The sequence below is a fragment of the Micromys minutus genome (assembly GCF_963924665.1).
Source record: "Micromys minutus genome assembly, chromosome: 4".
NCBI classification, from domain to species: Eukaryota; Metazoa; Chordata; class Mammalia; order Rodentia; family Muridae; genus Micromys; species Micromys minutus.
The window spans coordinates 5853740-5997918 of NC_137973.1; the positions used below are offsets into that span (position 1 = coordinate 5853740).

At 41.8% G+C, this 144179-nt stretch overlaps 1 pseudogene across 1 annotated transcript; it reads left to right on the forward strand.

Moving 5' to 3' along the window:
• Window positions 1-2385: 2385 nt before the first annotated feature.
• Window positions 2386-3192, forward strand: LOC308419596 (elongation factor 1-delta-like; annotated as a pseudogene). The gene has a single exon. The product of its transcript is annotated as an elongation factor 1-delta-like (transcript).
• The last annotated feature ends 140987 nt before the right edge of the window (window positions 3193-144179 follow it).

Genomic DNA, 144179 nt, shown 5'->3' on the forward strand with positions numbered 1-144179 from the left:
TTTATGCATTTTGACTACCAGCAAGTCACTGTGAATTCATTTGGCCATGATTAGAAGTGCCAACTATCATTAAGAGGCTGTCCACTTTATAGAGAACTTACTGGAGGAAGGTGACTTGTTCTGCTGGGGACTGTCTGTGTAGTTGCCAAATTCTTTCTCCATCTTCCAAGTAAACTTCATTCCCCCAGTCTTCGGTACATGGTGGCCAAAGTACTGTGCCAAGAAATGTAAGCAGAAGTGATGTGCCTTTCCTTACCAGATACAGAAGGTTGGCTCCCAGGTGACCCTGGAAGGCGCATGTTGAAGATGACAGGACACTATGAAGGGTGGAGAGTCCGCACCGCTCAGGCTGAGTGGTGCTGTGCCTTATGTAGGAAGGGCATGCATTTGCTGTGAATTGGAGACAGTGTTGCTGCAGTCCGGGATTTTCTTTAGGACTCCGTATCCCTGTTTGCAAGATGGAGGAGTTTGTCACATTGGCTTCCTTGCGTTTACACAGACACACAAACTTGTGGAACTTCTCCTCCCTTGTTTCTTCCCCTCCCCCCAAACCTCCTCCTTCATGCTTAGCTTCATTCCTCAGGCCTTCACCTAAGAGTGATCTGATCATTGAGACCTGTGGCCAACAACTACCCTAAGCATGAAAAGTTTCCTTTTACCACCCACATCTCCTCTTACCGTGCTTTAACCATTTGGGTTATAGTTTTTACATTATTGATGCTTCTTTGTCTTGTCAAAGAACATAATCACCAGGGGCGTTGAGCAGATGGCTCAGTTGGCAAAGCACTTGCTTTACAAGCATGAGGTCCAGAGTTCAAGTCCTCAGCACCTATATAAAAAAACTGTGCAGCAAAAGAAGCCTAGGGTATAAGTGCTGGGAGATGGTGACAGGAGGGTCCTGGGGGCTCACTGCTCAGTACTGCAGGACCAATGGAGAACTCTAAAGAAATAAGGTGGAGAGCAAAATAGGAATGTTTTTGACATCAACCTCTGGGCTCTATATGCACATATGTATGTATATATGCACATTAAATATGAACACATGCAAACACACGGCAATATAACCACTAAGTAATGGATATACTTACTTATTTGGCATCCAGTAAAATACATTCTGATACTGTGTGAATAAAGATACCAAACAGCTGGAAAGATTATGTTTCCTAAATTCAAAGGTTGCAAATAAAGAGGAGGAAGAAGAAGAAGAAGAGAAGGAGGAAGAGGAGGAGGAGGAGGAGGAGGAGGAGGAGGAGGAGGAAGAAGAAGAAGAGGAGGAGGAGGAGGAGGAGGAGGAGGAAAAAGAAGAAGAAAAAGAACAACCGATTTAAAAAATTAAACTGAAATTCACAAAGGAAAATGAATTTAAAATAATTATATGGCCAAATATGGAAGAATGACAGCAGTTTTAATAATCATTGGGTAGTTATTAGTATTATACAGTAAAAAATTTAATTTTTCTACCTGATGATTGCATAAATCAGTCTTATTTTAATCATGAATATGTTCACAGGTTGAGTATTGTTATGCTCAATAAAAAATGGTAAATAAATCAATAAAGCAATGAATCACTGAACAGCACAGCCAGCACCAACATTCTGCGTTTCTTTGCTCAGGACAGATATCATTAACAACTCATGTCATCCTTACCCTTTAAATCCAAACTCAGAAAAATTACTATAGAACCCCCTTATACTCAAAAGTATAACCTACTGATCGAGAACATCAGGATCACCTAGGAGTTTATTAGAAACATAAATTGTCTGAGCAACCTAGATCTACTCTAGCAGAATATGCATTTTAACAGAGTGTTGGCAATTATACAGTTTTACAGAATGTTGCCGGTTACAGAACAGGAGAAGCATCACATTAGAAAATGCCAATAGGCAGTTAGACTTGGTAAACTAAGAGGTGCTCTCTCAACCATCTTTTGTTCTCCATTTCACTTGAGCCCAAGGCCCGGCCTTGGGGCCACAATATGAAAAGTGGGGTTTGCTTTTAGTGGAGTCGACCCAGAACTGCACCATCAAGAGACGAGCTCTCTGCGACTCAAAATAACAAAGAAATTCAGTTTGCCTTAAAAGTGCAGACAAAAAACCCGAGTTAGAGATACTTGAGCAAGTGTGTCTAAGATCATGTAAGTATGGAAGCAGGTCGCCGTCTGAGGACAGGTTGGGGATGGTCTCTGGTTGGGAACAGAGCTTATGTCCCAAGAGTGGATGGAAGAAAAGGGACACGAATGCAGTGTTGGTGCAGACGGAAGTAGGAGTCAATGCGTTTGCCAGCAGAACAAGGCTAATAGAGTCTAGGTGAAGAATGATGTCAGCGTTAAAGTGGAGGGAGTGGTCCCTGGTTTTGGTTGCTGCGTCCTTGGCTGGCGTCAGGAAAATGGCTACACACTTTCTAGTGCACGAGAAGCTCTGGTTTGACAAGTTTAAATATGACGATGCAGAAAGGAGGTTCGACGAGCAGATGAACGGGTCTGTGACCTCTGGCTCCCGGCAGGAGAATGGTGCCTGCGTGATCCTCCGAGACACTGCAAGAGCCAGAGGGAACATCCAGGAGTCCTTGGCTGGACGTTCAGGCCCTGGAGCCTCCAGTGAGCTCATCGTGCGGATCGCCGGTCTGGACGTGGAGAACCGGAACCTTCGAGGCGTGGTGCAAGATTTGCAGCAGGACATTTCCAAGTTGGAGGCTCGGCTGAGCACTCTGCAGAAGAGTTCACCGACTCACAGAGCCACAGCCCCACAAACCCAACATGTCTCTCCTATGCGTCAAGTGGAGCCCCTGACCAAGAAAGGAGCCACACCAGCAGAGGACCATGAGGACAATGACATCGACCTGTTCGGCAGTGACGAGGAAGAGGAAGAAAAGGAGTCCGCCCGACGACGGGAAGAGAGGCTGCGCCAAGAAGCCCACACTGCTGGCCAAATCCTCCATCCTCTTGGATGTTAAACCTTGGGGAGATGAGACGGACATGGCCCAGCTAGACAGACTTGTGTGCGTTCCATCCAGTTGGACGGGCTGGTTTGAGGGGCCTCCAAGCTCGTGCCTGTTGGCTATGGTATCCGGCAGCTGCAGATCCAGTGTGTGGTGGAGGATGACAAAGTGGGCACCGACTTGCTGGAAGAGGAGATCACCAAGTTTGAGGGGCACGTACCGCCTGTTGACATCGCAGCTTTCAACAAGAGCTGAAAGTCCGAGAGTGTGTGGTTTCATGTGTGAGGACCTGCTGAGGTTAAAGACTGAGACTCTGCAAGAATAAATAAACAAACAAACAAACAAATAAAGTGGAGAGAGAGAATAATAAATCCCCAAATAAAACACAACTCGTGTGTTCAAAATGAATGTGTGCACGCATGTACAGATGTGTGTGTGTGTGTGAGTGTGCATGCATATGAGTGCCTTCAGAAGCCAAAGGACGATACTGACTGTATTGGTCCGTTACTCTCTACTTTGAGTCCTTCACTGAACCCCCAAAATGACTGTTTGTCTGCTACCATGCCCAAGAAGTCCCAGTAATCCTGCTCTCTCTGCCCCCTTCCAGTGCTGGGGTAACAGGCACCAGTGGCCATTTTTGGCTTTTTGCAAGGGTGATAGGGAACCCAACTCATGTCTTTGCGTTTGTCCGTGCTTCTTACCCGGAGAAGCATCCCCTTGACCCTTATTTATTTATTTTTACTTAAGTATTTTAAAGCCTTTATTATTTTGTTTTATGTGCATGTGTGTGTTCCCGTGTGTATATATGTACAACACATGCAGACAGGAACCTGTGGAGGTCAGGAGGGGAATTAACCTTCTTTGAACTGGAGTTACAGGCAGTCATGAGGCACCATGTGGCTGCTAGGAACCATACCTGCTCCTTTATAAGAGCAGCACGTGCCCTAACCACTTAGCCATCCTTTCAGCTTCTCTTTAGTTTTCAACACAGGGAACATATCGCATACATCAATCTAAACTGAAATTCATAGACTTTATCTGATCCAGATGCTGAGATTAAAGGCACAGTGCTCACTTCTAAAGAATGGCTTCATATCCCACTCCGCAAGTCCCTTTACAGTGACCTCAAAAGGGGCTTCTGAAGTCTGGGGAGACTTTTTCTCTTGGTCCACAACCTTTAGGGTATAATTGGTGTGAGTATATACTGCCCCAGGCCATGGGCAATAGGCATCTGGTGGTCAGGACAGAGAAAGAATGATCTGCGGAGCACTCCTGGCTGAGAGGCCTCAGACCTCTCTGAATAGAGGCAGTGATATGAAGAGCTGAGCTAATGGATGAGAGTCCAACCACTCAGGGCTAATTCTGCCTTTAGTGAGATGGCTGCCAGTCAGGCCTATGCTCCACAGAGCTCGTCTCCTAAGGGGAGTGATTCCACATAATTTTAATTAATCTTGCTGAAACTTTCAATTGTGGAAGGTGAATGATACACAGCTGAATACAGTGTACTTACTGACAATGCACACACACACACACACACACACACACACACACACACAGCACCAATATGACACCTTCAGTAAATATTTATATTTCCACCACAGATGTGGGATCAATCAGAGTGCTGTATGAAGAAAAGGAAATTTGACTCAGTCTCTGTTTGTAATGCGCTTTCGTTTTGAGGAAAGATTATTTATCATGAGAGCCATTCCTCGTATCCTAACTTGATCCACCGTGAGATTAAAGCATTTACTGAAACACCACACTGCATCTCACATCTGTGTTTGTCTCTTTGCTAATCCCTCAGCCTTTTCATTTAATTTTCACATTCTCAAAGGCTAGTGGACACTGACTAATGTTTAGGTGAGGAATTCCTCAGTGGGCCTTAGTGGTGGACACTCTGTAAGGCTTCAGTTCAGTTGAGCAAGAACTTTGACAGTCAGTCAACAAGGCTGCCTGGAAGCACTGTCCCTGCCTGGGATATTGTCAGGCATGGGGTAAATTCGATTTCTTTCCTCTCCCTGTCATATCGCTTAACGCTCCACATGGATTCTTTGGATTCTAAGAAGCAGCTTTTCCCTTTTGTTAACATTATGCTGATAAGCAGTAGTGATTTTTTAACGATGCCCTGGGACCTTTGCTTGCTCTTGGGCAGCGTGCCTACTGCCTATTTGTAAATGGTTTTTCTTTGGTGTTCAAATCTGGTGTGCACAGTGTGGTTTTCCCACACAGCATCCCTGTGAAATGGGCAGGATGCTTCTCCTCCCCACACTGGTCCCTTCATGCAGACAAGGTGATTTGAGGCTAAACTGCGTGGTTAGATGGTGAAGAAGAACAGGACCCTCTCTCCCTGAGCCGCCACTCCACACCAGACGGCACATAGGCTGACGGCACATGGGGTGACTGCAGAAATCCCCCTGCCCTTCATGGTCTGTACCATCTGAGGACCAGTGACTCTCACAGACCAAACCGTTTTATTCCAAGGTTGTAGTTGGCTGGCTATTGATCCTTCAGTCTTATATGTCTTGGAGTCCCGAGTGTGGTAGATGTACCAGGTTTACATACTCATCGATTAATTTTTGTGGTCTTGGAAATATTTTACCTCTACGATTGTCATTTAAAAATATACATATATGTAATATGGGAGCGTGTGAATCCAGGCCTGTGCATACTATGTAAGCACGGTAACACTGATCTGTATCCCAGATCTAACCCATATCTGTTCATAGCAAGACATACAGCAATAAACATAGAATGGCATAGATAAGAGCTTGTTACACTATCTGGGATTTTGTGTCTCCTGACACCAGCTAGCACTGGTAGGCTTTGCTGAGCTGTGGGTGATTGCCAGTGTGTACGTGAGGACATACACAATTTTCTCCCTAAGTAATAAGGGCTTAGAGTGAGCGAACTGCCCATCACTTTCATAAGTTTAACTCCTGATCCTTTGTCTCTAGAACTTAAGCCATGACCTCCACAGTCTCAGGGGCACGGAACATAAAATAGCACCGGCCCAGCCTCCAGACTACAGATTTAGTTGTGGAACGCAGCCAGCACCTCGGCTGGGGTTTTGTGGCAGACCCATAGCAGAGTCGGCCACCCCTCGGCAAGGATGCATCTGTGACTGCTCCAGTGCCATGGTCTCTGGATATGGGCTGGGAGCAGAAGCTGCCCATCTTCCATCCCTTCTGGCTGAGATGGATGGCTCCCAACAGATCTTTCACAAACAGGGAATCACAGGCCTCCCAGACCACAGGGATGAGTATGAATGTGCATTGTTCACAGGGGCACAGGGACACACTTTTCAGGCTTCGGGGGAGGAGGGGAGGGACATAGGCAACTCTGAAGCTCACTTTCTGTAGCTGGCTTGGTGAGTGGGGACTGTCTTAAATTTGCCAAGCGGCCAGAATGAGTTAACAGAACCACAGTCATAGATGTAATAATCTTGCTAAAACACTAGCTATAATGTCAGGGTTTTATGTGATTTTTTAATCCATTTACGACTGAGGATGTGGGGCATTGGACTGAAGTATCCCAGGTGCTCACTCTGGATTTAAGTGTGTGGTCAGCATCTGCTCACCAGTACTTGCAGGCGTTCTTACCCACTGCTGTCTTCTGCAAGTCCGTCTGGTAACCAAACCTTTCAAATCAGAGAGAATCACCTGGGAGAACAAAAATCAATCTCCTGGGCTTGAGAGACGGCCCCTTATGTTGTTCCATTAACTGAGTGCCTTAAACATCCAACTGGGTTAAGTAAGTGGAGTGCATTTACTTACTCCTGTCTCTGCTCTCATTAGGCAGGATGAGAACCAAACATATACAAGGTATACAAGGGTATGTGTGAGTACACATGTGAATGGTCTCTCTCTCTCCCTCTCCCTTTCCTCCCCCTTCTCTCTTTCTTCCCCTCCCTTTCCCCCTCCCATCTCCCTCCCTGTCTCTGTCCCTCCCTCCCTCCCTGTCTGTCTGTCTGTCTGTCTCAATCTGAAGGACACAGCTCATGTCACTGTTTTCCATTCATCACGAAGTATGAGATTCTTGTTTTAAAATTTTCTATATCACCAAAACCAGATATTGCTTCTCTTAGAAGAAATATCCTTAGCTCTGGGTCCCTATAACTTTAATTAAAAAAAATCTCAGTTGCTTAAAAACAAAACAAAACAAAACAAAAAGCCTACATCACTGTTATTGCATTTTTAGAATTCGAAACGATGAGGTCAGGAACCAGAACCATTTTGTCTCTGGGGATGGAAGGGACAGTGCAGAGATCAAAGGGTTTCCTGGGTTTCGTGATGGGTCTCAGGGGACTGTTCTTAGGAGAGCCCTCCCATTTAATGAGGGCCAGCCCATCAGCCTGAATCCCCAGGTTTGAAGATAATTAACCAAAGCACTCACAGATTTTTCTTCCATTTGTGTCCTTGGCATTGTCTGGGTCATTATGAACAGAAACCTAAGAAGATTCTCATGAACTAATTAGCAACTTCGATTGCCTTTTTCAGTTCTTCACAGCACTGTTTCATCTCCTCACTAGACTGAGAATCACAGGAGTGCATGGGTCACCTCTGCTTCCTTTGCTCTGTGTTCTTGGTAGCCTATCTCAGAACATGTAGTACGTAGGTGCTCAAAATCGTGTACCAAGTTTGTAGAGGGCTGTGTTACTCTGGATATGAAAAACATGAAAGACCTTTGTTCCTACCTTCAAGGATCCCATAGGCTATCGGAGATAAGGACAAGTTTTGTTTTGAGTTTCTGTAACTTGAAGTACTTGTAATGTGTTGGGTACTTTTTTTTTTTTTTTCTTTCAAGACACCCAACAATTCAATAAGGTGGCTTTTGGTTTCTTTTACAAATGGAGAAAAATACGAGGGACTTAGGGACTTTATGTATTTAGTTTTGAGACAGGGTCTCCTGGATCTTGTCTGGTTGGCCTCAAACTTGATAAGGTAGTGGAAGGAGGATCTGAACTTGAATTCCCTTCCTGAGTGCTGGGACTATAAGCCTGTATCACCGCTCATGGTTATATAGTGCTGGGATCAAATCAGTTCATGCCAGGCAAGAGTGCCATCAGATGAGTTTCACCCTTAGCCTGAAGCCAAAGGCACAAGACACAGAGAATTTTTTTTGTTGTTGTTGCCACAGGCCTCTCTGTCTCTAATATCTTTGTATTGGACATTTCTGATTTTTTCTGTATCTTTTTGCTTTGATACTTTCCAATATCCTTGAAAGAAAGGAATGGGAGCCAGAAATGTGTTATTATTTTTAATGTGTTATTACATGAGGTGGCTTATGTCTCTTTGATCACATGGCCTTTGTCATCAAGACACCCGTCAAGGTTGGATTCTTCCTGAGTGAATGAAGTACTGTTCATTGCAGAAAATGAAGGTGCCCTCTGCTTCAAACTATTTTTATTCTTACTGTGGTGGTGGTGGTGGTGTGTGTGCATGGGTTGGGGGGCTGACTTAAGGGGATGGGGCAGACAATCTAGCTATGTGAGATGGGGGCCTTTGTAGAAATGCACAGAACGTCACTCTTATGAGTGTTGGGAACCTCACTTCTCAGAATGAAGGTTTTCCCTAACCAGATTTAACTTGCTGCAACCTAAGTACTACTAAGTTACAAGTCCCATGTTCCAACCTAAGGTGTGCCCTTTTTGGGCACAAATATATTGGCTCTTTTGGAGGAGGTCTCTTATGAGGCTCAGTAGAATAATTATAGACTCAAAGCCTGTCCTCTTGTTCTACAGAAGAAGGGGAGAGCCAAAAGGTTGTGTAAATGAACCACAAGATTTACACTTTATTTTGCCTTCACCTTTGGCTTCCAAGTCTACTCAGAACTTTGCAGATTTGGGCTTTAGGTCAGACTGATTAAGTATGGGACTTCCCAATGGTGGGCTAGCCCACAATGACCCATAAAAGTGGTCAGCTCAAGTAACTTTGTTTCTTGAGTCTTACAGCTATGGGCTTTGCTCCTTTATCTATGGCTGTCAGACTTTGTCACCATAACCTTGAATTGTAGTTACATCTATGGGAGGTAGGGGAGGCTCTATCAGAAAAATTTAGAGAGATTTTCAAAGCATACATATTGCTTTCATACCATGACCAAGAGTGACTCCAAGATGGAAGAAGGATGGCTTTGAGTACCAATATTCACAATTCTGATGTCCCCTGCAGAGTCTGCTCTGAAAGCGACAGCAGCAAACTTGGAGGGGAGGTCTACTGTGTCACTGTGTTCTGCACAGCACCAGGCATCTAAATCACTCAATAGTTTCTGAATGAAGAGTTAAAGCAAATGGTTAGGAGAGAGTAAAACTGCTGTGAGGAGCGCTAGGCTGTGAGAAGAGATGGAGGCACCCTGGGCAATAGATGCTTATCAAACATGCTTAAAGGCGAATCTAGCTCTCTTTAGATTCTATGCATGGACTCCTTATCAATAAACATAACCACTGGACTGCCCTTGACCCCAGGAGTTAAAGTAACAAATAGTTTAATTGGTTATTATTAATTCCACTGTAGATTTATTACTGGAAAACGTGGCCTTGGGAAGAATTACACCTACATTCAGTCTGGTCATTTTATCCCTGAGCCTCTCAGAGATGCTCCTGTAGTCAAACAAGTAAGGACAGTGTCCTACCTCCTCCTTCCTCTCTCCCATCAATAGCATATTCACTATTGGATCTAGCCAAGTGGCCATTTGCAAGGTTAGATGGGTAGTTCCGCACGGTGTAATGTGACAGCATTCCTCATAGTAATGTCCTCCTCCGCTCATTACATTTGAATATAGATTGCCAGCACTCAGTGCCCGCCGACCCTGCTCTCTGTCTGAGGCTGAGTTCTTCAGACAAGGTGAAGCCCATGTGTGCGCCTCAGAAATGATTAGCCTCTTTGGTCGCCTAACAAAACCGTGGTTTATTGTCCTTCAGAACCTAATTTGCTCAAGCTCTTTTCTTCCCATCCCTAATTATGGATATATTTACAGGTGTAAGCCACCTGCGTGCTCAGGTGTGCCTGCCATTCACGCCATTCACTGGGTCAGGGCCCCTCCATACTCTGTGCTTCAGACCCCTGTCCAGGTGTCAGTTCCCAGCTCGGCTTCTGAGTATTAGGAGGTTTTCCTCTACTTTGTGAAAAGCTGTATATAAGCCTTTTAGCATTTTATCTGAACTAAATGCCAGTGGCTTTCTAGGAGAAACGGGAGCTCTGTAAGTGAACCCATGTATTTATATGTGTAAAGTGGATTATAAAAAGAAGCAGTAAATCCGGGTTTCTGCATAAAGGGAATTAGAATTTTCCACTTTACCTCTGCACTGGGATTAATAAAACATGCAACAAATAGGCAAGGATGAGATTCATGTGAAGTTTGTAAAGGTATCTGGGGACGCTGGCTGCAATAGCCTTTTAATATTTTTTTCAGCAAGAATTTCCGCTATTTTTTTTTTTTTTTTATTCGCTCCTGATTCCTGAATGGCTGTTTTCCAATGAACTCGGCTATTACCTGCCCATTTCTGCGTGGCTGAGCGAATTCGCTGGGAAATCCAAGTTTCTCCTCATTTCCATCAGCCATCCATCTTCAAATTACAGAGAATTCACTCCTGAGTTGGAGAGGTGCCAGAAGTTTCTCGTCTCCCGGTCTGTGGGCTGCCTTTTTCTTTCTCCTCTTTGAGGCTCTCTGATGCTTAGAGCGAGCTCAACTCAAAGGTTTCCAGCCTCACACGCGCCTCGCATTTCCCCACAGTCACATCGGGCTCTGTGTTTCCCAAGAACACTGTGCGCCAGCCTCTCAGTCGGTCTCCGCTTACCTGCAGGAAACTTCAAAATGCGACTGGTAACGTATTTGCTTCTCTAACACGCCGCTTCTGTGTGCAATAGATGTGGCTGCTTACCTCTTTTTTTCTTTAAAGATTTCTTTCTCTTGAATAACATGCATGCAAAAGCCCGTGAAAGGGGGCTTATAGACCCGGGGATTAATTGCAGCTCTTGGTGTGCGTGTGCATGCATGCTTGTTAATATAGGCATGTGTCTAGAAATATGGGTAATTTATGTGCACATATGTCTGTTCAGGCAGATTCCGCTAAAAGACTCTTGTTGAAAGCAGTACTTTTTATGCGTAGCCAGGTTTTCTGATCAGATCTGAAAACATCTTACACATCGGCAGCAACGTGTAAGAAAAATACATTCTTAAACCATGCAGATGGCATGTTATAGATCGCTGCTCAAAAGCTTTTTATTCCCTTAAAACAAATGAAGTGTGTGTGTGTGTGTGGGGGGGGGGTAGATGGGGCTTGGCGGGGTTGAAGATTTGCAGAGAAGAGTTACCTAGTTGCTGCAGAGCATTTGCACACCACGTCACCTGCCTTCTTAAAAGTCAGCAGTCGCTGAGAGAAGAGATGACGCTGTGCTCCGGAGTGAGCCCGGGGGATGTGGTGCTGCCGTGTTCAGCAGGCAGTTTAGCTACTCTAAATATTAGTGCTGGGCGATAAGGAGACGGAGTGAGTTGCCGTAGCTGAATCCAGTAATGTGCTTTGGCTTGTAGGGATCACGTTGATGCTGTGCACAGGATGTGCCTGTGGTTTCTGAACTCCCAGAAAGCGGCCTGAGTGTGTGGGCTCCATAAATCACTGTACTTATTTTCTGGTGTTGAGAGTTAGATTCTAAAATTAAGAAATTACGCAGCAATTAATAATGCATTCGGCAGCGCTAGTCTCGTTGGGTGAGATTTACATCCTCGGGACTTGCTCCTGTAGTTATGAAGACAAATGATTTAAAGTGCAGGCTTAATTGCTGTTTCAAATCCTTAAGCTGGGGGAAATGCTTGCACTACTTTATTTGAAAAGGCTTGTTTTGAAGAACAAGGATGTGAGTATGTTATTGTAGTGGTGAGCTAATTATGAATGTAATGTGTTGCATGCCCAAGACAAACAACTCGAGCATTGCTCCCCGAGGTGACAACAGCTTCCTTCCTGCTCTTTGTCATTTTGCATGGTCTTCTTGCTCTTGGAGACCAGAATTGACTAACTATAAATGAGTAGATAAGAACCCAGGAAGAAAAGCAATTTTCTAAGGAATTAAACAATATTCATGCTTACCAGTGAATGTTCAGTGTAGAGTTAGCATAGGTATTTGAAAGTGGAGACTTCTTAAATAATACCCAGGAAGCTGGAAAAGTCTAGCTTTGGGCTTACACTATCTAGTAGTTCCTTGTACTTTAAGCATGGTGGTAAATACTGCCATTGTTTTATATTGACTAATCCCCATTTTTTTATATCATATTGACTATCAAATAAAAAGGTATTTATTTTATTCGAATTGAAGATGGTTGAAAACCTCAGTAACACAGTTTATTTAGTTGTACCAATAAAAAGAAATATTCCTGAAGTAGGTGTGAATGTTACTTTTCCTTCATATATTTCATAATTTAGTATTTATAAGTTAATATAGAGGACAACATGTAATTTTTAATTACATGAATCTTAATAGTGATTTTTACCAACCATGTCCACTTAATGATTTTGAAAAACACTATAGGGAATTTCAATATGGTGGATTGGTTTCTTGAAACAGCACAGAATATTAGGAGTCTTTAAAAAACAGTGTGAGACCCTTGATGTCATGTTCATACACATTGCTCTGTATGTAACTAGTTTTTATTAGGGTCTATTTATTCTAGTTCTATAAATACATCTAAGACTGTGTTCTACACCATGTAAGAGTATTTCCTTGGAATATACATATCTTTGGAGATGGTTTCAGTTACATACCCAGGACAGCTGAAGCCTTACCAGCAGTATATTGCATGGAGTATAATATACTAATGTATATGTTATTAAGAACTGTAAAAACAATTTTGGCACTCAGTCACATTGCAAAACACTTTTACCCCACTTCTGAAGCTGGCAGTCTTGTGTGACGTCAGTTTTATTGGAATAAAAGAGGTTTCATTTTTCTGAGCTCTTATGGCGTTATGTGGTAACATGCTAGCATTCTGTGCTATTACGTAGGAAATATTCTATGTACTCATTAGTGGAAAATAAAGGATGCCACATTCGCCATCTGTCCCTGATGATGACTTCTCACCTGGTTTTAAAGGCTTGGTAGACCAGGTCTTTATGTTATAACCCTATTTATGTGACCCCCACACTTAAGTGATTAAAAAATGCTTTCTCCCATGCCACATGTTCTCACGTGAAGACTGAGAGTGCTTTACCAAATATCTCAATTTTAAAACTCATGTATGTCAAAAACATGGCTTGTCAGCTGACCACACATTTTCAACTGAAATCACTCACTCTTTGAAAACTTACTAAGCACTACACTGGCACACTTTCTCCTGGGCTAGGACAAAAGGTAGGAAGAAGATGATTTGCTTCTATGGAAACGAGAATTTTTTTTCTTCAGAACAGCCATGTGTGGTGGCATAAACCCCTTAGCTCACTTTGAGACTTATGTTATTTCTCATTTGTTCTACTTGGCTTCAAAATGGAATGGTCAGTAGGTTTGCCAGTAGGGGATGCTTAGAGAAGGGATGGGGGGGACTCCTTACTGGATTATAAAGGAGAAAAATGGCCACTGGGGTACATGAGAAAGGAAGATGGAAAGAAAGAAATGACAGGGGTGGACAAGAAGGGGGGATTCTATGGAGAAGGGCCACACTGCAGGGAATAGGAAAGGGAACTGAGAAGCCAATTGGAAGGATGATTTTAAAATGTTTTTAATTATCTTCATTTGCCTTAATAGGAGGAACAGATTTCTGAAAAAGGATCGTGTGTGTGTGTGTGTGTGTGTGTGTGTGTGTGTGTGTACATACCATACATCTGTGAGAAGGTGGGCCAAGATCTTTTATTTCTATTTATTGAACATGTTCTTCTGTCTGGCAGATGTGGGGCAGGCACCATGCTAAGGATTGTATATGTGCGTATTTCCTTTATGTGTATGTGTGTGTACCTGAGTGGATGCATGTGCACTGTATCTGTGCAGTGTAATCAGAGGCCAGGAGAGGCCATCAGATCCTCTGCATCTGCAGTGACAGGCTTTTGTGAGCCACTATGAAGGTGCTGGGAACTGAACCTGGATCTTCTGCAAAAGCAACGTATGCTCTTAACTGTTGAGCCCTCTCTTCCGGCCCTGTGTTAAGTTCTTTAAACAAATTGTCTTGCACAGCCTTTGACTACTGTTACTATTCCCGTTCTGCAGATGAGACACGGAGAAAGAACAGATCTCACGTAGTTGTATAATGGGTAAGTGGAGGAGCTCGGATTTGAACCTGACTCCGGAGTCGAGTCTTCTGACCACTGCTTAGCATAATCATTGGCTTCTAGCTCCACTTACCACCTGGCAGGTCTAGTTCTTTACTGGATGTGTCGTTTTGGTCCTCTGGGAAGAAATGATAAGAGTCTTAGTACATTAAGTGCTTCATAGGACAATAAAGATAAAAGACAAGAAAAAATTGGGCAGAGAATGAATGGATTTCCACTGTAAAAAAACAGGCTTTGTTTAATAATTGATGCATATCAGAATATTTTATAGCCAGAGACTCAGTTAATGGCATTTTTCTTTATAAACTGAATTTTATTTAATTATTGGGGCATGTTAATTGAGCATACTAATGGGTTTCAAAGTGACAGTTCTGTACATACAAATTACATGCTTCCATTGTAGTCCCCTCCCACAGGTCCTCTCTCATCATTCTTTCCCTCCCTGCTTTTCTCCTCTGTTCCCTGTCTCTAGAACTCCCTCTAGCACATTCAAGTTGGCTTTCTAAATTCTGATTATCTCATCTGTGAGCACATAAGCCATACTTGCCTTTCTTATCTGACTTGTTTTATTTACCATAGTGACCATTGGTTACATCCATCTTCCTGCAAATGATGTAGTTTTATTATTTGCTATGTGTGAACAATGTTCCTTTGTGTATGGAGTACCTTTGGCCTTCCATTTTCCTAGCCATCTAGTGACGTGTGTTAGACTGACTCCATAACTTGGTTACTGTGAATTAGTGTCACAAAAAGCTTTTCCAGGATTCAGGTCTTTCTTATGCGAGCATAACTTTATTTCTCCTAGTTATATGCCCAGAAGTGGTACAGTTGGATCAGAAGGCACTTTAGATTTTTGTTTTGTGAGAATTTTCATAATGTTTTCTATGGTGACTATTGTAACTGTTTTCTATGGTAACTATGGTAACTCATATTCCCACCAACAATGTATGAACGTTTTATTTTCCCTCCATCTCTATCAGCATTTATTGTTTTAAATGAAATATTCATTCTTGTCTATTTATTGATTATTTATACTGTTGTTAAGACTTTTAGCATTTTTTTTAATGTTATGGACTTGAGTCTCTGGCAAAGATCTCCCATTCTGTAGACTGTCTCTTCTCTTGATGTGATCAAAACAGTTTGTGTGGATGTGGCCATAGTACAGAGGCTGCGGTGACAGAGACACCTGTTAGGGGCATTTTAATTATCAGGTAGAAGAGATGTGATCTTGAACTAGGTATGGAAAGAGTGGGAAAGATGAAGAAACACAAAGTGTGACTTTATGAGAGTGGGCTTGTGTTTGTAGGCATCTGAGATTATAAGATTACTTGAAGTAAGGGATAAGAAGAAAACAATACTCAAAAGGATATAATAGTTTGCTGCTTGCTTGCCTGCTTCCTTCCTTCCTTCCTTTTCTTTATTTTATTTTTACACTCAAGATTTTATTCCCCTCCCAGTCCACCCTCCTACCGTTCCACATCCCATACCTCCTCCCTGCCCCCACCCCCTTGTCTCCATGAGGATGTACCTACCCCATCTACCCCACCAGACCTCTAAACTCCCTGAGGGCTCCAGTTTCTTGAGGGCTGAGTTCATCTTCTCGGACTGAACCCAGACCCTGCAGTCCTCTTCTGTATGTGGGTTGGGGTACTCATATCAGCTGGTGTATGCTGCCTGGTTGATGATCCAGTGTCTGAGAGATCTCAGGGGTCCAGGTTAATTGAGACGGCTGGTCCACCTACAGGATCACCCTCAGATTCCTTCCACTTTTTCCTAATTCAACCACAGGGGTCAGCAGCTTCTGTTGGTTGGTTGGGTGCAAATATCTGTAGCTTACTCAGCTGCTTGTTGCAGTCATGACAGGTCTCTTCTGGTGATCGCTCCATAGCCTCAGTCATGGTGTCAGGCCTTGGGGTTTCTCCTTGAGCTGGGTCCCCTTTGGGGCCTTTACTTCAACTTTCTTTTCCTCAGGTTCTCCTCCATTTCTATCCCTGCAGGTTTTTAAGGAACAATTATGGGTCAGAGTTTTGACTGTGGGATAGCAACCCCATCCTTCACTTGACACCCTATCTTTCTGCTGGAGGTGGGCTTTCCAAGTTCCCTCTCCCCACTGTAGGGCATTTCATCCAGGGTCCACTCCTGTGAATCCCAAGGGTCTCTTACAGCCCTGGTCTCTGGTATATTCTGGAGGGTCTTCCCAACAACCTGTCTTCCGAGGTTGCCTGTTTCCATTCTTTCTGCTGAAACTCAGGGCTTCAGTCCTTTTACCACACCCAATACCAGATCATGTTCCTTTCCCCATCTCCTTTTCCTCCTAAGTGCCCCCCTTTATGGCTGATTTCTTCTATATCCCAAGTGGGACTAAGGTATCCTCACTTGGGCCCATCAGCTTGATGAACTTTTTGAGTTCTGTGGACTGTATCCTAGGTTTTCTGTACTTTTTAAAAAACTAATATCCACATATTAGTGAGTATATATCATGCATGTCCTTTTTTAAAAAAATTGTTGTGGTTCTGTATTCCAGTTCTTGATTCTACTAAGTGATCCCTGCCTGCAGCTGATATGATTCTGTACCCCTCAAAAATTTCAGCAAAAGACTCTTAGAACAGAAAAAAATTAATAGTTGTTCAAAGTGGCAGGTTATTAAACCAATATACAGGATTAGAGATTTGTTAATAATCAAATAATAAACTCGCTAGGAAAGAAATCAGCACAGCAATTCAATGTATAATGGCCTAAAAATGTGCTAAGATGCAACCCAGCGAAGCAGGGGACAGACTGTGCAGATAAATCTCTAGGACACCAAGGAAAGAGACTGAAAAAGATGTTGGAAAATAGGAAGCACCCCCACCATGTTCATAGACAGGAGAGTTAATCACCAACTATACATGTGTTGCAAGCCACACTGTAATACTGATGACATTTTCACAGTTCCAGAAAAAGTCCCAAGTTCATATTGATGTGTAAGAGACCCAAAGAGCTTAAGCTACCCAGAGCTAAACAAGGAATACCATAGGAATACTAGTGTCCGATTTTATGACATGCTATAATATTGCAATCAAAATACACATAGATTGATGGAGTAGTACAGAGAACATACATGTATGTATGTACAGCCAGCTGAGTTTTGATAAAGGAGACCAACACATCAAAGAAAAGGCATCCTCTGTAACATATAATCCTGAGGAAATATAATATACATTAGGAGGAAACCAAAAACAGATCCCTATCTCTTAACTTTGTATAAAAATAAACTCAAAATGGGTCAAAGACCACAAGGTAAGAGCCAAATATTTGAACTGTTCTGAGATCCTGGCTTGGTTTGTTGAGGTCTTTATCAGTTGCAGTTTTTACAGCATGAGGCCAGGGATTGGAGGGGGTGAGTGTGTAGCCTTCTTCCAGACACGGCGGTCTCTCTAGAGTCCGCCAGATGAACTTAGGGTGAAGTGAGAGAGACCTCTCCATGACAACGCCGTGCTTTCTTAGAGCTCATGTCTACCGAAGCGTGGCATTCTAGTGCCTTGCCTGTCTTACCCTAGCTGCTGGGTTCTCCATTTTAGTACCGTCCTAACCTTCTCAAGTGTCCTAATGCTGTGACTCTTTAGTACCCTTGTATGTTGGTGACCCAAACATACAATTATTTTTGCTGCTATTTTATAGCTGTAATTTTGCTATTGTTATGAATCTTAACGTAAATATCTGATGGGAAGGATATCTGATACGTGACTGCCAAAGGGGTGTGACCCACAGGTTGAGAACCACTGCTCCAACAAAACACGTGCCAGGCACCATTATTTCGCCTCCTCAAACTTTGGTTGGTTTTTAAGTTCACTGCTACTTAGAGACTTAAGAAAATACTCTGTTAATAAAAGATTAAGGCATGGAATAAGAATTTATGGTTTTAGAGGCCAAACTTTCTGACAAAATACACCTTTCTCTTTTTAAATTCAATTATAAAATTATTTTCTTTGACCCCATACAATTTTTAACAGGCAGTGTGAGTAAATCATTGTCATTATAATCTATTTTTCACAAAGTTGTCCTTGCATCACATAGACCTGATCCCAACTAGCGAGGCCGGTAAAGGCTGGTCCATCTAAATGAAGGTCCCCATTCACTCAGTGGGGAGATGCAAGGGTCAGTGCCATTGACATGAGATGCTGGCACCTTCTCATAGAGGAATCTAAACGACTCCATCAGGCTAACTAACAAAGGACAAGGGTAACTCATCCAACATAAACAAGGAAGAAAACAATGAAAACTCAAGAGAAGAGAAAAACCGCGTATCCTGGATGCTCAATAAACTTTACAGAAACGGAGAGTACGCGTTTCATGAAGATCTGCACCGTAAGTCGAGGTGCTCAGAGCAAATATTTAATGGAATGGCGTGACAGTCAAAGCTGCATGTTTGCGCAGGCAGCCATGGTTCATTGTACAAAGCAAAAGAGCCTGTTGTCAGCCTCCCATTACCATCTTAGTGTCCGAAAGGAAAACTTTCATGGCTGAGGATGGGTCCTCAGTGCTACAGCTCTTGCTACCATACCTGAGGCCCCGGGTTCTACCCACAGTAGCAGACGATAACCAGAATAAAGAAAACGTTAAAGAGATAAGACAAACTGTCAAAGCTTACTAAGTAATCATGTGCACTGACGTGTGCCTAATAAGCTATGACAATAAGGTGTGTTGTTTGCTGGCTAGGGGTCTTTGTGAAGTTGATATCTTATGGCCTTTCATAACTACAGCTGCCCAGAGAAGACTATACTGCCAGCCACTCTGACCCCAGAGAGTGGAGTTTTGCAAGCGGGGGGGGGGGGGCTCCTTTTGGCTCTTCATCTGGTCCTAAGACATCACCTTTTGTTATTTTTTTGTTTGTTTGTTTCATCCCCCCCCCCCAGCAAAACAAAAAAGAATAAAACGTGAGAGAAGACGTAACGATGGTTGGGTTGAAGGTGCCTTTTGATCAGAAGTGTAGTTAGTCTATGCTTTATCTAGCATTTTTTGGGTAGAGATCTTCACTGGACTTTATAAGTCTTAGTGGGACTCCACTGATGCAGGCCCCCTGGATTATTTCTCATCTTCTAGATGAGGCTGGAGTCAGGATGCGCACACAGTGGGGGAGTGGCAGAACCTAAGCCTGGCTCAGAGAGAGGCCAGCCCTCCTCGGAGACCCTTCCTCCTGCAGCTCTCACGAGGTTTTGGGAGCCACATGGTTGGAGATACTAGGATTGTGGCTGGGTGACGCTGCTCTTGCTGAGGTTGCTATTGTACTCTCAAGGCGTGTTTCTGGAATGGATCGATTTCCCCTTCTCACTGAGCTAGACCCTTCTTTTCAGGGTAGAATTTTTAATATTTAGACTGTGAAGATGTTAAATCTGTCAAGGTCTTTAGATGTTAAGTCTTAGTCAACAGCTGACAATTAGGGATGACGTTTTTCTTTTTTCCACAGAGTCCAATTAGGACTGCTAATGTATGCATGGGTATGGAGCCATCCGCTTGTGCATGGGCACCCAACCCCCCACTGGTACATGGGGCTATTCCCCAAAAGGAAAGTTACTTCTTCCCCCCAGCAGCCAGAAGCTATTAATATTCCTTCAGCAAGGACAGGATCTCATAACCCTTTCTCTACTCATGCTTAACTTTTTAATTGGCTTATCTTCTATAGGCCTTGTAAAAGTAACTGCACTTGCTATAAGTTCCTGGGTACAGCAGCCATGTCATGTCCACAAGACAGAGATTCTTAGCATCCCTACCCAAGGCTAAAGGAACACAATGACCTTTTACTCTATGGGAATCAAGCGAATTTCCACTATATGTTACATGTGCTAATGCACATGTGACGAAGTGAAAGTAAGCATATTGTATTAGTGTAGTTCTAATGGGGAACACATGTGATGAAGTGAATGTAAGCATGTTGCATTAGTGTTGTTCTAATGGGGAACACATGTGATGAAGTGAACGTAAGCATGTTGCATTAGTGTTGTTCTAATGGGGAACACATGTGATGAAGTGAACGTAAGCATGTTGCATTAGTGTAGTTCTAATGGGGAACACATGTGATGAAGTGAACGTAAGCATGTTGCATTAGTGTAGTTCTAATGGGGAACGCACTGTCAGAAAGCCACTCGAAATGACTGGGGTGGGGATAATATTATCTTCCTTGTATTTCTGCTGCTCTTGGCAAGGCTGTTTTTTTCTTCCACAAATGTGACTAGCATATCATTAAAAGCACAGAGGTATAATGTACAATTGTTTAAAGTGTCTGACTCTGGGCTCAAGCTTTTTAGGTTCAAGTTGAGCTCTACCATTTATCAGCTGGGTGGCCCTGGGAGATTTACATAAGTCTTATCTGCCTTGCTTTTCTCATCCGTAACTATAACAGCACCATCTCTGTAGCAATGTTGAAAGAAAGGCTGGCTTAATGTGGGCAGCGCACTTAGACTGGTACCAGCACCACGACTGTTAATACCTTTATGAAACTCAGTTCTTTCCAACACTGTTCCTAAGCTGGAAGGCCTGGTAATCTCCAGTTCACCAGAGGCCAAACATTTATCACTTCTCATGTTTAATCCAGGACCCGCTGATATCATCATATGCCTCAGTTTAATAGTCCAATTCCTATATAAATTCTATCTGCATATAGGGTTCTCATTCCAGTGTTCGGGGGTGGGGGGAAGCAAATAATGCCATTGCCAAGAGAAGGTCCTTTGTTGTATCTGTCAATATTAAATGCACAGTACTTGGTGCTTTGAGATCAGATCTTACTTTACAGGGAAGACTGGCCTGGACCTCATTGTAGAGCTCACAGGTTACCCTCAGACTATGAGCAACTGGAACTCACTGTATAGCACAGGCTACCCTCAGACTATGAGCAATCTCCCTGCTTTACTCTCTCTTTTGGAATTGCAGTCATGAGCCACCATACCGGGCTTTGTGACTTTCGTCCTACTGATTTTACTTCTGAGACATTCCTTGAAGGGGGTTGTAAAGATGGCTCAGTGGTCAAGAACATTTACTCTGCAAATATGAGGACCTGAAGATATGCTTTGGACCCTCAGAAGCCACCTAAAAGAGCCAGGCATGGTTGAATGTGTCTATAACCCCAGCATTGGAGAGAGGATACAAGCACTTCTCAAGAGCTGGTTGGCCAGACCGACCTCTCACTGAATAATTAGGCAGTGCTGAAAAATAATAGAGGAATACATCTATGTCTTGCCTTACTCCAGAGTGCACACACAAGGACACATGCACTCACACACTTGTGTACATGCAGCAAACATGAGTATGCATGCACACATACATGACCTTTCTTTCATATACTCATAACTAAAGAAAGAAGTATTAAAATTGCCCACGATGCTAAAAATCTATAAATAAAATTCCAGTCCAGAGAAAAACACTTAAATAATGTATGATGTAGCCATGTAATAAGATATTGTGGAGGCAAGTTTGGAATGGGTACAGACATACATATGATGAATGTGAAAACTAAAATCAAAATTTCAGAAGAAATCACTTTCAAGGGAAGTCTACAAGAGTGGTATTGTATTAAAACAAATATTTATAGTCATTTGCCTGTATAATCATAGAAGAAGTTCAAAGTCCGTATAAGAAATTGTCAACAAGATGAAGAAACTCTGTAGTGAGGTCTCTGCCTTTCACCTAATGTGGACCACTTACACTTTAAAACATGACCACTTTTATAACTTAAGCTAATCTTAAAAATCTAGTAAAGAAATTCTTGCTTCTCCCAACCCTCAGATATTAGGGTTTTGCTTTGTTTAAGATCAACTCTCATACAACTATAATCCTAAACCTTGTTATAGTATTTTTGAATAATTGTCCCAGCTCTCACATGTAGTTAAAAAAAAGTATATATAAACTCCCTCAGAGCTCTAATTTGCTCCTGGGGAGTTGAAACCAAAATGAGCTACTAGATTTTCTAACATTTAACAAGTCTCGTGGTAAAGACTTTCTGCACCTAGTACTGAACCATTAAATCAAAGGCATTCGACAGGATATGGGGACAGTGAGCCAGCAGCTTTCCTCAGGACTTACTAATGGTAAACCTGGAGAAACACTACCCATGGGATGTCTTCACATTAAGGTCTCTCCTTATCCCTAAAATCCCTCATTCAGTCTTTTGTAAAATGCTGTATAAAAGTTACATTGCCTGGGGTTTGAGGCAGAAGCAGCTGGCATTCAGACATAATCAAGATTTCTTGACCTTCGTGTGCTCACCTGTATGCCAGGCCATTTGATATCCACAGATGAGATATTTAGGACTTATAAAGTTCATTTTCTATGTTGAGCTCTGAGGCTTGCAGAAATTTGGAGATAGCCAGCCAGCAGAGAGCTAAACACATGGAGTCTTACGTTATGTCTTGGGCATCCTTGCTACCAGCGTCTAAGAGCTTTGTCTTATAGCAAATCACTCCTGTGACTGGGTAGTAGTTTGGTATTATCTTCCCAGAATCTTGGTTTCAGGTCTGAGAACACCTGCCAGTGTGCACCTGAACTCTTTCCCCCAAAACAATGACTAAAATTATTTAAACGTAATTATTTAAACAATTACATTTAGCAGTGGTTCCTAAAGCTATGACACGTTACAGTTCCCTGTGTTGTGCTGATCCCAACCATAAAATTATTTATTGCTATTCCACAACTGTTATTTCACTACTCTTATGAATCATAATGTGATTATCTCATATGCAGGCTATCTGATATGCGACCCCTACTGTGGTTACGACCCACAGGCTGAGAGTCACAGACGTGTACTGTCTCTAAAAAGATTCGAGAAGAACTGGCTTCTCATTTTGATGCAATATCTACATCTTGTCTACCTATCTCTGTCTCTCTCTCTCTCTCTCTCTCTCTCTCTCTCTCTCTCTCTCTCTCTTTATATATATATATATATATATATATATATATATATATATATATATATTTATTTATTTATTTATTTATTTATCTTACCACCTACATAATACTGGACAACCTTTTCCTTCATCTATAAAATGAATAACTATAGCTTTAATCTTCCACCATTGTTGTCAAGTGTTTCAGTGAAATATGTTTGGAAGTACTTGACAGAGTAAATAGCAGAGTATGGGTAAAAATCATTGACAATAGCAATCACTAATAGTATAAATCAACCGGAATCTAGGTCAGTAGGCCGGCTCTGCTAGAGCCTACTTAGTGATGGCAAGCAGGAGCTACTTCCCAGAGTGGATACAAATCAGGTTGAATCTTAGTGAAGGAAATCATGAGGAAAACACAAAGCACAAAGCATAGGAATAAAAATTACCTTATTCTCCCCATCATCAGTACAGGACCTGGAGTGTTGCTGATGACTAGATGTCTTACTTGACATACTCATCCACATCTGTTAATTTCAGAGTACTTACGTCTCCCAAGAAAACAGCACTAAGATCTTCTTATCCTAGGTTTGTCTTGAGTCTCCTGAGTCAGCACATGGGGAACATCAGAGAAGGAAGAATTGAGAATCAGAGTCCAGGTCACGTTTTGTGAACGTATGCAATCTTGGGTTATCTAGGAAGACAGAACTTCCATTGAGAAGATGTCTCCATTAGACTGGCCCATGGGCAAGTCTGTGGAGTATTTTCTCCTTGATTTGGGATGGTCCAGCCCATTGGGATGGTCCAGCCCATTGGGGTGGTCCTGGGTTGCATAAAAAGGAGCAAAACAAGCCAGGCATGTCCTGCATTCCTCCCCAGTGAGGTGCATTCCCCCACCACAGCTGCATCAGCTCCTGCCTTCAGCCCCCTAAGTGATGAACTGTGAAATGATGGTGTAAAACAGCTAAACACATTGCTCCCCAACTTGGTTTTGGTCCTAACGTTTTATCACAGAATCAGAAAGCAAACGAAGACTACATAATGAATAACAACAAACTGTTGCCACTGTTTAAACTAACAGCACTTTTTTTTTTTTTTGGTTTGAGTTTTTGAAAATTAAATTTTTATAAAATTGCTTCTTGCTTGGTACAAAAACAATAAACAAGATGTAAAACATAGGACCACTGTTCATTCGTATTTATCTTGTTTACAATATTGAAAGTTTTATGTATAAATATATTAAATTTAATTAAAGGATAATACACTACACATAGAGTATAACCTCCCAACATCCAACAATATATCATATGAACATGCCAATAAACACCTTTATATAATTTTACTTCCAGCAGTTATATTTTCTTTCACTTTGTAGACATCTGAAACTCTCTTGAATCTCTTCTAAGGTTGAATTACTAGACCAATGTCTTCTTGTAATAATATTTTTAAAAAATCACCGTCTGAAGAGATGATGGCTCGGTGGTTAAGAGCACTTGCTGACCTTGTGAAGGACCCAGGATTAGTTCCCAGCATCTGCACTGTGTCTCAAAGCTGTTTTAACTCCAGTGCCAGGTGTCCAACACCCTCACATGGCCTCTACAGCCTCTAGACACATGGTGTACACGTGCCCATTCATACATCAAGGCAAAGTGTCCATCCACATAAAACAACTAATTATTACATAAATACTCAGTTCTTTCTTGATGCCAGGTCAAAGTGTAAATGCATCTCTAAGATTCTTCATTGCATTTTAACCAATATTAATCTTATTATTATGTGGCATGCAAAAAGATTAGTGCCTAAGTAAATAAGACCTTTATTTATCATAAATGCTGAGTACCTTCACAATAGCCTGGATTTTTTTCCTATGTTACAGACACAATATATACATAGTGTGTTAATTAATTGTATTCAGGAGGTTGGTGATAATTATCAGGATATGATTAGCTTTTGGTGCAATGCCCCCAGAGAATGTGGAAATAACTTAAAAGGAGAGTTCTTACAATCACGCTTCCCTGACACCCATTTCTTCCACCCACATACTCTTTTCAAGGTGTGAGAATAAAACAGCCAAGGGTGTAGAAATCCTCAGATTGTGGATCCTCACATCAATTTTCTCCAGGGCTGGAAGTAACCCAGCCTGCGCCCTCTGTAACACATTAGGCTTCCTGGGGAAAGTCTTAAGATCAGAAGATTTTCAGCAAAAATTATTCTTGGTTACACGAGCCCAACTGTCAGAGTAATTTCTGCTGGAAAGAATTAATAGTCTAATGAACTGTGTTAGCGTCTCATCTTAGCAAAGGATTCATTAGGGGAGAAGAAACTAACATTTATTCTGTTTCCTATTTGACAGGCCTTTTATTATTATTATTGCATGATTGCATTTAATCCTCTGCATCAGCCACAGGGTGGGTATTACGTGGGCATTTTATAAGACAGGATCTGAGGGCCCTTCATGTAAAGAATCTTGCCCAGGGTTAGCTAGTTGGTGAGGTACCAAGGTGGGTTTTGAACCTAGACCTCCTGTATCTTGTGTTCCCGTTTTTTCTCCTTCTTCTTCACTTTGTGCACAGCAAGCCTGGGTTTTGTCTAGAATACTAATTAAACACGCTTTTAGCCAACTAAACTGCAGGTTTCCTGTTCACATTTTTTCTGTCAGGAAGACTCGGTGTGCTAGACTTTAAGTCACTGTGCTTGTAGGAGTCTTTTATGGATGTATGGTGACCTCAAGAGTTCAGAGTACAGCATCCTAATGAAATTGAACAAGTTAGGGCTGAGCATGGCTCCTTTCTCACAACTTTTAATTTTAAGAATAGGACCAGGACTCAATGGGGGTGACCTTAGCTGAAATGCTCAACAATGGAGAGAGAGACCTGAAGTGATCTCCTCTGGTAGATAGACAGGAACCCTGGTGGAGAGATGGTTCCACACATCCATGTTCAAAATTTTTGACTCAGAATTGTTCCTGTCTAAAGGAATTGCAGGGACAAAAATGGATCAGAGACTAAAGGAAAGGCCATCCAGTGACTGGCCCAACTTGGGATTCATTCCATGGGCAGGCACCAAACCCTGACACTATTGCTGATGCCATGCTGAGCTTGAAGACAGGAGCCTGCCATGGCTGTCCCCTGAGAGGCTTCACAAGCAGTTGACTGAGACAGATACCAATACTCACAGCCAACTATTAGACTGAGGTTGGGGAGGAGTTAGGAGAAAGATTGAAGGATCGGAAGGAGATGGCAATGTCATAGAAGGAATAACATTATTAACCAACCCAGACCCCTCAGAGGTCCCAGAGACTAAACAATGAACCACATATGGGCTTGTCCATTGGCCTTGGCATGTATGTAGCAGAGAACTACCTTATCTGGTCTCAATGGGAAAGGATGCACCTAATTCTGTAGAGACTTTCTGGCCAATATAAGGGGAGAGGATGTGAGATGGGGGTAGGAGGGTGGATGCGTAAGCACCCTCTCAGAGGCAAAGGGAAGGGGAGATGGGGTAAGGAACTTTGGTAGGGGGACCAGGAAGGGGGGGGTCAACGTTTGGAATGTAAATAAATACAATAATTTTATCATCATCATTATCATCATCATCATCATCATTATCATCATCATCATAATGATAGTATAGGACAAAGGCCTCAGTGGACCCTCCTTTATATCTCATGGCCCAGAATGTGTCAAGTGCCTCTATCGAAATCAAATATTGGCCCTGGCAATAGCTTAGCTAAGATTTCCTCCCTTGAGCTGGTAATAGTACATCTTGAAACTAAAGCCAGCTTTGTGGCATCAAGTGGCATCCTGAATTCTCACACACAGCTTTTGAGAGATTTTGAGGATGATTTTAGGTTTTGTTTTTCTTCCTGTGGATATATAGGTGTAAAACCAAGCAGCATGGTGTGGTGTTTTGATACCGATGTGATTTGTATGATAATCAAATCAGACAATTTGAACGCCCACCTCCATAAACAGTTATCATTTTTCTGTGGCGAAGCCCTGAGAATTCTCTCTTCTAGCGGTGTTGAAGCACGTGTTCCCCATGGTAATTATAGACATCCCGCTGCCTCAGAACTCCAGAACTTACTCTTCCCACTCAGCTTTAACTTTGTACCCAAACATTCTGAGCTCTCCTTTTTGTAGTTAATTACATCTATATTCTGGGCTGCTCGGGAGCATAAAAGATTCTACTTCTTTTCTAGAAAGATTTATTTTTATGTTAACACTTTCTACAAATGAATTTGTCATTTTATTCAGTGTGGTTTGTCAAAGCCTTCCCAATTCCATTAGCTTTAGCTTTTAGAACCCCAAATTCTCATTCTTTGCCACAATGTTTAACTAATTTTTCTTCACTAGCCCTTCTTGATGCATTGTCTTCCAAAATGGCATCTGTCAAATAAAGTTTGCACATTGGTTTTGCTCTTAGAAAGTAAACTTTTTGTACTGGCTGGTTTTCTGTGTCAACCTGACAAAAGCTGCGGTTAATCACAAAGAAAGGAGTCTCAGTTGAGGAAATGCCTCCATGAGATCCAGCTGTAAGGCATTTTCTCAACTAGTGATCAAGTGGGGGAGGGCCCAGCCCATTGTGGGTGGTGCCATCCCTGGCCCCGCCCATTGTGGGTGGTGCCATCCCTGGGCTGGTAGACCTGGGTTCTATAAGAAAGCAGGCTGAGCAAGCCAGGGGAAGCAAGCCAGTAAGTGACATCCCTCCATGGCCTCTGCATCAGCTCCTGCTTCCTGACCTGCTTGGGCACCAGTCCTGACTGCCTTTGGTGATGAACAGCAATATGGAAGTGTAAGCTGAATAAACCCTTTCCTCCACAACTGGCTTCTTGGTCATGATGTTTTGTGCAGAAATAGAAACCCTGACTAAGACACTGTTCTATTGGGAATTATGAATAAGCCAAGAAAGGAGGAGGAGGAGGAAGAGGAAAAGCAACAGCAGCCACCACTTTTAAGCCTACTTTTCTATCTCTGTTAAGTAACCTAATTATCCCTTCTTTCCATATGTCATTAAACTTTCAAAGTTGCAATAAAACACAAAGCAATTGAAGAAAAGGGCTATTTTCCAATTGTCAATTAAACAATATGTTGATTGGAAGTAAAAATTAGTTGCTCTTTTATTTTATTTTATTCTTTGAGCTGGCGTATGAAATAAAATATACGATTCAATTCAACAACTGTTTGTCTGAGCCTATGGTGCCACAGTGTAATGGACGGGCAAGAGGCACTGTAGAAAATGTTACAGGATTGGTGGAGAAAAGGAGTAAAGAATAAATACATTATACACATCTATAATAAACTATCTCATGAGACTATGCCAAGGACATTATTACAATTGTTATAATTGTTAAAATTTCAATGATTAACACATTGAGAACTGATTGTGGTCTAGATTAGCTTTTATTGAGCTTTACATGTAATTTAATTTAATTTTCAAAAAAAGCCTCCACAAAATAAATAGTTTTCCTGTGTGCCCCAGATGGTGAAGGGAAAGCTGGATGGAATAGAGAGGATTAAGTTAATCAGGGACATGAAGATCTGGAGGTGTAGACAGTTTTGCCCGAGGGAGACGTACAACATCTTGGGGAATACAGAAAAGGTGACCCTCTAATTGCAGTTGAGGGGAAAGCTAAGAAAAACCAGTTCCATGGTGGGAACAATGACCCCTAAAAAACTTTAGGTTGTTTTGTGCAGATTAGGCACCATGGGCATCTGCAGGAAGTGTTGCTTAGCAACCCTGCCAGGTGTCTGGACTGGGTGTGATGAGCTAGGGACCCCTGGCCTTCCACAGAAAGCAAACTCCCCACTTGCCCACAGGTCTTATTTTAAAACTCTCATAAGGAATTGCAAATCCACATGGAAAATACACCATGAAGAATGATTTAGGAAAATGGGGGGAAAGAGAGATAAGGCTAAAAAGGTGAGGAGTCAGCGCTGAGAAAGCACAGTCCACAAAAGGACAAAATTAGCAAGTAGGGTTCTTCAACACTATCCTGTGAGAGGCTCTGGCTGGGGTTCAGTGTGCATCATATATCTAGCAAAGAATGTGTAGCTAGAATATATTTCAAATCTTAGAACCTTAAAAGTAAAGAATGTATGACTCAAATAATCCAACTGGAATATGGAACAAATACAGAAACAAGGCTTTCACTGGAGAGGTTATAGATATTGTACACAAGTGTGAGAAAATCTGGCACACCCATGAGCTACTGCTGCAAATGGAAATGAAAAGGAAAGAGAGATGTTACGATACACCGAACAAAACTTTTTGTAAGAAGTAATGATAAGAGCAGGTAGTGAATAGACACTGAACCTCTCACGTGTTTCTGCTGGAGGTGCCATATGGAACAGCCAATTAGGTCAGTTTAACCAAATGTATGCTCAACATTACACATACCATCAGCTCTGTTACATATTTATTCCACAGAAACAAAGGAGCTTTTTTTATAAGTTGAAAGCTACTTGTATAACTTAAAAAAAGATCAGGAGTCACTCATGCAAGCAAGCATCTCCAACAGACTACAAGAGATGGAAGAGAGAATCTCAGGGGCCGAAGACAACATGGAAAATACAGACAAAACAGTCAGAGAAGATGCAAAAACCAAAAAGTTCCTAACCCAAAATGTCCAGGAGATCCAGGACACAATGAGAAGACCAAACCTAAGGATAATAGGAATAGAACCGGGCAAAGTATTAAGAGGCACAGTAAACATCTTCAACAAAATTGTAGAAGAAAACTTCCCTACTCTTAAGAATGAGATGATCATGAGCATAAAAGAAGCCTTCAGAACTCCAAATAGATTGGACCAGAGAAGAAATTCTTCCCGATGCATAATAGTCAAAATGCCAAGTGTTCAAAGCAAAGAAAGAATACTGAAAGCACTAAGGAAAAAAGGTCAATATATAAAGGCAGACCAATCAGAATTACACCCGACTTCTCAACAGAGACTATGAAAGCTAGAAGATCCTGGACAGGGGAAAATTTCCTGAACAGAATACCAATGGGTTGTGCTCAAAGTCCAAGGAGAGAGAAATGGGACTTAATGAGATTGCAAAGTTTCTGTAAGGCTAAGGACACCGTCAAGAAAACAAAATGGCAGCAAACAGAATGGGAAAAGATCTTTACCAACTCCACATTAGATAGAGGCCTAATATCCAAGGTATACAAAGAACTCAAAAAGCTAGACACCAGAGAATCAAACAATCTTTTTAAAAAACTGGAGTACAGAGCTAAACAAAAAATTCTCAATTGAGGAATATCGAATGGCTGAGAAGCATCTAAGGAAGTGCTCAACATCCCTAGTCATCAAGGAAATGCAAATCAAAACAACCCTGAGATTCCACCTCACATCAACCAGAATGACTAAGATCAAAAATTCAGATGACAGCAGATGCTGGCGAGGATGCGGAGAAAGAGGAACACTTCACTGTTGGTGGGGTTGTAAGCTGGTACAACCGTCTGGAAATCAATCTGGCAGTTCCTCAGAAAATCGGACATAGTCCTGCCTGAAGACCCAGTTATTCCACTTCTGGGCATATACCCCAGAGATGCTCCAACATACAATAAGGACACATGCACCACAATGTTCATAGCAGCTCTATTTATAATAGCCAAAAGCTGGAAAGAACCAAGGTGTCTTCAGTAGATGAATGGATACAAAAATTGTGGTACATTTACACAATGGAGTACTACTCAGCTATCAGAAACAATAACTTTATGAAATTCCTAGGAAAATGGATACATCTAGAGAATATCATCCTGAGTGACGTAACCCAGTCACAAAAGAACAGACATAATATGCAGTCACTGATAATTGGATACTAACCCCAGAAAGTTCTGAACACCCAAGAAACAACTCACAGGCCATATGAAGCTCAAGAAAGACAAAGGCCAAAAAGTGAAAGCCTTAGTCCTTCTGAGGAAAAAAATAAGTGTATAGCACCCTCTTAGAGTGTGGTACTCCTGGACCTTAAATCGTTAATAATCCAAGAGCAAAGAATATAGCCCTGTGGAAACTTTTGGTATTCAAAAATCATTATGTTTAATCTATACACACCAAGAAAACTGTGACTGTTTCTATGTTACATTCTGTTCTTCACGTACTTTATGCTTATGGTAACTAGTAAGATTTCAATGCATACTATCAAACTTCTAAAAGAATCAAGTACTGACAAAAATGTATTCATATAGTGCTATGCCAGAATGCCTTTAAAAATCTGGACATGTATCTCTCTTTTTAAAATATAAAGTTGAAAGAGAGGGGGAAAAAAAGGTGAGGCTGCCTAACTTGTTTGTACTCGATCAAATCACAGTGCTCCCAGTAGTGAGAAGCAAAGACCCATTGCTAAGCATGATTTTGACTGTCTCTAGCAAACCACTGTGAGTTGTGACAAAATTAGAGTCATAATGGATGAATGAATAAGTAACTGACAAGAATTAGGGATGTTCAGGGGAGGGTGCTAGGAAGTGGTAGTAGGGGGGTTCCTGTAATGAAAACTTTCTGCATCTTGACTGTGACAGTAGCTATGTGAACTATACACGTGGTCAAATTCTAAAGAACTCAATAACACAGTGCCTGTAGAAATATGACCAAGGTAGGAGAGGTGTACCAATGTTAGTTTCCTGCTTATGATCTTATACATTTGTTATGCAAAACAACTCAGTGGACAGTGTTTATATCTTCTGTTACTTTTTTTTTTGGTCATTGTCTATGAATCTTCAGTTATCCAGAAATTTTAAAAAGTTAAAAAATGCAAGAGAATATAGATGGAGATCCTAGAGAGAGAGAGAGAGAGAGAGAGAGAGAGAGAGAGAGAGAGAGAGAAAGAGAGAGAGAGAGAGAGAGAGAGAGAGAGGTGCAGTTTGAATATGTTTGATTCTGAAAAACTAGGATAGTTTGGTAGAGTGCATGTAGGATGTAAGAGTAGATGCCGAGATGAGGAATACTGAAGAATCAGAAAGTTATTCCCATAAAAATGGTTAGGTAAATCTTTTGTGAGCTTGCCCAGGGAGGGTAAAGTCATTCCATTAATAACAATATGGATGCATCATATCATTGACTGATAGGTGACAGCAGATGTTAGATCTTTTTAGCCTGGTTTGCATTCAATCTTCATAACAACTCCATGATGTCATTGTTATTTCTGAATATGTTTTATGGCCGAGGGAAAAAGTACCAGAAATGTTAAATAAATTGGCCACACAGCTGGCACTCAGAGGAGCTGGCCTAGAGTCTCCAGATGTTCCCTTCGCTCAAGCACTAGAGAAGCCAGGCTAAGAGCATGAGGTATGTCCTTCATTTCAATCATCTAAAGTTTTGCAGGTAAAGAGAAATTTATGAACTTACTCCCAAAGCAGGCCCAGCTTTAATAATGTGAGATTTAATCATGTTTAATTCTTGTCTGTCTGTTAACCCAAGATTTTCAATGCCTACTAGTAACTTGTTTTCCATGCTCAAAGTGCTGCAGGAGGGAGGGAGTTGCTTGTCATAAGCACTCGGCTCAGATAATTGATGGTTACGGCTGGTGTATAATCCATCATCGACAGAATCAATAGCAAAGGAGGGTGGTTAGACTTGCTTGGGCTTGGAAACCGTGAGGCATGTTACAAGTGTTTCATACTGAGGATCTAGGAACAGAGGAATGGCTGGAGCAAATGGAAGTCAGCTATGAGTAAATGACCTGAGATGGCGCTGCAGCTAAGCTTTCAGTGACCTCCCTTCCTGTGAGGCCTAAGGCTGCCCATCATTTATAATTTATCAATTCATCAGTGATTTCTATAACATTGATTAGATGTAATACTCCTGGAAGACATCTCTGATTATAGGTGTGTACAGGAAAATGCTGGAAAGACTCTGTTTAGGCTACAAGATGGCTAGTTTTAGCTGTCAACTTGACACAATCTAGAATCACTGGAGAAGAGTCAGTGAGGGATTGTCTGGGTCCAGGTGGCTTGTGGGTCCATTTGACTGACATCATCTCTATTCCCTCACTGAGAATACAAGACTTGTGTAGTGTGGGCAGTACCTTTCCCTAGGAAGGAGATCCTGGAACTAAGCAGAAGGAAGAAAGGAGGAAAAAAGGGATGCAGAAAGCTATTTTTTCATGCAATATCAACTAATAAATATAAAATATAATGGCAAAGACTATTAGTGGACACTAAAGAACAATTCAAATTGTTCCTATACTCTCCAAGTTTCACACCTTTGTTGACTTAGATCATTGCTAGGAAAATGTGTGCCTCCAAAACAGAAAGGTCTTGAGAATACTGCACTACTCAACTTACTGTGGAGAGTGGAAGAGACTGATGTTGCCTACTTCTTAATGTGTTCCAGGAAGAAGAGAGCAACATAATCTCCCTAGTGCTCTTGACAAAACTATCAAACTAGAATCTAATCATAAGTAAGAAATCAGATGAACCCATCATGTCAGGCATTTTCTAAGTGGCTGCACCCTTGTGAAAGTCAACATCATGAAACAAGACAAGTAAGGGGCAATGACATTGAGTCAGCGTAGAAGAACCAGAAGGGGGGGGAGGGAGAGGAAGGAAGGAAGGGAGGAAGGGAGGGAGAGATAGAGAATCCAAATATATCCTGTGAAACTTAACTGGACCCCAGATTATTCTGTTACCTCTTTTATGACAATGATCATAGTAGACAGCCTAGAAGTGGCCGACAAGTAATTCCCTGAATGTCTAAAAGATGTTATTAATCTGATTGATTTTTTATCTAGATACCGTATTGTGATCATGTAAGAGAATTTTCTTGCTCCTAGGAGACATGCCCTGAAGTATTTAGAGGGACAGGGTCATCATCTCTACAATGTACCTCAACATAATGGCATTTTAATGGGTTAACAATCTGGTGGAATTGTTTACCATCTTTATTTTGCTGTTTACTCCTTTAGACTTTCCTCATTTCTGAAATGTCAGCAGTTTATTTAAAAATCCCTCTAGGACAGTCCATGTTTTGTCTCTCACACCAAGCTGCTTCTTGAGTACTTTTACAGACTCCATGCTTCCTCCACAGTGATGAAGCAAATGCCCGGATTTGTACTAACCTCTGCTGTCCATCGGCATTGTCTACTTACACCACAGGGAAAAGTATAGATTACAGCATAGACCCTAAACGTGACAGATTGTTGTTGCTCTTATTTGCCGTCCAGAATTAGGTGGCAACAGTCTGTTGCTGAAGACACCATATGGGTGAGATATAAAGACATAGAAAAGTCAAGCTACTTCTGACCTTGAAGCTTCTCACCGAATAGCCAGTTTTCACGGTGCTAAGAGCCTCTTGAACATTACCTGAAAAGAAAAGCAACCACCAGTCACATGTCATGTGACTTCTGTGTGCTACAGTAATGGCTGGCCTGACAAGACATGAGACCATGCAATGGGGGCACAAATCCTCTGGGAATGATCAAAGACTTTCCGATTTGGATTTAAGATTTGCTCTGCCAGATACAACCCATACCTGGCACCTTTTTTGGACCAAGAACCTATGGTTAAATAGGTTATATATCCTAAGGAGAACATATTGCTATTTGTTTGCTAAACTAACATAGCATTAAAATGATTTCAAATACTTTATCACTATATCCATAGATTATTGCATCTCTCAACCCTCCTCAAAGAAGCTCCTTTTTCTTCTTTTATTTTATCCATTTCTCCTTTTTTTTTTTTTTTTGTAGGTGGCAGTGAACAGAACTGGTCAACATGTAGTGAATAAGTGACTATAAAACACTTTGGCATAAATGGGGCATCAATATCCTATTCCTCCTGTCAAGTCTCGGGGGTCATTGTGGAAAAGAGGGAAGAAGAGATTGTAAGAGACAGAGGTGGTGAAGGGTTACAAGGAAGCAGTGTTTTCAGGAGTTCAGGAATATTCTAGGGAATTGGTAAATATTGTAGTGGTCAGGACAGTATGCACAAAACCCACCCAAGCTCAAGGCAAACGAAATCTCACCATGGTGGAGGATGTGAGTATGAAGACCCACTCTAGCTGAGGAGACATTGGTGTATTACAACTTCTGAGTCAGGTTTATTTAAGGATGTGACCCCGTGTAGATAAATAATGCTGCAAGGGATGGCCCTGAACCAGAGAATATTTGAACAGCACAAATTGTACTGGATGAGGTTAAAGCAGAGAAAGGGACATGAGATCACGAGAATAGAGGTAGGCCTAGGATGTGGTGGAGTAGGAAGACAAATTTGATGAAAGCATATTGAATAAATTCTTCAAGGAATTAATAAGTATCATTTAGATTAGAAACAAACTAAAAGTCCAGTAAACATGCTGTTAGTTAATATTGTGGTTGCTGTAACACAGTATCTGACAAAAGTAACTTTAGGAAAGAACGTTTTGTTTGTTTGTTTTGGCTTGTTTGGTTTGTTTGAAGGATACTATTTAAGATGGCTGGATAATCCTGCTAGTAGGAACTTGTGACAACGGGTTACTTCACAATCAAGAAGAAGGAGATGAACTCCGATTTTTAGCTTGATTTCCCTTTTACACAGTTCATAACCTCAGCCCATGAAATAGTGCTGCTTAGAGTCAGGCTAGATCTTACCATCTTATTTAACCTAATGCTGAAGTTCCCTCCCTCCCAGATATGGACAGAGGCATACAGTCTTGGTAAAACTAGATCTTGTTAAGTTAACAATCATTATTAGCTATACCATGACACCCCCATCCCCTCATAATTCTTTTGGTTCTAGAACCAAGTGCAGGCCCTGAAAAAAAGATAAAGGGACAATTATCAGAGCTCACATTATGCTTTTTCTCTTCACTGTTGTACATATTCTACAGTGGAATATCTACGAAATGGAAAGAGTCCAACATGTCATCCTGAGTTGGTACCTCGAGGAGCACAGAATGACAGGAAATCCTAGTGAGTCCCTTAGAATCCTTGTTAGAACAGAGAGATGAGGTTAATACAGTGGAAGACATGTACAGCTGCTAGATATTAACTTCATGGAATTTTATTTTGGGAAACACATTTAGCCTTGAATGGGTCAAATGACATTTTAAAGAGACCTTTGTTATCTAAGGTTAGTTGTCATAACTCTATTTTCATCACAACCGAGTGATATATAACTAGTTTATGCTCACACTAGCAGTTACAATCTGAAATTATCTCTCGTGATTAGTAAGAGCCATCACCCTGTGAGAGCTCTCAGCTCCAATTCTCCCAAGATCCTATAAAACTACCCTCCCAAATATATCCACTCTATAAATCTGGACGCTAAGCAATTGGTACATTGAGGAAACCACTATATATTTTGAGTATCATTTTCCCCATTTTAAATTATTTTGTTAATAAATCACACAATTCTTTCAAAAACAATCATGCCCTAGAACTTGGCATTCTGATATTTAATATTATCTTTCAAAACCACAGTACCAGGTGAAAACATGAAATGTTAATGTTTCCTGTTTTAAACTGTCAAAATGAATTGTGGTAGTTAATATCCTTTATCAGCTTGACTAGATTTAGAATTGCCATGGCAACACAGTATAAAGTGTCTTTTTGAGGAGATTTCTATGATATTTAACTGATGAAGAATAATGGCTTACCCTCCTGCAAGTGAGGGGCACCATTGATAGGCTGGGGTTCTAGACGGTGCAAAAGAAAAATGAGATGAACACCAGCTTTCATGTCACTCTGCTTGCTGACCACAGACACACCGTGACCAGCCGACTCCTAATTCAGCTGCCACACCTTCCCGCCATGATGAACTGCGTCTCCTCAGATTGTGATTCAAACTAAACCTTTTCCCTCGAGTTACTTTCATCAGGTACTTTGGCTATAGCAAGAAAAGCAATCAGTACGTGAGCACGGATGGTGCCTTTATTTCTGCATGCTTGATACCACAGGGGCTCGCCTTGGGAGTACAGAGATCACCAGTCAGGAGGCAGACCCGAAGGGAGTCCTGTACAGTGGAGTCTGGTGTGCTGGGGTTGTCTGTTGAGAGCAATGCTACCGTGTACAGTGGAGAGGCCGATAACACAGTGCTGACAACCATCCTGAGTATTGGTGCAGTTGTTGGCTTTTTCTGGACTTCACTTTGCCAACAGCAACAGCTTCAAAGAGTACATACAACCGACCTTTTCTGACTCCCAAAACACTCCCTCGGGCCCCTTGACCACCGCCCCACTTGGACCTTCCTTACTGTTTAGGCAGATGCAGTCCCAAGTCTTTTGGGATCAAACGTTTATTAACGCCAAGACTCCTTGTTCCTATTTCAGTTAGACACAGATTTATTCTAGTCTCCGAGAGAGTGTGGCTCTCTCTAGTTTTATCCACTGTTTACACACAGCAGCTGCACAGGTTTTAGCTACTGAGGGGTTTGATTGCTTTTGAGATCCAGAGAAAAGTAGCCACAGCTGCCCCGAGAAACAGTTTCTCTGGCTTTGTGGAAGGCATGTCAAACCAGTAGCCCACCAACAGCATGCTCACCTGAAACAGTTCCTTTACAAACAAGAAATGGGACTTGAGTGCTATCCATTATTTTCCAAGCTAATCCACTAATAAGTTAATCCACTTTCCATTTCAAAGCCTGAGCTCTAATCTGACAACAGAAGTCTCCTTCTCTGCTCTTTGCAGCAGTCCTTGGATAAAGATTCTCTCATCATAATCCTGTTAAAATGTACTCGCTCGGTGGCACACCTTCATAACAGTATTTATCCTTCTAAGCACTTAGGGAGAGGAATGATAAAAGCCACGTCTATTCAGGATATCAGGAAGAAATAGTTGTAGAAATGAGCGGGTTTGAGTAGAACCTGGGAATGGATAGCAGCTAATATGCCTAGCGGGGAGGCTGGTCTATTTAGGCTACGATCGATCGGAAGGTATGATGATCTTTCCACTGAACTCTCCTGCACTGATTGCACAGATCCCCGAGTGCCGCGGGGACTACTACACCGAGCTACAGTAACTCACTATATGCTTAGGCAGAGCTACAGTCACTGAATTCCCTTTAGTGAGAACACAAGTTGTCTTCCATTTTTTAATTGGTATAGATACTATTCATTCCTCATTTCATTGTGGAGGAATGTGTAAAATTCTTTATGAGTTGGGAAACCCTTGCTTTCAATGAGGGACTTCTCTGTTTTCATCCCTCTCTCCTTCCCTCCTTCCTTCCTTCCTTCTTTCTTTTCTTTCTTTCTTTTTTTCTCCCCCCTTTCCTTAATTTTCTCCTTTCCTAATTCCTTCCTTCCTCTACTCCCTCCTATTGGTAGCAAAGGCAACTTCTGTATTCTTGACATGGCCACCCTGCCCCGATTCAACTTCATGTATGTAAAGGTGCATTAAAATCATTTTCCACTGCCACAGTATTTTCTCTGAAATTTTGTTCTAAGTCCAAATACATTTCGAATTTTCCCTAAATCTTACCTTAACTACGGTATTAGTCTCTTCATGTATTTTTATCACAGCAACCAGGCTACCGTGAATTAATGTTATTTTTGATACGCGTGTCATTTTTGCCATTGAGAAGTGATCTGGGTTTTCTCATGAGTGAAAAAAGTTCCTTGCAAGTGAATCTAAATGTGATGTTTCATTTTGAGTTCAGAATTAAGCAAAGAGGACGGGAGGCTGTCAGTGATGGAATTCATGCTCAAGGCCACGGTTCGATACCAGCCCTACAGAAAATACACAGGATAGAAAGTGGAAGTGTGTGTTGGTATCAGGAGAAAAGAAAGTGTGGGCAGACCATTCCCTCTACTCTAAAGGAGCCCGGCGTGCTCTTCGCTCGCTCACAGCTGTCACGTCTCTGGCCTCTCTTTCACCTCTCCCTCACCTACTCAGCTCTCCTGTTGTGCCTTACAGTGGACCAGATTCAGAACTGAACCATCTTCCTCCTCAGCTCAGACTCGGATCAGCAAAGCATGAAGGTGTCTATCTTATCTTATTAATTGATTTTCCTCTTGGTCCTTGCGAACATGCTTATCCCTCTTGCCCAAGTCCTCTCCTTGAATCAGCTTAGTATGGTAATGTGCGATTCTTTATAAAACATGTCATTTTGTTATGAGTTTAAATTGACAGTTACTATGATTTGACCCTCCTGTTCCTGTCCCTTTCCTTCAATTCCTTTAAAATATCTATCTAGGGTTTCTCTCCACCATGCATTGCTTACCCTGGCCTCAATGTTCCTGCCCACTCGGGGCTTCTCTCCTTCCATTTCTCCACACTCAGGGTCTAGCTATTTAGCCTTATATTCACTCTACGGTATCAGAAAGTCTTAAAAATGCCCTGACCTCTATGCTCACCAACCCAACAGCATTCTTTATAGGTACTTTATAGATTTACTTATCTCATTCTTTATAGATTTCTTTCCAATATAATAAAGTCAGAGATACTGTGCTGGTTAGTTTTTGTCACAAAGTAGAGTCACTCAGAGCTAGAGTTATTCGGGAGGAGAGAACCTCAACTGAGAAATTAGGTTTGGCATGTAGGCACATCTGTGTGGAATTGTCTTGATTGTTGGTTGATGTGGGAAAGCACACAGCATTGTGGATGGCTTTAACCTTGGGCAGGGATTATTGGGGAGGTATAAGAAAGACAGTGAAATGTGATCCTAGAAGCAAGCAGGTGAACTAGTTTTGCCCATGGTTCCTGCCTCAGCTCCTGCTTGACTTTTTGCCCTGACGTCCCTCAATGATTGGCTGTGGTTGGAGTGTGTAAACCTTTTCTCCCCTGGTTACCTTTGGACATGATGTCTATCACAACAGTTGAAACTTACCAATCCAGTTGTCTTTCATGATCTTTCTTCCACAATGTTTACCCCTCTATTCTGTGCTCATTGGGACCTGTCCTTCCCTTGGTGATGCTGAGATCATACTTTACTATGCTGCGGTGCTACGCAACAACCAAAGGTCTAGCTCATGCCTGCCTTCTTCTCTCTTGAGTGTCTACTCTGCAATGTAGTAGATTCATATTAAAGTGTGTTGTAGTTAATCAATGGAACCAAGGCCTGAGCACTGACTCCAACAAGTTCTTAATGCACTCAAATGACCCAGCCAGTAAATAATAACATGCTATTCTTACTTAGCTTGAAACTTATCCCAAGAAGATAAAAGTTGTTAATGTCACACAAAGATAACATATGGGTATGGGGTCTAGAAGAAATTTTCATGTGACTCAAGATATAAAATGAAATTAAAAAAAAGAAAAATTTCAATTTTCACTTGTGATGTAGTATTGTAGACTCAGGAGCCTTTTGATAATTTAGCTAGAATCACCACTATCACATGGGTTATTCGCCTCAAGATGTAGGTTGTAGAGAAAGACAACAGACTGAATAATTAAAACATTTCCAGTTGGTGTACCTACCACATTCTGAAGATTGTTTTGCAGAATCTGAATGCACACATTACAGAAATTAACAGGCACGGTTTCTGTTCCAGTAGAGTTAACACTCTCATGAAGAACCCCAAAATAATAAAGATATAGTTTGGGGTGGTGTTAAGGAACTTAGGAGTGATCCTCTGGTGATACAAAAGCAATTCAGATTGAAGGATCAGGGCATTTGAACAAGAAGCAAATGAAAAAGAAGAAATTATGGAGAAATCCAAGACAAGAGCAACCCAGACCCAAAGCTGGAGGTGGAGTAGAGGCCAAGCACTGTGAGTTCACAGGTGACAAGGAGGACCCTGGATATGCAACTTGGTGAAGATGTGTGAGGGTAGAGGAGATGGATAGGGATTGACACATCTCATGTGTCAATGTGGGATTGTCATAGATATGATAGGGGGTCATTTCAATGCATAAAGCCATGGAGCTATTAACTTGTGTTTTTAAATTATCACTTAGGTTATTACAGTAGAAAATAAAAGAATGGAAGAGGAGACGCCAAGTTAGGAAGCTGTGAAACGGCCTCAACATAGTAGCTGCGGAAATGATGAGACCATCTGCCCATTTGTACATGCATGCAAAGCAAATGCGGTAGATTAGGTTGGGTAGAGAAAATGGGAAAGAACTGAGGTGATAAAGGCTGAGTGTGGAATCATTATCAGGTAGAGAGCCAGAAGGTCTGTCATTTGATATAATTTCTAGACATTCAGGAACCTTAGCAAGCAGGGCATTAAAGTGACAGCCCGAGGCTCAGAGGAAAGGTTAGATCTTGAGATGTGATGCAAGATAGTCAGTATGTGGAGAGTGCTAAATCCGGGATCCTTGAAGGACTGGTCCACAGTGACAGGGAAGGACACGTAAAGAAGACAAGTGTAAGGGCTGAGCTCCCAGAGGACTGCAGTGTTTAAAATGGAGGACGATGTGGGGCGGGTAGTCAAAGCAGGAGATGAGGTGGACTAGCAAGTTAGGTAGAAGGTGGGAAGGAGGTGGAGGGGTGAGTACAGACAGCAAACACATGCACGTGCGCACACACACAGGAGTGTGCTGAGGAAATCCTCTAAGATTGATCTTGACATTGATCTATGAACCAGGAAACTGAGACACATTATCAAGCATGAGGCATGGAGTTGGGGGAAGGTCTGAGGCCCCAAATATGAGCTTTATTCCTGAAGATTGCCTCTGTACCTTCGTATCTGCACTGCGTGCTATGAGCATCAGTAGGAGCTGTAAAGGTGTTGGTACTGAGGACAGTGGGCAGCTCTGGAACCACAGCAACTCCCTGACAACCCAACTCTTGCTCACAGGCTTCCCAACAAACCCAGGTTGTTGCATCTGGGGTTTTCAAAAGCTTAGTAGAGAGTAAGGAATCTACATAAAGAGGATTTTTAGAGGAAATTGGTTTTTAGGTTGCATAAAAATAAAAGAACTTTCATGACCTAAATCGCCTGCAAGGAATCCAAGGAAACCATGATCATGATTGCAGTTTATTTAATTAAGATTCTAAATATTGACAAATCGGGATAAAATTTCTCCCTTTTCTGCCAGTGATAAGGACACTGAAGATCTGGGTAAAATTAATTATTCGATTTGCATATATTTTGTTACTTGTTCCATATAAACCTGACTATATCCTCACCTTGTAGAATAAACCATTTTTAAAGATGCCAATTGCTTCAGAAGATATAAATCCTTAAATATGTAGTAGTTCTTAGTTCTTTGGAAGCAAATGCAATGCTTTGGCCTCAGATTTTTTTTTTTTTTTTTTTTTTTTGCCTGTATAAACAGGCTATTAGGAAAGAAAAAAAAATGTTGGCTTTGCTGTCAAGGGAAGGAAGAAGCTTATTTAGAAAGTATAGCTATTGTTTCTTAAGTAGAGTTTTCTAAGAAAAGGAAAGAAAAAAGAAAAAAAGAGAAGAAAGAAAAGAAAAGAAACTGTCCAGCAGTAATCCACATAGCACGATTAGTTAAGAAACTGCAGCTATAATTTATTGGGGATTTTCATTCCCTATGGTGAATGAAATTTTCATTCACTTAGCAGTGATATTTTATCTTGATACTCTTATAAGTTCTTCTCTATGTTAAATCTTTAAACATCAAGTGGTTATGCTATAAACTCACTGTATTTCTTGTTTCTGTTTGTTGTTCCTATTGTTGTTCTGTTGTTTTCAGATATCTGAAATGATTGCAGTGGAAAATAGCTCTATCTGCCACGTGGAAGGAATGGGGTTGGGTTTGTGAAGAACTGCGCATGCTATCAGTTCATACTGAGTAGCTTTTGGTCTCAGGACTGTGCAAGACACCATACATATTAACTAATTTAATCCTGTCAACAGTTCCGAGATGTAGGTGTGATGGGTGTTTGTTTTACCAACCACAGATAGTTCCACATGGGACCACCAGTCTCCCAGACTCAGCTTTGGGCTGTGTGGTGAACCATGCGGCGAGTCTGGACCCACTAAGCCTCACACACAGAACTCACTGAGGTTGATAGAAACTGTATATGCCCCATTGCCCTATGATCTGTCCTTTCGTAACAATCTTCTGAAGATACCATATTTGTGTTGGAAATTTAAATAATGCAAAGACCAATTCTTTACCATTTCTGACAAGAACAAAATGAAGAATTGATACCACTTGAGTCTCCAATGTGTTGGAAGCATGTACTGGGAATGAAGCAGCATCCCAAGGAAGCCACATGGCTCAGTTCCACATGCAAGTGCCGTTTTGTGTTCCTTTGACTTCGTGCATTAGCAATCGCGGGTTTTTTTATAGCCTTTCGAGCAGCAGAGTGCAGAGGTGGGAATTGCTGTGAAGACCTTGCTCCAGCTTCTGCTGAGCCATGCCACTTAGCAGCTGTAGGATCCTCGCAGATTGACCTCCTGAGGACTCACATTTTTTAGCACTAAAATGAGGCAAGTGTGCTGTGATGCTTAAATGAAGTAAAGCACCAGAGCGGTTGTCCCCATGCCGGGGACATATAACCTCTCTGTGGTAAACGGCTGCTCTGAATCTCTTTGTCATACAACGCACCCTTAGGCCTCCGTGTTTCTGTACATGTCTCCTCTGCATCTTCTTCCACTTGGTTTTTTTTCCCAGCAAACATGTCCCCATAGTTTTGCAGAATGCCACTCTCCTCACATCCAGCCCAGACACAGCTCTCATCCTTCTCGGGTGCCTCTTCCTCCTTTCTCACTTGAAGCTTCTGTGGCATCAGGCAGGCACCATGCTGCCATCTGCAGACAAGGTCTCCTCAGGAGTCTGGGTTGTTCCTCATAGCTGTCCCGTCTCACTCAGTACTGCGTCTCTTCGCAGCATAGCTCACGGTGAATACAGAGCTCTACAGTGGCTTCTCAACTGGATTTCTTCTTTCCTTCCTTCCATCTATCCTTCCTTCCTTCCTTCCATCCTTCCATTCTTCCAGCTTCCATCATTTCATCCTCTCTTCCTTCCTTCCTTCCTTCCTTCCTTCCTTCCATCCTTCCATTTTTCCACCTTCCATCATTTCATCCTTCCTTCCTTCCTTCTTTCCATCCTTCCATTCTTCTACCTTCCATCATTTCATCCTTTCCTCTTTCCTTTCTCCCTCCCTCCCTTCCTTCCTTTTTTCTTCCCATCCTTCCTTCCTTCCTTCCTTCCTTCTTTCCTTCCTTTCTTTTTCCCATCCATCCATCCATCCATCCATCCTTCCTTCCTTCCTTCTTTCCTTCCTTTGTTTTCTAAAACATACAGCCTTTTTAAAATAGAAATAAACATAAAATAGAAAATAAACATAATTTCAAGATAATAAAACCTTTTAATCCAAAATCAGAAAAAAAATTCATTAGTCTAACACACTTTAGAGCATCTCATACCCCAATCCCTCCCCCCCCAAAAAAAAGAGAGTGCGGCATCAGGCAGCTGAGGAAAAGCAGTTTCATCCAGTCAAGCATGATTTTAAATACCCAACATTGATTTAATGGGCAGACAGCCTGGGCTGTACCTGTTGGGAAGGGACCCAAAGGCAGTAGATCCGGAAGTTTGGGTTGTTAAATAGGAATCACAATCTTCTCTCCATTGCTCCATCAAGCATACATCTGCCATCAACCATAAGAAAAAAATCTGAAATGATGGTGATAGGAGTTTTATATACATGATGGAGCTTGAAACACAATTACTTACTTTAGAGAATGATGAGCTTTTCGAGATAATGGAACACACTGCTGAGCTTATTCACTGGGCCTTCTTCACGACTCACCTTCTCGAGTGCCTCGTGTGGGGTGTATTGCTCTTGTCTCCTTGGTGCCGCTGAGGCTCTCACAGGGGCTCTGTGTAACTGCCACCACTGTGGTTTCCATTTGTGATTCTACTGTTGTCTACTCTAACAGAGCCTTATAGATATAGAATGCGTGATCCATAATCTCTGACAGCCAAATACATAGATAGAGTCCATTGTGGAATTTAAAAATATAATGTTATAATTTGGAACAATATAAAATACTTCAAAGGATTTTAGATTATTTTGGAACATAAAGTATCTCTTTCTGGGCTTGCACTATATTATTGGGGCATGTGTGTATTACTTTAGAATCTTAAAAGCAAGGCATTTTACTTTGTTGAGTATGGTGTCAGAATGAGAATGGTCTCCACAGGCTCATACTTTGAATGTTTGCTTCCTAATTGGTGGATTGGTCAGAAGGATGAAGGAGGAAGAAGGCCTTTCTGGGAAAGGTATGCTACTGGGAATGGGCTTTGAAGTTCTAAAGCCCACAGCTGGCCCAATCTCTGACTCTGTCTTTGTCTTTGTCTCTATGCCCCCTCTCTCTGTGTGTGTTTCTGTCTCCAACTCTATCTCTGTCTCTGTCTCTCTGCCTCTGTCTATCTTCTTCTCTCTTTCTCTCCCTCTCTCTCTCTCTCTCTCTCTCTCTCTCTCTCTCTCTCTCTCTCTCTCTCTCTCTCTCTCTCTCTCTCTCTGTGTGTGTGTGTGTGTGTGTGTTTACCAGATGCAAACTCTTAGCTGTTGCTTTTGCTCCATGCCTGCCCTCCTGCTGCCACACTTCCTACTGTGATAGTCAGTTACTCATCCTCTAAAACCATAAGCAAGCTCCTAATTAAATGCTTTCTTTTAATGAAAATGTGTGGTGTCTCTAATCATGGTGAATCTTTACATCAGTAGGACAGTAAGTGAGAAAGAGATAGCTTGACGCTAAGCTGGCCATCCTGGACCATGCTTCTCTCACTGGGCCTGCCTCTGCTCATATGCCACTCATCTCATTGTCCCCTTCAGATGACAGACTACGGAACTACACAGTGGTGGGGGACTCTCTAACCCTGTAGAACTTGCTGTCTCCTGCCCCATGTCATTCAGTTGCAGCAAAACTGAATAGATTTGCCACATTTAAATAATGCTGTTAGTTCAATTTGGGGGTGGGGGGTTGTGATTTTATTTGCATTTAATTTGAAACTTTGTTCTGGTTTAATAGTCTTTTGAAAGAACAATCAGCATAAAGGTTTTACTTTTACATATATACATATTTAAATAACTTTGTAATTTTTAGTGTAAGGCAACTTTGTGTTGTGATGTTTTCCCCCAAATTATCTGAAAGAAAATGATGTAATTAGTGAGTTTTACAGAAGACCACAATAGATTCTAATTACAGTGCGAATTTTCCTGGAAAATCCTCTCAGTTAGCAAGTGCCCTTCACATGGTTCCCTGTGAGCAAAATGGAGGAGGCCAAGGAAGGATTGTGGCAGCCAAAGGGGTTGAGGATGGCATGAGATTATGGTTCGTAGAATCATCAGGACTCAGAGTCTGAAGTGGCAATCATGAAACCTGCGAGGGTCTGGGCTAGGTCCTTCGCATACATGCTGTGTTGTTAGCATGAGGGGTTTGTGGGGCTCCTACCAGTAGGAGTGAGGGTTTCTCTGACTCTTGCCTGCTCTTGGGACACTTTCCTTCTACTGGGACGCCTCGTCCAGCCTCAAAAAGAGGGTTTGTGCCTAGTCATATTACATCTTGTTATACCATGAGCAGCTGACATCACTAGGAGGCCTGCTTTCTGACGGAGGAGTGGATCCGGGGTAGAGGGAGGGAGGGGGACTGGGAGGGGAGGCTGAGCTATGTATGTATTGTATGAGATGATGAGGAGGAGGAGGAGGAAGAGGAGGAGAAGGATGCTAGGCATACAATAACAGTTTCCGTGAGCTGAGAAGGATCCTTGGTTTTGTCCTAATTCTGTGGCAGATTTGTACAACAGTGAGCAAGGTGCCAGCTCGCTGACTGAAATAGTGATGGTCTTTAAGCATCCTTCTACCTCTAACATCGAGTCTATGAACCCTAGAGACTCCTGCCATTTATCTGGATGCCATAGTCACCCAGTGTGACCCATAAAATTGAATTTCTTTTCAGGTTCTCAGACACTAGCAACTACAATGCCATACCTGAGTTCATTCAATCAGGTTTCTTGAAACATGGACTTCCTTATTGGAAGTTGAAAGCCTCCCCCGCCACCCTCGAGAGAGGACAAAATAAAAAAATAGAAAAGAAAAGGAAAGGAAAATACTTATCCCAGAACTTGGACACATAGAACTAATATCTCTTCAGAAAAAGCTTTAACGCCTCCAACAGAGATGGCTGGGCAGGAGCTGAAGAACACACCCAGCCCCTCTGTGCCTCTGATCCCAAAGCCATCAGAACTCTTAATTGGTGTGAAACCTCCCTGAGCTTGTGACAGTCCGGAAGCAGTCTGAAGGCCCTTGCACAGGGAGACACACGCTGTGGCACTTCAATACAATCCTTGAGCCGAATGGATGTGTGAGCTTGTTTGAGTGGCCACATGGTGGGCTCGGATGATGAGCTCTTTAGAGCCTGCAGATGTGGACAGACAATGAGAGAGAAGAAACACTTCTGAAATGCTCAACTAGACCCCAAGAGAGCTCCAACCACCATAACCTTGGATGTTGTGAAAGATGTGACTCATTTAAGGAAAGGCCCCTTCAGTGCCTGATTGACTCGGGTTACTGCATGCTGGACAGCTTATTAGAAAGGGAGACAGTACTCTTGTTTGGCTTGGAGGTCTCTAGGTGAGCTCAGGTTTGATTTGAAGCAAAATGCCATGCCATGAAGAAAAACGTTTATAGTTGCCATTTGGTTTAAAGATCCCGGAGACACTCGACTTTATTATGAAATATTGTCTTGGAACAAAATATATTTATTGGTGTTTCTGTAAATTAAAATCTAGTTTCTCCTTTGGCTTATGATTTGAAGTCCCGTTTCTCATTAAGAGGAAAACAGAGGTGAAACGTGACAGCTGTGACCCTCAGCCTTGGCACACAGAGAAACCCTGGCTGTTCTTCATATGCACAGTGCACACTGCAGATTTATCATGAGGACAGCAATCATATTCAAGGGGAGGAAAAGAAGAGAAGTTACATATGATCCCCTTAACCGCATCTGTCATGGAGAGAAGCAAGTGAACATTCTTATAGGGACATTCTATTGAAAGAATTGTCTTTTATTGTCTTCTGAGTTGTTTTATGTTCGCTTAATAAGCGACATTGAGTTTAAAGATAGCTCTGCCCTTACAGCACTCACAATAGGAAGCAATATTCCTGGCACCCCAGTACAATGAGCTGAGACAGTAATTATATCATCGGTACCTGTCAGAAACCAGTTGGGACAGCAGCGGAGCTGGATAGGTAAGGCACTTAGAAACGGAAGACTTGCAACTCTAATTAGCTGCTGCTCACTCAGTAATCTCTGACCATATACGTTGTATGAACTCTGTGGAGTCTGAAGTAGTGGATAAGACAGACGATGCCATAATAGGGAGAAAGGCACCCAAATATTTCCTTTTATGCATCCGGAAATTAAGAGGCAGGATGGGTTAAGAACAATGCAAATATTGGATGGCATACCCTTGCTAGAAACAATAGGGAGACAGATAATAATTCTAGTGCATTCCTCTTTTCTTGTCCGCCCAAAGATAATTCTGTTATTTTCTTTTTTCTGCCCCAAAGAAAAAAAAATTAGTCAGTGTGGTGCAAGATTGATGCCAGTTCATGAGCTCACTTCATCTTTCAGAATGAAGAGTGTTGCAAACAGACCCTGCGTTCTCTTCGGATGTGGTGTGATAACCACTCTGTGTGAAAAGAAGGAAGTGTACTTGGGGGGAGTTCTTTGGTGTGTGAGTAATTCTTTTGTATTTTACACTTATCAGCAATGTAGGTTTAATTTCACGCTAGACTTCTCGTGTCTAAGTGGTTTTAAGTAGTTTCTTTGGCTAACTTCTGAGTTCCTTTGCACCTTCAACCTAGTAAAAGCAGCACAGGGAAGCAGGTGAGGTGGTCACAGTGTCTAGGAAGCTCTCTGTGTCTCGGGAAGGGGAAATCTTACACCCGAAATCTCCCTTTGGAAACTATGCCCCTGTTTCATGACTTTGACCTGTTTCCTCCCCAACAGTGTGCTCCTCTAACTTGGGGAAACGTGAGACAGGTCAGCAACAAAAACAAACAACTTCGAGCTGTCAGGTCTCTGGCACTCTGTGCCTTGGGGTTAGTGTGTAGATTAAGCCAAAACTTCCTACATGTGAATGAAGCCTGCAGAGTTTCCACGCCCAGCCTCTGCTGGAAAGCACACCACATGGCTCTGTAAGTGTTCCCACCTGCCTTCCTGGGTCAGGATGCTACTTGACAAGCAACTTCCATAGCTTAGTGGCTTCAGAAAAAAAAAAAAAAAGTCTTGCCAGTTGTGAGCGGAGGGGCTCTGCTTCCCCGCACGCTCTGGAGGGGCTCCCTCGGGGTCTAGGTCTCATCTTCCTCAGGCAGCACAAAGGATCGCTTGAAGGAGATTTGAGGCAAGTCTCCTGAGTGGACTTCATGCTCACTTTCCACGGGTAGATCCTGCCTCGGCAGCTCTATGTGGGGTTACAAGCTGTAGTGAACAGACCCTGTTCTCAGTCTCACAGATGGGAAAACAGGGCAATTGTCTAGTTCATTCTGATGAGGGGAAGAGGAGCAGTTGGAAGTCATGGTGGCGAACAAGTACGCTGCCCTTGTCTGATCAGTGTGGTGCGGTTTTGCTTTGTTGTTTAGGCCTTGTTTGTCTCCTGCCATTGCCTGAATCCAGGGACCCTATCAGAAAGCATTTTCCCAAGCTTACACTAGTTTTTGAGAAGTATCGAAGGCTTCATCTGCTTTCTCCAATACAGTCTTCTTTTAAAGATTGCTGGGAGAAACAGAAGCTAGATGCTTCTCTTTAGCAGAGGGCACATCTTCAGCTCTCTGTTGGGGTGAAGATATTCCCAGGGAGGATCATTGTTTCCAACTAGCCCCAGGGAAAGGATCAGTAGAAAAAGGAGGCCCAAGGGTTCTGATTATATGGAAATATTCATGATACAGACTCCTTTAGCCTAACATTTAATGATTGTTTCTTATTAATCACCAGAAAGTCTGTCCTAGTGCCCCCTGGAGAACACAGTGTGTGTTTGCTGCCTTCCATCTCTAGCTTTAATTAAGGCTGCATGCCTAATCTTAACCTTTAGTGCACCTTCAACGAAATCCCTCACGAATGCCCCTACTGGGCCATAATCACTGAACCCTTGATTTTGGCCACATCCTCAGTGTGTGGACATCTCTTTTTCTCTGTCCATGTTCCACTAAGCCATCTCTGTTGCTGAAGTTATTTAAAAGAAAAGCCGTGCAAGCATCAATGGTCTTATGCTGAGAATACACGTATCAGGGAAACTTGCATCCTATAGCTCAGGATCTGTCAGGTCGCTGCTGCGGGCTCTAGCTCTGTGAGCCTCACAGCCCTGCCTCATTTTCCTGTTTTCTACCTAGTTCATTCACTAACTTACTTAACAAAGTAAAATTGCATCTTCTTTTTGTGCAAAAGATACTGTTTAATAAGAACTTGGCAATATCCCAAGTGGCTGAAGTTTTGTAAGGTTAAAGAGTCATGGCACAAAGTGAAAAGGGCCTCAGACTAAGGCTTATGTTTGTGAGATCTAAATCTAAGATAAATAAACTAAGATCTTCTAGTTATAAACTGTAGATCATAAACTTGCTTGGCAGATTTCTCAACAGGTAGTTATTCAGTGTTTACTGTTTCATACACAACATACTAAGACCAGAAATACATAATCAAGCAAAAGAAAAACCTCCTGCCTTCAGGGAGTGTAGAGTCTACCAGAGAAGATAGTTATTGAACATAAACAGTTATAACAATTAATTGAAAAACAAAGCATAGTAACTTTACAGCAACTAGAAACCCTCCGTGTCATTGATATCCCCGTATACCACCCACAAACATTCTTTTTAATTATGTGCATGTGTACATATAAGATGTATATGTGCATCTATAATGTATATGCATATACATTTAGATTTTGAGGTTGTAATATGATTACATTATTTTTCCTCTCCTTTCTCTCTCTCACCTAACCTCATATATCTCTTAATATCTTTCAAATCCATGCCCCGTTTTTCAATTATTATTATTTATTTGGTGTGTGTGTGTGTGTGTGTGTGTGTGTGTGTGTGTGTGTGTGTGTGTGCATGGATGCGCATTCGTGCATGTTTCTAAATATAAAAGTACAACCTGCTTAGTCCATATACTGCTACTTGAATGCATCTGATTTTAGAGCTGGTCATTTGGTATTGGATAAGCAGTTGGTGTGGTGTGCTGTTCCCTGGGGAAGGATGCGTCTCCCATGCTCAGCACTGGTTATCTGTCTGTAGCTCTTTGACTAGGTGAATCCCCATAAGTTTCCCTCCCCCACATTAGCTTGTGTCTTGGCGTGGTCCTTGTCTGGCTCATGCTTATTGATCCATGTTGTGAGACTACATAGGTGTAGTGTCTCTGACATTTCTAGGAGACACAATGTCATAGCACGTTTTCTGTTTTTCTGGCTTGGACAATCTTTCTTTCCCCCTTTCCTCAATGATCCATGAGCCCTAGGCGTAGGAGTTGTGTTGCAGGTGATTCAACTAGAACCGAACTCCACAACTTATTGTTTGATCACCTATAGCTTTCTGTAGCGATATCTGTCTGTTTGAAAGAGAAGTTTCCTTGAAGAACATTGAACACTTTATTTATACTGTAGTTATGATGTTTGCTAGTTTTAATACAATGGTAGGTTCTCCTTTAAGATTCATGATTTTGATATCCTCTGGTAGTTGACTAGGCTTCCAGGAGAAGGCTTGATTTCCCTCTAGTTGGTTAGGTCTTAAGTCTAATTAGAGAGGTGTTTCTGCCAAGGCATGCACTCTTAGGGTTATTATGCCACACTGGTTGTTGTTATGATTTATAGGTATTATAGCAGGAGAGGATTATAGGTTGCTTTCCTTCTTTGGAAGCTTGCATGACATCTACAAAAGCTAGTCCTCAGGAAGGAGGATCTCAGGCCAGATTCAGCTCAGATTCAGGTTCTCTGGGTCCTGTGTCTGAAGTGCATGCTATTTTTATCACCAGGGATGTACTGTTTCACCTGGAAGTGGGTGATAAATCAAGGGCAATAGCAATATTTTTTGGATTCTCTTGGACAACTTTTACCAACAAAGCAAAGGAGGACGTCTCATGCCTGGCGTCAGGGGTTTGGATAGAGAGTCTATGGTTTGTGTTGGGGGAGCATTGCCAGCCCAGATGGGAAATTTCCAATTAAATATCTGTGTATATATGTACACAAGGACTTCAGTATATTGTAGGAATATTTTAGATAAGTGGTTAATGTTTTTCCAAAATTCATTCCTCTATTACTATTCCATATCATTCTGGGCTGTACCATTTTATCTGCCAGCCCACCTGTCTAGATAACTAGACTTAGACGTAAAGCATCGTAAAGAAACAATCTTTTAAAAGAGTAACTCTGTTCACTCAGAAGGTATTTATAAACACTGCTAACAAGATCACTGATTATTTTCCGAAAGCAAAACAACACGCTTTCTAAATTTTCAGTGTTATAACAGCAGCAGCACCAAATGCAACTTTCAGACCTCAGAATCTAATGCCGTCACTGTGGACTCGAGAGAGGGGAATAGAAACACTGGGAACCGTTAGAGGGGTTCAAGGCTCTCTGCAGAGGAATGACAGTATGGTAGCCATGAGAGCAGAAGCCGCCAGAGCCCTCCAAAGAACTTGCCCTGGATCTGGACAGGGTCAAAGGCCTCTTCACTTCTTTCAACCACCAGCACCTCCTGCACCTAAAGTGCTCCAACAATGGCAACAGTGACTGGTCCTTCAGTCAACATCTACAAATGCGTGACTATCTTTGTATATGCCCAGAGGCATCCTATGCCCATCGACTCTTAGGATCTCTTAGAAGTTAAAGAAGTACAAGTTATTATGATCAGTTCTGGTCCACAGTTTGAAACCGAGCACCAGACATATGAGGTAACTTATCTAGGCTCAGACAACGAATAAGTAGCAGGTCCAGGATGTGAATCTACCCAGCTGTTCCTAAGTTCGGGTTTTGTTAATCAGTTATCTAATTGCTTGCTTGCTTGCTTGCTTGATTGATTGATCCAGTTCCTGGGTGTGTCATATGTGCTACACAGAAGAAGCAGTGTATATGCCTGTGGAAACAATGGGTTGACCTAAGATGTCCTCCTCAGTAACTTTCCACCTTTTTTTTTGACATAGGGTCTCTTACTGAATCTAGGACTCAACTGTCCAGCTAGACTAACCAGACAGTAAGTCTCAGGGATCCTTCTTTCTCAGCCTCCTAGGCTTTAAGAGATCAGGTATATGCTGCTGGACCGGGCTTTTTATGTGGGACCTAGGGATCTGAACTCAGGTCCTCATGCTTTGTCACATGACTTCTTTGCTGTTATAGAACACTATGACCAAAAGCAACTTGGGGAGTATGGTGTTTATTTCTAGGGAGCTGTCAATTACAGATGAAAGCAAGGGCGGGGACAAGCAGGACAGGAACCTAGTCACTGGACTGATGCAGAAGCCATGGAGGAGTGCTCCTTACTGGCTTGGTCCATACGCCATGTTCAGCCTGCCTTCTTATTCCATGCAGTACCATTTGCCTGGGCATCACTGCCTACAGTGAACTGGATCCTCACATACCCATCAGCAATCAAGGAAATCACACTCCAGGCCAAGGTAGAGGCATTTTCTCAATTTAGAAACCTTCCCTGATGATAAGATGTCACAGAACCAAGCAGAACATGCTTGCGTGACATACACCTTACCAACTGACCTATCACCCTAAGCTCAATTTGTCATAATTACTGACCTTAACCCAACAAGGACTTATGTGCTGTACACACATACACACACACACACACACACACACACACACACACACACTCACACACACACACACACACTCACACACACACACTCACACACACACTCACTCACACACACACTCATACTCACACACACACTCACTCACACACACATACTCACACACACACACTCACACTCACTCACACACACACACACACACACACACTCACACTCACTCATGGTTCACTGTTTTGCTGTTCTGTATTTAGACACCTTACCATATCACTGTGACAGTAACATCTCTGGCATTGTTTACTCATATTGTAAGCTTCTTGAATATCATATCTAATATATACCACTGAGAGGGGATTTGTGGCCATTGATAAAGTAAACAATAGGATTTTTGCTTCCTCTAGAATGTATCAAATGGCAAAGGGGGGAGATGCTTTGCAGAAGATTCTCAGAATTGTAGGGACATGGTTGTTCTCATTTCCTTCTTCCCATCAGAGCAGATCATGGCTCCAAGCATCAGGTTCAGCTGTTAGCCAAGGACTTTCCATAGGAAACCCCTCATATTAGGCTTTGGTGTGATTTGATTCATAGTGTGGTAGAACATTGGGCATCCTGCTAGAATGGTACCTAGTTCCAGAAAGTAAACATTTGGAGCCAAGGTCTCAGAAAAACCAGCTGGAGGACGCGATTACATGATGTCCTATAAATGGCTGAGGATGTTCTGGACGGGCAACGTGTGTTCTTTCATACTATATGCACTATGTTCTTTATTCCTGTATGAGCGATCACTCTTCTCTGATCTCTGGACACAGGTCGAATTGGAGATGCTGAGTATTTCATAAATAATGAATATGCACAGGGTATGACCCAGGCCTTTAATCCCAGCACTCAAGAGGCAGAGCCAATGGCTCTCTGAGAATTTGAAGTCAGCCTCGTCTACAAAGAAAGACCAGGACATCGAGGGCTGTTTACAGTAAGAAACCCTGTCTTGAAAACTAACAAACAAACAAGCAAAAATATGATACCGTACTTAAGAGCTGAAGAAAATGGGGCCTGGTATACCTGCAAGTCCACTTTGCCCACAGTATGCACACTCCATTGATCAAGGATTATGTCTTTTTTGTTGTAACAAAACCCCATATGGAACAGCTAACTGAAAGGCAGTTTGATCTTTCCCGTGTTATAGCGAGTACAGTGTAGTCAATCAGACACCAATTACCCAGGATCCACCTGTCTCAGTGTCCTCATCTCTGGCTTCTACATGGCCCTTGGCTCCACATGGCTGCTCCTTCTCTAGACACCATGTTCTCTTTTAAGTAAGGAGAAGGAGGAAGAGCAAAGTCCTGAGATGATGACATTGTCTGTTGAGTTTCTGCCATTGACCCTTCAAGGTCCTTCTGATAGCCTTCCTCTTCCAAATCCCCACTCATAGAATACCAAATAAGTAAGTAAGTAAGTAACTAAACAAACAAATAAATAAATAAATAATAAAGTAAAAGAAACAAGAAACAATGTACCCAATCATTGTTGAAGGGTGTGTGGAATCTGACCATTTTAAAGTCTCCATGCCAATCTAAATGAATTGCAGAATCTATTACTTAGACAAAAGTGAAATAATACTGTTCAGATATATTCAGTAGTCTGCCATGTGCAACGCTGGTCTGGCATAAGTGGGTTGGTGTGTGTGTGTGTGTGTGTGTGTGTGTGTATGTGTGTGTGTGTGTGTGTGTTTCTATTATTTGTATGGGCTTCAGTTGGCTGCTACAACTGTCATTATGAGTTTTGAGGTGATGGCTCATTTGCAAAGTGCCTGCCACACAAGTATGTGGAACTGAGTTTTACCCCTAATACCCAAGTTAACAAAAAATGCTGGGTATGAGGCAGAGGCATTTATGTAACCCAAAAGCTGGGGAGATAGAGACAGTTCTCTGGAGCTTAGTGGCCAGCTAGTGTAGCCTAGTTGGCAAGCTCCGTGCTCATTGAGAGATTGTCTTCAAAAATATGGTGGATCGTGATTGAGGAAGACAGTGTTGGCTCTGGTCTCCCTGTACGTGCCACCAAACCTATCATGTGCACACATAGAGAGAAATGCAAACACACACACACACACACACACACACACACCTGGAATTATAAATCAAGCCATTGTTTCTCTAAATATAAAATGTTTTATGTGTGTATCTTCTCTTAGTTAGCAATAAACAAATTATAAACAGTCTTTTGGCACGAACCTTGGCATTTAAATTTTGGCCTTTTGTTGGTTGTCCTATTCCTGGAGAAACTGACTCTTGATAAAGAAGAAAAGACACAGTGGCTCTCCATCTTCAACACTGTTTCTTTCAGAAGGGTATACTCAACACAAGCCATTTCCCATAACCTTGTTAGACACTAGGATTGTGTCTTAGTCCAAACAGGATGCTATAACAAATTATCTTAGACTGTGAGGCTCATAGTTTTATACTTTCCAGTTTGGGAGCTGAAGTTTAGTGTCAGGTTCCACCACACTTGTGTGCTAGTGAGGAATCATTTTGCATTATGGGCTGCCAATTTTGCACAGGGAGGGTAATAAAAAAATAGAGCGTTCTCTGGGTCCCCGTTATGAAGTCATGGATCCCATTCATAAAAGCAATAACATCACCTTGGGAGTTAGACCTTCCACACAGCGAATTTGCAAAGGATGACTCCAAAACAATTTCCAGCAGATAAGACACAGATAACAATGAAATGAAGAAAAATTTCTAACACCAAAATTGAGCTTTGTGCAGTCACCGTTTGAGCTAAGATTGGTGACAGGAAAATATGTTCCTCTTACAAGAACAGAGTATATTCTTAGTTGGAGTCTAGGGAAGCATGACCTTCTGATCCCTTTTTATTTGTTTCTGTCTTGGATTCAAGGAAGCTTGGAGCCAAGTTAATGCTCACATGCATAATGTCTTACTTTGGCGTCTTGGTAAAGTCTTTCTATTTTCTCTTAAAAGGTTCTGATATTTCTGTCATAGCTTTGCTTTTAACCGTCTTCTATTGGGTGTGGATGGTTACAGTAAACTAGTTTTTGAAATATAGATGAGATAGAACTGGGAAATAAATAAGGCAAGCATAAAAGAGACAGCCCCATCCTGTTTATTAATGTCTTATTCCTCCGCAGCCCTTTCCCGAGGTGGGAGTAATTTGGGCTGTCAGATTTTTCTTTCCAGCCTTTCGGTGGAAGTAAATAAACAAGCGTCACCCTTCAATCTGCTCTTCTTCCTGCATTTTAACTAGAGCCTAAATCTTGAGGGGAGTTGGTGTGAATAGGTAATTACTACCAAGATGAACGAACGGTGATGGTGTTTATTATGGTAACGTTCTTCTTTATGGGAGAATTCAAAGGGAGACCATGTTTATCTCGGCCAGACCCAGAACTTGAAAAGTAGGAGCCCCAGGCTCCCCCCCCCCACGTCTTCTAAACTAGCATTTTAAAAAAATATGGTGGGCAGTAAATAAGTCATTTTCCATAGTACTTCAGTACTACTGGCGGTCACTACAGTACTGCTGGCGGGCAACCAAAGGGAAATAAACAGGAAAGGGGATGTTTTGTGCATTGGCGACCTTTCTTCTGCCCATCACATTTAACTCCATTCCCCTCGTGATTCCCATCTCACTCAAAATAGCTTCTTGTGCCTCTTCCAGATCTCATTGCAGATGCTTAGGTCCCTGGATGTTTCTGCCCCTGATCAGCGCTAAGATCTGGGAGTGGGGGCGGGGGCGGGGTGGGGCTAAAAGGACAACCACTTCCCCTGGATCAAAATGTCAGGTATTTAAGTATTGGTTGGATGCCCCGGGGGGTCTCCTTGTACATGTATTTAGTTCTCTGGATGGGTCCTTAGGCAGAAACAGAATTTCTAAATGGACCAGAGCTTCGGAGCTGTGAACTAGGGGCCGGCTCTTTCTGGTCCTCTGTAGCAAATATTAAAACTCTTCAGTCTTCAAATTTGGCATTTTAACCTTTCAGCTGTAGGCTGTTTAGAGATCTCGGAAGAGCTGAGGAGCTAGAGGCTTTCTTTCCTAAAGAGCGTGCCTGCAGCTGACTTAGTGAAGACCATGAACTTGAATATGGATGAAATTACAACCCCCGCCGCCCGGCTCCTTGTTGTGAGTCACGAGCCATGAGAATATCAGGGACAATTTTGCTTAAACTGTTTCCCTTCCTAGATTCTAGTGTAGGAGACCAATGTCCTTCAGATGGTCCGCAGGGACCTTCACCACCCGGTCCTCACCCTCCTTTGAATGTACCCCGTGTCTCCTGCCCGTCTGTCTTCTGTTGCCCTGTAGGGTAAATATTAAATAAATGCTTGCACACCGTCTCACGCTAGAGCCAGCACCGGCGGGCCACATGGCACTAGCGGGCTGCTTTCATCTCGGCCGACTGGCCGTAGCTCTGGAAACCTCTCCACTGACTCTCTAAGTGAGTCGCTGCCACACATCCCAATTCTGTGGCGGGCTTAGTGTGTCCCACCACTATAACTTTCTCTGGAACTCGGCTGAGTCACCGTGTGCAGGAAAACATCACACAATCCTAGTTTAGAACAATTAACAATTGCTAGGCACGACACCTAGTATTCTCATTTTAAGCCATTCCAAATTAGAAATCCTCCGGTAGCAGATCCTGACGAACACACCACCTGAACCGGGGCCCTTCCCTACCTTTTGTCTCCATCCTCTTTCCGTCCAAAAGTCTGTCTCCTTCTCCTGCCGCCCCTCTTCCTGTCTCTGACTCAGAAGTCCCGCCTACTTGGTCCCCGAAATCTTTATTTATTAGGGGAAGGTTCTTGCCACGTCGCCCCAGTCTTTCCCAACCCTATTGCCTACCATTTAAGGCCTTAGGACAAAAAGGCAGACTGACCCCTTCCAGCTCTGCCTCGCTCATCTCCTCTATAGCCTGTCCCTCGTTTCTCCCAGCTGTCTGTCTGGAAATGGCTACTGTCAACCCCACCGCTATGACCACAGCAGCTTTTGTCTCCTCCTGTCTGCTCTCCCCCAACATGGCAGCCAAGTAGATACGATGTGTCTGAGCTGTGGCTCTTCTTCCTGTCACAGCCTTTTCATTCCTCAGGGAGTGTGGACAAGCCATCAGACACAAGCTACTGGGGGCTTGTGGAGATAGCACACATTCCGGCATTCTGACTCCACTGACCAGCTGTGGGAATCTGGACCAGGCTTCTCATCTCTGCTCCCTTAGGCCTCCGTATAGAATATTGATTGTCATTTGCAGTAAACACTCATGAAACGCCCATAAAATCTCCCAGCACAGCCCTGGTACAAAATAAGAGCTCAGGAAACTGAGGTTGTTTGTAACCTTGGCAGTACTTACTCTTTTAGCTACAAAGCAATCTGTTTGTGTTTCAAGATTGAACTTCCCAGTTGTATGTTATTCTCGGGTGAACATCAATTTCTCATGACTCGGGCTTATTAAAACTCTGGGGATGGAAAGGTGTATTGTTCCCAAGCTCAGGATGTAAAACACATTTAGTCAGGGGTGGAGACAAGATGGTGGAAATTAGAGAATTTTATCCAGTTTATTAATGGTAATTGTAAAATGTAGCTTGAGCATTTATGAAGACTTTAAAGAAAACCTGCTTTATTGATAGCATGCTTATTAACTCAGTGGGAATGACTCTTAATTAAAAAGCAGTGGGGGTGCCTTTGGGTTTCCTGTTAGATGTAGAAGGTTTGGCTGCATTGCAGAAGTGTAATAGATAGATTCTCTGCTTTAATCTGGGGGTTCTGGGGCTCCAGTGTTTACTTAGGTAGTAAACAATTATCATTGGTCTTTTGTAAGATATTACTGCTATTTACAAAAACACAGCTTCCTTTTATCCTTTTATGATTGAAAGGCTATGAAGAAAGGAAAGGTGAAATTTCTGCTTACTGGTTATTGGATACTGTCTCCACAAACATCTGACACTACTCAGATTTTTTTTCCATTTTTTTCTTTGCTTTCTTTTATCTTTTTCTTTCTTTCTCTTTCTTTCTTTCTTTCTTTCTTTCTTTCTTTCTTTCTTTCTTTCTTTCTTTCTTTCTTTCTTTCTTTTTTGGAGAAACCACAATCTAGAGACATGGTTCTGTTTTATTCTCAGACATATGCTAAAGTTCAGGGATCCATGAGGGAGAATACCAGAAAGAATATTATTAGGGAAGCAGTGATTTTGAGGTACATTTTAGGGGGATTAAAATTAGTAATAACTGAATGCTAGAATTGGAATAATGGAATCGAAACTGAAATATGTTCTCCCTTTCTTGTTACCTGGTACCTACAATCAGCATTCGAGTATTTTTCTAGAGGAGTCTGTTGGAATTTCCTTCAGAAGTCTCACTGGTGGATTCAGCAGTCTTTGGAGGGTTGTCACACAGGTCCCTGGGTTTCTGAATGTCACCTTCCTACTTTGTCATGTCTTGCCTAGGCCCTGGAGGAGAGGCTGACCTTCTGTCTTCCATGTCATGCAGGTGCCACCAACGTCTAGCCATTCTTCTGTGGGGTGTGTGGCTAACACAGGACTGTCTTCTACCCAAACAAAGAGAAAATGCCTTCCCTGTGTGTGTGTGTGTGTGTGTGTGTTCATAAATGTGAATGTGAATATGGATCTACTTGTGTCATAGTACATGTGTGAAGGTCAGATGACAACCTTGGCTGTTTCTTTGACTTCCACCTTGTTTTGTTTGAAACATTTTTGTTGTTGCTGATTATGATCTTGTTGTTGATGTTGTTGGGTTTCCATTAAAAAAAAAACCAATAGATTTTTCTCCAGTCATTATTTAGGTTTCATTTTTGTGTTTGTCACTTCTTGTGCCTGCCAATGCCCTGTTTTGTACATACTCTAGATGTCATTTCTTAAGAAGATGGCTTATTTCTCACGCACACATCCCTGGCTTTCTGCCTGTGCCTTTGCTTGCCCTGTTTCTGTAGCCTAGAACTTTCTTTCTGTCTTACTTTCTTTTTACCACTGAAAATAGCCTATGTATCAACTCATCATATATTCATCAACAAAGACAATGCATTTTTTTACTTTAACCAAAAAGAAGAGGAGGAGGGGGAGGAAGAGGAGGAAGAGAAGAAGAAGAAGGAGGAGGAGAAGGAGGAGGAGGAGAAGAAGAAGAGGAGGAGGAGGAAGAGGAGGAGGAGGAGGAGGAAGAGGAAGAAGTCACCATAACAACATTAGCTTATGGGAACAGGAAAGAGACTTCTAAGTCTCTGAGGTAATTGTTAACATTTCCAGTCTGGAGATGTGTTACTTTAGTCATAGGAACAGACAAGGCAATTTCTCTCTGCATAATAGAAAGGAAACAGTTCTCAGAAGAAAAGCTGAGGAAAGGAAGGAGTCAGCAGGCAGGACACTGAAGAGAGGGCTATGGAATAAAGGCCATGTTCAGCAATGAAAGCCTTTAGCACATAGAAACATCAATGTTTTCAATTTAACAACAAATTAAAATGTTATTGCATTCTGAAGTAATTTTAGACTTACATGCAATTTTGAGCAAGAAAACTGGAAGTCCACATGATCTCCAGTTTTACCCAGTGACAGCTTCCTGACCAAGGATGGTCTGGTATCTTACCAGGTGTTGCCAGTGACACAACCCACTGACTTTGTCCATATCGTATTAAATTTGACACCCACTCCTGTGCACATGTGCACACAAGAAGTAACATGTCCCCATACAAGGGCATCCTGTAGATGGGTGGCACTTCAACTGTATGTGATGCAATGCTTAAGAATTGACAGAAGACTTCATGGAAGCTTTGACCTTCAAGGACCACCGAGTTTAGCCCTGCCAAGCTTCACACCCTCCTTAACACAGTCTGCTATAGCCACTTATGCAAGGTGTGGTCCGCTTTACACCTGTTCCTCCTCAGATCTCCTTCACCTCCTCCTTCTCCTTTCTGTCTGTCTGTCTGTCTGTCTGTTTTTGAGACAGACTATCTCACTGAACCTGGAGCTCATTGATGGGCAAGGCTATCTGACCAGGGAACTCTAGGGAACCTCTTCTCTCCAAATGGTGTGAGCATGCCCTGCTTTTTAATGTGGGCGCTGGGTGTTATGAAATATAATACAGCTGTGGCAGAGATAAGTGGGTATATGGCAGGCCAATGCCAAGGTATCCCCTTGATAAATCACACTACGTGATGGACCTGGTATAAAGGGGAGTTATTGTGGGGGAAGGAGGAGGCAGACAGAGCCACAAGAACAGAGAAATCGGGGATAGAGGAAGACAGAATGGGAGAGAAGCTAACTAGGAACAAGTAGGCACAGAGAATGAGACAGACACACAAACAAAGAGACAGACAGACAGAGGGGGGGGTGGTAGCAACTTGACCTCTTAATATGCTGTCAATTTCACCTGACAGGGAGCAGAGGCAGGTGATCAGAGATGTGAGTGATTCCTGACCACACCCTTGGTGAGTGGCGCACACTCAACATTCTCATCTGGTGGGATGTCAGGCTTCTGGGTTGGGGTGAGGGTAAAGTGACACACTCACGCTCCTTGCCTTGAGCCACGATAGCTCCATGGACATAGATTTATTTCACCCACATCTGCTGTCTGCAGAGAAGAGACAGGGTCAGAGAGAGCAGATCAGTCTTTGAAACACCCACAATTAGCAAGGTCTGAGTACAGAGGCAGACAGAGGCAGAAATGCAGTAGTTTGGTCTGTTTACGACGGCCTCAAAACAAATATTTAAGGTTTTCACACACACACACACACACACACACACACACACACACACACACACAGTGAGATTATGTCCCTTTGTTGTAAATTAGCTGTCTTTTCCATTTCATTATAGCAAAGACTGCAAGCCTATCTCCTGTATCACTAGCGAGAAGGAACCAACATCCACCTTTGGCAGCAGCATCTGTTTTAAGGGCAGTTGTTGTAGGAGCTTGCAACACTTAATTAACTGGATGTTAATTCTTGTCTTTGTTTATAAGTTCTTAGGGAAAATAAAACTTAGACTAATGATGAGAGATATTTGCAAACTTAATAAGAATTATCACAATAAATACTCTTTAGTGCCTTTCTCATTTAAAAATGTAAATATCATCAAATCCTTGCTTAATCCCTTCTATTTTGCTAACTTAGGTAGCAGGCAAACTCCATTCAGAGGATCAAAGTCGTTAATTATCACCTACTCTTTAGAACAAAAGTGTTAATTACTTCTTTGAGCCTTAGCTGCTTCCTCAGTAAAACAGAAGTAAAATCTAACCCTCTTTCCCTCCAGGCTATTTCTGGGGGGGGGGGGGGATGCTTGGAAGAGATGGCAAAGGGGCAAAGGGTTTGCACACACGTGGGGTATGGGGCTATGAGACTGATCCACACCTGGGGTACAGGGCTGTGCGGTTGGCTAGAGGGGTAGAGGTCCTGAGTCCAGACACCCTCGCTGGTTCGCCTGCTGTCTTCATCCCTCATTGACTGGTGCTTTTCCCTTATTCCTCCTTATCGCTGTCATCTTCTGTTTTCTCCTGGTCTGAGTGTGTCTGTGCCCTGCAAATGCATCACAGAAGCTTTCTGACCTATTGGCTACCAGGTGATTGAAGATCAAAGACAACAGGAAAGAGCTGCCAGGCTCTTTGCCTTCTTTCTGCCTTGGTAGCTAGGTTCTGGCAAGAGGTGTGGATTCTCCATTTCCTGCAGTTCTCAGCGCACTGCCGGTTGGGAGTAGCTCCTTCCTGCTGCTGGGGCTTCCTGCTGCTGGGGCTTGCAGCTCTGCAGCCCCTTCCTCCTGCCCCCCCACACACCCCTGCACATCCTCCTGCCCCCCCACACACCCCTGCACACTTCCTAAGGCCTTTCTGGGAGTAGCTCTTCTGGTTATTATTCTTGCTCAGATCTTAACTGGGGAAGGTGGGAGGGGATTGATTTCAATATAAAGGTACACCATCCACGTCTGGAAAACAGTGGTAATAAATGGGAGTCTTTGGCTCTCTTTGCGCCTACATGGCCTTGCTTTCTTTCTGTGGGTAGGGAGGGCACTTTTCTTGTATTACCTACTCTCTGCACCAAGCCCACTCACACAAACTAACCAGGGTTCTGCTCTGCCAACCTTCCAGTCAACATATAGACCTGCACCTCCATTTGTGGCCAATTTTTTGGATATTCATTGTATTTACATTCAAATGTTATCATCACCTTTCTCTCCACTCCCCTACCCCTCCCCTTGCTTCTATGAAGGTGCTCCCTCTCCCAACCACCCTCTCCCACCTCAGCGCGTTGGCATTCCTTACACTGGGAAAACGCTTCTTCACTGGACAAAAGGCCTTTTCTCTCATTGGTGCCAGACAATGCCATCCTCTGCTACACATGCAACTGGAACCATGGGTCTCTCTATGTGTGCTCACTGGTTGGTGGTTTAGTCCCGGGGAGTTGTGGAAGGTTTGGTGTTTTGATAATGTTGTTCTTCCCATGGGGTTGCAAACCCTTTCTGCTCCTTCAGTCCTTTCTCTAGCTCCTTCACTGGGGTTCCTGTGTTCTGTCTGATGATTAGTTGCAAGTATCCTCAACTATATCTGTATGACTCTGGCAGAGCCTCTGAGGAGGCATTCATATCTGGTTCCTGCCAGTAAGCACTTCTTGGCACCAGCAATAGTGCTTGGATTTGGTGGCTGCATATGGGGTGGATCACCAGGTGAGGCAGTCTCTGGATGATCTTTTCTTCAATCCCTGTAGCTCTATTTGTTCCTGTATTTGCTCCCATGAGTGTTTTGTTCTCCCTTCTAAGAAGAACTGAGGCATCCACCTTCTGGCCTTTCTTCTGTTGGAGCTTCATAAGGTCTGTGAATTGTTTCTTGGGTGTTCTGAGCTTTATGGGCTAGTGTTTGCTTATCAGTGAGGGTATACCATGAGTGTTCTTTTGTGACTGGGTTACCTCACTCAGGATGATATTTTCTAGTTTCATCCATTTGCCTAGGAATTTCATGAAGTCATTGTTTTTAATAGCTGAGTAGTACTCCATTGTGTTAATGTACCACAATTTCTGTATCCATTCCTCTGTTGAAGGACATCTGGGTTCTTTCCAGTTTCTGGCTGAAAGAGCTTAGAACACATAGGCACAAGGGCTTATTAATAGAACACCAATGGTTTTGCTCTAAGATCAAGAATCGACAAATGGGGGGCTAGAGAGATGGCCCTGCAATTAAGAACACTGACTGCTTTTCCAGAGGTCCTGAATTCAATTCCTTGCTACCACAGGGTGGCTCACAACCCTCTGTAATAGGATCTGATGACTTCTTCTGGTGTGTCTGAAGACAGTTACAGTATACTCATATACATAAAATAAATAAATCTTAAAAAAATGAACAAATGAGACCTCATAAAATTGCAAAACTTCTGTAAGGAAAAAAAAAAAAAAAAAAAAAAAAAAAAAAAAAAAAACACTGTCAAAAGGACAAAACAGCAACCAAGAGATTGGGAAACGATCTTTACCGATCCTACATCTAAGAGAGCTAATATCCAGTATATACAGAGAATTCCAGAAGTTAGACTCCAGAGAATCAAATAATCCTATTAAAAATGGGGTACAGAGCTAAACAAAAAATTTTCAACTGAGGAATATCAAATGGCTGAAAAACAACTAAAGAAATGTTCAACATCCTCAGTCATCAGGGAAATGTAAATCAAAACAACCCTGAGATTCCACCTCACACCAGTCAGATTGGCTAAGATCAAACACTCAGATAAGAGCAGATGCTAGAGAGGATGTGGAGAAAGAGGAATACTCCTCCACTTTTGGTGGGATTGCAAGCTGGTACGACCACTCTGGAAATCAGTCTGGTGGTTCCTCAGAAAATTGGACATAGTACCGTCTGGAGACCCAGTTATACCACTCCTGGGCGTATATTCAAAAGATGCTTCAACATATTAAAAGGACACATACTCCACCATGTTCATAGCAGCCTTATTTATAATAATAGAAGTAATTGGGGAGCCTTCTTATCAATACATAATTTAGCTCTTTCCAGCTCTAGACAATTGTGAAATATGCTTTGGGGACTGGGGACATAGATCATCTGTTAGAGTGCTTATCTCTCATGCAAGAAGCCCTAGGTTCAATGTGAGCACTACACAAATGTGGCTGAAGTAAGGAATGCTTGCAGTCTTAGAGGTGGAGGTTGGAGGGTCAGAGGGTAAGCTCATTCTTGCCTCCATGGTGAGTTCCAGAGCAGCCTGGAATACATGAGACACTGCTGTCAAAACAGAACAAATCAAGTGTTTGGAGGAAAGAGTGATCCATTCTTGCTCATGACATTCATGCATGGGTTAAGATGCTGTCATCTGAAGACCTTTCAGGTTAGAATTTCTTCTTTTAAATGCCCAAGAAAGCATAACTTGACAACTGCTTTGGTATTAACAAGGTATTTTATTGTATAATATCAATGAGAAAGGTCAGCATGATGAAGGTGCATGACCAGAGACAAACAACACTATTGCTGGTACTCTAAGTCTGTTTCAAGAATGGACACAGGGACCCCAAGGGCTTCAGAGATAAATGGAGGGCCATTAACTGCCTGTTCACTCCTAATATCAAAGCCTCAAAGATAAACACTGATTTGATTTTTTGGAAGATTGTCTGCTCTCTGGTTTTCAAGGATAAGATATTCAAAAGCATAATCTCAGAATTGCTAGTGATCTGACAAGGGTAAAAAAGAGATTTCCATGGATTCTTCTGGAAAGAGAAACAAGACTGAAAAGACCAGCTCTCGATGCTTCTTGGTTTGGAATTAGGAAAATCCTAGGGTCACAATTTTTCAAGGCAAAATAGTAAATAACCTTGGTGTGTGTTTGTGTGTGTGTGTGTGTGCGTGCGTGCGTGCGTGCGTGCCTGCCTGCCTGTCTGTTGTCTGTCTGTCTGTTTGTCTGTCTGTCTTTCTGTCTCAGATTTTGCTTTTAGTTACACAACCTTTGGTTTCAGTTCTCTCTCGCACTCCTTTGCCTTTTTTTAAGAGGGTGGCTATCTCTGACCTATATATGACATTCACTTGTGTGAACAATTATCAATTCAGTAAGAAAGGAAAGGAAGCCTGCAAACAGAAAACAGGCAAGTCTCTTTTCTTGTCATATGTTCTTGGCACAGAGCCCAGGACACACGAGTCTCTCAGGAGAAAACGAAGCAGATTGAGGCCTGAATCAGAAATCATTGGTTCCAAAATTCTTATGAAAGTTTTCAGAAGTGATATTAATAAATATTTAATTAAGCATCTCCTAAACTAACATTATGCCAGCTCCAGTAATCGTTCAATTTAGTATTTATGAAAACCTCATGATCTTGGAAAGCATTTGAAGGTTAGAGGCCCCTCTTTCACAAATTTCCAACTACCATGACAATTGCCAAGAAATCTTTGACATTCTTAGTTAAACCGTGTTTTGAGCCAACTAATTTTCTAGGCAAAACTGTAAATAACTTTTCTCACTTTACGTTTCCTACAGAGAAACTTATACCTAGTAGGCGATCCAAAAACAAGTGATAGGCACTATCTTACATGAAATGGGGTCTCGAAAGCAAAATACATGCAATCATTGAAGGACTTTGAATCTGTTATTTGTAGAACACATGCACCCTACATGCAAGGATACACATGCACCCTACATGCAAGGATACACATGCACCCTACATGCAAGGATGCACATGCAGTGCCAAAAAATAAAAGAAGCAAACCCAGCACGGAGTATGGCTAAGAAGATGGCTTGGTCGGTAAAGTGCTTGCTGCATGAGTATGAGAACCTCTGTACTGTGTTCAGCACCGAGAGCCCCTCTGTGCTGTAGCACCGAGAAGCCAGACACAGGAAAACCAAAGGAACTTGTCCAGTCAGTGTAGCTGCACCAGTGAGCTCAGGCTCAGTGAGAGGGTCTCAAAAGCTGACAAGGAGAGTGGATGCTTGCCCGACACTCTTAATTAGTCACCAAGCCCCATGTGGTGGAGGAAGAAAACCAGTTTCTGCAAGTTGTCCTTTAACTTTTACAACCCCCCACATGTTCGCACTTATGTGTGAGTGCGAAAGGGCACACACACACACACACACACACACACACATGCTCACTCTCACACTCACACACATACTCACACTCACACACACACACTCACACACACACACACACTCTCACACTCACACTCACACACATACTCACACTCACACACACACTCACACAAAACACACACACACACTCACACACATACACATACTCACACTGTCTTAGTTATTGTTGTGGTATATAACTATGGCCATAAGCAGCTTAGGGAGGAAAGGGTTTAATTTCACTTGACACGTTCTAGTCCATCACCAAGAAAAGTCAGGGTGAAAACTCAGAGCAGGAACCATGGAGGCACGTTGTGTACTAGATTTCTTCATATAGTTTGCTCAGTCTGCCTTCTTATAGCATCAGGACACCAGACTGAGGGTGGCACTGCCCACAGTAAGCTGACCCCCACCGCTGCCACCGTATTCACCATCAATTAATAAAATGCACCATGGGTTTGCCTCCAGGCCAGTCTGGTGGGGGCATTTTCTCAAGGTGAAACTCTACCTTATGACCTTATGTCAAGTTGACCTAAAACTAGCCTGTATGCATACACAGACACATACACATACACACACATACACACACACACACTCACACACATACACACACACACATACACACACACTCACACACACACACTCACACACATACTCACTCACACACATACACACACACACTCACACACACACACTCACACACACTCACACACTCACACACTCACTCACACACACACACACACTTACACACACATACACACACACTCACACACACACTCACTCACACACATACACACACATACTCACACACACTCACACACACACACATACACACAAGGAAGCTACATAGAGTGTGTCAGTGGAAGTGCTAGCAATAGTTCATAACTTGCTTGAATGCTGTTCATTACCTGTTGTCCTCATGGTAAGAAGGACACCGCCAGGGAAATATTAGCAGGATGGGAGTCAGTGGTGGTCAGGGATGCTGTGAGAAAATGTAATAGTTTTCTGTTGTTGTGTAACAAATTATCACATATGTGGATGCTTCAAACAGCAAATTTACTATCCTACAACTTTATGAGTGAAAACCCAAGGTGGTGTTTAAATGAACCCCGTGTGTAGTATCTCCCAGACTGTAAAATGGTACCTACTAGGCTGAAATCCCATCTATGGCTCCATTGGAGGAACAACTGTATGAGTGCCTTTGGGTTGTAGACAGAATTCACGAGTTTGTGGCTTTAAGGTATGACTAAGGGCCTCCACTCATTCTCTTGCTCACCTGCAGGACAGAGGCTACTGTAGTTCCTTGTTGGTCTGTCTCACTGTCTGTCCTTCCCATTATGGGTGCTTTTATCATTGAGTCAGTATGGAGAGGGTCTAGAATGCCCTGTCAGTTTGACAGTTGTAGCCACAAAGCCACCATAATCTCTTAGCCTTGATGCATTTTCTAAGGCAGAAGCAGGTCCGATCTCTTCCGTACTCAAGAACTCACAGCCACGGAGCAACATGAACATTGGAAGTGGGGTTCACACAAAGTCACCCATAAGTATGTCTTGCACTCAGAGGATCCTAGAGGCCTGCTCATTTGCTGGATCGGTTCAGACTTGATCCAAATTATTGCCTAGGGAGTCATGAAACAAAGTCAGGAGTAAATAAAAATACACACACCAGACAGATGTTTAGGGACCTTTTCTGCCCTTCGAGGACCTTCAACACCTTGCTGACACTCAGATGGGTAGCATTTCTCCCAGAACCGACATAGTCCAGCTGCCTTCCTCAGCAGCTTTCCCCCCAGCATCCGGCCCTCCCTATCATCAAAAGTTACTCTTTCTTTGCAGTCATGTAGGTAGTGGGACACTGTTCTTGAAAAGCAGTGCTCACTTCAGGGTTTCAGAATAGAAAACAACCGTATTCGAACCCAGTGCAGAATGCATGGGGTGCAATCCTTGAGCTGGAGGTGTTGAGAAATGTAGAGATTCTAGTCAGTTAGACAAGACTGCCTAGAAAGATGTTTGGACACTTCACACTAAATGCAAGACCTAGAATATATCCAAAGGCTTAGAACATTAGGACAGGATTTTTTTTTCCAACAGGAAGGGGAACTCTTGTGAACAAAAGGAAATTGTTTTAAAGAAATGGTTTGGAGACAGCTGGACTAGTGTGTGTCCCTGTGCTCTGGGTAACTGTGCTGACAGCAGCCATATTTCAACTCGGTTCCTCTGAGAGTCTTGTGTTTATGATTTAGACTTGACACTTCCTGGGAGGATTACTTGCACCTGTCTTCAGCTGAGGTACCACTCTGATTTCCTTCCTGGATGTCTTTTCAGAATCACCCCGCCCTCCTGGCATCTAACCTCAGCTCTACTCACCTGGCTCTGAGGATACCTCTACCACAGCATACAGTCCCAATGGTGAATACTGGGATATGTGGTTAAGGTGGATTACTAAATGCTTTCATGAAAGCACAGCTTACCATACGATTAATTTATTTCCTAGTGACATGATAGGTCAGGCAGGGGCTCAGGTCAAGGTGCTCCCTCTCTCATAGATAATGACACCCGAGTTTTCTCCTCTAATACATGATGTCTAGACTGCTACGTTTATCAGTATTGAACTGTTGGGGAAGAAGACTGTATTAAGATGTTATGGATTAACCTTGGCATGGTCCTAATCATTGCTCACCTGTTCTGGACATGCCTGAGTAAAAATGAGTCTGGGATACATTGTCTACATGGCTAGGGAGAAGGGAAAACAACCCCCACCCATTTCTGCCATAAAACCTTTGACAACCATGAAGCTCTGCCCTGTGAATGTGCACTGTGAGCCCCCATACTGAGTAACATCCCTGATGGAAAGGGTCTCACTGAATATTTATATAAACTTTGTGCGTTCCAGAATCTGTCACACATTGTTGTTAAAATAGTATTTCCACTAGAGATATATAGCCTAAAGGACTAGGTACTGTTATCTGCATTTACAGATTGAAAACCAAGGCACTGAGCAACTGAGAAAATTTCTCTAGATAACAGGATAATAGGTAGCAGGAGAGAGGATTTGGACAAAGACATCCTGAGCTCACTCAGTGTTTAGTGACAATGCTACCCTACTCCTCAACTTCATGGGGACTGTGACATATCCGATGAGATATTCTTATTGATAAGAGAATTGGATATCTTAGTAAGCTTCACCCCAAAACAAAGATACCTCATTCTCTACGTGGAACTGGGGTCTAAACAAAAATCCCATGCACGCCACACACAAGTCTTATCACTGAACTACACCTTTAGCCAGGATATTACAACTGCTCCTTTGTAGAGTGCACAGTCCATCCACAGATGTTTGTGAAATATCCCACACCACACAGCCATAGGCCTAGTCTCTGTGCTCTTATGCTTTGAGTTAAACTCAGAGCCCCTCACAGCCTTATGTGGGTTTTGTTGGGAACTTTGAGTGGACTCCCAACAGAATCCCATTTTGATGCTATTGTATACACAAAAATCAGAATGCTTTATCTGAGGCTGGAGACATGCTTGCATGTTAATCAACCTGAGATGCTGGAGCAAAGTGTTACATACCAGGCAACTAAAAAGAAAAGGAGAAAAGGAACAGAAAAACTTCTAGCGGAAGGGAGATATTTGATAACTGCTTGGCCTCCATTGTGCGGATGGCTCCTTTCTTCCTCTGTCCTCAGTACATGAGTGAAAGTTCTCCAGGGTCTCTTTTGTAAGGACACCAACCACTCAGAACAGCTCCTCCTTCCACTCATCTGCTACCCCTTCAGACTATTACTTTACTCACCGGGCAGGGCATCCACACATAGACTTTTCAGGAACAACATTAAACTTTAAGGTGGTAGCTGCTTACTTAATCCCAGGAGGGTAGGACAGGGCTATAAATGAGTTGCAGATGCTGTTACTTCAGACTTCTAGCTCTCGTGGGGCTTTTAGTGTGGCCTGAATTGACTACACAGGTTCAAAAAGCCTTTCTGTGTCAGTTGAAGCCAACAGCTACTGGTGTCAAGAATCACAGTGAGCTTTAGAAAAGCCTTCACACAGTTCAAGTTTGCTTATTGTTGAAAAAGAATGCCACCATTGACATGGCCTCCGTGCTTCTTTGTGAAGGGAGCCACAAAAAATATTAAAGAATGGTTTCTAGACACTGCACTGACCTTTGTGCTTCTTAGAGAAAAGACATTTTTCTAGAAAAAAAATGTCTATGGATCAGTTTTTTTTTTTCAGGTACATGGGTTTATTATAAATTGTTTTTAAATTGTACAATAAATCTTGAGGAAAAAAAAAACCTCTTACATGCATAAACACACAAAATCTTCCACACAACAGTAATTGTTAAAAACTGATTCCCCCCCCATTTCTGCCCCCAGGAAATGGATCTAAAATGACCTTGATGGTGGGTGTTCTTATACCAGCAGGGCCAAAACAATGGATAGTGCTTTGTTCATCCTTTCATGATGTCTGGCTTGGTGGCCAAAGCTGTCTTAGGTGTAAGACTCATAAGAGCCACATCCCTGTAGAGTTCAGGATGAGGAAGATAGACCAAGACCTGCAGACCATCCTGCCTTCTGACTCGTAGCACAGGTTGTCCACAGACACTGGCTTGGTACCATGTCACGTAGCACAAATGGAAAACATCAACCGAGGACCCCCAGCCTTCAGGGGAAGCCACCACAATGTGTGAGCATGCTGTGGTAGATGGACAATGAGACAAAAAGCAGTCTAAGCATCATGAAGAAGATGGTGATGTCACAGCCTAAGGTGCTTCTGAGTGCCATGTCTGGATCCATGGCTACACAGAAGCAGAGATAGATGTTTATGTCTGTGGCTTATATTATCATTAAAAAACATTTGAACTTCCCAGTTGGGGAAACCACAGAGGAAGCACATAAATGTTCAGTGGCTTTGCATGGCTGGCCCTGCCCCTCACTAGATGTGGCACTCTGGAGACCTGGCAACATACAGAACAGATTCAGCTCCTCACCCAGGCATCGCACTGGAGCTGATCCTTGTGATGGGTGTATGGGTAAGCTGGCCCAGGGGCATGAGTGCGAGACACTAACCCCGCCACATGTCTGCCAGGACATGGCATCGTCACAGAGTTGATACCTCCCCTGCCATCCCCAGTCATGAATGCAGGAGAGCTAACCTTGCTGCTCACCAGCTGAAGAACTTGAGAGAACAGCCCTGCACCTCAACTGGGCAGCACAGCATAGCCGGCCCTGAAGATAACTGAAGGTTACATTGATGGATTTTTGTACACTGAACCATCCCTGCATCCCTGAGCTGACGCCTACTTGAACATGATGGATTATGTACTAGCAACATTTTCACCCCTTTAAAATATTCTTAATTCAGCAAAGGTCTATTCGACCATTGCAAACTCTGAGGACACATAGATCAGTCTTAAAACTTTTGTTTTGGATTTTCAAACTTTGTCTGATTTATCACAAAGCAAGGGTAATTATATTTATCAGACAATTCTGTAACTTCTTGGTTACTGTGGATTAATTCATAAGCTGTCTGGTGCCCATTGATGAGAGACACAAGTCAGCAACATGAGTCTAATGCCAGTCACAAATGACCCTGCCGTAAGTAACCTATTTTATTTTAATCTCTAATGTTTTAAGTAGACAATGTAAAATAAATCTCTAAAATCAAACAAGGATTTGAAATATTTTCTAACAACTCATAAGGAAAGCAAATAAGCGTAATATTTTTAAAATACCATCCCAGCAAAACACTTTATCTTGCTGTATGGTTCTCTGGATCTTTCATGTCTGATAAAAAAAATCATGTATAATAAAAAAAATCACACACTAGAGTGTTGCGGGATCTAGTGATTAATTCCATAAACAGCTCTGTGCAGTGTCTTCAATGAGCACAGTCAGTTATGCTCTAAGAAAGGGGACACGTGGCTCAGGGGTGTCTGAGGCCCAGGCTTTCTCAAGAACTTCCCTGCCTCCTCCCACTAGCCAGTGAATGTGGCAGTTTCCACGGAGAAAGTCAGGGTCAGCAAATGACAAAGGGGGCTTTCATGTGTTCCCAGAAATCTGCTGAGCGTTTGCTCCTCCTCATGGAAAAAAACAAAATATCTTCATTCTTCCAATAATTCGTGTTATTATTTTTTTGATGGAAAAACATAAAAATTTAGAAAGATTAAGATATTCCCCAAGATTAATGGGTATCCCTAGAAGCTGGAATTCAAACATGGGTTGAGATTCTGTGCTTTTCCTTTTTCTTTCAAACAAAATCTTCTGTTGTGAAGGTTCTCTGTGTAGCTAACACTGGTCAGCTAGAGCACTAACTTGGGTAAACATCTTATATAAACACTTTATTATTTGGTTTTCCCCTTGCTGTGACTCAACTCCTGACAAGAAGCAACTTAAGGAAGAATGGGTTTATTTTGGCTTATGGTTCGCAAAGGGATCTCGTCTATGTGTAGGGAAGACATGGTGGGGACATGAGATGGCTGGTCACATCCCGTTCCCACTCAGGAAGCAGAGAAAGACGAGTGCCTATACTCAGCCCACTGTCCACGGCACACGGGATGATCCTGGCAGCTTTCAAGGTGGGAATAGATTTCCCATCTGTGTGTTTATGGGGTGATTTTACATCCAGTTACAGTAACATCGAGGATTACATATGGCAGACTGTGGTGTGGGTTATCACAGTCTGGGTGTGGCTTAGGATTGGACACACTTGGCCTCCTGTGTGGTTGCATATGTTCTGTGTGACTGTGGGATGTTGTATTTGGCTTGAATTCGATTCTTTCTTGCCTGACATCTGAGCTCACCTGGAAGGGTTGCTCCAGCACCTTACGCTTCCTTTCCTTGCATATGGAACGTCTCCTCTCGGCCTGATATTTAATATCTAGTTCTATATACAGATTGTAGAACTCCTTGATAAGAACCAATTTTTGGATTATGCTTTAAATTGACTTGCAGATGAAAAGCAGTTACTTGGATCCACTACTCAGAACCGGGAGAGATTTATGACTGGTTTTCACTTACCCTAGAGGAGAATGACTATGTTCTTTCTCATTGATGCTTCGCAGCAGATGGCTTTATGTCCTTAAGAAGTCAAACCAATAGTTGATGGTTCTGTAGATTCAGATCCTTGTCTCTGTAAAGTGGAATTTTTTTCTGAAGAAGAAAAAGATGTGACATAGGAGATGTTTTCTCCCTTGATTTAGCATATTGAGATTGTTGGGTTTTTATTTACCTCTGTCTGCTAACAGACATGTTGATGGAAAAATGGACACTAATCTTCTCCTGTCCTGGAGTAGAAGAAGAAAAGAAAATGGATTCATTGCATTTGTCTTTATTTCCTTCCACATAGCACTATACCCCTAAACAAATTTACTTTTTAAAGCACCCACATTTGTGTGGTGGCGTGTTTACTATAACTTTCATGACTGTGTATCAGCTGGAAGAATCCTGATTCACATGGTGCCATGAATGATGTGCTCAATATGATCTGTATATGTATATGTATGTGTGTGTGTATGTATGTGTGTGTAAGTGTATGTGTATGTGTGTGTATATGTGTATGTATGTATGTGTGTATGTGTATGTGTGTGTGTATGTATGTATGTGTGTATGTGTATGTGTGTCTGTATGTGTGTGTATGTGTATGTGCGTATGTGTATGTGTGTGTGTATGTATATGTGTATGTATGTATATGTGTATATGTGTATGTGTATGTGTGTGTATGTGTGTGTGTATGTGTGTGTGTATGTGTGTGTATGTGTATGTGTGTGTGTATGTGTATGTGTGTGTATATGTGTATGTGTGTGTATGTGTATGTGTTTGTGTATGTGTGTATGTGTATGTGTATGTGTGTGTATGTGTATGTGTGTGTATGTGTGTGTGTGTCTATGTGTATGTATATGTGTATGTGTGTGTGTGTATGTGTGTGTCTATGTGTATGTGTATGTGTATATGTATATATCTTTATAGTCAAGTGGCCAAGTGGTCTGCTTTCATGGTGTCTGGTGCACCGCTCTTTCCTTGGGGCTGAACTCCACTTGCCAGAGTCCTGCCTGGCTGGACTGCCAATGCCATCAGCTGGGAAATACCGTTTCCATCTGTTGGGGCTGTTGCCATGAAGAACCAGAGGAACAGCATTTTCAGAGCACTGAGGCACTTGGGGAGCCCTCCTCTCCGGAGCTGGACTCCCTGCTTGGCAGCTTCTCCAGGAGATCTCATGATGCTCGCTGCTGGAGACACGTGACCCTGAGACCGGCCTTGCACAGAGGTGTACTTAACTAGTTTTATAAGTCTTCTTCAGTGCAGTTCTAGAACTGTAGCCCATGTTGAGGGAGGATTGGTTAAATTTTTTTAGAAACAATATATTTTGATCATGTTTCTTACCCTTTCCCAACTCTTCTCAGGTCCCCCCCAGCTTCCTACCACCTAACCTTGTAATCTTTCTCTCCCTCTCTGGATTTCAAGGTGAATAAAACCTCACGGAATAGAAAAATAAAAAAAAACAAGACTAGTAAGACAAAAGAATGACTTTAACCAAGAAACTATCTGCAACTGATCCCTCTGGCAAAAGGAAACCGGTTTTCTCCAGTGGAGTGCCACTGGGTGCATCAGCCACACTAAAGGCCCATGCCTGGAAAAGTTGGCCAACCCCGAATTCAGTCAGTAGGAATTTAGTCACCATTGTTCTTTTTGGGCGTGGTTTTTTTTTGTTTTTGTTTTTGTTTTTTGTTTGTTTTTTTTTTTTTTTTTTTTTTTTTTTTTTGTATTTTGTGGAGTTTGGTTTTATCTCTGATTTTGTTTTCAGTTCTGAAAGAGAGAGAAGGAGAGAAATCAGGTATGGCCGGCTGGGTTGGAAGCTGCAGAGAACCCGGGAAGGGTTGGGGAAGGAGAAGGAACGTCATCAAAATATTTTTGTATAAAAAATTAATTAAAAATAAAATGCCATGTTAGTCCACAGCATGATATGTTTAGGTCATTTTTAGTCTAGCACCTAAGATCAAACATGGTACATGAAGGAGCTAGTTTGCCCCAGAAGCACGGTCTGCAGGGGGCCTCACACAGCAGACAGGAGTGCAGGATCCAAAGCTGCATTTCCTTCCTAATCATCTCCGTAAGCATTCTCTGCGTGCAGAGCGGCAGGTCCTGCTAGAATCCCCTCCACACACTAACTTTAATTGCAGTGAGTCACACATTTAGCCACTTTTAGGGAGCAGAGCTCTGTGTGTGAGCATTTTAGCCCGTGCTCTACGATCCTTTCCCTGCTGCTGAATCAGCACCATGGTAAATACTCTTTGTAGCTAACAGAACTCAACACAGAACTCAGTGTTCTCCAGTTGGTTTGGCAGTGCAGGCACAGAACAAGGCCTTTCCTCACACCTCAGCATCCTCATGTGTCCTGCCTCAGTGCTGATCACATCAATGTTCAGCTGCTTCCCTCGAACATCAGCCCTCACAGCTCCTAGGAGGGGAAGATGGATGTCTGCTTGGTCGTGTTTTCTTTCCAGTCGCTGCAGTACTTGTCCCGCACTGATCCTGGTTTAGCTCATTTTCTGAGGGTTCAGACCGAACTGAAGCAAAGGTGCTTGTCGCTCCTGTCCCGTGAGGCTATGGGGTCTATCAGTGAGAAAGTTGTGTTGTTGACAGTGATATAGGCAGTCAGGTGTCATTTAAAGGCCATGTACTGAGACAGATGGGTCTTCTGTTTAGGGGAATGAATAATCAAACAGTGGCCCGAATCTTTAATCTTTACTTTCTGTTCCATTCTCATCACACATGATCCATGGGCACTCTTCTTTTTCTCTGAAATCTAGAACATTTGTCACTGTTCTCAGTGAAGCAGAAGAGAAGATGAATGACCACTGGGAAGTCATTTCAGGTTGGGGAAAAGAGACCATATGTGAAACTTCACATCAGTAATTTTCTCCAAAATCAGTTGAACAAAATTATTGACTTCAAAAATGCTAACCAGTTCATTTTTACTGGGCTCTTTAGGAACGAGTTTTATTCATGTAATATAACAAAACGCCCGAGGATGGGTTACTTATAAAGAAAAAAAAATTGTTCGTTGCAGTTCTGGAAGCTGGAGTTGCAAATGAAACTGAGGTAAGGTCGGTGTGGTTTCTGGTAAGGATTGCTTTCTAGGCACCTTGAGTGCTCATCTCTAAAGGCAGCACCCCATCTGGTGAAGAGAACACAGACTCAAGAACTAGTGTTGTATGCTTGAGCCCTTTACTTAGGTACTAGTAATCCATTCATGGCAACTCTGCCCACAACTTAATCAGTTCCCCAAAGGCCTGGCTTACTTACAAATCTACTGAGAGTTTTCAGTCCACTTCTTAGAGGGAGCACAGCTCTGAATGCAAGGAAAGCACCAAGAAAGCAGAGAGGAAGATGACGTCAGAGCAAGTATGGTGACGTTTCAAGTTGTTCACTTGCAGGTCTCGTACTGAAACTAAGCCTCTTGATTTCCCCTTTCAGCTTACCAGGTCTCCCGGTTTTCTAAAGACCGCTACGCAAGCACACTGGACTTGCTTTTGTGGAAAGGCACAGAATAGCTCACAAACCTCAGTGTTTTAAAGAATCACCAAGATTCTGATATTGACACTAAGCAAAACAGAGAAGTGTTGATAGTTTATTTTTTTCCTCCCACAAATCCTCACAGTAATCCTGTGAGACAGCTTCACAGACATCATTAGCCTGTTTTAATGGTGCAGCATACAGGATCAGAGATACAGGACGCAGACATGTGGAATGACTTGTTTCAGGTCACATTTCTCTGTAAACAACTGAGCTACAGCCAATTCCTAGATCCCCTGACTTCTGATGTGCTTCTCAGCCTCCTCTCCCCCTGTGTCTTTCTCCCTCTCTCCTCTCTCTCCCTCTCTCCTCTCTCTCTCTCTCTCTCTCTCTCTCTCTCTCTCTCTCACACACACACACACACACACACACACACACAGAGACACAGACACACATATGCACACACAGACACACATGCACACAGACACACACAGACACTCATACACACAGACACACACAGACACATAGACACACATGCACACACACATACACGCACACACAGACACACATACAGACACACACACAGACACACATGCACACACACACATACAGACACACACACAGACACACATGTACACACACACATACAGACACACACACACACACACACACACACACACACCACTTGTGCAAGCACTCCACTTCCTATTACATTTAAAATTACCCTAGTGGAATGAGTCAGATATTGTAAGGTCTTGCTACTTTGGGTACGGAGTCAACCTTGGCAACTTCAGAAGAAAATAAATGGATGCTTTAAAGGGAATTTCCTTAAAAGAATTGGCTATGAAGAAATAGCCTCATTTCATATTAAGAAGCCATGTGCTCTTCTTCTTTTTCTTAAACGATTCCACATTGCTTCAGGGATGCTTAAGAGTTTTCTTACAAGAAGACTGTTCGAGTCTCTCTCTTGCTCACTCACCCGGCCCCGCCCCCACTCTAGGCCTCTAAGGATGATGATATCATCTCTGCTTCCTTTCATTGGTGCTGTGTGGTTAGCAGGAAATTCTGCCTCCTTCATCTGTTAGGAGCTTCTGTTCTTTGCTTTCTTTTGAAATCTGACCCCTGAACAAGGCTGTGCCGTCCAGAAAGCTAGGGCTGAATTGATTTATTTCAGATGGTTGCCATGGTGATTCTCTACCAATATAGAAAGAAAATGAACACGGGGAAGGCACCTGTGGAGAATGATGGAAAGGAGGGTGGGGAAAGGACCCTCCCTCCCCAGGACTATGGAAGGCATTTATGGCCACATACCTGTGGGTGGAGCCAACCATCTTCGGGGCTTCTAGGAGTTCTCTGTGGAAAGCATACACAATCCATTCCGAGTTTAGAAAATAGTGTCTTCCTCACGTGAATATCAAAACATACCTTCCGTGGCGTTTAATTCTGCAAAGATTTCTTTTATTGAGATTAGAGAAAATTAATTTCCAAAGGGTTTTGTTTGTGACCAGATCATTTTGATTCTTGAAATGATTTTCTTGATTATGCTTTATCAAAGCCTTTTTTTCTGGAACACTAGGAGAAGGATTTGTCTGGAGAGAAAATGCACAGTGACTCATGTCCAAGTCGTCTGTCATTCCTTAGTCAGACAACTGTTCACAGCTAAGTCCTAGATCCCCTGATTTCTATTGTGCTGGCTCTAGATCTAAAACAGTCAATTTAATAAATATTACTAAAGTCAGCTTATTGAAGCTTCCATGCATGCAGGGTAACAGGTAGAGCACAGTATGTGGCTCAGAGAACTATGAACAGGCAGAAAACTCAGACCCACGGCCTGAACCGCTGTTCCCATCTTTATTATCAGAACCACTGTGAAACAATTTCTGTGTCAGAGACAGCTACACGAAGATGTGTGGAGCAAACTGGTTTGAGTAGGGTTTTGACCCCCACACTAAAGTGGGAAAAGAGGAGGGGAGTCTATAGGAAAAGCTCAGAACTGTGACGGGGTTCCTTTATGACTCGGAGATTGGTGGTATTTGGTGAATGCCAGCTAGTTAACTCCAGTTCAAGCCGTAGCAAGCAGATACCGCTGGCTTGGGTGGAGGGAAAGGTGGGAAGGTTGTATAAATACTTATTGCTGCTTGAAATTAGAAGGTGAGACAGGAGGAGGCAGACACATGGCAGAACAGAATGCCAGACCTTCTCTGTCCTTGGCATCTGAAACTTTCTTTCACATAAAAAGAATTAGGAGAGGGTTGTTCAACACCTAACTTTCTAATACAGCCTCCCTCTTACCCTTCCTTCCAAAGGACTGGTACCTTGGATGGTAAGGGACAAGAATTAGAGGTACCTTTATTTGTCAAGTCTGATCTTGATTTTATTCTGTATTTAATATTTGACAAGGCATCTAACTTGTAGGGACCTTAGTGTTGGGAGGTGTTTTTGTGCAGTGTGTATTCAGATGCTGATTTCTATGCCCAGACATCTAGTTTAAGTCTGGACAATGGCACAGTCAAGCATCTCTAGTATCTGTTATTTAACAATTGTTTCCCAACACTTCTGATTGGTTAATAAAGAATCAGCCAAGTAGCTGGGCAGAAGAGAGTAGGGTAGGACTTCTGATGCCAGTCAGGGGTTCCTAGAGAGTTAGATGTAGAGAAGAACCAGGAGAAGAAGAGGAAGAGACTGTGTGGAGAGACCAGGAGGAGTCGCAATAAACCTCCACGAGAGCAGCCGTGTTGATACACACGGACCAGAGTGAGTCAAGGCAAGACCAAGGCAGGCAATGAGGCATCTGCTGGATACTAGCAACCAAGTCAAGTTAGACTCGATCAGAATCTGCGCAAATATCAGTGCTTGCAGCCTGTTAATAAAAATACCAGGTCTCTCAGTCATTTTCCAGGGGATAAAATGGACTAGAGCGGGAGCTGAAAGTCTCTGCAGTTATTCGGGAGCAAAGGGGGTGTAGAAAACCCTTAAATTACGTTTGTATTTTAGAGTTCTCATCTACAGAAGAAAACATACTCCAAGCCAGAGCATCCATAAAAGCATGATGGTGTATTTGAGACAAACTTTAATGGTTTAAAATTTGTTTTTGAGTATGTAAGTAAGAGCCCCAGGCATAAAGTAATTACACAGAATGATTTGAACCTCACTAGCTCACGATACGGGACGTTCCTGCTGAGAACACCGTGATTCCACCATATTTTCCACCGAGATGAAATCATCAAGACCTCTCTAATGAGCTTAGCTTCCACAACCTTTGTTAGTGTTAAAAATATACTTTGAGGAATTAACACATGTAATTAAAAGCAATGTCAGTTAATAAAATGAATGAAAGGCTATATTCTTGTTTTTCATAAGGTGTTTCCAAAATCTATAAATTAATACTCCATGTAACTCCAGAATTTTGCCTCAAGAACATTAGACGCATTTTTCCACAATTGTGTGATTTCTTTGCTATGTCAGTGTGGAATTCATGCTAGTTTTGACTAAGTCAAGCCTTTATATCAGAATGAGACCTCTTTGAATGCCTTAAGAAAGGACAGAGAAAAGAGATGTTTGTTTAGTGCCAAGGGAAGAGCTGTTTGAAATGTTCTCCTGGAGGATGGACCGAGCTTAAAATTCTGACTCTAGTGTAACAGCTGTCATTACCACCAGGCTACAAGAACGTGAACAGCACATGGCTTTCTCATCCCAGTCTTTGCCCCCATCCTTCCTCAAGCTGTACATCACGGGACAGAACGATAGCTTCACATCAGATAGAAAATATGGCGCTGGTTCAACTCGCAGCCAACATGAAGAAGAATGCAAATCGATCCATTCTTATCTCCTTGTGAAAAGTTCAAGTTCACGTGATAAAAGACCTCCACATAAAACCAGGAACACTGAAACTAATAAAACAGAAAGTGGGGAAGAGCTTGGAACACATGGGCACAGGGGAAAGTTTCCTGAATAGAACACCAATGGCTTATGCACTAAGATCAAGAATTGACAAGTGGGACTTTATGACCATGCAAAGCTTCTGTAAGGCAAAGGGCACTGTTAGGAAGACAAAACTGCAGCCTATAGTTTGGGAAAGGATCTTTACCAATTCCACATCTGATAGAGGGCTAATATCTAATATATACAAAAAAACTCAAGAAGCTAGACTCCAGAGAGTAAAACAATCATATTTAAAAATGGGGTACAGAGTTAAACATAGAATTCTCAACTGTGGAATATCAAATGGCTGAGAAGCCCCTAAAGAAATGTTCATCCCTAGTCATCAGAGAAATTCAAATCAAAATAGCCCTGAGATTCCACCTCACACCAGTCAGAATGACTAAGATAAAAAACTCAGATGACAGCAGATGCTGGTGAGGATGTGGAGAAAGAGGAACATTCCTCCATTATTAGTGGAGTTGCAAGTTGGTACAACCACTCTGGAAATCAGTCTGGCGGTTCCTCAGAAAATTGGACATAGTATTACCTGAAGACCCAGCCATACCACTTCTGGGCATATATCCAAAAGACGCTCCCAACATCTAACAAGGACACATGCTCCACCGTGTTCATAGCAGCCTTATTTATAATAGCCAGAAGCTGGAAAGAACCCAGATGTCTTTCAATAGAGGAATGGATACAGAAATTGTGGTACATTTACACTATGGTGTACTACTCAGCTATTAAAAACAACTTTATGAAATTTTTAGGCAAATGTATAGAACTATAAGCTATCTTCCTGAGTGAGGTAACTCCATCACAAAAGAACACACATGGTATGCACTCACTGATAAGCTGATATCAGCCCAAAAAGCTCAGAATACCCAATACCAATTCACAAACCTTATGAAGCCGAAAAGGAAAGAAAGCCAGAATGTGGATGCCTAAGTCCTTAGACAGGAGACCAAAACACTCATGGGAGGAACAAATAGAGGAACAGGGTTTGAAGAAAAGATTCTGGAGAGACTGCCTCACCTAGAGATCCACCCCATATGCAGCCACCAAACCCAAGCACTATTGCTGATACCAAGAAGTACATACTGGCAGGATCCAGATATGGATACCTCCTCAGAGGCTCTGCCAGAGTCATACTGATACAATTGAAGATGCTTGCAGCTAATCATTGGACTGAACATGGGAACCCCAATAAAGGAGTTACAGAAATGACTGAAGGAACTGAAAGGGTTTGCAACCCCATGGGAAGAACAGCATTATCAAACAACCAAACCCACCAGAGCTCCCAAGGACTAAAACACCAACCAAAATGTACACAAAGAGTACCCATGGCTCCAGTTGCATATGTAGCAGAGGATGGCATTGTCTGGCATCAGTTGGGAGGAGAGGCCTTTGGTCCAGTGAAAGCTGGATTTTCCCAGTGTAGGGAAATGCCAAGGAACCGAGGTGGGAGAGGATGTTTTGGAGAGGGAGCAACTTCATGGAGGTTAGGGGAGGGGGAGGTAAGGTGATGGGGGTGTAGGGAAATGTGGTAACATACAAATGTAAGTACAGAGACTATCCAATAAAAAATAAACAACAACAACAACAAAAATAAAGTATAAGACTCTAAGCAACAGAATACAAACCTCTCTGAGCATCCATCTTGCAGAGCTTCCTACTGTTATCTTGGGGCTGACCTTGATCCAGATCCCAAAGCGTCTGGCAAGCTGACTGTGGCACTACATAAATCTCAGGAGTGAAGCCTCCATTTCTTTTCCTTCTGGGCGAAGGTTTGATTGGAGGGAATTGGAAATGAGGGTGTAGAGAGAGTAGCATAGATGGAAACACTGTTACAAAATAAAGACTGTTGTTAGACTCGAGAACATTGTATCCACACACGCGCAGTATAGGCAGTCTCCGTGGTTGACTTGTCTACATAACCTTTATGTCAGAACTGGTCCTGGAAACACAGGGCTGCAGGCATGGTATCATTTCCAAGGCTGCTTACTGCGGTACAGTTACCAACTGCGAAACTGTGTGGGTTGTTTGGTGGGTAGATCCATTCATACCAGTAGTTTTCAAAGACCATCACTCAGCCCAGGAGTGTTAATAGTATGTGAGATGCGGAGGAGGCAAATCAGGACCAGTGAGATGTCTCAGCTGATGCAGGCAACGGCCCAAGCTTGGCAACCTGAGCATCCCTGGAGCTCATGTAAAGTGGAAGGGGAGAAATAACCCACAGAGTAGTCCTGTGACTGCCATGGTGGTGTGCTTTCACATGCACATCACGTGCTTGTGTTCCCATACACACAGAGACAAATAATGGCAGTAAATACTGGCGCTAAATACATAAATAAATGAATAAAAAACAGATAAGTCAATCTATCAATCAAGGCAGGGGTAGGAGAGATGACTCAGCAGTTAAGAGCGCGTATTACTCCCTCAGAGGAGCTGAATTAAATTTTCATCACCCATATGGGGTGGCTCACCTGTAATTCTGGGATTAAACACCCTCTTCTCAATTTTTTGGACCCCTGCTTTCATAACACACACACACACATACACAAACACACAAACAAACACACACACACACAAACAGACAAACACACACACAAATGCACACACTTTTAAAGTTTTCAAGAAATATAGAAAACAAAAATTTTTAGGCTCCCATCCAAATCCACTGAATCAGACCTGAGTTAGTGAGAGAGACATAACTGCCCATGCATATCCAAGTCTGTCTGTTAATGCAAGCAATGGCTTGGAAACACCAATTCATGGCATTTATGAACATTAGCTATGCTCAGCTGTGGAATTAACATGAATAGCCAGCTTTAGAAAAATAGCTCCTGTGCATCTTTGTTCATTGTTTATGAGTCCTTCGGACACCTTGGACCTTCTCCTCTTTGTTTTTCTCTTCTGTGAATCACAAACTTGAAGCTCTCCTTCCTAGGTCTGGGTTTTTTTTTTTTTTTCTCACCCTTCTTTTCCCTTTGATTCACTGTCTTCCATTCAATTATTTCTCCACGTAGAGGTGTACTAAATAAACAAATGTGCTGTTAGCTTGGGAGATAAAAATCAAATACCCATCTTATTTCCTGGCATTAGTTCTTTGCTTTTTTATTTTGTGTGCAAAGCCAAAATCTCACTGGAGACAAGGTGCTCTCAGGAGTATCTATGAGACAGGTCTACCAACAGCATCCACTTACCGACATCTTCCTAGGACGAAGTGATCCATTAGTTTAAATACGTTGGATCTGAGAAGGCTTTTGCCTCTCACTGGTAGCATCATTCCCTAATTGCATTGATTAATTGCACAGATGCAAACCCACGGCTACCTAGCTTTATGAACACAGTGGTGCAGGCTGTGACTGCCAATGAAGATTTTTCTTACAAGTGCCTTAGTTTAGGGCAGATGAAGCCAAAGGTTGTGTGGAATTTCACAGGAAGTCTAGCTCCCAACAGCCCGTCTCTTAGAGGGCTCCAGTCTGACTCAGCTGTCAGAAACCTTAATGAACAAAGGTAGGATGAAGCTTCTTGTCAGCCACATAGGCAGGGGGACTGACTAGACTCTTAGTTACCTTTTATATGTCACCTTTTAGATGACACCTTTATTATTGCTTAATTGTGTCATATCTGTGCACATTTGGCAAACATATTTAGGAAGAGTCCCATGTATATATCTTGTAATGAAGTTTGGGAAGTACACTAAATAATTAAATAGGCAAATGAAGACTAATTTTCTAACGTTCAATTTTTACCCAGCCCACAATGGTTAATAATTTCCAGGATACAAATGACTTAAAATCCCGAATGCCTTCTCTGCCTGCTCTCACGTGGGCGTGATCCTGAGCAGATCCCATCTTACCGACTGCTCATTTGTACCAGAAATGACCCCAGAGAAAACAGTGTTCAATGCGAGGCGAGCTTTAATAAAAGGAGCAGCAGACTCTGGGGTTTTTTTATATTTCCATATAATCCCAGGATCATTTGTCTGAAGCTGTTTCTGAATTATTCATACGACCGCGGCTCTCTCAGATAGTGAATGGAAGCAGTGTAGGAGCATAGGGTCTTTTTTCATGATGTTTTAAAAATAGAACTTTTCCCCCTATTCCAGACAGCTCTTAGGTAGTTCCGGGTGAGGTATATTAGTAAAACATTAAACATTTAGGGCTGTTTGGGGGCTAAAGTGAAGACTTTTCTAGGTAGAAAAGAAAATGGAGAATTAAAATAGGTGAGTATTCATTTTGGCTTAGCTCGTGAGAACCTGGGCCCTCTCCAGTGTATTTCAGAGAGGGGAGTCAATGTTCATTTTCAGTCACTGCAATCTTAACACCAGTAAAGTGGATTTAAGGGATTTACTCTGCAGATGCTATTGTTCTTAGGCCACATTTGACACGGAGCCTTAGAGCCTTACATCTGTGTTTTCAACTTCCAACAGAAATGTAAAGCTCTGTGGGGAGGCCTCCAAGGGTAGGAGATAGGTCCCCTCCCTTCACACCCCCCCACAACCTGCTGCACTCCCTCCATTCCCCAAACCTGAGTCCTTCATACTCTCCCAGCACCAGGCAGAGCCTCTCTTGCTTTTTCTGACAGGGATCCATTTCCCTGCCATGCCCAATATGTCCAATCTAACAACACCCCTTCTTCCTGCTTTTCCTCCACTTCAGTCCTTCAAATCAGCAGTTCTCGCTGTGGGTAGTGATCCTTTTGTGTGTGAGGTCTGACATGAGATACCATGCCTATGAGGTAGTTACGTTACTATTTAGAGAAGTAGCAAAATTACAGTTGTACAGTAACAACAAAAATAATGTTATGGTTGGGGTCACCACAACATAAGGAGCTGTGTTAAAGGGTCTCAGCAGTAGGAGAGTTGACAACCTCTGCTTTAAATGAAGGCGAGTTCTCATTGTCACACCTCCGGAGGTTGTCCTTTGTTTTGGAGTCATGCACCCCCCACCAGCCTGAATGTCAGCCAGTCTGTTTTTTTGGGAGCCTGAGCTTCATGCCAGGGCTCCCTGGATTAGGCTAACTTGGCTGGAGCCTACTGTTTTGTCCTGATTGGCTGGGCAGAGCTCTCAGAATCCTTAAAGCCTCACTTCCGTGTCACCCACCCACGCATCCATCCATCCATCCATCCACCCATCCATCCATCCATCCACCCATCCACCCACCCACCCATCCACCCATCCATCCACCCATCCATCCATCCATCCATCATCCATCTATCCATCCACTCATCCTTCCTTTCATCCATCCATCCATTTGTCCATCCATCCATCCGTCCACCCATCCATCCACCCATCTATCCATCCACCCACCCACCCACCCACCCACCCACTCACCCACTCATCCATCCATCCATCCATCCATCCATCCATCCATCCATCATCCATCTATCCATCCACTCATCCTTCCTTTCATCCATCCATCCATTTGTCCATCCATCCATCCGTCCACCCATCCATCCACCCATCTATCCATCCACCCACCCACCCACCCACCCACTCACCCACTCATCCATCCATCCATCCATCCATTCATCCATCCCATCTCTCCACCTAGGCATCATGTCTCTCATGGTCCAGGCTCTGGAAGAGCTCAGTTAAGTCTTTTAGTTGTTCTGAAAACAAAATAAAACAGAAGAAACTTAAACTGAATTATTGTTAAAATTCCATCCATGTTTTACATTCAAATTCTGTGACCTGAGACTGTTACCGCCCACAGGGAACCATTTCTAGGTATGTCAACCATTCTAAACGTGTAAAACCTCTAATGGTACAAAATTCTCCCCTGGTTACAAGGTGGGCAGCAAAGGCACATGCCTGAGGATGCTCATGTGTGTTCTGCAATGACACCTGTGAATTAGGTCAAGTTTAACTGAGTGGAGTTTGCGTTGTGTTCAGTAATAAGTGCTGAGCTGGAAATGGTTAATCCTTCTGGCAACATGGAACCCATGGTTTCTTTCTTGGAGATCCTGGTCTCCACTCTCACACTTCAAGGACCATGCTCTTAGAGGGGTATCATGGTTTCAAAGTACTCTCCACTATTGGTAAGTGTGATTCTATATACACAGAGAATGTGGGCATTAAAATCAAATGAAAGAACTTATTAGACACAAACCCAGCCATGCAGAATGTGTGGTTATTTTTACTTCTTTGAGTCTTACCTTCTTCACTTAAAACAAGTGAATAACATCTGCTTTTAAAGACTTATATGAAATTAATTCTATATGTAGTAATTGAGAACTTGGTGAGGCCCAGATCAGTGTGTTTTTGGTGAAGGGACACAAAGGAAATTAGCTACAACCATTGCTTCACCTTCAGCTCAAGCTCCAATAAAGTTAAAAAATATTAAATAGAAATAATAGTTACAACATAGTCTGAAAATATAACAATAAATAAAATGAATTACTTATTTCCATAGAAATACTGTGGTCAAGTTTCAATTAAATTTATCTTCCTTCTTTTTCTTCAATTGGAAAATAATCTACTGCTAGAAGATGGGCTAAGATGGGACATTACAGGCTACAGCTGCTTTTGTATAGTCTGGTCCATTCTACACACAAGCTGGTGACCTTCATACTTCATACACAAAATAGTGCCTTTTGAGTATCATAGTACTAAGTCATTTTCACAATCTTAAGTCATTAAGAAAAAGGTGAAATAATGTTAAAAAATAATTCATATATTTTAGAAAAGTTTTGAATAACTAAGTAGGACCTCTGTATCACACCCTCTCTTCCCAAGGCTCACGGGCCATTGCGGAAGAGGGCACAGGCTGATTTTTCAGAGCCATATTAGGTGGATGATATGTTACTATATGGTAACAATATTTCCTGGACACAAAAGGGCAGTCCTTCACAGGAACTCATAACAATTATGACAGCATATACAACCATTGAGCAAGATCAAGCCAGACAAAAATTTCAATGTGAAAAAAAGAGATTGGGATTGAATGAAATTCCACCTTTAGCTGAGAAGCTGTTGGCAACTGTTAACTGCTGTGGAGAGGAATAGTTGGTTTTCTTTAAAAATTGGATGCTCTGTTAGGTCAGCCAAGCTCTAGTGAATAATCACACACTCAGCGGTATATTGGCATCACAAATTGGACTTGATGGGTTTAAGGAGACGTAGTTTTTGTGGATAGAGGATCTTGGGCGAATTGGAGGAGGGAATATGGAATATGACAAAGTATATTAAATGTAACTTCAAGAACTAATACAGTTTAACATCAAGTATCAATTTCTGAAACAAATTTAAACATAATTTTAAGGATGTCTGAAGTAGTTGTGAAGGTGTAGAATCATATTTAAACTTATTTTAAGAAAAAAAAGATGAAGTTTAAAATCCCTACAAATCTGGGGTGTAATTCTGAGGCAGAGTGATCACTGAGGATGTGTGGGCCCCTCAGTTCAATGCCCTGAACAGCGCACACATACGAACACACACACCTTTACAAATCATCTGTTAACGACGTATTACCAACTAACTTTCCCTTGATCAAATGACCCCAAAGTTTCACTATGAAATAACACAATGCATGTCCGTGCCATCATGAAAGCTCAATGGTATTTTGTTAATGGAGACCGACTACAGCTATTCACGCCATTTATTCTTCATTCTTTTCTTCAACAAATCGATTTTGATCCCCTACTCCATGCTAACCATTGCTTTGGGTGCAAAACACGGGACAATGACCAACACATGTTGCATTTACTTTGTAATTTTGTAATTCAGAAAATTCACCCAACAACTAAGTAAGAACGAATGTACAGGGAGAATTGCTGGTCTTCATGATTATTAAGTGAAAAGCTGTAGTAGCTGTTTTGTAACCACTCAAGTGAGTGTCTTTTTCCCAGGTCCACAGGATCTATGATCACACGTGTCTGTGACAGCATCAATGGCTCCGTATGTGACATTTGTTTTGCTAGCTAAGTGCTGTCAGGACAGAGTGGTGACTCCAGTGGCAGCTGTAGGAGCAGTTTCCTCAGGACACCGGTTCCTTGGTTACACTTCAATGGCTTTGTAACATTTTTAATAAGTCCTGGACCCACTTCAGAAGTCAGTGTCCATCAGTGCTACAGCATTGAAGGAGGGACCTCGGACGGCTGGCACTGACCGGTTCCCCACAGGCGAAGAGTGACCTTAAGTCACTGGGCTGAAATTAAGGCAGAGTGAATACTCATTCAATCTTTTGACTTAGAATTACATACTTAAATCGTTCATGCATCACTCTCTATGGTTATGACCTTAATCGTTTTAATTAGCCAGTCTGGACCAGCCCTATATTTAGGTGAAAGCTTCTCCCTCCTCTCTCCCCTTCCTCTCCCTTCTCCCCTCTCCCTCCCTTCCCCCCCTCCTCCTCCGCTCCCCCTCCTTTTCTCGTTTTTTGTCTTTTCCGTATGACCCTCTTTCATATTTGTATGCTACTTCCTTCTCAGCTTTCTGCCCTCCAACGTGGCTGAGACTGTAAGAAATAAAGCAGAAATTGCCGTTACTGAACAGGAGGGACCGGTTTCTTCAGCGGTTCCTGTGAATGATGCTTCTGGGTACTTTCCAGTGAAGGACCATATCCCCTGGCCATTTATTCTTGCCAAACCTGTGTATCCCACCTGTCAATTTTAAGATCTTTACAGAAGACGGCACATTATGTTTCTAGATATTAACAAGGTTTCATCTGGTCTTCTCTAGGCTCAGATAATGAAAGATTTGATCACAGGAAATTGTGAGGGAGAAAGTTTTTGTGGGGTGCCTGTGTATGCAATACTCATTTATAAAAAGCTATTTTATATAATTCACTTTGAGCATATTCTCCCATACTTTGTCCTTTCTTTCCCCTTCACCATCCCCTTGGGACAAGTTTACCCTAACTAAATTTTCCATCATTCAAAATAGCTTTAATATGTCAGTTTTATTCTGTTTTCCTTCAGATTATATGTGAACTCAATATCAGAAGCTTTAAATACCAATTTTAATTCTAGAAGACAGATAGAAGCATGAAATAATTCTGACGCCTTCAAGAAATATGAAATATTCACGGACAGCACAGACAACAGATGGGTGCTAACAAGCATTTAGTCAGTGATTTGCAGATAATTTCTGGAGTCATGAAATTTGGCTTTGTTTGTTGTTAAAATTGACCACTCTGTTTCAGAAGCTGACTTGTTGCTATAGACACCTGGAAAGGATGCTGGAGACTGAGCCTTCTCATTTCCAAAGATGCTCATGCACAAACCACTGCAGATATTCTCATGGCCTCCCGGTGTCATGTAGTTTCCTGTGTGTTTTCATTTAACGTCTCAAGTTCTACTGTGTGGTAGATCACAGAAATGTAAGGAACTAGTGAACTAAGGTCTTTTTCAGAGGCTTTCCAATTTTATCAGAAAACTGATATAGTTGTTGGTTTTTTGTTTTCAATGAGTAAAATGGGGTGTGTCCGAGGAAGAGGTAATTCAGTTGGAAGACATCCTGAGGGAGATAGGCCTTGAACCGCTCATGGTCAAGGGAGAGAAGGGTCTTAACTGAGCAGAAAGGAGGTGGGGTCCAAAGAACTTCAGGAACAAGGAACAGATCCACTTGATGGTTTATGGCAGAGGCTGGTGAAGAAAGCACGGGAGGGACTGTTTCTGGAGACTCCTGAGCACAGGCCCAGCAGACTGAATTTGATCAATGTTTTTGAAACGAACAAGAAAGAAACTCTTCTGAGACCACCAGAGCCTTTGTTAAGAAGTTGTCTCTGGTCCTTTCACAGAGAGGCAGCGAAGGGACAGAGTTCTGTGTACTCTGCTTCTGTCTTACACACTTTTCAGTTTCTTTAAGAAGGCTCCTAGTGTTACAATAGGTACAGAGACCAGTGCCACACCCAATAAAAAGACAAAGGTTTTGACTATACCCAGGGCTTAGTTACTAAGGACTTGTCTTCTAACTTGGGTAGCAGAAGGAAGCCAAGCGGGCCTTACTGGACAGTTTTCACACTCTGAAGTCCTCATAGCAAACAGCCAAATCCTTTCCACATGCATTTGGTGTTCAAAACAGGATAATCTCAAAGCCAGTTATGCTTGACTTTGGGTGGTACTGCCTGCCTGCTGACAAATTTACCTTTCTAATTGTGTTTTGCTTAGTCCAACGCTGAGGCTACTTTGCATTCCTGTAACATATGACTGGGCAGGAGGAGGAGGGGAGAGGGTAAATAGAGAAGTGGAGAAGGTGCTGTTGTCTGGGGACTGGCTCCGGGCATGGTATTAGACACACATAGTTTGCTCTGTGGACTATCTCCCCAATAGGTAATTACAATCAAGTGGGGTCTAGAAAACTGACTATTCCTTTGATACGCTATAGTAGGTCTGCTCCAAACAAACATATTTACCAGTGCCTGCCCTTTTGAGTGTAGGGTTGTATTTCTCAGTTCTGTGCTGCAGTAACCTTTTCCTGGCGATTGGCTTTATTGACTGAGAACAAACAAACAAACAACATCAACAAAACACTTAAAGTTTCCGGTCTAAAGAAGCCTTAGGCAATGCGGCTTGGTAAGTAGCAATCTGTGTTTACATAATGTGAGATATGGTCTTAGGCTAGTCTATTAGTGAGTATGAGGGGCACCTATGAAAGCGTTCTACCACCACTGTCCAGGCTAAGGCAGTACATCACGTGGTCTTGGCAGAAGTGGGAATCCATAGATAGAGACAGAGCAGCAGAGACAAGAGGAATTTCCTTCCTCTGTTGTCTACATCTGCAGATTTCCTAGTGCTACATGTCCAAATCCCCAATGCTGTTAGCTTCTTAGTGCTCTCTCTCTCTCTCTCTCTCTCTCTCTCTCTCTCTCTCTCTCTCTCTCTCTCTCACACACACACACACACACACACACACTTACTTCCTTTTCCTTTCATGTAGAAACCATGCTCAGCATAGTACATGTGGTGCATGTAGCTCCTCACTAACATATTTTGATGATGTTTCTCCTTCAGTACACAAAGTCTTATTTTTCCTGAAAAGAATCCAAATAGTATGCACAACTGGACTGGTTTTGTTCTGTTTTGCTTTTAAATGAGCTTCCTCCAGATAGACATCCCGGCTTTTTCAGAGGAATGTTTCCAGAGTAGGGGAAGTCACCACTCCTAGAAGTCTTGTTAGAACACAGATGAATGTTGGTTTTAATATAATAATTTAGTTCGTATAAGACTTTCCTTCAGATCAAAGTTTTTCCCTCCCATTTAGCCACATGATAATGATACGTGTAAACGCTGTGCACTGTAAATTGGATTTTCTGCTTCAAAACATTCATACAGCAGCATTTTGATGGCAAACAAAACAGGTAGTTTTGGCCTCATAAACCTTCTTCGTGAGCCACAGCGTCAGTGCCTCGGTGAACTGTGAGACTGGAGCACCAGAGCGGTGAGGGCCACACCAGAGTGGTGAGGGTCATTATGAAGCAAAGCAGAGACAAGAGAACATGGTCCTTTGTAACTCTTGATTTTTCATGGGAAAAGGCAGGAGGAACAGAAAGAGGTTAAGCAAGCGTAGGCCTGTACAGTTTGATAAATCCTAAGCTGCCGAGGACCTCTCCAGCTAGAGCCATCTTGACTGGCTTGGTAAGGAAGTCTGATGGAGTTCCAGAGTGGTCAGCGCTCAGAGCATCAGGCACTTGGGCTGCAAGACCTCGGATGCTAAAAAGGAAACATAGATGTGGTCACAACTGGGATTTTCAGATATTTGAACAACAGTACTTCAGTCTAATCAGGTTCTCGTGCATATTTACTTTGCCCTGAGACAGAACCTGTGGTGTTCACCTTGCTCCCCAATGATAGGTTCTGAAGACAGAGACAGCCTTGTCACTAAATTTGGGTCATTGTCCAATGTCCAGCAAACATAAGACAGAAAAGGAAGATACTCTACACTCTCCTGCCACCGGCACCTCCGTCTACATTCCCACATGACCTGTCACTTGTGTGGGCTGAAGATACTCGCCATGGTTGTGATATTTCGAGCACTTCTTACATGCCCTAAATATGCTTTTCATGCACCATCTCATCTGTTCCTTATGAGAAGTCTATGAAATATGTGTTGTTCTCACCCTCACTTCGCAGGCGAGAAAACAAAGGCAGGACTGTTAACCACCCAACCAAGGCCACACATCAGTGGTAGAGCCATGGAGTCAGGGCTATGAACAGATTAGTCCATCTTCGTATGATATTGGGTGTAGGGCTTCTTGAATGATTGGCAGCTTGTATGGTCAGAAGTTTAAAAGCCAATCTGAGTAAATATCTAGAAGGTGTGGTCTAGAAGCTCTAAGCCCCTTATCAAAGGGGATTTAGGTCAGGCAACTCTGGAAATGAACTGATGGTTATAGAGAAGCTGTCTTTGTTAATAAATTATTTGCTAAGTTAAAGTACACCCCTGTACAGCCTCTTGAAGCTCACTGCAGATTGCTTGATCAGGGACCATAAAACCCAGTGAGAACTGACTGACATCAAGAACTCTCTCTGCTACAGAGAGCCAGGATCCCTTTTTCTGCAGAGGGATGCCTAAGTCTCAGGGCACACTCCGTGCTTCTTCAGTCCCCTTCCACATGCAGTGTCAAGTGGGCACGAGACAGATATTCACATTGGAGGGGATGGTTATGTCATCTTTGCTACCAGTGTTCAGACATAACATTCTGTACTATGGTCTGTTGGTTTGTGTCTTAGACAGTCTTTCTATGTAATGACATGTATTCATTCTGTAGCTCAGGTTGATCACAAACTCATGGAATCCTCCTGCCCCAGCCTACTGAGTGCTAGAATTTCAGGTGTGTACCATCAGCGTTTTACTAAAATTACCAGGATGGCCTTGAACTTGAAATTTTCTTGACTCATTTCCTGAGTAGCTGCAATTAGAAATCTGAACCATGAGGATTGGCTTAATTTTTAATTTAAAGATGTTACAAAAATATCTTCACTAACTTTCCTGTTGATCTTTATGTATAAGCCTAATACAGTTGGGATTATAGGGCAAACCTCCAATAGCATTTGATTATATAAAATACCATACACATTTTTTTCCTATACATCTTCCAGAGCCATTTTAGAAGGTGCACAAAGATAAGGCATCTCCAAGAATGTTGTCCCATTATCCTTATATTTGGTCTCTGAGTGTACAATATAAAGTGGAACTCAGCACTAACAATCACATCCTCAGTTCAGCATGATAGAGGAGGGGAAAGGCACCCACAAAAAGTCAAGTCTCCTATAAAGAACTCTTATTGGTACCCAACACTTGCATTTGCACTTTAATCGGTCCAGCATCCGTCGACATAAGGGATGCTGAATGTACCAAACTGAAAATTACTGGTTACACTACCCTGCAGCAGGACAGACTGGATGTCAGTAATCATTCACAGCCTTAGCCACACACATGACTTGGGCACCACAATGATGCCTGACAACACCAGTAGGGCGACATATACTAAGCTCAATTGCTTTTCAAGGCAAATAAATGCCTTTAGCATTGCATCTGCACACACAAATATGTAATGTAATGCTGCCATATACCACAGGGTATTAGGGCATCATTCCTCCTTGAACTGTTTACAGTGATGGCTAGTTCTCGTAAACCCTCTACTCTGACAGTACCCAAAGGGGTGGTGACATCAGCTTCTCTGTATCCTTGAGACATGTATGGATGAAAGACTTTGCTTAGTCTCTCGAGTAATATCACTCAGGCAACTGCACATGCTGCTTGAACAAAAGGCCATTTCTGTATTTCCAATTACAACAGAAACTCTACTGAAATTAGCATCGTTTAGGAAAGCCTGGGCCATTGTCAGAATGTGTTAAAGTGCATTTTTTAAAATAATAGCATCTTTTAAGAAAGGAAGCACACGTATGTCTTCGGATGTTTGGGACTGAGCAAGTCACTGGCTCATTTTCCTATGTTTTTGATTTGCAAAGAAATAATTTTATTGATGCTTTTCTCTAGCAGGTGGAAATCATAACAGAATCATGCAAGGCAGGAAAGAGTTGCTAGGCAACTATTTTCAGGGTTAGAATAATTTCCAAACCTTCCTTTAAATATCAGAACAGTTAGTTATTTTGAGTCAGACTTAAGCCCCTCCTCAGTGTACAGAAATTGCACAACCCTTGCCCTATGTCCCAGTATGTAATAGTCTTCACCAGTGATGACAAATTCTTCAAAGACAGCTTAAGACCTGAGTCATGGTAGCTGTGGAATGCAGCAAACAGAGTTAATATGCTTGATCCTCTTTCAACTAAAGCTTTTTAAGTTTGAGGTCTATTGACAAGAAGATTCTTAAATGCTGCTTCCGGTGTGAATTCACTGAAGATGCCGAGTAGTAATTAAGCTTTGATGTGAGCTCCCTGGACCTCCTGCCCCCTACCCCGCAAAAATAAAGTCAGTTGATTTGCCATGAATGAGTTCAAGAATTTGAATATACTGCTGACCATTGCAGCAAGGGCAGACATGTTGGTTTAGGGGCATTTTCATGTATTTGTCATCCCTGGTCCTGCCTGAAGCCTAGAGGGTGGTTGCCTACGGTTACTGACATGTTTTATGCAAAGAGAAAGTTGAATGACCTCACATCAGTCTTGGCTGACCATAATATCCAGAGAGGCCCCAAAGGAAGACAAGACAGTACTTTGGCATTCCTAGTGGACTTCCATCATCACGACATTGGAAATGACACCTGTAAGGCTGAGGCAGACCTACTGCATCAGGTGCATGCATTTAATGCATGGCCAGATGCTAGGCATGGGAATTCATTATCCTCCTCATATGATATCACTGACTTCTGAAAGGGAGAATAATGGTATTTCTAATTTAGCTGGTGGTTCTGAGCACAGTGGGTTTTGACAAAGTTTGCCTTTGATCCATGATGATTTTTTTTGTCCGCTCCCATTCAGAGTCCTTTACTGACATTCCAACTGCTGAGAAACCGCAGCACAGTACTCACCCGCCATTTTAGTGTATAGAAGAACTAGGTCTGTCTCTTGTGCTCCATAAAGCTTTGTCCTGAGCTTTCACTCTCCTCACAACCTTTGCTTCCACAGCAACCTTTTCAGGGCAGAGCAGGACTTATTCTCGGTTTCTGATGAGGAAGACAGGTTATGTGCAGTTGCAGTTCATGGAAAGGCGGCATTCCTACCTCCAGTAGGGTTGGTTTGGTGTCTATCCAGAGAGCCACATCACTGTGTCGAGTCTTTGTCAGTGGATTCTAAGAGATCAGTTACTTCTCACTCCAGACTGAAAACATCAGCGGCAGAACCTGCATTTAGCTTTCATAAGCTCTTGAACATTTATGTTCCATACTACTCCAAGGAGACCACATTCTCTGCTCTTGTGGGGAGATAGGAAGTAGGAGTTGTGGCTTCTTTGTCATTTCTAGTGTTAAGAGCAATTCTACTGCCGATCACTAGAAAGCAGCTCAAAATGCAAAACTCGAAGTATAGTTCTATTGGAATGCATATTCTTTTTGGATAATCATAAAGTTAAACATTGTAATTCTAATCAGTATGAATCAGAGACATCCAAATACACAAATTCTCATTGGCTTGCCTTTGGTTAAAGTGTCATTTATGGATAACATTTGAGTCTCAGCTGTGTAATTCAATGACATATTTAAAAGCAGCCAGGAGATAAATTTCCAGCTAAGGCGACCACTCCCATAAATTAGTAATTAGACTAAGAGATATAGTTCTCAAGACTCTCAGGGATGTTGGGATTCAGGTTTGTCCACTTGGTTATTTTGAAAGGAAGATCCTGGGAGGTGGACCACAGAGCCGGTGGGCCTGGCCTCTCATGCTTTCTCGTCACAAGCATCTGCCTGCACAGCTCAAGGTATGGGTTCCTCTCTTGAAGCCTAATTTAAAAAGAGAGCGGTGAAGTCATCCATCACTTTGGTCCCATCTAATATTAGCTTTCCAGCCCCAGCTAATTAAGTTGCGGTGTTTTCTTTAGTCATTCTCTGAGGCATGCTTATATTTAAATTCCTTTCCTGGTCTCTTCTTATGCTTGTGGAAAGTTTTGTCTCTTGTATAAGCTGGTAATTTAATAACCAGTCAGTTCCTTATGATGTGTTTTTAACAATAAAAACCTCAAGCTTTATTTTTAAAGTTATTATTCTTGAAAATCAGTAGGTATGTAAATATGGACCATGTTTCTTTGAATTAAGAATTAAAGAAACACAGCAATCCAGCATCAAGGTGCTATTAAACACCAAACACCTCATAAAATTAGTCAACATCTCCCTATGTATCCAGATCTGTTCATATGTCCACATGTTTGTATTTGTTACACACACACACACACACACACACACACACACAATGCAGAGATTCATGCACAGTCTCCCGGTATCTGTATCTTCCATGTCATTGATTTCAACCAACTGAAGCTATTCGAGGGGAACTGGGAAGATCACTTAATATGCAAAGTTCTTTCTGTGCCAGTGTGAGGGCCTGTGTGGTGAAGCCTAGGCAAGGTACAAGCCCAGAAACCCCAGTGCTGGAAGAGATGGGTGGATCCCTACAACTTGCTGGGCAGCTGACCTAGGCAATCTGTGCTCACCAGGCTCAGTGAGAGACCCCTCCTCAAAATTAAGGTGAAAGGTATTAGAGAGGACAACCATCTTTGGCTTCTGGCCTTTCATATTTTATCTCCACATATGTGTCTGTGTATGTGTGAATATACCACACACAGAAGGATTTTTTTTAAACTGCATATATTTTGAAAATGTACAAAGCATTTGTCTTACCATCATTAATTAACCAATACAGCACAACTCTATATACATAACTTTTGCATTGTATAAGTATTGGTAATTTGAAGATGACTTAAGAACTCAGGAGTTGTAGCTCAGTTGGCAAAGTCCTTGGCATACATAAAGCCTTGACTTTGCTAGACAACATAACAGAACTCAGATATGCTAGCATTATAACATAATCCCAGAAGAATCAAGAAGTTCAAGGTCACCAGGTGCTGGTGGTATAGGCCTTAAATCCTAGCATAAGCAGAAACAGGTGGATCTCTGTGAGTTCTAGGCAAGCCTGGTCTACAGAGTAAGTTCCAACACAGCCAGGGCTGTTACACAAAGAAAATTTGTCTCAAATAAACCCAAACCAAAAACAACAAAAAATGTTCAAGTTAGCCTCGACTATATAGCCAGGTCAAAGCCAGACTGGGATACATGACAGCCTGTCCAAAAAAAAAGTTATTTCAGAATTTGGACGCAGATGATTTGTGTTATGCTTTTTGCTGAGCAAAAGATGAGCGTCTGTGGATGTTTCCCAGATGTTCTAGAAGCAGTTTCTTACAGATACTAATAATGATTGGAGAGATTATTTGAAGAAAGAAAGATGATAGATGGATAGATGGATGGGAAGGCAGGTGGGCAGGCAAGCAGACAGTAGATAGAACATTCTAGAAGGTTCTTTGCAGGGTACTGTTCTGAGCTCTTGTTCCCCAGCTGGAGGTGATATTTTAGGATCTGTAAAACTTCAGTCTTTGAACTTTACAACCTGACCCCAGCTGTCTTAGTCAGGGTTTCTATTCCTGCACAAAACATCATGACCAAGAAGCAAGTTGGGGAGGAAAGGGTTTATTCAGCTTACACTTCCACATTGCTGTTCATCACCAGAGGAAGTCAGGACTGGAATGAAAGCAGGTCAGGAAACAGGAGCTGATGCAGAGGCCATGGAGGGATGTCACTTACTGCCTTGCTTCCCCTGGCTTGCTCAGCCTGCTTTCTTATAGAACCCAGGTCTACCAACCCAGGGATGGCACCACCCACAATGGGCTGGGCCCTCCCACCTTGATCACTAGTTGAGAAAATGTCTTACAGCTGGATTTCATGGAGGCATTTCCTCAACTGAGGTTCCTCTCTCTGTGATAACTCCAGCTTGTGTCAGGTTGACACAAAACCAGCCAGTACACCAGCTCTGGCTTCTCTCTGCTTTATGGTGTGCTCTGGTGTGAGGAGTCTTCTCCACATGTTCCCATGATTGTGAACTCCACCATACCCTCCTCACTACGACTGGCACTGCCATGTTGTAAGGGTGTGGATGTTAGTATATTACTGCAGCTTGGGGACCGTGTTGCACAGACACTGTCCTGTCTAAGCTCTGTCACACAGATGAGCTGTCCTCAAACGTTGACATATAGCATTTACTAAACGAAGGGGATGTTCAGATCTACCCCAGCCCCAATTTTCTGTCTGGGCATCAGAAGCTTTTAGTATCACAGGATTCCAGGTGGTCCTGATGCTGCAGATACCACTACTTAAGACGGGTGGGTCTCAGCCCTGGATGTGTCCCCTGAGAGGAAACTGATGCTTGTGTTCTTCTCTAGAGACACAAATCTGAACTCTTGGGACTACGCCTTTGGCCTCAGGTAGCTTTTAGGACCCTAACCATTATTCGGTGGAGGTGAGTCACAGCCAATGCGGTGAGATCAACATTCTTCAGACTTGGGTAAGCTTCAAAATCTCCTGAAGGGCCTGCCAAATGCAGATTTCTATGTCGAGTGCAGGGGTCTGACTCAGTGCCCATGTTGCTGAACAGAGACCTTGGAAGCCTAGGAACGACACACCAATGCTGAGAGACTGCTGTGCTGTTTGAAGTGACTGCCCTAACAGCCAGAAGAGGCTCAGCCAGAACCTCCACACGCCTGCTGCTATTACACAATTTTTTAAAAAAGAAATAGTATAGGAGTATATGTTAAGATTCATGAAAACCGCTGCGACTGTTGATCATGTAACTCCATTTAGAAAAATCAATCTGAAGAAATAGGCTAGATCTGGAAAATAGCTATAAGCTTGATGTTTATGAAACTGGTTTTTATAATGGTCAAAATATGATATTGCTAAAAATGTCCAGGAGTGGGCAGTTGGTTTCATAAATGATGGAGTGACATCATGGACTAGCTGTGGTAGATAGCAACATGGAAAAATGTTTTCCATTTAAATCTGATTTAAAAACACACAGCTGCTATATTATGACCATGAAACAAGTATACAAACTACAAACACGAGGAAATAAACCAAGACAATAAATGGCACATTACCAAAATAGGGTTATGTATTGTGTCTTTTTCCATTTTTGAATTTTCTGCAACAGGTTAAATGTGCAATGCATTTGTGTGTGTGTGTGTGTGTGTGTGTGTGTGTGTATGTGTGTGTCTCTGTGTGTGTCTCTGTGTGTGTGTGTTTGTTTGTGTGTGTGTATGTGTGTGTTTGTCTGTGTGTGTCTGTGTGTATGTTTGTCTGTGTATGTGTGTCTGTGTGTGTCTGTGCTTAGCATTAATGTATTCTCTCATTTCCTACAGGCACTGTAGCTTTCTCTGCATTTGAAGTCAACTCTGTAGAATTCTACTTTTGTTGTAGCTCCTAATTACAGCTTTTCATGAATGACAGCACATGTCCTTTGTACTGCAGGGGCTGCTCAGGTATTTTCTGAGTGATGCTAATTACCTCACAGATGACACAAAACAAACTTAAAGGTTCCACTGAGGCAGGGAGCAGCTGAAGGAGAGTAGCAGGATGGTTTATTTTCCTTTTTATGATGAATGATGCTCATACCAATGAGATTCGTCTGTATTCACCAGGCCTGCAACACCTAGAGAACTTATAGGAGATGCCAATGATTGTCTCTTTTCTGTGCTGGATGTTGGGATTTAGTTTGTATGTTACTGTGTGAGACAATGACAGAACAACTCCCATGTCTGGGAACATGTTCTCCATTAGAGTGTTCACTATAATTACAACAGGTTTAAGAATCAGGTCCCACTGTTGCCTTGAAGATTTTGTTAAGACTGGAGCACCTGCTATAATGCCTCTTCAGCTTTGACCATTCTATCATCTGGTCTACACAGATGGCAGGCAGCCCTGGAGGAGCACACAGAAGCTAGCCTGGAGAAAATGTTTGTATTGTCCTTTGCACTCATTAAGCATCTGTGATGACCGGTTAGTAAGAGGATTTTTTTAAAAGAACTGTACCAACTACGGCTGGAGAGATGTCTTAGGGGTAAAGAGCACTGGCTGCTCTTTCAGAGGATCCAGTTCAGTGCCCGGTACCCATCTGAGATCTCACAACCTTCTATAACTCCAGTTCCAGAGATTTCAACACCATTGTCTGGCCTTTTCAGGTACTGCGTGCACATGGTACATACACACATGCAGGCAAAACACTCATATGCCTAAGTAAAAGTAAATTAAAAACCACACTATTTTTATAATTTCTTTTCAATGCTATTTGCATTAATAATGTTCAGAAATGAGTTGTCTTTAGAACTCAAAATGGGCATTTAAAATATCATCATAAGAGCATTCTCTGTATCTTTAGAGGGTATGTTTTCTATTATTAGTGCTTATACAAAAACATATATTAAAAATCCATTTGATCCCTGGCAGCCATTGGTCTGATGAGGGCTTCCTTTTCCTAGGATTTTGTTCAGAATCATGGTTCTGACCTTCACTTGGGTTGCTGTGTGGATTAGTAGCTTACTTCCATGTATTGCCAAGTAGTAAGATGCACATTTTACAAGATGCTTACCTATCAACTCACGGAAATAGAGTGTGGCTTCAGTTTGAGCTATCATGACTGGAGCTATCATTCTCTTATTAGTCTTTTGTTTGTTTGGATTATTGAGGGTCTTTGGCCGGAATTGCTGAGTTGTATAATCCATTAGTCCAACAACGCACAGGGAGATGCCAAGTTCACTCCCAAAGGGCCTTACTGTTTTAGAACCCTATCATCAGCGCACAAGGGCTGCAGTTGCCCCGTGTATTCATCAGTGCTTTGGAGGACCAGGCTTCTTGATTCTGCTTGTTTTTAGTGTTGCATCCATTTCCCTCAGGACTCATTAATCACGTTGAACATCATCTGCTCATGTACTTATTTCGTCCTTCCTATTAGACCCTTAGTGACACTACTGTTCTAGTATTTGACCACTTTTATCTTGCTTGCTTATCTTCTTCATTCTCAGCTGCAGGAGTTCTTTATATACCTTGTTTCAAAGAAACCAATGATTCATTACTAAATAGCAATGTCAAATTACAACTTTTAGTAGTAGCATACAGTTATTTAAAAGGGACAGTAGATTTTAAATAACCAATAAATCTTTGAAATATAAAATTTTACTTTTTTAATAACAGCCTTAATTTCTACTTTAGGGCATATGCATAACTATACTTACGATTTTAAGTTTATTTTATCTATATTTAAAATTTAAAAGGAGCAGTTGAAGTTAGTTTTAGTAGTATAATTTATATCTTAATTGAAGTATATAAAATTTTCACCATTTCAATACATATTCCATATAAAAGTTAATGAGACAATTTACTTTATTTTAGTCATATGCTGAAATCAGTTTAAAATTACATCAGTTTAAAAGCTTTAACTATAAGGGTTGAAGAGATGGCTCAGTAGATAAGAGTGTTTGTTGATATTCCAGAGGACCCATGTTCAGTTCCAAGTGCCTATATACAATGGCCTTCAGCCACCTGTAACTTCAGTTCCTGAGTCTCTAGTGCCATGTTCTGTCCTCCATGGGCACCTTAGACTGGCAGCATACACTAGCACAGACAAACATCCATATCCATAAATAAAAACAACCCTTTTACAATCCAGTTGAAATGTGGCACCACTGACGTCTTGAGTGCCCTGTAGCTCCCCCAGGTAAGAGGGCATCAAATTAGCTGATGTGGCTCTTACGGGAAGACAAACCATGTCGATCAAGTGCTATGTAGTATTTATAAGATTGCACGATGCTGTGATAAACTCTCTGAGAAGCAACTGGGTGCTCATGAAAAACATCAGCAAAGCCTTTTCAACTTTGAAATCGACTATTCCAGAAACACAAGTAACTCATTATAGCTCTGCTTCTCAGACACTAGTACATGGATCTGTGGCTCAAAGATCCCAGCAAAGACAGCAACCCTCAAATTCTTTTTATTTAAAAGTTGTGTGTGTGTGTGTGTGTGTGTGTGTGTGTGTGTGTGTGTGTGTGTGTGGTTTTAAACAATTAAAGAAAGCTGTGGGGAAGATTTTAGACTAGGAAATATGCAGCAAGTTTCTTGCTGTGGGCAAAATCATTATTATTCAGCAATTTTCTCTCTTAATGATCAACTTTAGTAGGGTTGCTTCAGCATTGAAGCTTCATGAGTCTTCATGAGTCTCATTATCAAAAGTTTCCATACAAAAAAGAAGGCTCTAACTATGTTCCCAGCATCCTTTCCCCTATTCAACATTATCAAAATGTACGAGATTGCCACATGACTGTTACTAAGGTTAGTGGAAAACAACAGCCAAGTTCTGATGAAGATATGGAGTCCTGAGACTTTTGCTCATGGCTGGTGGAAAAAGACAATGGGCAGATGCTCTACAGTGCCACACAGTTTCTTAAAAAGAAATAAAAAAGTTAATAGGGTTAGCATGTGAAGCATACATTTGAGACATGACACAGTGCACCACTCAAAATTCTATGTGCGTCCTTTCTAGCCTTGGAGTGGGCCTGAATCAGACGTGAACTTACCCCAAGAGTACACGGTACTAAGGTTGTGAATGTAGCTCAACTTTTCATCACCTATGGTGGTCAAGGAAGCCATTGTTTAACACTGGGCAACACAGGAATTGCTAGGCTAGCATTCACACGAATGAGGCCCTTTAGCTTCTCTAGCAGTAGATAAAGGCTTTGTCTCCATGGAGCAGATTTATTTCTTGACCTATATCAACCTAGCTCTAGTGTAGAACTCAGTGCCCACTTGAGAATACAATTACTTTGAACCCCATCCTTAGCCAGCTTGAGGTCAGGAATTTTCATCAACACCATCCCATCATAAGCAATACAATGTGGTACAAACTTCATTTACTGAGGGCTACATGAGGCAATGAGAATATGTCTTAAATGCTGGAACCTCACTCTGGCCAGATCCTAACACTACCTACCCTGCCTCAGCTGACTAGTGAATGGAGCCTTTGCAACAGTACTAATACCAGGGAATACATGCCACCACATGAGACTGTTCTGCCAGCAAGTGTCTTGGTCTACAAGTCCACCTCAGCAGTAGGTCTGTCACAGAAGCCCACATGGGTGGGCTATAGTGGGGCCTGAAGAGGCCTACTGAGGGATTAAAAGCAAGATAACATTTTAACATATCTAAACTTATATCTATCTCCCTAGCTACCTTTAATTTGGAGTCTGATTCTTGTTCAAGTGTATGTTAACTACTCAGGGGGTACTTATTTAAAACTGTTAATATCTTTTCTGCTCCAAGGTTGACATGGTAACCAATTGATCATTGACTAACAGCTTTATATCTTATTCTGGAGTGCCATTCTGGCACCTAGAATTCTCTGGTCACCATCCAAAACTTGAATAAGGACTGAAATCACTGATCTAACTTCTTATTTTTTAGACTTGAAGCCCAATTTCCTGTGACTCCCCGGATTCTGGGACTATATATTCTGATCAATAAGTGTCTTGTGAGAAGAGCTGAAATTGTCAAAACCCCACTCCAGGCAGCAGCTAATGAGCTTTCTCACTGGCGAGACTCTACACCACAGACCATAACCAACCTCACCATGGCCTGGCGGAGCTCACAGGCTGTGAAAGCCCCCAACCTTTACCTTTGTTCCTCAGCAGTATTGCTAGACAGACAGTCGTTACACTGCCGGCTTTTTCCTCAGTGTGGCTGAGCTGCAGACCTTCTCCCAACTCATTGCTGCTTTTCCCATTTAGTCTATGAGTGAGTTGGTGAATTGTCTTCTTGGTCTCTCCTGTTTCAGGGAGAGGCTTGTGGGGCAGACTATTTCCAGGTACCTATGATTTTATCTAATCGGCACACCAGGAGTATATTTGGAACAAACATAGTTTACTGTTTATCATGGTTTTTTTTTTTTTTTTCAGTGAAAAGTTGGGAGAGAATTGGGACGCATTTTGATGCTACAGCACCACCCTTGCATGCATGAAGACCTATATTCAATTCCAGTAGCAGACAAACTGTTTAGAGAGAACATGGGAATGTGGGGTGTGTGTGTGTGAGAGAGAAGGGGGGTACATAATAAATCCACCTATAATGTTCCAACACTAATGTAGCTAAATTAATGTATTGTAACATTAGATGCATTTTCCAGTCTTTTTGGGGAGTGTGTGTATGTGTGTGTTTTGAGTACAGGAGACTGATTTTATCACTGAGATACTTCTCTGGCCTTTGAAAATGTTCTATTTTAAATAGCATCTCATTAAGTTGCCCAGGATGGCCTTGAACTTGAAAACTTCCAATCTCAGTGCCCATTTGAGTGATAAAATCATAGGTCTATATCACAAGGTCTAATTATATTTTAATTTAGATAGTTTTGTCATCAAGTTGTTCTGTGTATGGTTGGGTTTTTGTTTTTTGTTTTTTGTTTTTTGTTTTTTTTTTTTTTTTTTGGCTTGATACATCAATAAAGCCCTCAATGAAATCAGTGTTCTCCTGGATCAAATCCTCTGCCGTTCTCTCCTTTTCCCTTTATACCTTCATTTCTTCAAAAATAGTCACCAGATCTTCAACTCTTCCATTCACTGAAATTTGTCACTGTTTTTCTCCTTCATGGAATCTGATGGAGATGAAAACCAGTATGGTCCAGTGAGCACCCTCTGTCAGTGTTCTCTCGGCTTGACTCAGACTTGCTCTTTCTGTGAATATCTTCCCACATCCTTTCCTGCACCATGTGGTTCATGACTTCACAAGCATGTCTATACTCAGTTTTTGGTCTGTGGTCCTGTTGATCAGGGAGTCTTAGCCATTCACCTCCATGTGTATTTTTGATGACTTTCAAATCTTGCCTCTTCAAATCAATTTTATATTTTGACTTTCATATTTCATGGCTGATGGAGATATCTGCCTGAGGTTTTCAGAGTCATTCAAATGCAGCATGCCTAATTAGAATTTTCTCACACATGTGTCTAGTTTTCCATTCTGCCCACAAATGTTCCCTGAGTCATCACACGATTAGGACCATCTCCTCCAACATCAGGTTCTTTCCATGTCCAATGGAAGTAAGTCCCTTTGACGACTTTCTGTTTCTCTTCTGTCTAGTCCACCGTATCAGCACTGTCTTGATTTAGACTTTGATTGGATGCGCCCTGCATTCTTAAACAATCTCCAAGCTGATGTTGATTCCTCTTGCCTTATTCATTATTATGTGGGCACTGAGGTGACCAGCTTGATGGGAATTTGACTATTTCATTTTTTTTCTTTAAGTCCTTTAAATGCTCCCTTATGTCAAACAAAGTATTGTGTCCCCTTCACATGTTTTTCAAAGCTTTATATGAAATCTCCCCTCCTGACTAAACTCAGCTCCCCCCACATTTTGCTTTAACTGTCCTCCTAACATATCTAATAGTTTGACAACTATTTTAACTCTGTGCTCCTCTGTCAGTCACCTTCTTAAAAGAGTCTTTTTGGGACCCATGAGTTTGCTCAGCTGTATGAAGGTACTTGTCACCAAGTCTCAGGACTGGTGTTCCATCCTCAGGATACACATGATAGAAGAAAAGAACCAACACACAAATAAATAAACACATACACAATAGCAAATAAATAAATAAATAAATAAATATACTTTTAAAAGAATGGTCTGGAGAGGTGGCTCAGCAGTTAAAGGTTTGCTGCTCTTTCAAAGTCTGTAGTTCACAAACTCTGTAAGTATAATCCCTGGGTCTCTCATACCTTCTTCACACGTCTATAGGTAGTTACATAAATGAGTGAACCTAGCCCCCAGAAACACCCACAAATAAATAATTATTTTTAAAATGGACTCTTCTTACTTTTTAAAATTTGGCTAATTTTATTATTTTTATCAACACCACTGTTTTAAACCACTTGTTGTTTAAAAAGAAAGGAAAAAAGAAAGAAGGAGATGAAGAAAAAGAAAAGAAAGCTTCCATATAGTCCCAATTACAGACATAGCCACAGAACCATGCACCTACCAAAGTAGATCAAAGACATTTGTTTCAAACCTTGCTCTATCTCCAAATGAGAATTCTTTGAAACTAGAAAATCCCTTTACTTTTGTATTCAAAGTTTCTACACAGTATTTGCCCATGGTGGGTGCTGGTGAATGCTTCTTAAGTTAAATGTTTCTGGCCACATAGCAGTAATGAGGTACTAGGTGATTGGCACGTGGAGCAAGTAGGTTATGAATATGATGGAATACAGAGTTCCGAGTCATGTCAAAAAAAAAAAAAAAAAGATTTACCAACAGGGCTCGGTGACTTGGCACAGGGTAACCTGTGAGGCATAGATGCTTCAGACAAAGTTAAAGTCAACAGAAAATGTCATAGAGCTAGGAAAGATTGCAGAACCTTTACAAAGAAATGTTATTCATTTTTCTATTGTATGGGTCACAGTCAAGCTTTCTTCATAGATTTGCTTTATTTAGAGATTGCTATAAATAATAATAATGTGTATTTGTGCCATTGTTTATAAAAATTTTCATATCACTATAAAGGTTTTTATTTTTCCTGACAAGTTTCTCTACATCCTCCTGCTGTGTTCCAAAGTGATCTCCATTATTGTCATGGTATCTTTACAGTGTGATGGGGTATATTCCTTAGATAATCTCAGGAATTCATCTTTAAAGGCCATAGACTCATAACTGATTCCTACTCTCATGTCTCCCAGCCAGACCTCCCTCCTTCTTCCCTTATTCTTAGTTTCAACAGTTAAAGTTCTGAGCTACAGTAAAAAAAATAGGTTTCCACATAATGGTGTCTCACTTCAATGCCTTCCTGAAGAGACGACCAGGAGATAGAAGTGTCTTCCACCTTGTTATTCTATGGGTGTGTGCTTGAATGGCCACATGACCTGTCATGCCACTGTCCACGTTGCTCATCAGAGTCTAGTAGCTGTGCTTGATTTGTTCTTGTCTATCACGGACCACCACACTCCCTCCAAAATATCTCCTGTATTATGCACTGGACATCATCTGTTCTTGTTTCTGTCATCAACTCCTGTTTAAATCATCATCATTCTTTGGCCAAGTTTGTCCAGAATTTCCTACCTTCTCTTTTGTACTGTTATCTGATCCACAGCTAGAGGTCATGGCCCACAGTTGCTTAAAACAAACAAACTCTATACTGTATTCTATAAAAGTTGTCATTAATCTTGGACTGCTTCTTCAACTTTACCTAACTGCCTTCTTCTTGGTAACCTTGTCTTTCTTACTTTGTCTAGTCAAGGATCACGAAATATAGGAGCCTTACCATGAAGCCACATCACAATAGAAACTATTACTTTAAAATTACAAGAAGTTACTTATCAAATTTAGAAGCTCCAACATCTGCTGGCTCCAGAACCATAACACTATGGCTGTAAATAGGGAGGATCAAGGTGGGATATGATTCACCACATGTGATAAGGGGATAGTCAAATATTACTTGATCTACAGTGATTAAAACTTTACTGAGGCACTTAGCATAAGTGTCCTCCGAGAGGCTCCACCCAGCAGTCAATGGAAACAGATGCAGAGACCCACAGCCAAACATTAGCTAGAGCTCAGGGAATCTTGTAGAAGAGTTTGAGAAACCCAAAGAGGACAAGGACTTCCCAGGAAGATCAATAGAGTCAACTAACCTGGACCCTTTTGAACTACCAGAGACTGAACCACCACCTAAAGATTGAGCATGCGCGTGACCTCGGCCTTTTGCGGAGATGTGTATCTAGATCTTTATGCAGGTCCTCCAACAACTGGAAGGGAGCTGTCTCTGGGTCTCTTGCCTGCCTGTGCATCCCAATTTCCCTAATGGGGCCGCCTATGGGCTCAGTGGTAGGTCCTGTGGTAACTTGATGTACTCAGGCAGGGTAGGGAGACTGGTACCCAGGGGAAAGCTCTTCCTTCTTAGATAAGAAGGGAAGGGGAAATGTGAGATAGAATCTGTATGAGGTGGTACTGGGAGGGGTGGCTGAATAAATAAATATATTTCTTTTAAAAAGAAAAAAATCTTGACTGAGGCTAGAGAACTCACATAAAGAGAGACATCACATGAGCATTTGCATATGGCTGCCATTCCTTACCATGTAAGTTATCCCATAAAACTCCGTGACTGTCCTTATGTCGTGGTAGCTGATTTCAGCAAGAGTAAGGGTTACAAGAGAAGAAACCAGGAGGTCACAAATAGCTGAAGACTTTTCTGGAAGTCACTCCCTGCCACGTCTGCAGTGAGATGAAAGCCACTAAGTGCCATCTAGTCTCAAAGGGAGAGAATTGCACTTTCCAGGGGAGGAGTACCAGAGTACTTGTTAAAAAGTTTAGGCTGGATGTATCCACCAAGGGCTGACGGGGCTGGGAATGGAAGGGCATTGGCCAGGATTGAGGAAACACTGCTGCAGATGGCAATGCCAGCAAGAGGAGAGCATTCTGGGTCTGGGCCAGCAGTAAGGGATCTATGTCAGCCTGAAGATTCTGAGTGTCCCCGGATCCCAGCCCAGTGGGTCGGCGTAACGCATACTCTCCACTACATTCATCATCTGGCGGGAGGGGCAGATTGAGAAGGAGGGTGAAACCCATCCTGACTTTAACTATCACATGCCACAAAGAAACACATTTAAATTTTATTTTTCAAAAAATAATAAAGCATTTTATGTGGTGAGTCTGCACACTTGGGGGTCATGAGTCCCTAGAAGAGAACACACCTTGCAACAGTTTGCAAAACAAACAAACAAACAGACAGAAACCCCTCAACCACTGTGGAAAACAGTTTGAGCTTTTCCTACATAGTATCTGTAAGCAGATTTAGTCAAGAGAAGGCCAAAAGCCTCACATGCCAATGTCACAGGGAAATGGGCATTTCTCTGGAACATTAGGGTGCTCACCTCCTGCTGGCTCACAGACTCAGGAGGGAGGAAAGGTGACATTACCATTCTATCCTAGCTGCTTTTTTCCCAGCAGGCTGAATTGCTGGTTGTTTTGAAAAGCGGTTTCCTGTCTAGCAAGACACAGCTAATGAGAGAGCAGCAATTTCTCACTTGTCAGTCTGAGCTGGCAGGTCTGAACCGGCTGGGCATGGCTGAATGTACTGAGGGTGAGAGAGAACAGAATGTCAGACTGGTCATCTTTGGAAGGCTATCTTCAGTCACATGGCTAATTTTCCCAGAAAAGCAAGCCCCGGTGGGAGACCATTGTGGTGTGCAGACAGGTTCTGAGAAACCCTGCCTGCTCTGCCTTCAGATGCTGCTACTGGACAAGGATTTCCCTGACTGGAGTCTCTGCTCTAAAGGCATACAGTTCTCATTGTTTGTTTTATTTAGATGATTTATTCTACAGCTAAGGATAGTTTGCATTTATTTTATTCAACACATATTTACAGAGCTCTGATTAAACATTTACTGAGTCCTGGGATAAAAGACAGACAGAAACAAGTGGCTTTTCCTTCTTCTGTGGCTCTTAAGTCCAGCTGATTTTGCTGACTCGAAACTCGATGTGGAATAAATAAACCTCTGGCCTTTACTGCTGCAAGCCCAGAAATGGAGACAATGTGCCTCGGGTAGACTTCGGGAGTGGAGGCACAGGGCTCTGTGGCCTAACTTCTTCATCCTTGAGTTATTCTGCTTGCAAACTCAAAAGCAACCACCATAAAAGCATGGCTTTGCATCCTTGACTTTGTCACACCTTGGCAAAACCTTCTCTTCCTGCATGCCCTGGTCTGCCTGGCCGGGTGGCCACAAGCCAGCCTTGAAGCCAGCCTCAAAGTAGGTCCAAAAGTTTAGCTGGACCTTTCCATGCCTGTCTCTGGTAGTGCTGTCAGGAAAGCTCAAAGGATGACACTTCCTCTGTCTTGCTTCCTCGGGGTGTACGTGGTCTCATGGTGTCTAGTTCTATGTTTTATTTTTATTTTCTCTTATCTTTGAGATTATAACATAATTAAATCTTCTCTACTTTCCTGTGCGTCCTCCTGCTATATACGGTTTCTTGCTCTCCTTATGGTGACAGGAAAGCTGAAACTCTGGGCACCTGGTGTCCTCACTCACTTCTGGCTGAAGAGAGGAAAGGCTTTGAGCAGCAGCATTGGTGAGTGCCCCTTGAACCCTGCTGCTCTGACGCATCACATGACTCTGGTTTGTGTGTTTGTCTGGTTGGTTTGGTTTGGGGTACTAGAGGTTAAACTTGATGCCTTTGTATATGCCCAGAAAGTGTTTTGCTGAAATCGACACCTCTATCCTCTTTTTTACTCTTTAGTTTGATGCAGTCTCTCATGGTTTGAATATGCTTGGCCCAGGCAGTGGCACTTTTTGGAGGTGTGGTCTTGTTGGAGTGGGTGTGTCACTGTGGGCGTGGGCTTAAGACCCTCACCCTAGCTGCCTGGAAGTCAGTCTTCCACTATCAGCCTTCAGATGAAGAAATAGAACTCTCATCTCTTCCTGTACCGTGTCTGCCTGGATGCTGCCATTTTCCACCTGCTTTGATGATACTGGACTGAGTCTCTGAACATGAAAGCCAGCCCCAGTTAAATGTTGTTCTTTATAAGACTTGCCACAGTCCTGATGTTTGTTCACAGCAGTAAAACCCTAACCAAAACAGTCTCACTAAGTTTCTCAGGCTGGCCTTGAATCCAAGCTATAGTTCAGCCAACTTTGGGACGATGGCCTTTCTTCCTGAGCATCCAGAGTAACGAAGACTAAAAGCCAGTGCCACCAGACCTGTCACATGCAAGATTTTCAGCCAGTTGTCTGGGCAGGGTAGATAGGATATGCTGTCAACTAAAGCCAGCGAGAGCAGTTAGCCAAAACTGCTAACTTGGAAGAACTAATGAATTTTCCAATCTGTTGACAGGCTATGTAAGAAAAAAAAAATTCTTATAGGAAGTTCAGATTCTCTGAGGAAGAGGAGGGAGGGGTGTGTGCTGGGTACTTTGTCCTTCCTTTGGTGTCTCAGACCGTCTCCTCTTACTTTATAAAGTCGACTTTTTAAAGAGCGTTTTTAGAGCTACAGAAAAATTAATAAAAGATTACAGAGGGAATGCCCATCAACATTGGGCCTAAATTCTCTCTTAATCTTTTTCATTACATGGTATCTTTAATAAAATTAATGGATCACTGAGGCATTCTTAAGTAGGGCCCATGCCTTACTGGGATTATTTTACTTTTACTAGCTGACCATTATTTGTTTCAAGAGTCCAATGAGGATTCTGCTCCAACCACAGTCATTGTGACATCTTAGATTCTCTTGACTCTGGCAGCCTTCCCCCACTCCCTTCTTTCTCATTGCTATCCTCTTTTTTCTTGTGACTTAAATCAAAGGTCACCTTTGCAAAACTGGTGCATCCAGCTCATAGTGGAGCAGAGGAAATATTTGTTGAATATTTGAATTATTAAAAGGCAATTAACTATTCTGTTTATTTAATGGTAGAGCTTTTTCCCTCCAGGGTATTTTATATCTTAAACTAAGATGTGACCAAAAACAGCATAAAAATACAGGTTTATAAAGGCTGAAGTAATGGAGTTGGAAGAAGGAATATTTTATTCATCCATCCGAATGGGACAAATCTAAGCAAGGTTCTGTGCCATAGGGAAGAGTGCTAACCTAATAGAGAAGAACACATGTGGCAGAGAATCAGCTGTCAGAGCACTTTGCCTCATCCTCTCGAAGAAAAGGGAAGTTTGAAAGTCAAGGGTAAGCTCAAATGCATTACAAGTGGCATGTTTGCTACTGAGTCTTTTACACCTATGAAGCTGGGGACTTGGACTGATCTTTCTTACCAAGTTCAGCTATCTGTTATTAACAATCAGTGTTTAGTTTTCAGTTTACTAATATCTCATTCAAGTCAGCCTTGGAGATTTTAAAATCAGGTTGTTCTAGCAAGTTTGGACTCTTTCATCCTTTTATATGGAACAGACTTCATTTAGCCTCTGGTATAAGACAGGGCTAGTGATAGGAGCCACTGACTCAGATAAAATAGTAGGTTTAGAAAGTAATTGTGTTAGCTTTCTCTGCCCCAGGGCAGTTCTGGGACCAACCAACTCCCAACCATTCAGCATCATTCCCAAAGCCCGTTAGTGTTTAGTTTGCATGAAGGGTTGAGTTTCCCTAGTCCTATTCAAGAAGACTCGGTCTGGAGTAATGCAGAGGCTGCCATAGTTTCCCCTTTTGTAAAATAGGTCCTCTGAAGATACAATCATCTCAGGCTTAGACTCTCTCTGAGCGCATGGCATCCTAAGTTCTGAGAGCTATATCTCCTCCTGCCCTGACCTTGAATTCTCACACCTCCTACCCCAAAAGAAGGATCCTTAGGTTAGAATTCTAAAACTCTGTTGTCTTCTTTTCAAATTCCACTCTTGAAGAGTTATTTTATTACCTTTTACTTATGTATGCATCTGTATAGATAAACTGTACAGACCACTTTAAAGAAATGATCCAGCTAACCTATTTGTATGTAGATAAAAATGCATAAAAAGTTCTCAAGCTTTGTCAAAGCTGAACCTTCGGTTTCAAGCTGTTGTTTCTACTCCCTGATGTGTTCAGATGCGAAAGACTGTCCTGTGTTCCTTTTTCTGAGCTGCTCCCCACACCTTCCTGGACCCCTGGAAACTGTGAGCCAAAGTGAGCTAAAATAAACCCTCTTGCTCATAAGTTGTTACTGCCAATGCTGTTATAGTGATGAGAAAGTCACTACTACAGACAGGAAGTTACCCCCCAAAGTGTGTGACCTGGTGAGGTGTCAGCTTCAGAAGCAAGAAATAAGAGGATGACAGGAGGGAGCTAAATGGGCCCAGTGACCTCAGGCTGAGGAATACTTAGCACTGATCTCAGAGACCAGGGCTTCCTTCTGGTCTTGCTGCACGTGTGCGTCAGGACTTGAGCGTTTTGCTGAGTTATTCTGCACCCATTTTCTCACTTACGTAATGAGGAAAATTCTAGTAGCTGCCTTGCAGGCTAATTCCAGGACTAAACGTCCAACAGGGCCCATTGCTTGGCAAAGTAGCTGCAGTATTTCCATAGTTCAAAAAGTGTCCTTATGTAATTTCAGGTAATGCTGACACTGACCAAGTAAAATCGAGTGTTATACAACTAGAAGTCTGTTTTTCTCATATGACATACCACACAAATCTTTTTTCTGAAATATCTTCCAATTCACTAGTCACCGGGATCCCAGAGATTCAATGTATCTTAACATTCATCCAGGCCTAAGAGCAATAGTTATTTGAGGAGAACAAGTCCCATGGCCATAGCTTGTTCAGTGGGGAATAACGAACCCTGTGCCTGGTACTGCTCAGTGAAAAGTGACATTTGTACTTCTCCATCCTTGTCTCTGTGGAGAAGACAGGGAAGGATGTTAGGACTGGGATTCTTACTTTCCAGGGTATCTAGAATGACTTTGCCCCCGGAGTGACAGAGGACAGCAAGGCCAAGTCTACTAGACACCTCGTAGCATTCACTGCCCAGCTCCTTTGCTCCCCAGAATGAAATTGGGACCCTTTCCTGGGTCTCCAGAGACATCAGTCACCTACTAAAATGAAGTTGGCGACGGGTCTGATGGCTTCTGTAGGCAAGTGAGTCGGTTTATTAGAGTGAGTTCATGCAGAGGGTTAGCCAAATAGCCCTCCCAGCTGAAAAATGCTAACACTGAAGCTTTGATCTGAGGAGCCACAAAGTGCTTCAGGAAGCCTGACAGCATCCCCAAGGTGACTAATATTATAGCTGGTTTAACAGGGAGATTCTATCTCTATTATGAGCTAGTATAAAGCCATCTTATGAACACTCTGACTGAGGTTAAAATGTCTCTTCAGGAAAGAGCGGCAGCTGGACTCGAGTGCCATATCCCTCTCTCCAGATTAGGGAGCTTATAAAGTTCTATATTTTATCATTTTGATGATTTTCTTGTCAGCATCTCCAGTACGCTTTAGAATGAGAAGACCAGTGGGGCCACCGGATTCCTTTCTCATATTTCAATGGGAAATTATTTCCCCTAGGAAGCTTTGTCTGCTTTCCCAAAGGAGTGACACTGTGTCTTCTAAGGGGAAGCAGGCAAGAAGATCTTTCCTTCTAGTTAACTATGCACATGAGTTCATGCTCGGAGATTCTGAGGACATCACTATTACAGGTATCTTTGTATAGGATCTTTGGATAAATCAGAATATTGGTGTCTTTAGACATACTCTGTTATCCATTTCTTTGCATTTGTTTAATGCTCAGATTAAAGCTAAGCCTCCTGCAGGTTAAGTGTGTGTTCTACAAATGTGCTAGTCTCTTGTCTCCTCTTTAACAATATCGTGATTAGTAGGCAGACAAACCACTACCCTCAAGGGAGAAATTGAGCTGGAAGAAATATCTTTTCATCTTGTACATTCTTATACATCCTTGATTGTGATGATATATACATACATATAAATATACATATGCATATACATTATATATATACACATGCACATATACATATATATATATATATATATATATATATACATGTGTACATGTATCCCAGACTTTAGATGGATATTTGCAGACTATTTATGATGGTGTTCTCTTATAAGACAGGTACCCCACAAGTAAGAAAAGACATTGCACAGAGGTCCAAGTTGAGTTGTGAAACTCTTGTAACTAGTCTCACTGGGAACTCTTGAGTAGAAAAGGGCCTTCACAGTCCTTTGGACTTGAACAAAGGGGACTTTTATTTTGTAATGAACCAGTCACTAGGAGTTGACTGCCTAGGAAAGGGATTATAAACTTGAACAAGAAAGTCTTCTTCAGCAAAGAACAAAGTCTATAACGGATGAATATAGATAACCGGTGGCCCTCAAGCTTCATTGGGGCAATGCGTGTCTTGAACCTGAATTAAAATTACACTAAAGCCCCCACTGTAGCTTATCCTTTGGATATGTAGATATAATGTCTTCAGATATTAAGTTTATCCAACTTGAAAATAGATTCTTAAGAATTATGGTTCCCACCAGCCAAAGAACATACACGGACTGGACCTAGGCCTCATTGATCATATGTAGCACGTGTGCAGCTTGGTTTTCATGTGTGTCCCAAACAACTAGAGCAGGGGATCCTAAAAGCTGCTGCCTATACGTAGGTTGTGTTCTTCGGGCTGGGCCGCCTCGTCTGGCCTCAGTGGGAGAGGATGCACCCAGCCTCACATTGACTTGATGTGCCAGAGTGGGGGGTACTGGCTCAGAGGAGAAGGGGGGGAGTGGGGAAGAACTTCGGGAGGGAGTGACTGAGAGGAGAGCAGTGAATGGGATGTAATATAAATAAGTATTGTTGTATTTAGGAAATCAAATTGTTGATGCTCAGGAGTAACTACCCCATGCATTGAAAACTTTCCAATTAAATTAATTTTTTTAAAAAGCAAACTCTGGTTCCAGGAGAATCTCATCAGCTGAAGGTTAGAAAATGAATTCTAGTCCCTATAATGTAGCTATTCTCGGAGACAAAGCTTCTGCCTGTCTGATTTCTTCCCGCCACCCACCCATTCATTAGCTTCCTGGTAATCTACCCGTAATTTCTATGGTTGATACGTACTATGAGCACAGTGGGTGGTTTGGGCACTCCAAAGTGGCCCTTATGTTATGAGACATCCCAGGCTCTCATTCCTGGTGGGTCTGAATTCTGGATCACCATCCTTTTTATTTGCGACAGTCACATCTGCCTCCCATACCTGGGTAGGAGAGAACTGCAGCTCAAGCTAAAGAGAAGTACCTCCTCTCTTCAAATGGAAACCTGAAGACCTAAAAGGCAACACAGTTATGAGGATGAGAGTTTCCCCAAGCCAGTCACTGGGAATGAAGTCAGTGAACCGTTCCCATCCATTGGTTACAGATCCTAGCATGTAACCACAGTGTTTGAAGAGTGTCATAACCAAGCTGTGACTTCCAAAAGCCAAATGATATTTAGCTGAGACCAGAAGATTCTAGCCTGCTCAGTGTATGACAGACGCATGTTCCTTTCTGTAGAGTGGGTTCCGTTGTTCAGTGTGATAGTAACCATGTGGCTTCATGCTATAAGATCAAATATCATGTGAGACTTTTACATACTGGAAGCAGAAAAGTCAATTTTATACTCAGAACATATGTCAATTTCAATTGTAATGAATCACTAGTCTCTTTTAATTAGAAGGGGGTTCAATGCAATAAGTTCTTACCAAGTGAAGGTTTAGTCTTCTCAAGGGACCATGCCATATGGAGGATTATTGGTCTTTTCTTTTTAACTGGCACGTGGGACATTTGTCAGTGGCAGGAGTCCAATAAAACTTAGTAACAGAGAGCACCCCTGCTCTTGAGCTCATGCGTACCAGCGTACCCCGACCCCATCCTCACCACCCTAGCTACTACTTATATGACTGTTCTGCTGAAATCAATGTAGCTAGTAACAGGCCCCAGTACATAACTGCTGATGTTTTTAAAATTACTTGACATTTGTTTTTCTTCTGTTTCTGGGTGCACATAAGTGGTCTTGAGGAAAGGCCTCTGGAGGCCGGACGGAGGAAACTAACCTATGCGCTCGCTATGATGTAGCAGCAGCATCTCTCCTGCCTCGGCCTCTCTTTCAGTGAGTGTAGTACAGCTTAGGAACTTGTTCAAAAATGAAAATTATGCAAGAAAGGCGCACACACATGCACACGCCTAGGATGGATCCCCTGGTAATATATTCCTGGTGTTTTTGTGCTACATAGACCATGCAGCGCATTGGTTGACGACCACTTGTCTGGTCTCTGGAGATGTTTTGTTAACCATATCCATACTTCTCTATGTCAAATGGTTTTGAACCCTCTCTGGCTTTGCCATTGTTTCTGATGCTTAAGTGTCATCACTCATCATACCGGGTTAGATGGCAGATCCATCGCACCCATTAGATCCATTAGATCGATTAGATCTACCACTATAGGGAGTGCCGTTTTATAAATTCTGCTACATTAGCTCCAGGCGATAAAGGTTTGATAGCGTTGAGCCTCTCAGTGATGCTCAGACTCTCATCAGCTGCACAGCAACAGCCGGACAGGTGGAAGCTCTGAGCCGAGTCTTTTGAACGTACTCATTGAATGATGGGAGTCCTCCTTTACACAGACTGCTCATGTTAGCCCATCCCTACACGCAGATACTTGATAGTTTCTTCTGCTTGGTTCCATGATAGTCATTCATGCTCCATTTATTGTAAAGGGTATCTTTATGCCCCAAAGTTACAGCCTACTCACTGACAAATTTTACAGATAGTTAATACTTTCATATTTTGCATTGAATGTTTACTGTGATATGTTATGAACAAAATGACCATATTGACATCATTTACTGAGTTTACTAGTTTAGATTCACTGATTTAAATGAGCATAACACATCTATGCCTGATACACCTTGTGGACGTATTCTATGTTACTTCTAAAGAATATTTGGTTTAAACCATGGTCACCATGAATAAAGCCGAAATTAATTTTTTTCTCTTACAACTTTATTTTTAAAAAGAGAAATACATGTACGTATTTTAAAGGCATTTTGGCATAACACTATATAAATATATTTTTGTCAGTGCTTAATTCTTTTAGAGGTTTGATAGTATGCATTGAAATCCCATTAGTTACCATAAGCATAAAGTACATATAGAAAAGAACGTAGCATGGAAACAGTCAGTTTTCTTGGTGTGTATAGATTAAACATAATGATTTTTGAATACCAAAAATTGCCACAAGGGCATATTCTTAGCTCTTTAATTATTAATGATTTAAGGTACAGGAGTACCACACTCTGAGAGGGTGCTATGCCTTTATTTTTTTCCTAAGAAGGACTGAGGCTTTCATTTTCTGGCCTTTGTTTTCCTTGAGCTTCATATGGCCTGTGAGTTGTTTCTGGGGTGTTCAGTTTTCTGGGGTTATTAACCAATTCTCAGTGACTGCATATTATGTCTTTTCTTTTGTGACTGGGTTACCTCCCTCAGGATGATATTCTTTAGATGCATCCATTTTCCTAGGAATTTCATAAAGTCATTGTTTCTGATAGCTGAGTAGTACTCCATTGTGTAAATATACCACAATTTTTTTATCCATTCATCTACTGAAAAACATCTGGGTTCTTTCCAGCTTTTGGCTATTATAAATAGAGCTGCTATGAACATTGCAGTGCATGTTCCCTTATTGTATGTTGGAGCATCTCTGGGGTATATGCCCAAATTCTATCAGTACATGAACACATCTTCCAGAGCCATCAGTAGGACTTCAATCTCATGGTACTAGAGAATAATTCCACACCAAAGTTATTACTTATTTTTCCTAAACCAGTATATGATCAAACCTGTGAGAAAAAGGCATGGAGTTTCATTAAGTCATTTGTTCACTGGGGTCTTGGGTTACAAGATTTTTAAGTACTTTAAACCAGATGTCCCTATTCCAAATGTCTGGGTCTTGTTTCTTTTCCAACAAGGCCTTAGCAGCAGACTTACAGAGTAGCAAACACAAGTCTTGAAATTTCACTTCTCTTATGATTAAGTTCTCACCTTCAGGCTTTTTCTGACACTCTCACACTTTATTTCTTCTTTTTCCAGGGGAAAAAACTAAATTTTACATTTTTCCTGGCGTGTCTGGCCTTGAATTCAATTCCTAGTCCTGACCTTTTCTCCCACCTCAAAAACACCAAAAGTAGCATTTATGAAAACACTTCTTAAGTTAGTAGCCAGTCACCCTTGTCTTTTTCTAATGCACTGATCATACATACTCATTCAACATAACTGCTCTGGTTAATGACACTTTTCCCAGCATCTGCTTGGTCGTTCTCTTCCCCTGTATCTTTTTCAACTTACAACTGTTGAACATTCAAACAACTGCCCTAGGAAAGCTGTCCAGGGAGTGTTCACTCTTCTCATTCTATTGAAGACAGAATTATAATATCAGGTGACTAAAGATGAACCATCTGAAAAATCCCATTTAGGAGTCTCTTTGGCTGGATCACTCATAACACTAGGTGGTGAGATTCCAGAGAACTGAATCCGAGATGAAGAGTCTAGTGCAGAAATTGTGTTCGAGTGTGATCTCAGGAATGTTTTTTTCTCAGAGAGAAAATAGTTTTAACACAAAGCCAGAAAAAAAAAAAATGGGTCAACTGATGCAAAGTGACAGTTACAGAGTACTAATGTTCTTCAAACATGTCATAACTTCAGGTTAGAGAACTAGACTGCTGTACTTCAATAGCCATCAGTCATTGGATGGTACCAAGAAAGGGGTGACATCTGGTATGAAAACTTTTTTTTTAACCCAATGGGATGTTTATGGGAAGGATGACAGCCAGGATCACTCAGCAGAAGCAACATCCGTTGCATTAGGAAAAGGAGTAACTTGGCTTCCTGAAAAAGTACCTTGGGAACATAGTACACCACCCGATACACTCAGCTGAGCTGGAGGTACAAAGGTAATCACCCCCACTGTGAGAATGAGTTATTGCACAACTTTCCATGGCTTATAAAGACACAACACAGTATTGTCTAGAATAGATACTCAATAATGATATCAAAGAGACCACGGATGGCAAATCTTTAAGAGGTACTTGCTCAGTACTGATGCACAATTCTGAGTTCTTTTTCCATATTGATGGGCCTCACCCTTTGTATAGATAGATGGTAACTCTCATTTGAAAGATCAGAAATGTAAAACACAAAGAGATAACATGCTTCCTCAGATGCACACTTGTGCTGTGATTTTAACCAAATTCAGTCTGTGCTCATTGGTTTTGCATTATTTTGCTATAATTGCTAGTGAGTGGTAGCTACTTTTTTTTTTTTATTATCTTCCAACAAGTCTTCGACATATGGCAATTTAATAAGAGAGGACACAGTAGTATTTACATTTAGATGTACATTGTAATGAGCATTTAACATGGAGGTCCTAAAGCTTATGTGCATCTTTTAGAAGCATTGTCTTCCAAATAGGCTGCATGTTAGAATCACCTGAGTAACTTTTTAAAACTCCCCAGACTCGGCCACATGCCAGAAGAGAACACTTTAGTCAGAATCTCTGGGCCCTAGAGACACAGGCATCAGTAGTTTTGGAACTCCTCCAGGTGTCTGCAATACTCGGTCATGCTTGGAAACCACTGTTTTGGGGCCCATCTGCCAGTTCCGCCTCACCACAGGGCCATACAATTGGCTTTCTTCCCTCCTCCAGTGGGGTGTGTTTTTCCCAGGAGCATATTCATTCTTCTGTGTCTGTGAAGGCTCTTGTCTTTCTCAAGGGCCAGTCACTTTTCTGCACCCTTTTATGAAGCAGACACAATTATTAATGGTCATCTCTCCAGAGGAAACAAAGACACTGAAGGGTTATGTGACCCATCAGATGTCACACAGCTGAGAAAGAGAAGAGGTAGGAGTCCGAACTCAGCATTCCAGCTCCCATGTAAGTGTTAAACCAAACTGACTGCGTTCGTGACTTAATTCTTACTTGCTGAAAGAGCTTTTCTACTTCCCATATCCAACCTTCTTCCACAGAAAGAAAAATGTTTATTTTCTATCATTCCTTATTGTTTTCTCTCATTAAAGGTTCATCTTCCCAATTGAAATGTAAGGTTTATCTTTGATCCATTTGCCACATGTATATAATAAGCATTGGATAGAGAGAAATGAGCCAAGGAACTGATTGAAATGGGAAGGAGAACAGGGGAAGTCTGCTCATCTCTTCCCAAAGGCAGGGACAAGTGAGTAAAAGTTGGAATTGAGATTCCCCCAGATACCACTTGCCATCGATTCTGCCCCATTGACATGACAATGCTGTCATTTTTCATGGCTATTACCCCTTCCCTAGCTCCACCCCACCTCCATTTCTTGGCTTCTAATAAACCATTGATCTTGTCTTTTAACTCTTTGCTCTCTCTTTAAAACTATCTTTGATAAACCTGACTAAAACACAAGCATCAGGGCCTATCTTAGGTCATCAGGAAAGAGATTCATTCTCAACTCTGAGCATAATTTGAAAAACATCATTAAAGAACCCAGAAAATAGTGTGAGTGCATTTGACATGAACTAGATATATAAGAGTGAACACTTAAAAGACATGGAGTCCAGAACAAAAGCCAAAAACTGTTACCCACAGGCATGTGATGTGGGTGTTGTGTGGGTGTATAAGAGTGCAGCAGTTGGTTTCCTGGTGACCATGTTATTGCATTGTAGAACCGAGGATCCCAGGTCAGCTTTTCCTGTCCCACCCCGGCCGAGCCAGAAATTGTAATGCAGTGCTTGGTCTTTAAGCATTGGAAACCCATTGCTATTTTGCAGTATCATAACTTAGGTAAACAAACCATGTTGTGGGTCATTGTGTTCCGTGCACTCTGGTTTGTAACCAATGATCCAGGGAAGGTTGTTTTTTTCCTCTTTGTACACTGACTTTCTGGTTGAGTTGTTAATGCCCTAAGACCATGGAGTTTGAAAGTAGGTCTTGTAAATTCTAATAGAAAGTGCTCTCCAGCAAGCTCTGAAATGAGCATTATCCTATTAAACAAAGAGCGTGTGGCAGAAACAGAGATGTTCTCTCAGTAGTTATGAGCTAATTATATGGACTGTGTAGTTTTAATCAAGCAGAAACCCTGCACACTGTGCTCTTCTCTGCACCGACATCACCATCGAAGTGAGATTCTCTGAGTCTCAGCAACTGGAAAGGCAGAGGAGGGAAATAATGGCATTTAGCATTCCTGAGCATCTAAGGTATTCAAGTCATTCTACAAGTACAAAAAAGTCCATTCCTGTTGGCATGGCAGAAGTTTCAGGGATGGGAATTTACTTTCTATGGATATGTTTCCATATAAGCAACAGACTGACATGACCAGTGTCTCAGTTAGGGTTTACTGCTATGAACAGACACCATGACCAAGGCAAGTCTTATACAGGACAACATAAATTTGGGGTTGGCTTACAAGTTCAGAGGTTCAGTCCATTATCATCAAGATGGGAGCATGGCAGCATTCAGGCAGGACTTGTACAGTCTGACCTGAGAGTTATATATCTTCATCTGAAGGCTGCTAGCAGAATACTCACTCCCAGGAAGCTAGAAGTGGGGTCTTAAAGCCCACGCCAACAGTGACACACCTACTTCAACATGGACACACCTCCAAATAGTGTCACTGCCTGGGCCAAGCATATGCAAACTATCAAAACCAAGGACTGTTTTGCCAAGCATACATTAGTGATTAGTTCTGAAGCAAGTGTCTCCAAAACATGCTTTCCCTTGAGAAATTTTCTAAATAAGGATAGGGATTTGGATCAGAAGTAGTGTAGGCTTAGTGTAGCTTAACCATCATGTCCTGTGTTCATTGGGTAGTAAAGAGGTAGGGATAAAATATCTCACCAAAGATCACAAAGATAGCTATAACTATAAATAAGATTAAAGTCCAACCATGTGAAACACTCACATCTGTATCATTTCCTTTGTATTTCTCTTTCAAATAAAGGAGACGGGATGAAATAATAATTTCAACGATCCAGAGAAAATAAAAATGAAGTCATATACTGCAAAGTCTACAATTAGAGTCCTAGCTGTAGAAACCTCAGACTTCTCACACAGTAGAGCAAGAAGTACAACCAGCTCAGACTTGTAACTGTGAGGAGCACAGAAGTGTATCAGAAGCCAGACTCTCCTTTTCTTTGGAAACAAAGTAGACTTCATTTCTCAGCCTTCCTCACAGATCTGTGTGATGATATAACAATGTTAACTGTATGTAAGTTGAACCAAAAAGACTGAGGGAACCCTTTATAGGAGGTAAATAAAAAAATCCCTTAAGATATGACTATCTGGATATAAATGGTAAATGATAGTATGCCCACAAGATGGAAAGACAGCCCGGACATTGAATCACTGTGTGAAAGAAAGCCACTCACTGAGTCATTGACATGAAATGTCTACACTGGCTAGTAACATCAAGAATTAAATTTCAGTCATACAGGTGATCTCAGACTACTGATGTCCAGCTGTTACTCTAATCGAGCAAAAGTTAATGTGACAGCCATGAAGGACCATAATAAACATCCTACTTTTTAGAGGAATAAACATTTCTCTGAATCTAAATTTTCAGCCTGCAGCCAGGTGGGAAGGAAATTGGGATTTTGGACTGACATGCTAGAGCATTTGGGAAAGATGTTCAGTGTCAGACAGAAGGTGGGCCACGAGCTTAAAGAGATGATGTTGATGGTAGTGACTCTAAAGAAGCCAAGCGATGTTGTGCATTTGACATTCTGTGCTGCTGTACACCATGACTTCACATTCAGCCAAAAATCAATCTGAGATTTAAAATAAAATTTTGGAGGAAAAATGTGTTTTTAATGGGCTGGGAAAGCTAGGTTTTTTGTTTTGTTTTTTCCTTTCTAAGATTATGTAATAAAATATATAATAAAGAATCCATTGAACAACAAAACACAAAGACTTCCAGTTTGTAATTTCTCTCTTATTCTAAATTCTTGCCTCTAGCCACACAAGGGAATTAGACCTTTTAGAAGTGCTATGTTAAGGGCTAGAAAAATGGCTCGTTGGGTAAAGACCTGATCTGCAAGCATGAGGGCCATACTTGGGATTCTTAGCACCCACAGACAGGCTAGGTGAGTATGGCACTCTGGCTGTGCCCTGTCGGGACTGGGAACCCCTGGAAAGAGCCAACTAACCAGACTAGGTGAAGCAGAAAGCTCTGGGTTCAGGTAGGAGAGACTGTGGCTGAATACATGAATACATGAGGTGCAGGGCCATTGAGGAAGACATCTGAAGTCAACTGCTGGACTCCACATGCATATGTGCGCATGTTCACCTGAACACATAGGTACACATAAACATATGCACACACACACACACACACACACACACACACACACACACACACACACAAGCAAAACTCAAAAAGCAAAATATTAACTTGGAATATTCTAAGTGAGACATTGGGCCAGGCTTGAGCATCTGAGATCTTAAAGCCCACCCAGAGTGACATACTTCTTGAAGTCCACACCTCCTAGTAGTGCCACTCACTATGAGCTTATGAAGTCATTTTCAGTCAATTCACCACACGGACAATTTTCTCTATGAAGAGAGTGACTTCAAGAAGTAGCTGATGAAAAAGAAACCATTAATAATATAGCATGCTGGATTATTTAAGTAGAATTATAAAAGTGTCTTTACATTATGACATATATTTTAAAATCACTTGCTTTGTAATAAAAAAATGTCAAAGAGTTGGAAGCACAAAATTACATTACAAACACACTGTGGTGGAATAAGGGAAAAATAAGGGTTGAGAACAGTCTGTAGAAACTCTTTTCCCAATCACCTACACTCCTTCCACTTTTTGTCATATATATGTATATGAGTATATATTCAGTTTAGATCTGCATATGAGCGAAGCCATGTGATATTTGTTTTTCTTGATCTGGCTTGTTTTGCTTAGAAATATGTCCTCTAGGTTTATCTATTTTCTTATATATGATGGGATTTTATTATTTTTTTATAGCCAAATAAAACTCCACATAATATTTATATATGTATATGAATATACGTTTTTCTTTTTCTATTCACATGGTGTTAGACATCGAGGCTGGTTCTGTATCTTGGCTCTTATGAATAGAGCAGTAACAAAGCTTAGAACAGCAAGCATCTACAGCGTGTTGACTTAGATTCTTACAGTGTATATAGAGAAAGTTAATTTTATTCATACATTTTTATTATATTTTAATAAATGTATTATTATTAATTATTATTAAAGAATATAATCATGTACAAATTGCATATAATCGTCAATTGCATATTGTCTATTATGTATAAACATGATATATAAAGTTATTAATCATTGTTATGAAATGTATTTCTTGACAATTCCATATGTGCATTTGATACATTGTAGTCATTCTCATCCACACATACTCTCATATTTCCTCCTGGTCCTGTCTCTGTAAATCATATTCCTGTCTTTTTGTTGTTGTTGTTTTGTGGCCCACTGAGTTAAATCAGCATATCTGTATGACCATGAATTTGAAATGATCCCTTGGAGCTCTCCCATGGGTACTTAGCTAAGATAATGACCGCCTATCCTCAAGAATCTGCTGGTGTCCAATAGTTCAGCAAGAAAGGTCAGGGCCCATAAGTCCATTGTGATCTATGATTGACTATTGAAAAGACCAGTATTGTTAAGGCCCAGCAGAGAAATGCCACTGCTGTGAGATCATGGTGGCACTGGCTGAGTCATAGTCAATGGTAGCATTTTAAAGTCCTTCCCTTCCCTTCTGGCTCTCACATTCTTTCTGTCCCATCTTCTAAGATAGCTCATGAGCCTCAGAGAGGGTGGTATAAAAACCCTCTATTAAGACTGAGCAAATGTCACCCCTCGGCACCTAGAACAGTCATGAGTCGCTGCATTTACCACTGTCCATTACAAAGAGAAGCTTCTCTAATAAGGCCGAGAGTAGAACTTGTCTGTGGATATAATCATACTCAGTAGGCGGTTTTCACTGGCTCTCACTTCTCTTTCCCTGTGCTCCCAGTGGTGGTATCAGCCTGTTAGAGATATTCTGCTCTCTTATTTTCCCCGATAGGAATAGAGTCTATTCCTTGTTTTCTTGTCTCTGTTCCCTGGCCCCTTGCATTGGATTGTTTTGTTTTGTAATTTCTTGGACTACTAAACCCCCAGGGCATTAGGATAGCACAAATTTCAGCGTGTTAGTGTAAGTCTTATCCACAGATTAACAAAGGAAGAAATTCTGCCCTGAGTGTGATAACACAATTCCTCAGACTGGAATACCAGTCTGCATAAAAAGGAACAGAGAGAAAGCCAGCCATTGTCATTCTCTCTCTCTGCTTCCTGGTCCATAGTGCTGTGAGCAACTAGCCTCATGCTGAGTCCACACCAGCTCCCAGCCACCCCTGCTGCCTTGGCCTTCTTGCTGTGAGGGACTATACCCTCAAACTCTGCGTCCAAACAAACCCTTCCTCCCAAATTGCTTCTTGCCTGATATTTATTTGGTCACAGTAATGAGAAAAGGAGCTAGTGTATCAGATCACACAGAACCCCTCGTAATCCACCATCTGACCTGGGCTAGAGTGTTTTTCAATCCATTATCTTTTGTTCTCAGTTTTTCATCAGTGAACTGAGGTAACAAGTTGGTCCCTATGTCACAATGACGCTGGGTTGGTAAGCAGGGTTCTCATGTATGGATTAGTTAACTCACATGGAAAGGTACCTCACCCCCCAGTACATAGACCGCTGGGTCATGAAATACACTACCCTGGGAAATGAGATGTAAATGGGTTCTTTCCTGCCCCACTCAAAGTAGTCTGCAATCTAAAGAAAGTTGCTTTATTTCTGGAATCACATTACTTCAGAGGTTATTTGAAATTATGTTTGAAGGGGTACATGTATTTGTGAGAGTATGTGTGTGAGTGTGTGTGTGAGAGAGACAGTTTGTATGTGTGTGGGCATGTGTATGAGTGTATGTGAAAGTGTGTATAAAAGTGTGTGTGTGTGCATGTATATGAGAGTATGTGAAAGTGTGTGTGAGAGTATGTGTGTGTGTGTGTTTAATTGTAAGAATCTAGTGCTTAAGTTTCTTCTCAACGAATTTGGAATATCCCAAAATAAGAGCAGAACAGTCTGAGAGCTGAAGCAGGGGTAGAACTTTTTTGGTAGATCGGTATCAAATTCTACACATGAAACCTAAAAGGCCAGCTATCTTATCAAAACAGAAGCAAATGGAAAGAGAAATGTGATTTAATAGCAAGTCCCTCCATTTCTGATCCCAGGAGGAGTTTGTTTTCCATGAGCCTCTTATGGATGAATCCTTCTCTTCCTTATCTTCCTCCTTCTCCTCCTCCTCAGGACACAAGTTGGTTCTCTCTTGAAATGAGGATAAAGTGGTGGACCTTCCTGCATGGCCACTTTCGCTCTTGTTGGCACTCCCTGATCCACACCTTCACTGACAGTGTAGGAGGCTATTCAGTCACAAGCTGGGCCAACACAAAAGCCCAATCAGGCATTTGTTCTGGGGCTAAGTGGCAGCTGAGCAGAGTTGTGCGGATTTCAGATTGCCATGCATAGCTTCTGGTGGAGGAGGGGCTGCCTCACTCAGCTTTCCTTTCAGCCCTGTGAGCACAGCTGAGCCCAGACGAGTAACAGATTCTTTTTTGCTTGTATAAGGTACGATGGATTTTTAATTGGCTCTTACATCGCTAACTGCTTTTGGACTTGCATTTGCTAACTGTTGGCACATCTAGCGTTCTGAGAAATGTCATTAGCTAAACCTCCTTATATTGGCAGCTTATTCTTACAAATGAGTTGAATATCTTACAGATGACATCTGTTAGCTCATGTGGACTTTCCCTCTTTTATTTAGAGAGTAAGACCCCAGTATCACTGAGCAAGTTGGCACGGATAGTCTCTCTTTGTACAAGTCAATCAATTTGGGTGTGCTTCCTGAAAGGACTTGAGGCAGGAGTTTGAGCATGTCAACAGCAGTTAAGGATAAGATGGTCTCCAAGGTGATCATGCCTGCCTTAAAGGACAAAGCTGGGAGTTACTCTTAAGTGGAGGTGACAAGAACTCAACTTTACATCAACAATGAGGGATGTATAGTCTAGCTCTTAGATTTTCTGGTTCAGTTTGTGTCCTGCTGTATGTAACAGTGTGGCCCAAACATCATGATAATTCCCATTCATTTGTCTAGAAGCCTAATCAATCCTCACACTCCCGTAAGATGTCTAAATTGTCATTTGTGCATTGAGAACATTGTTAAGTATAGGAGGTATCTGAGGAGAAAGACTTGTTCTCCACCTTTCCTGTGTGTGTGTGTGTGTGTGTGTGTGTGTGTGTTTTCATGACAATTTTTTTCTGTCTCTATCAAGGTAAATCTCCTTGAGTGAGAAAGAGAACTCACAAGACAACAGAATTCTTATGTATGAGAGTCAGATGTGTGTGAATTTAAGAGGGCAGAGGGTCATGGCTTTTTGTTTAAGTTCAGGCTCTCATAGGCAAGAGGAGGCAGATGTCCACAGGCATAAAATATCTGGATCTCCCAGTGTGAATGTCCACTTATGAGCGAGTGCTACAGCTATACTTTATAAATAATTTCCTAAAGCTTAAAACTTAACCTCACAACATATGACCATCCATTGTGTCTCATGGTTTGGAGAAGTGGTATAAGTAAAGGACATAGAGGAATGGCTGTTTCCTGCCCCGTCTTTACTATATCCTCAACTAAAGTGGTTTGAATGACCACAAATATGCTGGCATAGCTCTAACATAGCCTTCATGATGTTTCTCTCATCAATTCACCGGTAGATTTCAGAGGTTGGGACATGTAAGAAGCCCCTTTTCTCACTCTGGTACCTATTTATTATGAATGCTTGGTTTGAAGTTGGCCAGCCATTTTTTCAAGTGGTCAACTTGAACCTGTTTGGTGACTTGGCAATCTTGGGCCTGGTGCTCCAAGACCAGATAGCGGGGTCGTTTCTACTAACTTCAGTCAGATCAAAGTCATTAGACCCTTCCCAGATCCGAATGGAGGTAACTTATATTGCATTTACCAACAAAACAATTGCTGAAAAATGTGTGACCATCTTCAACTCTCCATAATGATTCATGGATCTATAAATAACAGCCGAGTCCTCAGGTACAGAGAAAGCAAGATCTGTGAGGATAGAAAAAGACTCTTCCTCGTCCCTTTTCTTGCAGGATGGACTTCAGAGAGGACCTGTGTGAATCTGTGACTGGAGGTTGGAGGGTGACAGAACATGGATGTCTGTGGGTGTGGCTGAATGAATAGTGTGTTTTGGTGTAGCATCCGTTAGGTTTGTTCCTGTGGTTTCCTATGTCTGAGATATCAACAGATGCTAGAAGGGGTAGCAGAAACTAAGAATGACTTCATTTGTTTCCACTCTGAGATTGACTTAGTGGCCCTACATGTTTCTGTCAAGTGGACAAGCAGCAAGAGATTATGTATCATGTAGTCTTTCTCTGGGATGAGCTTGGCCAACTTCAAAGATACAGTGAGTGGTCTTCAAGAGTGCCTTCCCCCCCTTAAATTGACTGCAAGTTTGAAGATCACTATAAACTACTCTCAGTTTCAATTATTTTCCAATGAGTGTCTCAAAACTCCACAAAAGCTCTTAAGGTATTGGGGATGAAACAGGTTAAAATTGACCAAGAAAAAACAAAAACAAAAACAAAAAACAAAAAACAAAAAAAAAAGCAAAACAAAAACAAACAAAAAAAAAAAAAAAAAAACAAAACGAGTTAGAAAAGTGCCATTGCATGGATTTTATGCCTTTCTTTAGTGTATGCAATGCACAGAATATTTTCAGGGAAGAAAACTTACCCAAAAACTCATGTCCAGAGAATCCATTGAGATTCCATTATGTTGGAAAGTTTGATTGCTATTTAACTTAGGTGTGACCTAAAGCCCCCAAACCAAGTCACAATTTCTACAATTTGTCATTATCCACTTTCATGATGCTGAGTCATTTGACTAGCACAAGGACTCAGGCATGCAAATCACTCCTCGGGAGCTGAGTAGAACGTTGGAAGAAGGAAGATTTTTTTTTTCAGGAAGGTAAAATCATTTGTTAGTCAGCCTCACAAAGAGACAGCAATGACCAGAGCAATTGGATTTCTGTCCTATGAATATTCTTTGGAATATCTTAGAACAAGAATGACATGTTTGTGAGTCTCACACAAATCCTGACAACTTAAATATGTCTGCTCTCAAATTATCATCTATTTCAGGTTCTCCCCCACCTCTACCTTCTCTTCCATGGTGTTATCTGCAGCCTCACACCATGGAGGTACCCACCTCTCTAGAATCATTGTCCAAAGCCTGTACCCCATAGTCTGGGTTCCAGATACTATTCCAAAAAGAAGAAACTTTCATGATGCAGAGTGTATTTTTCATGTTTTTTCTATTACTGTAATAAACACCATGACCATAAAAGCAACTTGGGAAGTATTATGGTTGGTTTTAATGTAAATTTGTCACAAATTCAAACCACCTCAGCAGGGGACCTCAACTGAGAAATTTGCCTTGATTGTCTTATGTGATGTGATGTAGGATGACCCACCTCAGTAGTGAATGGCAGCTTCTGATGGCAATACAAATAAACAGGGCAGGGCAGAGGAAGGTCCACCCTTGCTCCCACAACATCCCTCTTGCTTTACTCTGTTACTGTGACTCATTTCTTTTACTGATACTAGAAGCAACATTTTCAGGTTCCAGTTGTATACTAACAGACAGTGGCCCTCCAGGAATCTTGCACATTTCAAAGACAGATTAGGACCACTAAGGCCCCCAAGTGTGGACTGAGCAACTACTGGATTGCTGCCCTTCTCCACAGAGTGGTACCCAGTCTCAAACATGGAACAACTACACAGTTGTTCAGCATTCCAGAGAAAATTTGCTGTTGTTGCTATTTTAATGTAAACAGACTTAATTCATTCATATATATCCCATTGGTTTTATTCTTCAAGAGAACCATGGCTAATTCAAGGAGGAAAGAATTTAATTGCTTTAGACTTCTAGGTCATAATATATCACTTGAGGGAAGAACCTTAAGTGAGACCTGAAGCAGGAAACATGGAAGAATATTGCCCAGTGGCTTGTTCCCTGATCTCATGCTCAGCTAGTTTCCTTATAAAGCCCAGGTCCACTTGCATAGGGATGGTACCACCCACAGTGGGATATATTATTCCACATCAATCAATCAAAACAATTCCTCATAGATGTGACCACAGGTCATTCTGACCCAGACAATTCTTCAACTGAGGGTCTTTCTTCTCCAGTTGAGCTGACAATAAAGTTGACCATAAAACCAACCAGTACAATATCTAAATATACACATGCCCTTTTTAGTTTTGTACTATAAAGTGAAATAGTTAACCTCATAGTTAATGGCCTGCATTTGTTGTCTGCTTTAGAAATGTACTTATAAAACCTGAGTGGTTTAAGCCTCCATCTGTGTGTAGTCAAGAAAAAATATAGACAATATAGCTCTACTGTTTTGTTTTTCTCTCAGCATTTTCATCTCAATAAAATATGAAAGTTAAAAGCCATGACATTTTAAAATGAAGATCTGTGGGTAATTGAGATGCCAAAGACGATCAAAAATAAAAACAAACGTCTAGCACACCATTTCGATTTTTTAAAAAATGACTTTGAAGATCATGCTACTGTTGCAATTTATGGTTTTCAGAGCTGTTTCTGCTTTGGTGTCACGGGACAGAGACATCATATTTTCACTTATGGAAGCTGTAAATAAGATTTCAGATCATTCATCAAACACTGATAAGAAGGGAAATTCATGTTTAGGGAATGTAGTAAAACGTGGCTAGGAAGATGTTTCTAAAAAGATCCATCTTTAGGGGAACATTTGTGGTAGTTATTAGGACTCCAGCTCCATCTAGTTGGTGTTGGGATGCTGATAATTAATTTCATCTTGAACCTTTGAGGCCCTTGAAAACTATACTATTTTTTTTCTAGTAAGCAACCTCAGCTGAACAAGCTGAAAACAAGTTCTGCCAGATCTGAGTTCATTTGTACACTTGCTAAGAAGGCAAATACACAGTAGTTTGGAGGCAATTAGGGTTATGGTGCACTGCACCATTATTTTAAAAATTTTCCTTTAGCACAGTTTTGACAGGATAATGAATGCACATTTGCTAGTGTGGGAGTGGAACAACTTAGAAGGGAGGAAAAATGAGCTCATTGAATCTTAATGGACCATCAAGTCCACAGACCTTTCAGAGTGAAAATGCCCTGTGTGGATGCTTCTGGGGAATTCCTAACAGATGATAAAAAAGGGCCCAGGCTATTCCTCAAAGACATCACCAAAGTGGCTGTACTATGCTCAGTCTAGTTAGTCCTTACTGATGCTCTGGTTTCTAAGCAGTTCTGTCCTCTCTTTTTTTGTCAGAAGGGGCCTCGGCTCATATGTCCGACAGCTCCCAAATTGTCCTGGGCACTCTCCGCCTGATGAAAAGTTCCCTGTGGTATTCTTGGTCCCATTGTTCTTCTCCGATAGAATTTTTCTTTTCTACATCTGCATTCCTTTTATTTTTCAATCCATGCATCCCCCACACAGAGCATTGCTTCTAGACAATGCTCTTCAATTTACAAAGAAAGATTTTATTTCTCCCACCTTTTTATTCATGAGAAGCTCTTGTATTAACTCAAGTGGAATGAGTAATAGATTTCCCAATAATATATCCATGTCCCAACCCCAGCAACACACATTTAATATATTTGGAAAAGTAGCCTTTCAGATGTCTATAGATCTCTGGCTATAAAACTATTTGTATTAGATAATGTACAATATCCATTGGCATTTTTCTTATAAGCAAGACCAATATAAGGGGAATCAGAGGAAGGTACAAAGGAAGATGGAGGAAGAATTTGGAGTTATATAGACAAGCCAAGGACATAAGTAAATCATATAAGGACAATGAATCCAAAAGACATTGACAAAGATAAGAAAAAGGCTGTGAACTTGTGAAATAAACAGGATGTGTGCTAGAAAGAATACCTTGGCCTCACAGAGGCAGAGTCTCACAATAATGGATCAAGGAAAGTGGTCATGGTAGACAATGTGGCCATATTGCTTATACAAAATTCACTAAGTTTGTAATGTCAGTTATTAAAATCAGCTCTTAAAAGCTTTTCACAGGTCAGAAATTCTAAACATTATCTATCAGTGACAAAATAACCCCTCAATAGTTTGCTAATAATATTATTCAGTTTCTACAAAACTGTTGAGTGTAATGTCATGTATATAAAAAATTGGCACATTTTTGTTACTTTGCCTTTGTACATAAACTATTCTGCACAGGACTGAATTTGAGTTGTACATGTGCACTGACATCTACAAACTCAGCTATACGTGTTTGTTTTGAGAGTATATAATCTTCAGAAACTATGTGGTCACTTTGGGGACATTTCATAGCTCCTTTATTATGTTCATATCAGGGTGTGTATACAATGGGCTTATAGAAGTATAGATTATTATATTTTTGGTTATAAAACTAGCCTTTAATGGTTTAGCTATATTTCTAACCATGACGTATAGATTACTCAAGGTAAGCAATATAAGTTATTTTATTTCTGTCATTCTGTGTAGCCCCATTGAGGTTTGTATTTCTGACTGTTATCACATGAAAACAATATGAGTATGACCAATTATCAAATTATGTTTTTGCTTATTTTTCCATAAATAATTAAATATTGGTTAAATATTTGAAACTTCGGGTTATAGATAATTTTCAGTCCTTTCTTTAGATTTGATGATTAATTTGATCTTCTAATTATTAATGCTGAGAATGCTGTTTCACATAAATAAGTAGTCTGACATTGTGGCAGTCTCATCATGGATATTTTAGGTCAATCGTTGGAGATTATGTCTAACTCAAATTCTAACTCCATTTTACATTTCTTAAAACTTAAAACAATAAGTCAAACAGAAGTGTTTAAATCAAACATTCAAACAATCCCATCGAAAGACACACTTATTCAATACATGCCTAGAAATGACAATAGGAAACGATTACGTTGTTTTCTGAAGTGAAAACAATTTCTGTAAGAGCACAAGACTTTGTATCATAGGACACTTGCAACTTATAATATACAACAGCCTCTGGTTTGAACCAAGATGTCTCAGGCAGCATTTATTAATGTTGTGTGATAAGATGATGTGCACAATTGTATGTAATATGCTTAGAATCAAAAGCTGCAATGTTGCCAGGAGAGGTAACATAGACAAGATTGCAGAAGATATATTTGGGATTCATTACATGTCTGGTTTTAACTTCATATTTGATGAATTGAAAAAATTTTGCTGTTACCACATGTTCTACAAAGAACACTTTCAGTTATGTGATACCACATGGGGCAACCCACAATTTAAGGCACTATGGTCTAAGCTCTTAGGAGAAGAAACAAATAGTAAACATTTGTAAAGGTGTTCTACATCCTTAGTCATCAGGAAAGGCTAATTCAAACTACTTTAAGATATTATCTTGCCTGGGTCAGAGTAGCTAACATCAAACAAATAACAGCAAATGCTGGTAAAGGCATGGGGAAAGAGGAGCCGTATGCATTGGTGATATATGTATAAAGTGGAAGTCACTTAGAGGCCTCACAGAAATCTGCAGAGAACTGCCATATGCTGTTGACATACACTACTTGTTCACCACATCAAAGATTCTAAGTCCTACTGTAGACGTGTTTGCTCATCTGTGCTTTTTGTTGCAGAGTGGCTAGGAAATGACACTAGCCTGGATCCAGGCACAGATAAAGGGTAAGGAGCATGGGGTGCGCGCGCGCACGTGTACACACACACACACACACACACACACACACACACACACACACACATGATAGAATTTTATTCAGATACAAACAAGACTGCACTTATGGTACTTTCAGGAGAATGAATAGAACTAGAAATTGTTGCCTTAGGTGAAATATCTCAAGTTTAGAAAGGCAAACTCTCATAGGTGGATCTCATAGTCGTGTGAGTGTGTGAGTGTGTATGTGTGTGTGTTTGTGTGTGTGTGTGTGTGTGTGTGTGTGTGTGCAAGTCAAGAAGCTAGAAAGGGGACATTAAGGAAGGGTTGGAGGAGAGACTAGAGAGCAACAGAATACATATGGCATAAAAAGTGAGGAAAAGAGTTTGGGGAAGGGCAGCAAAGAAAGAACCCCAAATGAAAGCAAAATACACACAAAATCCCACATCAAAGCTTGTTACTTTGTGTGCTGATGAGTTTAAGCCTAATAACTGAAGAAAGAAGAAGATGCTACGTGGACTAGAGCAATTGTTCCTCAGGATGCCTGCTAAATAAATACTGGTCTCATGGTAAATGGCTCATATCTTTCTGTCTCATACCAACCTGCTGCTCTTGAAGACATTGCCATTTTCTGGTAGAAGACTCTGAAAAAAATTGTGGTCGTTCCTTCTCACTGAGGGCTGTTGGCCACTAGCCCCTGAGCACAAAGGAAGTAGAGTTGAAAAACAGGGTTTTGGATGACCCATGGGTACAAAAACGTCTATTCTTCATTCAGTTTTAGAGAGGCAGCTCAACTTTAACTGGGGTAAATCAATGGCTATATTATTTTGGGGGAAGAGGGTAAGGATTTCTAGGGTTCGTATCATTGTCTAGAGCTAGGGGTACAGAATAATGCCTCAGTTGCATGAAGAGGCATTCCAACAATTCCAGGTGTTTGCTGAACAGATTCTTGTCAGGAAAGAGAGTACTTAACCTGTAATCTAGCCAAGGCTCCCCAGACACTCCTCGGGTAGAGAGTGTGGGGGGTTTGAGCTTCATAGACAAGGTCAGAGAAGGAGAAACTCTGATGGTAAAGAGAATCCTCTTTATTGGATGGAGCCCAAGAAAGCTATCTGGACAAGGGTTTCTTTTTAAGGAATCTACTTAACTACAGAAATGTAGCACTTGCCTTTTGTCTGTCCCTAGATCAGAGGCTTGACCTTGCCATTATAGTCTGATCATTTGAATAGACCATGTTTTCAGCTTGGTGGTTGGGTAAAGGGTGTGGTTCTGATGCTAAGGTCCTGTTCCCCAGATGGTTCTTGATCTGTCTGTAAAGAAAGCTAGGAGCTATATCAGAAGACAGTACAGGTAAGACTTTTGGGTCCCAGGATGAAAAAGACAATGCATGGGAGAAGAGGAGGAGCTTTTTTGCCACATTTTGGAGAACAAAGAAGCCAGCAGCCATGTGGGGTCTTGGGAGGAACTGTGGTCATGGATGTTCAGCGGGGGCTAGGTAGGACTAGCCGCCGAAGTTTAGGAAAGGTGGGAGGAGCAGAAATAAAAATATTATTAAAAGCATGCTTTTCCAGGTGTGAGTTAGTAACACAGTGATTGTGTCCTAAGGCAATTTGAAAAGGAACAAACTGTGTGTGTGTCTTTTGTCCCAGGATTCAAGGAAAGCCAGGTGGGGACTGGTAGAACAGTCACTTCCTGGAGCTAAAGGTGTTAGCATAAAACTACACTCAACACTTCTGCTTTTCTTATTTATTCGGAGTGCTACCTTTGCTTTCCTTGGGAGATATCACTGTTCCTGTTGCAGTCTTTTGCTTCCACAAGTCTGTGTCCTGGGCAGCTTTATGTCTCTGGGTTGCAGACCTCCCTGAGGACGCATGCAAATGCAGGCCATTGCCACCTCTGCTGGAGGCTACCCTGTCTTCCCATTCTTTCTTTTTCTGTTTTTTTTTTTTTAAATTGAACAACTTTATTTTAAAAAACCAAGATAAAATTTTAAAAGATAAGATTTTAAAAGCATTTTTTGCATAAAAGTATAGGGAATACATTTTTATCAGTACTTGATTTTTTTTTAAAGGTTTGATAGTGTGCATAAGGGTACCCATTATCCCCAGACTAATGGAGTCAAACTCAAGTATTATAAATGGCTCTCCATTTTCCTATTTCAATCCATGCTTGCTTACTCTGGTCTTCCAAAGAGCTACTGACTCCATCTTGCCTGGTCTGGATCCTTCCTGTCAAAGTCTTCAGTCTGCCTTGCTTGAACTTTTCTTGTTGGAATCACACAGAATTCGTTCATTTACATTTTTCCCCAATGTATTTTTCTGGCTTGAGATTTCCATTTAACTACTGCTTTGTATACAAAATACAAACCCAGGTTGTATGTCCTCATCTTCCAGTGATGACTCGATTTCACTATGTGTCAAAGCAGTGGCTAGAAACCATTTCCCCCATTTTCACAGGCAGGAGAACTACCTGCTGGCCTCCAGCTTGTGAAAGCAATCTTTCCCACCTCACTAGCAGGTTGGCCAGCTGCACAGTGAGAGGTAGACCTTCCACTTCTTTGTGAATGTCTGGACTCCAGTGATGGCTCATGCTGTGATTTCTTGGTTCTCTCTGTCTTCTCTAGTACCTAGGGGTTATCCTTCCTTGGTTTGGAGTTTGGTTATGTGTCTGAAGTGTTTCTTCACGTTCATCTCTAGGTTCACATGTTTGGACTCAGAGGGAATATTGTCAGCTTTCCTCTGTCTGCCACCTTGCTGGGAAATCTATTGTTCTATGGTCGTTTCAAAAGAAGGTGGGGGCAGGTGGAGGGAACAATACCCCTTTCTCTTATAATATTTCTCTTGTCTTAAATTCCTCCAGCACAAAATATTCACTGTGCTGTAGTTCATGGTTAGGACTCCAGTAAAAAAGACAGTATAAAATACAAGTACAACATTAAGCATGTTTACTTCATATGAACTTTACATGGCACAGGGGCCTTATGGAATGAAGCCTGAAAATGCAGTTAATGCTTGGCGGTGTTTTGCTCAGGTTTGATGACATGTGGACTGTGGAGAAATTTGACCTGAGTTAAATGTAACAAACCAGTAAGGGGTAGGAAGGCTTGCTTCCACTCATGTCCCTTCATCAGCAGCAATAAGGTTAGTTCTTCTCTTGTATGAGACTCCTCGCTAGGCAGAGAAGGGCGTTATGATTCTTTTCATAGGAAGGTCAGAAAGCCCCTCTTCCACACTCCTTCCTTAAACACTTCGACATAAAATACTTAGTATGTCCCAGTGCCCATTTAAGGGGGGTAGGTAACTTGTCCTGAACTAATCAATGACAAAAATCATAACTCTCATCCAAATCTAAAATTGTAAAACTCTAGCAAAATTACTAAAAAAAAAAAAAACAAAAAACAAAAAAAAAGGAGTTAGAGAGGGAGAAGGCAAGAAAGGTATTTATGTCAGAAATATGGACGTGTGAGATCAAGTGCAAATAGAATTGCCTTCTTCCAATGTGAGGGAGAAGCTCATTTGCCCTGCACTGGACAGGACAATGCATGTATCTACATAGGTTTATTCTGCATAGCTGTCAGTCTTCTATGATCTATGGAGTTGTAAAATACCTCAAAGATGATGAATGACTGAACCAGATAGCCCAGAAACAGCATGTGCTGTGGAATATGTCTGCAGTGTAGGTTCGTGGTTGAAGCACAGCTTTCCCCTCTACTAAGCTATAACTGTGTCATGGGTCTTGTCTGTCAGGAACTGGTCTTGTTCAAGTCATTAGAATCTCCAGAGCTCTGGGAGGTTTACAACTTAGCAACATGGAAATATCTCACTGTCTGTATGAAACTGCATGCACCCACCTCTGCTGGGAACTGGTGGGATTTCTCCCCTCTCCTGAAACAGGGCAAAGTTGGAAAAATAAATGTAAAGTGTGTGTGTGTGTGTGTGTGTGTGTGTGTGTGTGTGTGTAAGTGTGTGTCTGCACATGCGTGTGCAGATGATAGAAAAGAAATTTGGAAGTTCTGTCCTCTGCTGTTTCCTCCTGCGAACTCCAAACACACAAGAGGCCCCTGACCCTCTGTCACCCTGTCATCAACCTGTCACACTCTTGTTAATACTACTCAGCTATCAGAAACAATGACTTTATGAAACTCCTAAGAAAATGGATTCATCTAGAGAATATCATCCTGAGTGAGGTAACCCAGTCACAAAAGAACAGACATAATATGCAGTCACTGATAATGGGATACTAACCCCAGAAAGCTCTGAACACCCCAGAAACAACTCACAGACTATATGAAATTCAAAAAAACAAAACAAAACAAAAAAAAAAAAAACAAAAGAAAGAAAATGAAAAACCATTATGCTTAATTTTTACACACCAAGAAAACTTCGACTATTTCCAGGTTACATCTTCTTTTACATGTAGTTTATGCTCATTGTAACTAGTAAGATTTTAATGCATACTATCAAACCTTTAAAAAAATCAAGTACTACTGACAAAAATGTATTCGTATACTTTTATGCAAAAAATGCTTAAAATCTGTACATTTATCTTTGTTTTTTAAAATAAAGTTGTTCAATTAAAAAAAACTGCAAGTGAAAGAAAGGTCTTTCCTGCCAGCCTGGTCCACGTTGCCTGAAATCTCCCTCTTTTTGATAAATAATGCTACTTTCTCCTCCTGGGATCCAGGTAGAGAAAATTCATAATTACTTTGTTTCTCAGATACTTCTATGTCTAAATTGCCTAATGGCTGCTGCCCTTAGGTCCTGCCTTATCAGGGAATCTTCGAGGCCTTGCCAGAAACACCATCAATCAGGTAATTTGCATGGATGGTTCTTTAATAAGCATTCAGCCCCCCTTCTCACCCTTCCCTGCAGGATCTTCATTAGTCAGTAACCTAATTCAAGCTTGAAAGATTTCCATTACAGTGCCCGTTGTTTCCTGACCATTGGCTAATTTTCTGTTCAGTAGGACATTTTTTTCTGCAGCCTGTGACTTGTCTCTTGACTGACATACATGCATTTCTTTCTTCAAAGTGAATGACCTCACTGCCTAGCATGGCACACTTTCCATTTTCTGGTAATGGTGTGGTCATTTTGTCAGTACAATAAAAGATCACAGGCAAATTATTAAAACGATACCTAAAGTTATCTTTAGATACAAAATAATGTGACCTAAACATAGAGGTCAATTACCCATGACGATAAGGAGACAACCCAGATCTCAGAATTGATTTGGTTGTTGACAAAGTACCTTCTGTTTTACCAATTTAACAGCTTAATTATTTCTTCAGATTTACTCAACAAGTTTGAGTTGAAGTATTCATCTGAGTTAGATCACTTAATAGAAAAACTCGGACTCTTCCAATACTCCTAACTGTTTACAGACAACATTAAGCTTATAGTTTTCATATTTAGCTGAGCATCTCTGTCACATTTGAACATAACCCATTCATATATATCATTTTATAGGCTTAACATAGGAGCCTGTAATTTTCCATAGGTGTCTGTCTACATGAGGTCAGTATACACTCAGGGTTGGAAGTTTTCTAGAAATTTGGTTTTCTACCACTCTTATAAGATTTAGTTGTTATTTTCTTATTATTGAATAACCAAGTTGTCTTTCAGATTTCAAAATGGTTCTTCAAGATGTATGTCTTTAGAAAAGCTGAGCTCTGTCATTAGTCTCTGCTGGGCATTCTTTCCGGCTTAGTTGTGCTTGTTCTGGGGTGTGGATTTTGCCTTCCACATGTTATCTAGAATAATGATCTTGAATTTGCATGTTGAACTAAAAACACAAGGCCTCAGTAAATCAAGAAGTGTTGCCTCTCACCTAAGGCATTCTGCTCCCTTCAGCGGATACCCTACTGAAGTCTCCCCAAATCAGAACATTCTCATCCATTTTCCAGGCTGCCTCATAGCCCCTTTTCAGTAGCTCATCTATTCTCTCATATTAGTTACTTTCCTACCCACTGTGACCAAATACTGACAAGAAGCAACTTAAGCAGGGGGGAGCTTTCTTCTGATACATGGTTTGAGGCTGCACCTATTCATGGATGAGAATGGGAGCTTGTGGATATATGGTCTTATTGAGACAAACCAGGTAGCAGAGAAATGGGACAAAAAAATGAAGCTAGGTTATATAAAAGCAAGGTCCATCTTCAATGAGGCACTTTTCTCCACTATGATGGTCATAGAACCTCCTAGAACAGTGGGCCAGTTGGAGACCAAGTATTTGACAACACGAATCATGAGGGACATTTTATATCGAAAGCATAACACCAACCAAGTCCTTCCTACCCAGGTCACAGCTGAAGCAGCCTTGTGCAGGCTGACTTGCACACCTCTCTAGCCATGTGCAGGCTGACTTGCACACCTCTCTAGCCTTGTGCAGGCTGACTTGCACACCTCTCTAGCCATGTGCAGGCTGACTTGTACACCACTCTAGCCTTGTGCAGGCTGACTTGCACACCTCTCTAGCCATGTGCAGGCTGACTTGCATGCACAACTGCAGCCCCTCTCACCCTGCTTCTGTGTTCAAATACAAGCTTGCAGGTCTTGTTCATACAAGGACACACTCACTGAGTCACTTTGGCTTCCTTGCCTTTCTGGATCTCCCACTAGAAGAAAGGTGACTTGAACCCAGGGACTAAGAAATCTTTAGCATTACAGCATTGATGGTGGCTACACAGCAAGGGAATGGCGATGAACAACTACAGAAAACAATGTGAAGATAAATGGTGGCACTTACCACGTGGCAGTAGCTGTCGTAGGCATGTTTAATTATTTGTTCATAGGGGCATCAAAAGGCAGCCCTATGTGTAGTTATTGTTATTATATAAACCACAATAAACTGAGCATTTACCTCTCCCTCCCCCTCTCCCTCCCCCAGGTCATTCCATTAAATACTCTAGGCCACAGGGCTATCAATCAGAGCTACCAAGTCTGAGATCGGAATCCAAACATTGTGCCCAAAGCTCATGCGTTTTAAAATACTATTGAGCAAGCATTATATGTAAGAAAATGTAGTCACCGTTACTAGGGACATGGCTTATGGCTCTCTCCTAGTGATGCCTCAGAGACTGTGTTGAAATTTAGGCAGAATGGTAGATAGTTTCCCAGGAGAGACACACATGTGTTTAGTGGGAGTTACATTTGAGCATGTGAATAGACAGAAAATCATTGGGGCTAACGCTTATGATGGGCCTGAATGTCAGACAGGTAGCACTTCAGTACTGTGTGATAAGTTTATATATTTTATTACTTATTTTATTATACATGGAATAGGTGAGAACTAGCTATTATCGGCATCTACTTGTGACTGAACTGGACTACATGACACTCTGTGGCTATCTTGACCTTGGCAAGTAAATTTGGGAACTTTTATTCATAATGCCAATGGATGAATATAATGTAGATATCCTTCTATATTTCAAGTCTCATTTGAAGGCTCTATGGAGTGAGTTTTTCTTTTTTTTTTATTGTATAGTTTATGAATTAGCACTTCAAATGTTAATTTCGAGTTCCCGCCTTTCCCAGTTCTCCTTTCTTCCCTCTCCTTTCCCCTGCTTCTATGAGGGTGCTCCCCTCCCTCCCACCCACTCCAAACTCAACACCCAGGCATTCCCCTAAACTGGGGAAATGAGCCTTCACAGGACCAAGGGCTTTTCCTATTGATGCCAGACAATGCCATCCTCTGTTACATATAAAGCTGGAGTCATGGGCTCCCCGCCATGGTTGGTGGTTTAATCTTTGGAAGCTCTGGGGGCTCTGGTTGGTTGATACTGTTGTTCTTCCTATGAGGTTACAAACCCCTTCAGTTTCTTCAGTCCTTTTTCTAGCTCCTCTATTGGAGGAGTGAA